Genomic DNA, 144,179 nt, shown 5'->3' on the forward strand with positions numbered 1-144,179 from the left:
ATAAAAACTTGAAAAAAAACCCTTAGGCTTCATTCAAGTAAAAGAAAAAAAAGGGAGAATGATTCAAGTTGAAAATATAGCCAGACGAAATTAAAAGGAAAATAAACTGAATGAGGTTAGTTAAACTCTGTTAGAAGCACTTATTGACTTGCCGAACGAAACTAGTATGAAAATTTTACTAAATAAGTACAAAATGAGTAACATTAATTGTACTAAAAGTGAAAATTGTACTAGCATGGCATAGAAAATTAAGAGTAAGGCACATAATAGCTTTAATAACCTATTAATTACTGTGTGCCATAAAGGAACAGGATTTTTCTCCAGAAGAGCCACTTTTCTGAAAAAAGAATAGCCGAAGAGAAAATTGTGGCCACAAATCAAAAAGTATGACAATACTATAAATTATGAATTATTGGGTGTGCAGGTTCATAATAGTCCTTTTAGCTGTAGCCACGACAAGAGGACCTGGAAACGTTATAAGAAGCTACCAGTAAGCAGTCCTGATAAGCAAACCTTCAGAATACAGGCAAAGTCATTTGATAATGGCACAACAGGTATAAATTGAACAGCAAAATTTTTTTTTGAACTTATCAGATCTAAACTATAAATGGACCCTTATACCAAAATGACATTAAAGCTGAATTAAATGTTGAGTATTTGTGTTTTTTTTTTATTTTTATATCATTCAAGAAGTATTCTACATTAATACTTCATAAGCAATTAACAAAACAATAATTGAAATTAATTTCAATGCTAATCTATACCGTGTATTATTTTTTTTAATCATTTAAGTTTTAAACAGTAGTTAAATATCCTATCTAGTTTGCGAACTAAAAAAAATACTTATTTAAGCTATAATACAATGCTTATATATATATATATATATATATATATATATATATATATATATATATATATATATATATATATATATATATATATATATATATATATATATATATATATATATATATATATATATATATATATATATATATATATATATATATATATATATATATATATATATATATATATATATTTTATTGTGAAATGATCCATTTAGTATTAAGTTTGAAAGAATAATCCAGCAAGAAACATAATGTTTCGATTTAAGCAGGATATTATTTTTGGAGTAATTAAAAGAGAGAAAAGTAAATAAAAGTAATTAAACTTTAGGAAGTTGAGTGTTTCTTTCTAATATATATGTAAAACAATATGATTTTATATATATTTTAATGTGAATATTTATTTTAGATACAGCCTTAGCTATTTTTTGGAAATCAAATTTTTCATAGCCTTTTGGGTCCATTTTTCTTTCAATCATATTTTGACACATTTTTGGAAAGTAACAAATTTTGAAGACACTTCAAATGTATCCTGATACTATCATCTCATACCATCAGAAACCAAACCATACTCGATCAACTGATATTTTGGAAACTATAGCAGTAATACAGACTTTACTAAGGGTTCGTCAGAAAGTGAGATAAAATCAGAACTTAATTTAGGCCTAGAAAATGTGCTACATAGCCCAATGGCTTATGTTATTGAAATATGTGAAAATTTAAAAATCAAAATGTTATGTGTAATTTACCCAAGGCATTTCTAAAACGAAAAATAAACGGTATATTAACCACATCACAAAGATAAATTAAGTTATTAATGGGAATAAAATTTAAACTCAAATAATTCATAAACTTTTCTAATATAACTTGAAATCTAATTTAAGCGAAACCACTAATATTATGTTTAAGCTGCTTGGGGTCAAGTTAAAAGAGAAGATGTATATGAAGAAGGGTATAAGAGTAATTTTCAGTCCTAGAGACAGAGAAAAAGAGAAACAAGGATGAATTTCAAATTGAAATCCTTCGACAAAAAAAAAGAAATTGACCTATATTGGATCAGAAACATAACCCCAAGGAAACCCATTGAGGGTAGATGCAAATAGTGACCCAAAGATGGCTGCATAATAGCTGTAAACGAAATTAAGTTGTTTTAAAAGTAAAATATTGAGAATTAGGACAATTCTTCTTTAAATGGGGAGTAGTGTGGTAAAACTTTCTAATTTTGTTAATTATTAATTTAGTAAAAATATATAAGACACAAATATGAAGTTTTGAAACACCACTTTTTATTAAGATAAGGAACATATCCTGCCAAGTTCTGTTTAACGGGAAATTGAGAAATTACCACTTCCTAGCAATTACGTGGGAAGGTGTGGTTGATAAAAATGTATAAAAGATACATTTTATCGGAAGGGGAGATCTGATACTATCTTTATGCTGGACTGACCTCTGGTCCGTTGTTTTTAGAAATACCTTGGAATTTTGTCTTGTCATTGTAAGTGTTTAAGTATCTTATATATATTATTGTAGTTTCTGAGACTTGTGGTCTACTTGGGACAGCCAGTCCCAGTAGAAAGTATATATCTGATTATTATTATTATATGTTAAATGAATAAAAGTATTGTATTTTAGACAACCTCTCTACAATCTACCTTTAGCCCCTCGAACATACCCAGTCAGTACGCCTCATTAGTTCGGTCATACCCTAAGGCACGCTACCAAAGTTAAATTACCTTAGGGCCAGAGTTTATCTTCCCTATAAAGGGAGAATAAAGGCATCTACGACTACAACACCCAAATACCATAAAATACACTTCCCAACAACTTCATAACAACTTTACAACACAGTTTGAAAATTTTTATTGAGAAAAAAGGAGCATGTTGAGAGAAATTCAAAGTAAGTAGAAATGTAACATTATATATATATATATATATATATATATATATATATATATATATATATATATATATATATATATATATATATATATATATATATATATATATATATATATATATATATATATATATATATATATATATATATATATATATATATATATATATATATATATATATATATATATATATATATATATATATATATATATATATATGTTTATTCAGAGTTCATGGGGAAAAGACTTGTTTTGGATTCAAATCTATTGCAAAGGATTATATCAATGCAAGCGAAAAAATAGCTTTCTCCTGGATTATAAACAAACCTGTGTGGCAAGTTTTGCTTTAATGAACTTAATTTACTATTATTCAGCGCTCGTCGCCTGACCATGACGTGCTCTTCACTTGTGTTGGTTTAAATTATTTTTGAAGTGAATTTATAATGAGATGAGTGTTTCCGAGCTTTTGTATTCACCGCTGTTGAACTTTGTTTTTGAAAATTTAAATGGTGTTGATGAAGCCGTTATTTTACGGAAAGGAGTGGACTTTTTAAAGATTTGGAAACTGTTAAGTCAGAGAAAGCAAAGCTATGGAGTTTTGTGAATGAAAATATCCCCCTGTCAGAAGGGGCACTAATGCAATTCTCAGTCACCTGCAAGATATTATAGACTTTATGAAGAAATGTGATGCCGATGGAAAACAGCTCGCTTGTTTTGTCATCAAAAGGCCTACAGAAATCCGTGTTATCTCTGCTACAGCGTTTACGCACGTCACAGCCAAGCTTACGAGCCTTGAGCAAGCGATTTCGCTAGTTTCTGCCAAGATTGATTCGTACAATCTGAACTTTCCTCAAATACCTGTGATTAGCCAACCTGCTGCGTGTGATACACATACTATAATTTTGATCTGCGATCCCCCACCTAAGTGTGGTGACCCGCTAAAGCGAAAATCAGTAATAGGCTCAATTTCTGGTCATCAGCTGGTGTCCAGAGTGCAAGCGACTAAAAAGCGGTGGACGGTGAATATTGAGAAATCTGCAAATGAAGATTTTTGCAAATCAGCAAAGGAAGCTCTACCTGGTTCTAGTGTGAAAGTTTTATTTAAAAAACATACTGGTGTTATTCGAGAAGTCCCGTCTGATTTTGACCTTGAAATGCTACGGAACCAGTTTGGTATAATCGGGTCTAGTCGGTTTGGAACAAGCAAATCGGTTAAGCTTGAATTTGCAGACGCGATTACTCAAGGATCATTTCTGCGAAACGGTGTGAAGATTGGGTATGAAAACTTCCGTGTTTATGAGTTCAAGCAATTGCCAAAGTGTTGCTTCAAGTGTCGTTCCCCTGGACACTTGGAAAGTGCATGTACTAGTAGCACTCCCAAGTGCGCTCGTTGTGCTGGACCTCATTTATCTACGAACAGTGATCGTTGTACGGAATCTCCGAAATGTGCCAATTGTGGAGGATCTCATCCTTCTTACAGCCTACGATGCCCTGTGATTAAGAAGATCACTGATAAGGTCTATTCTCAGAAATAAATCCGGACATAAGTATAGTCTGATTTAATATTAATGGAACGAGAGGTAAGGCCTTTTTGATTGATGATCTGTATGTTAATTACAACGTTGTTTGTCTCCAAGAACATTTACTGACTACCTTTAGCGAAACTTTTCTGAGACGAAGCAGTGATAACGTTGTTTTTGTGCGTCCAGCTAAAGTTACGCGTGGCCGCCCTTCTGGCGGCTTAGCATGTATTTTTAAGAAAAATATTTCTGGTGCGAGTCCTGTGCTTTTCCATTCAGATGACACTTCTTGCAGTGCGTCTTGGCAATGTTGTATTAATTAATGTGCATCTGCCATATAATGATCGTTCCATTCGTTCACTTCAGAATTTCTCTTGTGCTTGTAATGGTCTTAAAACTTTAATTCAAAAGATATCAGATAACGGGTTGCATTTCGTTATTGCTGGTGGTTTTAATACCGATCTGGTTTCTGATAATGTAAGGAATGGTCAGCTTTTTGATTCTCTCCCGGCTTATAAAATTGTTCGGAAGTCCCATTATTATACGTATATTCATCATTCAGATAGTAAATCAGACATTGATCACGTTATTTGTTCTGCAGCTCTTGTCTGCTCGCCAGTTACGGTTCATTTGGACGAGAACGAACTTGATCACCTTCCGCTGTCTTATTGTTTATCAAAGTCTGTTGTTTGTTCTGGGAGTATGTCTAAGAGTCGTGGGGTACGTTCTAAATGGTTTTATAACCCTGATTGAAATGATGCGAATTTTTCTTTTTATCTTATAACTTTGGCTTCACTTCTAAGTACGATTTATGTTCCTTATCAGCTTTTGCAGTGTAGTCAGAATTTTATTTATGCTAAATATGAAATAGACCGATATTACATTATATCCTCTCTGCTATGAAAGAACCTGAAAAAATTTTTGTCCCACTAAAGTGAATCCGAAAGACTACTCAAAAGCCTCTTTGGTCACTTGACCCTAACCTTAAGGCCTGTAAAAATAAAGCTAAATTTTGGCTAAAAATTTGGACAGATTGTGGTCGGCCTAGATCTGGTAATGTTTTTCTTATTAAACAGAAAACTAAATTAGAATTTAAGAAGTATCTAAAAAGTATCCGATACCGAGGTCTTGATTTTCCATCTTCGCCTAAACATTGGATGAAAGTAATTAATTCAAGTAAAACAGACGATTCTGATGTAAGTAGTATTTATATTCCACAACGCTCTTGGCATGCATATTATTCGAAGATTTTCTCCGTTTTGAATTATTCTGTTCATAGAAAGTTTGGTGAAGCGATTCTTAAAAGTGTCCCTAGATTTCTAAGTCAGCTCTTTGTTTTGCCTATATTGCGTTGTGAAGTTTTGAATGCTTTGAATCATCTTAAGTCGAAATCTATTGATGCTGATGGTATCTCTAAAATGCATCTAACTCCCCAATGTGCCGAACTTGTGTCACATCTTGCGCTTTTGTTTCAAATGTGTTTGGCATCTTCTGTCGTCCCGGAAAGCTTTTTGTGTGGCAGCGTGACTTCAATTTTAAAAAGAGGTAAACCGCCAACAGATTGCTCTTCTTACCGTCCAGTTTCTGTTTCTTGCAATATTAGCAAGGTCTTCGAGTATATTCTTTTACCTAATTTAACTCGAAATATTTCTTTCTTTGGTGAAAATCAACTTGGTTTCAGACTTGGTGTGGGGTGCCAACATTCTCATCGTGTCCTTTCTTCTATTCTACTTTCTAATTCTTTTAAGGGTAAAGACGTATATCTCTGTACACTTGATCTTTCAAAGGCTTTTGATTCTGTTGTTCATAACCAGCTTTTCTTTTCTTTGGCTTCTTCTGGTGTTAATTTTTCGGTTATTTACCTTCTACGGTTTTGGTATTCTAATTCTTACCTCCGCCTGAAATCTTCTCCAGAAACAACTATTAAAGTGCTTCGTTGTGTTAGGCAGGGAGGTGTTTTATCGCCAACCCTGTTCAAAATTTGTATTTCTACTGTTAAGGAAAAGATCTCAGGCACTTATTTTTCTGGTTCTACTGATGTTTCTTACATTGCCTTTGCTGATGACATTCTGTTGATTAGTCTAAGTCTGCTCTTTCTGCGATGGTTTCCTTAGTTTCTCAGTCTTTCCTATATATTGGTCTATCCTTGAATCTTGACAAGTGTGAATTCTTATCTTATAATTTGTCTTCGTCTACTCCTATGGTATGTAATGAATTTTCTGTACTTTCTGTCTCTTCCTTTCGGTGGCTTGGTATTACTGTTTCTAATTCTCTAGCTCTTTTTCGTAAACAGATTGTTGCTGATTCAGTAAGAAAAATTCAGTTCAGTTATTCAAAAGTTGTAGCAAACCGTGGAAAATATAACAGAAGAGCTCTTGGGCGCTTATTCTCGACTTTTTCTAATCATTCTGTGCTTTATTTTTCGGGTGTTCATTCTGTTCTGAAGCTAAAGGATTTAAAAAAGATTAAAGTTACTTATTTCAAATTTTGCAAATTTCTTCTTTCTCTGCAGCCATGGACCAGAAATCGGTATCTAGTTAAAAAATTTTATGTTACGGATGTAACTTAAAAGCTCGGTGACCCACACAAAAAGCTTTCTGCAGATGCTTTTTGTAAATTTGGCCCTGACCACGGTCTTTTACAGTTCTTTTCGTAGTTTAATTTAATTGCTAGTGTTTGTTGAGTTTTTTTTATTTTTTATTATTATGTACTCCACTTGTACTACTTTTTGTTAGTTGTGGGTAATAAATGATTGATTGAATTGATATATATATATATATATATATATATATATATATATATATATATATATATATATATATATATATATATATATATATATATATATATATATATATATATATATATATTTTTTTTTATATATATATATATATATATATATATATATATATATATATATATATATATATATATATATATATATATATATATATATATATATATATATATATATATATATATATATATATATATATATATATATATATATATATATATATATATATATATATATATATATATATATATATATATATATATATATATATATATATATATATATATATATATATAATGAAAACGAAAGAAAAGAGGAAAGGAGAAAAAAGAAGAAAAAAGGAAAAAGAAAAGAGGAAAGGAGAAAAAAAGAAGAAAAAAAAGAAATTGATGATCCTGTTATAGTAAAAATCGATGCTTGTTGGATAAAAAAATTTTTTGAGCATTTAGTAAAAACAGATGCGATCTAGTAAATTTTTTTTCTCCGATTTAGTAAATTCCTCCAGGTCAGGGCGGCAACCTGCTACGGTGATTTCTTGAAGCAAACAAATTTGAAGTATTTAGACCTGGTGTTGTAAAGCCTAGGTAGCTTAAATTTAATCCAGATTTTACTTAAATTTACGTTGATTGAAATTGTTTTCCAAGTTTTAGTGAAAGTTGTGTGTTCAATTTCTTTAAATTGACTACAGCATATCCTAGTTTTCGTCATTTTTGATGTAGGCCTAGGCTATTCTGCTGAAAATAATTGTTGTGCAATGTAAAATCTTTGCACAGGTCAGTGGAGCCATGATTGTTGCTAAATTAATACAGATAAGTTTTGACAGCAGAAGTGTAGGATTGTAATTTTTGAGGAGGAAACATGTTAAAAGAAACTGCTCATTTCATAATATGCAGATAATTTGCAGTTAACACATTTTGAATGTCTGTCACTAAAATTTACCCCCTACCCCAGTAATGTGCGAATTCATAGCCCAAATTATGCATTTTGAATGTATTTTGCCATGCATCACTCTTGTTTTAACCTGTCTACCCCTAAATTGGATCAATAGGCTACCAATGAAGTCAAGAAACAGAAAACATGTAGGAAATAGCCTATAAAAATTAAAGGTAAGAGATAAGATAAGATTTGTTGCTAAAAAATGGGTATCATAAGCCCAAAAGGGCTGAATTTGCACTTCAGCATCAAATAAAGCAAAAAAAAAGAACAACAAAAACAAACAATCAAACAACAACAGAAAATTATAAAAGGGTCAATTTCAAATATGTAAACATGTTAAAAACAAGTTAAACTCATAAAATTAGAAGGCCAATGCCAAGTCAGCAAAAATGCCAAAAAAACAACAAAAACTTGTAAAATTAACAAGGGGATAAAGTAAAATTAAAACAAAAACATAAGTTAGTTAGTAACTAAAAAACATAAATAAAAGATCTCCCAATTTGCAAAATAAGCATTAAAATTAATAACTATGAGGTAAAAAGTGAGTGAGGGGGGGGGGGGGAGGGCTGCAGAGATTCACTGATTGAAAATGACAACTATGTAAGGGATAAAAGCTCTTCTATATATTTCAGTGCAAACTCTTATTGGGGCAAGAAGGGGGATTTTGTTGACACAGAACATGGGAGGCGGGTCAAAGGGGTGAATATTGACCAGGGAAAAGGGGAGTTGTTTGAGCATTATGAAGGGCATTGTTAGCAAAACACAAGGTAATTTTTGCTCTCCTTTCCATAAGGATGACAAGATTAGCTCTCCTAAGAAGGGAAATATAAGGTATTTTACCCTCATTGAAGATAATTCTTAGGCACCTTTTCTGGACTGCCTCTATTCTTTCCAACAATTCAATGGAAGTACCAGAATGCCAAACAGGACAGGCATACTCAAGGGTTGGGGTGTACAAATGACAGGAAAATCCTCAAACAATGTAATTTAGGGTATTTATATTTTTTAAGGAGTTTAAGGAGAGAAAATGCAGCATTTGCATATTTTAAGATGTTATTAATATGACATTCCCATTTTAAGTTGCTTGAGATAGTAATGCCCAGTAATTTCATAGTGGTAACAGACATTTCAGGGGGGATTGGTCAGGAGAAAGAAAAAATTGGACCTAAGAGGGTTCCTTGGGGCACACCATTATAAATTGGGAGGGGATCAGAATATACATTCAGGTATTTCATGACTTGTGTTCTATTAGAGAGGAATGCAATTATTCTAATTAAATAAGGGTCAACTTGAAAGCCATTAGATAGCTTTTCTAATAGTATATTGTGGTTGATTAAATCAAAAGCTTTTTGCAAGTCAACAGCAATAACTTTGAGCCAGGCATTGGGTTTTTCAAGAGTGTTACATATTGTGTCCATAAGGTAAACAAGATAGTGGGTGGTAAAAGTAGAGCATAGGTTTCCAAATTGTCTTTGGTCAACATTTGGGATTATCTTTACTTTCAACCACTCAGCTAAAAAGCTTTTGCTAGGTCAAGAATTAGGGCTATTGAGAATTTCTTGTAAACCTTGTACTTGGATAAATAGGCCCTTCACTGAAATTGCAACTTTTTCAGTTTTTTTAACAAGATTTTTCTAAACATCTTTGCTATAAACCTTCAATACATTGTAAAAAGTATTTACTTGATTTTTTATATCAAGTAAGCATTCATTTTATCAAACCACTCCCTACTAGCAATTTTTGTTGTATCCAGCTTGCTGTGAAAGACAATTTGAAAGATGATACTACTAACCTAACAGAACTGCTACATTTAAGAAATAATATACATCCATACAAGTTTTGACTGACCCACAAAATCATGTTTCTTAAACATTTGTAAACAGGCATTGCAAGTCAGTCAAATAGTGTCATTTTACAAACCTGATTGCTTTATTTCAGACAAATAAAATGTTATAAAAAATGATATAAATTGGGAAAAGGGTGTTCATTTTCATTGGGAAAACATGAAAATGTGCATAAAATTAGCAATTTAAACATATCTCTCTTTGGTACTTTTGTAGTAACCAGGCAGCAAGCATGATATTTTATAGGTAAGATGCTTAAGAAACTAGTCAAATGGGTTTCTTCAATAGAGAATTGGATTGCAAAGCATGGTGTGTCATTGCTTTTACAATATTTAAACTATTATTTTTGGGGGTTTAGGGGGGAAAAGGGTACCTAGGTTAGGTTAGGCTGTGTATTTAATATATGCTATGCTTTACTCATCCCCCCCCCCTCATGTCCAAATATATAGCTAAAATGTGTTCCTAAACTATTATATTTTTATTCTATTTGATTTATTTCATTGACATTAACCAAACTTCAGTTTTTGTATGTTGCCAGGCTATTATTAAAGTACCCTCTCATTTTGATCTAGAACATCTATTCCTGAAGTAAAGTGAAGTAATTTTTGATATGGTATGAATAGGATATCATGTTAACAAGAAATCCTTACTTCATAATATGCAGAGTAATTGTAGCTAATGCATTTTGAATATAGCTACAAAAACTTTACCCCTAATCCTCCTGTTTAATGTGCACATATATAGCCCAAATTATAAATTTCCTAGCTGGTTGTAAAGCATTGCAGAGCTGTAGTCAAAATGTGTTAGCTATCTTTATTCTGCATAGGCTATTATGAAGTAAAAATTATTTTCTTAGCATATTTCAGAAATGTAACATATTGGCAATTGGTGATTTGTAAAAAAAAATGCATAAACTATAACAGAGTTCTGACATACTGTGAATTAAATTTACTATTAAGAACAGATTTGCACATACCCCTGCTGGCTTATTGTATGCCCATTTTTCCCCAACAAAAGTACAAATACAAATGGGCTACAGTTTTATTTTAATTCCTTACTTTTTTCTTCAATTTTTTTGCACTTTTGCACAAAATCTATTTGAGGAAAGGGGAAAACTTTAGGGTGTCAAAAATTATGTATACCCCCAGGATGGTTGTGGCCTCATCTTAGGCTTGGCAAAAACAAAGGCAAATGCATTTTTTTCTTTCTTTCAGGGCTATATGACATGCAGTTTTACAAAAGAACAAATAAGGGATCTTAGGATCCTTCTGTATAATGCAAAAATAATGCTTCTAAATAGATTTTTTTTTTATTGCTAAGTTCCCCATAAGAGCGGAGTACCATCTCCACTCGTTCCTCTAAAGTGATCAGTGTTCTTTATAACGGACTTGTTTGTCCTAAGCTTGAAGTTGGAATTTCACTTGCCTCCATATTTTAAAAAAGATATAAAAGTTCTTGAAGATGTCCAGAGACTTGCCACTAAAGTGATATGTGGCATGCAAGAGCTTTCCTGCCCTGTAAGACTATCAAAGTTAAATCTCCCTACGCTTGTATACTGGAAAAATAGAGGGAATGCTATTTTAGCCTTTAAGTTATTGAGGGCTAATATCCTCCCAGCATTATTCCCTGATGTTAGCACCAATTCAAGAACTAGAGGTTATCAACTGAAACTTGTCAAGCAGTCTACAACATCTAGAGTCCATACTCAATTCTTCTGAACAATTGGAACAAATTATCTAATGAAACTGTTACAGCTGAATCCATTGATGTTTTTAAGTGAAGGCTAGATTCTGAGTGGTCCTCCAAAGAGTGTAAGTTCAATTGGGATGCTATAAAAGAGGGAGCAGCGCCTGGTCACCAGTGATTGTTGCATACAATTAATGCATCATTCCGGAGCTCTACAAGGAGAAATCCTTAGATTGCTCCTAGCTGCAATTTAAGACAAGAGATGAGAATGTACCCTTTTTTTATAAGCTGATTCACAGGCTTATAGAATTATAGGTTTGAATTCTGATACTCTTGTTGCATTTAGTATTGAAATGTAGAGATATTCTTGTTGAACAGATTCATATGAATGTTATATATATATATATATATATATATATATATATATATATATATATATATATATATATATATATATATATATATATATATATATATATATATATATATATATATATATATATATATATATATATATATATATATGCATGCATGCATGCATGCATGCATGCATGCATGCATGCATGCATGCATGCATATATATATATATATATATATATATATATGCGCATATATATATATATATATATATATATATATATATATATATATATATATATATATATATATATATATATATTTTGAGACACATTTGTTCTCAATTGCTGGATTAGGATGACAGTTTTTTTTTTTTTTTTTTTTCTTGCCAAGTAATTACCTCTAAAATATAATCCGCGTTTCCAAAGCGGTACCAATACCGCGTTGGAAACTGAACTGTCTTGGAGGACTGCAACACTGTTTCTGAGAAGTAACAATTGTGATTCGATGGAAAGAGGAGCATTGCATGGTACTGTTCCCTTTTTTAGGAACTGCCGTAAAATCTCCAATTGAGAAAATGGTTGGGACAATACCCTGAATGAGGATAATCTGCATCAGGAGAGTTACGTGACTAATGAGAGCGGCCCACCACTTTTTAGATGGAGTGCGCTGATCTCATCAATCCCAAAAGATTGTTTAGGTTTTAGGCGAGAGATGGCCCTGCATACAGCTCCCTTTGTTACAACATAATCACCCTGAGGACACTTATCTAAGAAGTCGTCCAACTCAGCTTCATATCTTTCATTGAGGGCTGGGTCAGGAGGCGAAAATTCTGACCCATAGTACGCATACCATTCAGAATCAGGGATAGTAGATGCGGACAAAGACTCATCTCTTTTAGAGGACAGAAAACGCCAAAGGAGAGGATTAATTTTGGCCCGTGTAGATTTGATATCAATCATCTTTTTTCTGTGAGCTTTTAGTTCCTTCGCGAATTTTCTTTTTTGCGAGCAGACGGATTGAATTGACTACCCCCGAACGGGGTCGTCCACAAGAAATCCAAAGTTGAAGCCAAAATTTAGACTTAGAATTGGTATCCACTAAATCTGGACTTTGAGACCAGCCAGGAAGGGTAGGATGACGGGGTCTACTTAGAGGGACGGCAGCTTTTTCAGCACAGCGAAGGGCATGGCCAATTCCTGTGCAATAAATATCGACTGATAGTTGTGTTTCCTCCTTTGAAAGAGCAGTTAATCTAGAGAGAAGATGGAAAGGGACCCGGATCTTACTAAGAACTCTGGCGGCTTCTTCATGAAATAAAACAGGATTAATTTTATGCTGATCACAGCAAGACCTAGGAGGTGTTAAAAAGTATATATATATATATATATATATATATATATATATATATATATATATATATATATATGTATATATATATATATGTGTGTATATATATATATATATGTATGTATATATATATATATATATATATATGTATATATATATATATATATATATATATATATATATATATATATATATATATATATATATATATATATATATATATATATATATATATATATATATATATATATATATATATATATATATATATATATATATATATATATATATATATATATATATATATATATATATATATATATATATATATATATATATATATATATATATATATATATATATATATATATATATATATATATATATATATATATATATATATATATATACACATATATACATATATATATATATATATATATATATATATATATATATATATATATATATATACTACTCATATATATATATATATATATATATATATATATATATATATATATATATATATATATATATATATATATATATATATATATATATATATATATATATATATATATATATATATATATATATATATATATATATATATATATATATATATATATATATATATATATATATATATATATATATATATATATATATTTATATGTAGATATAAGTAAAATTGAACAAGACTAAACTGCATGTAAGCCCTACCCCCTAGATCAGCCACTGCTGGTAAGAGGATTATTATAATGCCTGTTTAGGCTGGGTTTACTACTCATAACTTAAAACTGATGCTATTTTGGCATTGAGTACAATTATTGAAAGTTCAATTAGAATATTGTTTTCCAAGCACAGAAGTAGCCTTTAGTTGCTTTTCCTTAGTGTTGTAAATTTCATTTACTGTATGTATTTTCTATTTCCAGAAAGGTTAAGCCTAAGATATTGGACTTCTGACTCTCCTTTCAGGTTTTTCCATCTTAAAAGACTCCAATATTGCTAACGCTTCTTTGCACTAAGCTTCATAAATTCAGTGCTATTAATATTTATATCCAGCTTCTCAAAGTCCGAATGTGCCTCTATTAAAAGTAAAAGTATATGTTTTTTTGGTTATTGGTTGAAAGAGGGCTTTTCTGTCTTCAAACAAAAGCTTTGAAAATGCGCTTTCATTTAGCTTTGCTACTGGTGCATATTGTCCTTTGAAGTATTAAGAGGAAATGTTCTTCTGCCATGTTTACCACCCCTGTAATCCCAAAAAAATACTTTAAAATACTTTTGTCAGCATCTAGGACTAGACTTGTTCTAAATGAATGCATCAAAGCTTTAACTACATTGAAGGGGACAGTCCAGGTCAAGCATTCATGCAGTTAACACCTCTTATTTTCTGAGAGGATTATCTGTTGAAAAAACCAGTTTGTGGTTGTATTGACTGTCAGGCTGCGTGATTGATCTATTTGTACTATTTCATTTGGATTGGATTATTTCATTTGGATAATTAGAAGGCGTTTATTGGAATGTGGGGGGACTTAAAAAAGCCCCTCTTGCGCGTAAGTCTTTGTTTTGCGACTCTACTTTGAGATTTCATTATGCTTGGACCTACGATGGCGGAAAGTGAACAAGTTATTTTGAATCCGTTACTGAATTGCGTTACGACAGCACTTACAGATGGAATAAAATTGGACTGTATCGTAAAAGCGTGTGTTGCTTTCTATGCACATGAAAATGTTATAAAGGCAAAGCTAATCCTTCATACTGAGGTGAATATTACGAATCGTCTTGTGAACTATCTAAAGATGAAGCCAATATCATTGAAATGTGCAAACTTCTAGTAGCAGCTGCGAAAAATAATGTTAGCATGCCAAAATTTGTCATCTTTAACCCGTGCTTGGTTCCGGTCATCGGAGATGCAGTGAATGCTACAGTTACTGCCAAAGTTAATGAACTCTTTCGGAAACTTGATAGTTTCTTAGCTACCCAGTCTATTTCAGCTGTCAATATTTTTAAAAACAGTCGTAGCGAACCTGAAATGTCCAAGCAAAAAGATCCTTCCTATTGTTTTGTTCAGAAAAATCCCCTCAATAAACTTAATGACCAAAATGACCGGAAAGCTTTCATATATAGCTTCTGTGACAATAGAAATGAAGTTAGCGAACTTCGCAAATCTACAAATGAATGGAAGCTTGTGGTCAGGTCAAAAGCTGCAGCAGCGAAAATGGTTGAGAAAACGAAATCTTCCAAGCCTGATCTCAAAATTGCTGTTCGAGAACCCCTGCACATAGCTGTGCTTTGAAATGTTCCTGAGGATATAAACTGTGAAGGACTAAAAGATCTAATCCCGAATAGTATGAAGACTGAACAATGCCGAAAATCCCGTTCTTTCAAAGTGTATTTTGAAACTATCAGTGAGCTCCAACAATTTCTGAGTGTTTCGGTGATTATCGGCTACGAGCGTCTACCTGCTGATCCGTTTAAGTTCTTGCCAAGACGATGCTATAAATGTCACAAAATCGGTCGCCTCGCTTCCCAGTGTACGGCTGAACCTTTATGCTCTAGATGTGCCTCAAATGAACATCGTTCTACGCGGGATGAACCATGCAGACAGCCGACATTCTGCGTTGAATGCAAAATTGGCAGTCACACGTGTTGCAGTGTAAAATGTCCCTCAAACAGTAATCCACAAAAGAAATGACATCTGAAGCTTCTGCAGTTGAATGCTTATCATGGAACATTAATGGCTCGTTCGCGAATATAATTCCGATCTTAGATGTTGTATTTGAGCAAAATAAAGTTGTCTGTTTACAAGAACATTTCGTCACAGGCTGCAGTAAAAGTATTCTTAGTTTTAATAGTTTAGTATCGGTTTATTCAGTTTCAGCGAAGCAGCTAAGTAGAAAAGGGCGACCCTCCGGTGGTATTGCTACTTTCGTTCGTTTGACTCTAAGATCTAGTGTGTTTGAAGTCAATGATAATTTTCTAGCGATTCGTGTTGAGGACTGTGTTTTTATTAATGTATATTTGCCTACAAATTACCTTGAAGAGCGTTTGGAGCGTGCTTTTACTTATTCTAGTGATAAACTCGGACAATGTATTAACTGTATTAGATCCTTAAGCCTTCAATGCATATTAGTTGGTAACTCCAATTGCGATTTGAATGAACCGCTCTTATCTAGGTCCTTACGTTCTTTGTTGTTGCTTAGTATTTTTGGAGACCAGTTTGATCTCAAGTGCAAAGATTTAAATTTAACGCACGTACACACCTCAATGTCTACATCAAATCTCGATCACGTCGTTGTGTCCGCAAATCTCAGGATCTCGCCTTTCAAGGTTGTGCTTGATTTTCAGCTATCTCATCACTTACCAATACAGTTCTCAGCCGAGATTCCTTGCCATTGCTCAGATATACAAACGCAAATAACTTCGAAAACACCTCCTAGGTCTTGCTGTGATCGGTGTAAAATTAATCCTGTTTTATTTCATGAAGAAGCCGCCAGAGTTCTTAGTAAGATCCGTGTCCCTTTCCATCTTCTCTCTAGATTAACTGCTGTTTCAAAGGAGGAAACACAACTATCAGTCGATATTTATTGCCCAGGAATTGGCCTTGCCTTTCGCTGTGCTGAAAAAGCTGCCGTCCCTCTAAGTAGACCCCGTCATCCTACCCTTCCTGGCTGGTCTGAAGGTCCAGATTTAGTGGATACTCATTCTAAGTCTAAATTTTGGCTTCAACTTTGGATTTCTTGTGGACGACCCCGTTGGGGGGTAGTCAATTCAATCCGCCTGCTCGCAAAAAAGAAAATTCGCGAAGGAACTAAAAGCTCACTGAAAAAAGATGATTGATATCGAATCTACAAGGGCCAACACTAATCCTTCTCTCCTTTGGCGTTTTCTGTCTTCTAACAGCGATGATTCTTTGTCCGCATCTACTATCCATGGTTCGGAATGGTACGCGTACTATGTGTCAGAATTTTTGCCTCCTGACCCAGCCCTCAACGAAAGATACAAAGCTGAATTGAACGACTGCTTGGATATTTGTCCTCGGGGTCATTGTGTTGTAACAGAGGGAGCTGTGTGCAAGGCCATCTTTCACCTAAAGCCTCAACAATCTTTTGGGATTGATGAGATCAGCGCACTCCATCTAAAAAGTGGTGGCTCCATTCTCATTAGTCACGTAACTCTCCTGATGCAGATTATCCTCATTCAGGATTTTGTCCCAACCATTTTCTCAATTGGAGATCTTATGCCAGTTCCTAAAAAAGGGAAAACTACCATGCAATGCTCCTCTTTCCATCCAATCACGATTGTTATTTCTCTTCTCTGTTACTTTTCAGAAACTGTGTTGCAGTCCTCCAAGACAGTTCGGTTTCCAACGCGGTATTGGTTGTGCTGAAGCGCTCCATGTCGTTGCATATGCACTCCTGAATGCATACAAATCAGGAGAAAGCCTAGCGATCGGTGGCCTAGACCTGCAGAGAGCGTTTGATTCAGTGATTCATGCGCTTATGTTGCTAAACTCAGCTAAAAAAGGAGTGAACTCAAATATCATTCGGGTTTTCCGTGATCGTTACTCTCGCCTTCGCGTGCGACTCCAGTTCCCTCCCAATTAAGGCCTTCCGCCAGCCCCACGGTCAGCTTTGATACCAGCCCGTAAAGGTGTCCATCACGGGGCAATTTTGTCCCCCAATTTCTTCAACAATTACATTATTGAGCCTCAAGACATCTATCCTTCATCATGCATTCCCAGTTCCATTGACATCTCCCTAGTATGCTATGCTGATGACACGCTGAATCTCAGCCGGACGCTTAACCGCCTTTCAGAAACATTCTCAGGTCTGCAGTCCAATTACGAGAAAGTCGGTCTAAGACTTAACTCCAAAAAGTCGGAAGTCTTGCTTTACAATTGGAAGAATGACGCTCCTGCTAATGTCACACTAGGTGATTGCTCAGTAAAACCAGTTGATAAAATAGTATATTTGGGGCTGCCAATAGGTACCTCATTACAGCATACCTGCTCCCTCCTGATCTCACATCTTGAACGGCGGATTTCCAACTCCTATGCTTTGATTGTTAAACCCACTCTGAGATTTAACCGTCCACTACTGGCAAGTATTTACAATGCTACCGCTCTGCCACATATATTATATGTGACCCCTTTATGGAAATTATTGGCAAACTGTGAAAAGTCTAAAATCCTCTCTTTATTTTTCCGTTTTACCAAGTCCATACTAAAATTGCCACCTTGGACAAAAAATAGTTTTCTGATTCGGCGCTTCAACCTAGCGGACCCAAATCTAACTGTTGAGACACTTATTAGCCGGCAAAAAACAAAACCAGCAATTCTATAGCACGAGTGGGCAAGTCTGCTTGTTTAATTTTCCTTCTTTTTTTTTGTTCTTTCTTTCCTTCAGAAGTTGTTGTCCTTGTTGCTATTTTCAAAGAAGTTGTTGTTTCTGTTGTAATTTTTGAGTATGTTATCTTTATGTTTCCTCTTTTCGTACTATTTTGTATACTATTTAAGAAGTTGTTGCTTTTGTTGTTATTCTTTTAGTATGTTTTCTTTTTGTTTCCTCTTTTCGCATTTTTGTAAGCTCTGTCATTGTACATTTATTGTATACGACGGGTTTTCAATATATTATTATTATTATTAAAGACTTCTTCTAATAAGTCTTTATACTAAATCCTACAAACTACACAACAATTATGTGAGACATTCCATTCCCCATAATTATGCAATATGTATGCTAGCCTGCTGTGCTTTTTGGTTATGCTTTAACAAGTATCACTGTTTTCTGTTCTTAGGTGTGTTTGCTTCACTATGTTTGGTAGTTCATTTGGTTCATCTTTTGGAGGAACTACGACACCATCAAATCCAAATAAAGACATTGAAGTATCTAATCCTCCAGATGATGCAGTCTCCTGTCTAGCATTTAGTCCAGCAACAATTCCTGGCAATTATCTAGTTTCTGGATCATGGGATAATAAGGTATTGTTTTTCCATACTAAGTTTTCAAACAGTTTGTGGCAATATATTGTAAGTAAAGAGTAACACATGATAAGAGGAGCCAAGACTCTAAAAAGAGGAATGATGATCACATAATAATCTACTAGATATATAACATATGCCAGGATAATCTGCTTTTCATAAAGATGTCAAATATGTGAAATTCATTAAGTTTAGAGTTATCAAACAAACACACTTATTTTGTGTTTAGAGTTATCCATCAAAAGCCATTACCTTTGATTTCCATGTTGATAGAAATTCCATCAACAAAGTCAGCATAGTAGTCCTGGACATTAAGTCCAGACTTGACAAAGAATTGCATCATAAGTCTTGGAAATATGAGTGGGACTGCCCAATCCGTGGAATTACCCACTGATGCCAACCTCATCATAAGAATGTCTTGCTGGGAGGCTGACGCTGCTTGTGATACATAACCATCTTGTTTACTCTATCTAAAGTTGCTGTTATTAGGTAGTGTCAGCTTCAAACCACTGAAGAATGGTCATTGTAGACCATACCCATATTTTGGTCACTGTTACCAAGCAGGCTTAAATTTTATATCTCCAGCAGACCTCTGTTACAGCATGTCAGTGTGTCCTGACAAAGTGACAAAATTTTACCATCCTCAACACAGAGCACAGCAGATCTAGTATGGGCCTTAATTTTGCTCCAAAGTGCAAGTTAAGGCAATAGCCAGTAGCACCAAAGCAGACATCTAAAGCCACTATTTAAAAATTCAGAAAATTACTGTTTTTATGAGAAAGACACTCACAAATGTAGTGTTTATTTGTTCTTTTTGGCCAAAGGTACCAATATCTTGGAAAGTGGAAATTGAAAGTTCTAGTGCCTCTTTTCAGCTGTAAAAGAGATTGTTTGACAGTTATATGTTGATACTATGTTATAAAGCACAATTTTTTATGTACAATTGTGTGTAGTTGCACACTAGCTATTTGGGGAGGGGTCAGTTGATCTGTTTGTGGATGAGAGTTAGGGACGTATAAAGCTCCTGAAAGTGCATCTTTACACCCAACCTTCTAACTTTTAGTTGGAGATCATTCAAGGAAGACTTCTGGCTAACCCCTTGATTCCAAGAAATATAATGAACTAATTTTTCAATATAGGCACAGCTCCTCTGTTATTACAAAACAGGACCCCCCCCCCCCCGCAATTAAAAGAGTCCTGGATCAGACAGTTTGTGGTAACCAACTAAGTAGAGAGTGACCGTTATAAATAGATAAAAAACACTAAAAACGCAATTTTGGGTAAAATATATAAATAAAAGAATCCAATACTCCTAAACATGCAAAATTCGTTAATTTTAAATTTTCCCAATAAAAACTATTAGAATAAAAACAATATTATATAATGTCTAAAAAATGAGTGGTGTGGATGAAAATTTCAGTCATTTCGATCAAATTGAAGTTCAACATGTTGGAGAATCTTGTTTTGTTCAACGTTTACTTGTTTTATTGTTGTTTTTTTCAGGGACGATTGTATTAAACCAATGGTTTTAGATTATTAGGAGAGGGCTTATTTGAATGAAAGTTTAAGGTTTAGCGCTCTTTATAGGGGCAAAAGAAATCACACCACAGCAAAGTACTAGTTTCTGTCATTTTGTTCTGCATATTGACAATTTTGGCCCAAATAGAGCCTTATCTTGTAGAGCCACATTTTGTGCTTCATATGGGATATTCCTCTGGCAAATACAGTAGGGGAATTTTAACCCATAACTTTCTTTTATTTTGAGGAATTTATTTGTAGTAAATATGAAAACAGTAAACATTAGTTTTGTATATCAAAGTACCATGATAAAAAGCTGAGCTTCTTTGTAAAGAACAATCTGAAGCCTTGGATGACACTTAAAGCCTCAAAAAGTGCATTTTAGGCCCAAATAAATGCAATTGCAAAGATAAACTTTTCAGATAAACATGGAGAGGCGATTTAACTTATGATCTTGCTTTATTTGAAGGAATTTGTTTGAATTAAGCATGCAATATGGGCACTGAAGGGGTGAGAACCCCCCATGTTATTCTGGAAACAGTAGTTTTTGATGGAGAAATGGATTTATTTTATTTGATTTAATTTTTGAATGAAGTATTAATTTGTGAAGTGTTAATTTATTATCTATTGAATGAAGTGTTAATTTGTGTGGTAATTTTGATTGAAGGCCTTTGTGTATTTGTTTTTACATAGTTTAGAATAATTTAAGGGTCTTTTGATTAGCGTTTATTATTTTAATTTATTTTTTTGTTTACTCTTCGTGTTCGGAGGAAATAAAAAGTTTGAATTGAATTTAATTGAATATCCAAGCATTGTGTAAAAAAGTTGAAGTTCAATGTAAAGAATGGGGTTTAGTGAAAGGTGGGTAATGGTTTCCCTCTTATGTAGGAAAATTCTATGCCATTTTGAAAATAGAATACACCTTGATTGATCAGACGGATTGATCAGGCATCAGTCTGGTCTCTGTAGGTAGCAAATTACTTAGTAATATGAGACTTTCAGACTGAGAGAGGCTGTAGACAAAGTTCCAAGAGAAGAACAATGCAGTTTTAGAAAAGTTAGAGGGTGTGTCAGCCAAAATTTCACTCTTAGGTTAATAATATAGAAGTGCCTTAGTTGTCAAAAACCTTTGGTTCTCAGTTATATTGATTATGAGCAAGTGTTTGATTCTGTTGTTAGAAGAGCTTTATCAAAGGTATTATCCTTGTATGGTATACCAGACAAATACATTATAAAGTGATTAGTGCTATGTACGAGAATAACACTGCTTCGGTTAAGGTAGGAAATAAGATTAGCAACTGGTTTCGTATTAAATCAGGCGTTAAGCAGGGTTGTGTTCTATCTCCCTTTATATGGATCATTTTGATGGACTTTGTCTTAAGTAGTACAGGAAAGGCAATGGGAGATCACGGAATCAAATGAAGAGGAAAAAGTCTCCTGGACCTAGATTATGCTGATGATTTAAGCATCCTAGATGAAAGTGTGAGCAGAATGAATGAACTTTTAGAGGTTTTGCGAGTTCATGGTGCTAGAATAGGTTCTAAAATGAATATTAAGAAGACTAAGTCGCTAAGGATAGGAATAAGTAAACAGTAAAAGGTAACGTTGGATAGCGAAAGTATTTACCAGATGGACAGCGTCACTTGCCTTGCTAGTATTATGAGTAAAGATTACGTGAGCAGTAGGAGTTGCCAGGCCAGAGGTGCTAAGACTCGGGTTGCTTTTTCAAAGTTGAAAAAAGTTTGGAAGAACAGGGATATAAGTTTGCATACCAAGACTAGATTACTGGAAGGTACAGTGATGACAGTGGTCAAATATGGTTCTGAAGCATGGGCACTCCGTAAAGTGGATGAAGATTTACTTGATGTTTTCCAGAGAAATTGCCTACGGATTGTTCTCGGTACCCGGCTGACAGGTTCAATCCCGCTTTCTAGGGCTATAATGAAAGAAAGGTCGAGATGGCTAGGGCGAGTTCTGCGGATGAAGGATGACAGATTGCCATTGGTTGTCCTTTTCGGCCAATCGTCTAAGGCTCTAACGGAAAGAAGGTCGTCCTCGTCTGGGGTGGGAAGCATGGACGTAGGGAGGGGGCAAGGGGGCAGCTCCCCCCCCCCCTAGACCTTCAAATTTACAATAGATATGGCTGAAAAAGCAGATGGTTGGAAAAGCAGTTGATAAAAGGTCCTCCATCACACTATAGACTGCCCCCCCCCTAGACAATATGCTGCCTACGCCCATGGTGGGAGGATGTCATAAAGACAGATTTAAGGGAAATGGGAACTTCCTGGGAGGGTGTAAAGAGGTAGGTTTTGAATAGACTGAGATGGAGGAGGAGCATGGGTAGTTATGTTAGCCTCAGGTGGCTTGGTGCTGCAATGAGTTGTTAGTAGTAGTAGATCAGACACGGGATATAGAATACGGTTCAGAAAAGCATAGTGGAGCTAAAGAAACGTTAAAAATTCACATGAAAGAAGACGCACTAGACACTAAATGGTTAGCATTGTTTCCGAGGTTTCGACTTTCTAGCCTTATTGTATACTTTCAAAGTGGTTTCAGAAATAAGTGAAAATAGTCTCCCTCTATTGTCCAGAAATGACTATACTCAAAAGTATGTTTTAACATAAAATAAGAAAGTACATGACATAATTTATTATAAAGTTTCATACCAACAAGATACTAGATTTGTGCTTAATGGCAAACTTAACACATGGACAGAAAAAGAAAATCAATCAAAAAGTTTAATAAATAGTGGCTAAGCTGTAAAAAAAAAGAAAAAAGTAGAGCTTGTTGTATCAAAAATACAGATGAAAATTGGATTATCAGAAGATTAAATTACCTTAAATTACCCTAATTGGCATGTCCAGCGAGATAAGGTGGTGATGAGCCTCATGTGGAACATCTCACTGGTGGTGTGACATGGTTTTGGTTTGGCATCCCAGTTTAGCCTGCACTCTGCATTGGCCCAGTCCTGGTCAACTCCTTTCTTGAACGCATCTATGGTTTGGGATTGGATGATGGCTTCGGAGAGGCTGTTCTAGTCACGGATGCCGCGTACAGAGAAGAAGTGCTGGCGCTAACGTCGATGGCAACGGGGGATTTGCAGCTTCTTTGTGGGACCTCTTGTCGTACTTACAAGGGACAAGGAGGAAACCTGACCCAAGAGGTCGCTTTCGAGCAGTTTACGAGTAGCCATTGCGTCTCCTATCTTCCTTGGATAGACTGGGGTGAAGAGTTCGAGTGAAACAAGGCGTTCCTCATACGGCTTGTCTCGCAAAGCTGGTATGAGCTTTGTTGCTCACCTTCGGACACTAGTGCTTTAAGGTCCATTTTATAATGGGGAGACGCTAGGGTCATTCCAAATTCCAGGCGTGGACGCACAATAGTTCTGTACAGCTTTTTGACCACACACGGCTTCCTGGTGGTAAAAGTTCGTTTTATGAGCCCTAGGGCTCGGTTTACTTTTAATTAAGTTCAAACAAATTCCAATAAAGGTTAAGAGCAAGAACCTATAAAAACCTATAAACTCAGAAAAAACAGGTATCCAGACTGTTAACGTAACGCATTTAAAAGCAACCACAATAATAGTGTTAACTTGAGCTTATCTTATTCCAATTGTCTCTTGTATTGAGTTAATACCATGTTACTTTGCTGTATCTTTTTAACTCGGTTGTGAAGTATTGTTAGCTTATGCGAATACTGTTATTGTTTTAGCTTCTAATTCAAAGGAACACTTTTTAGAACAAAATCTAATTACCAAATTTATAAAGAAATTTTTTTGCAGGTTAGATGCTGGGAAATAGACGCTTCTGGGAAGTCAATCCCAAAATCTGAAGAATCGATGACACAACCAGTGTTAGATGTCAGTTGGAGTGACGTAAGTGCAGATCAAACCTACTGACCTCAAAATTAGAAAACAAATTTAAAACATAACTGCTTTTTTTTAATATTGTTTTCTTGCAACAATTATCAAATGTAAATGCAATTACACAATACACGAGTAATTTCATTCATGAAAGTTCAAAAACGAAACGAATTCTATATTATTTTTACATCTATTGTATCCTGGCATCTCTTCTCAAAAGTATTTGCAGCCCAGAGAGATGGTCCATACTCACTGTCGTGTGTATCTCGTGCAGATCTAGCATAGATCGAAGTACAGGAAAACCTAGAAAGAATCTGAACTGGAGAAATTTAATTTTGCCCAAATAACTTGAAATAAAAAAGAAAAGTAAGATAGATAATAAAACACTAAAACCATGAAATGTTTACAAAAAAAAAATTATATTAATGATTATAATTTTTCCTTCCATTGTTAATCCGCTTTTTAAATAATACTTTGGTAAATAGGCTATTGTACTCAATCACAGACGAAAATAGATTACAGGCTGCTGAAAAACCCGGTTGAACAAAGAACCTATACTGCATGCCTAGATTATATTAATAGAGAAATACATTATTAGGGCTATATGAGACCACATTGGGAGGGGGGATGGTGTATTGTCACAGTAACGACTATTATACTGAAAAAAGTATAAGATAAGGAATCTAATGTTACTACTATTATTTGATTAAAATATTTGCTTCAGAAGAGTGTTAACTTTGCACTGTTATCACATTTTTATATGATCTTCCAAAAAAAAATTGTTTTAAAATTCGTATTGTATTTTAGAGCAAGGCAACTGCTTCCCTAGTTGTTTATTTTGTTCGTAATAACACGTCAGTAGCTCCATAAAAAGATGGAAAAAAAAATTGTTTTGTGAATCGTGAAGTGAAGAAGGAAAGCTCTTTAATAATTTCAAAAATTCAAGAAAAAAAATTCTAGCCTACTAAGTAGTATATACCAGAATACAAACGCAACTATTATATCTGCAAAAGTAAACTTCTTAGGGATCAGGCAACGTCAGGTTTATTTAAAATTATATATCTCTTCTAGATTTCTATAGAACAGTTTTGGGAAAGTCAATCAAAAGATCCTGAATTCTAAATTTTTTTCGTTTTTAATGGAATTTTGACTCGATGGAATATTCTGTAATCTTGTATGCATTTAAAACTCAGAGCAAGAATTAGAGTGAAAGAAATCCAGTTGCGATCTGACTCATAGGTCGGAAGGGGGGCGGTTTCCTGTAATACCATCTACCAGAAATGCTTGTCAGATCACAGCCAAACTTGATACGAAGTTAGAGACTATGTCTTAGTTGTGCTTTTTGGGTCACCAGACACAATCTCATCAATGTGTGGGGGGTGTGGGATCCTCAAGTCCTAGTCATCAATCAGAAGGGACTTTCGGATCCCGGCTCAGAATGATGGCATGAAAGTGCTAGTTTTTTACTCATGGCTTTTGGAGATAAAAACTTATCTCCAGCACAAAGTAGAAAGAAAAAGGAAAGAGCCTCCTAAATTATTGTCATCCTCATGGCGGACCTGATGACCTAGGGTCAATGAAAGAACTGATAACAAAGTATAAACTTTAGTGCCGAATAGAAAAGAGAATAATTACGAAAAGAAAATCGTTATTAATGTTATTAAAGAAAAACAAACGTTAACCCACAAAGAAATTGTGAAGTTTCGAAATTCATAGATTTGGTAATCTTTATTAATCCGAAGTATATTATGTTTTAGCTACGTTTGGAGACGTTTCTTTCTTTATTCAAATTGCATAATTGGTGGTGTTGCTCATTTATACACCTGAGCTTAGCATCGGATTTTGTATAAACTTTAACTTAGAACGACATCTGGAAATGTATCAGTAAACGCAAGGAGACCCAAACGTTATTCATAAATATGTTGAACCCTGACCAAAAAGCCCAGTTACAGCTCTACTACAAAGAAGAGGATAAGGTGGTTAAAAGAAGTGCAAGGAAAGACTTAAGAAACGTTATCGAGGAGAAAGCAGCACTTATAGAAAAACTACTAAGAAAGGAGACTCGAAAATAGTGTATTAACTAACTAACAAGATAGCCAGAAAGAAAACAAGCCAAGCATCCCTTGTAAAAGATGAAAATAGGGATTTAATCTCGAATCCAAAGAAAGCTGACGAGAGATGGGCCTCGCATTTTGAGAAAGTCTTAGATAGACCTGTACCTGGCGATCCAGAAGTAGTACCTGATACTTGGGTTTTACAAATTGATGCAAGTGTTGACCCCCAAGCGCCGAAGAAGTGATGGCAGCTATGATAAACCTGAAAAACGGACTTGTACCTGGAGGGTATCACGGCAAGGATAATGAATGCGTCCCTTCGAGCCTGCATCAACGTTTGGTTTACTCTTCTAGTGGCCATCTGAAATAGTGAAAACTAAACTAGAGGTGTATTGGTAATACTCTTCAAGAAAGGCAGTGTGCTAATCTGTGACAACTGGAGGGACATCAACCTAACGTCTGTACCTAGCAAAATACTAACCATAGTCATATTAGAACACCTAAAAGCAGCCCTTGATTCACACCTCAGAGAAGAGCAACTCGGGTTCCGACCTGGTAGGTCTTGATCTTATCTTATTTTCATTCTAAGACTGATTGTGGAAGATTCTAGAGAATGAATCAAAAAGCAGTACCTGCTCTTCATTGATTTTGAAAAGGCGTTCTATTTTACAGACCGAGATATTTCATGGAAGATTCTTAAATATTACGGAGTACCTGGTAAACTAGTCAAAATGATAGTGGCACTTTATAAAGAAAGTAAATGTTGTGTACACACAGAAAATGGACACGCGTTTTTTCAAGATAATCTCTGGAGGCAAACAAGTGTGTTTTATCTCTGTTCCTTTTTGCCATTGTAATGGACTATATTCGGCGGCAGTCTTCAGGCTATTGAATGAAGACTAGCAGCCGGCAGATCTCTGATCTGGGCTTCGCAGATGACTTCGTTCTTCTCAAGGAAGCGAAACAGCGACTACAGCTGCTACTGGACGCCATAGATGAAAAGGCTGAGACAGTGGGGTTTTGTGGTGAATGCCAGTGAGAAAAAAAGCATGGCCATCTGCGACTCTACCCTGATACTTTAACGCAAAGACAAAACAATTGAGCAGGTTAAAGAATTTAAGTATCTTGGGAGCTGGATTGAATATTATGGTGAAATAGCTAATGAAATCAAGAGAAGAATTGGACAGGCGACATCGGCCTTCAACAAGTTGAAACCAGTCTGGCACATCAGTAAATACTCTCTTCACTTAAAACTCCGACTCCTAAATAGCAATGTGATGTCAATCCTTCTGTATGCTAGTGAATGCTGGAAATTAAACGTCCAACTGAAAAAACGTGTACTAGCTTTTGAAAACATGTGCATTAGAAGGATCCTGAACATATCGTGGCTGGAAATGGTCACCAACAAAGAAGTTCATCGGGGTACCGGCCAGCCATTAGTTAGTGACCTCCTGATGCGTAGGAGATGGACTTATCTTGGTCATGTCCTTAGTACATTTCCAGTTGGACAGTATTACGTCCAACTGGAAAAACGTGTACTAGCTTTTGAAAACATGTGCATTAGAAGGATCCTGAACATATCGTGGCTGGAAAAGGTCACCAACAAAGAAGTTCATCGGGGTACCGGCCAGCCATTAGTTAGTGACCTCCTGATGCGTAGGAGATGGACTTATCTTGGTCATGTCCTTAGTATGCCAGAGGATTAACTCCCAAAAACACTAAATGATTGGAGTACCGAGGGGAGACGCATAACAGGTCGACCAACATATGCCATACAACGGCAGTACGACCAGGACCTGAGAAGTGCGTACGTTTAATTTGGGAAGCTGGTCTAATATATTTCGCTGTCTTTGTAAGGTCACTTTTACTATTCAGATTGCTTTGCTCCCCTCGTTAGATTTCGGATTTTAATATCTGAAACCTAAATTCTTTAGTTATATATATACTTATATATATATATATATATATATATATATATATATATATATATATATATATATATATATATATATATATATCGAAGGCTCAATGGAGTGCGGAACTGACTTATTCACCGAGACCGAACTCAGTTTGTTGCAAGGAAAGCCGATGAAATCGAACTAGCAGCAAAAAAGAAAGACATGGGTCGCCTGTTCAAGCACCTCCGCAATCTCACAGAAAATAAATCACCAGCATTGGGACCCGTCCTATCCAGGGATAGGACACTTCTCTCTGATGAGGGTTCTTGTCTCGAGCGGTTGAAGGATCACTTCTGCTCACTCCTGAACAACACTAGCCCGTCTATGCCTCCTGCTGATAGTCCCAGCCAACCAGGCAGTCCAAGATCCGAAACATATGCTCCTCCAGACGAGCCTTTCAGCCCATCAGAAATTGGAAATGCAGTAAAAAGGCTCAAGAACAATAAAGCTGCCGGTATCTGTGGCCTGAGTGCGCAGCTGCTAATATATGCAGGTCCTGTTATGCTCCTGTTTCTCCACACCCTGTTCTCTACAATCTGGCAAACCGAGATAATTCCCGAAGATTAGCGGAAGGGTGTCATTATCCCTTTATGGAAGAGGAAAGGTTCTAGGAGCGACTGCTTGAACTACCGTGGAATAACCCTACTGTCTGTCCCGGGAAAACTTTTCTCAATGGTCCTGCTAGATCGATGTCGAAATATCATTCGTAAAATCCGGCGACCGGAGCAAGCTGGTTTCATTTCGGACCATTCAATCTTCGAGTAGATTTTTACGACCCAACAAATCATAGAAAAAATCACGTAGCTCAGATAAACAGCTCTTTTTTTCACCGTCGTCGACGTCCACGCTGCATTCGACTCTGTGGACCGAGAACTCCTGTGTCAAAATCTAGAATAGACAGGCCTCACCGTGAAATACTACAGATTCTTAATAGCTCTATACTCCGGGACGGAGAGCTGTGTTCAAGTGAACGGCCGCCGCAGCCCGTTCTTCCAAATCACGACTGGAGTGCGCCAAGGATGTGCAGTTGCCTCAGAGCTCTTCAATGTCATCATAGACTACGTTATGACAAGGACTACTTCACGTCTCAGCTTTGGACTCAAGTTTGGAGATCGTGTCATTACAGATGCTGATTTTGCTGATGACTTGGCCATTCTGGCGGACTCCATGGAGCAGTTGCTGGAAGCACTTCGAATCCTACGAGAAGAGGCTGCAAAAGTAGGACTGCAGATAAACTGGACTAAAACAAAAATTATGGCCATTGACCCATTCTCCCCTGCTACCAATCCTTCAGTTAGCCTGGATAGCACCACTAGCATCGAAGTTGTCAAAGGTTCACCTACCTGGGCTCCATAATTTCTTCAGATGGCTCGCTTCTTTCTGAACTACAAGCGAGAATATCCAAAGCGTCTTCTGCCATGGGCAGACTGAACCGTCACCTCTGGCGAAAACCGAACATCAGTCGCACAACGAAGCTGCAGATTTTCAACGCCCTCGTCGGCTGTGTGATGCTCTATGGAGCTGAGATGTGGCAAGCTTCAGCCGCAACCCTCAAGGCAATTGATGTCTTTCAGTCGAAGAGCCTGAGGAGGATCGAAGGTCTACGATGGTTCGACTTTGTCAGCAATGAGAAGCTGCTGCAGCTCACCAAGCAGTCTCGGTTTTCGACCCAAGCAGCCGAGCGAACACTACGATGGTTCGGACACCTACTTCGAATGCCTCCTCACATGCCTGCGAAAACGATCCATGACTTCGACCCTGTCAAAGCCGGTTGGAAGCGACCTCGCGGCCGACCAAAGAAACAATGGTCTGACAGCCTGTCCGAGTTCCTGGCGATGGCAAATATCAGGTTGAGCGATGTGCAAACGCTTGCCATGGACCGAAGTGGATGGAGAAGGCAGACGTCACTCTCTACGCCGAGCAGCGCCTGGCAGGAGACATAAGTCAAGTAAGTCAATATATATATATATATATATATATATATATATATATATATATACACACACACACACACACACACACACATATATATATATATATATATATACACACACATATATATATATATATATATATATATATATATATATATATATATATATATATATATATATATATATATTATATATATATATATATATATATATATATATATATATATATATATATATATATATATATATATATATATATATATATATATATATATATATATATATATATATATATATATATATATATATATATATATATATATATATATATATATATATATATATATATATATATATATATATATATATATATATATATATATATATATATATATATATATATATATATATATATATATATATATATATATATATATATATATATATATATATATATATATATATATATATATATATATATATATATATATATATATATATATATATATATATATATATATATATATATATATATATATATATATATATATATATATATATATATATATATATATATATATATATATATATAGTGGCGAGAATAAGTATTCTTTTAAAATGGTGGAACTAAATTGTTTTGTCGCAAACGCATTTGTTTTAAGGTTTTTTATTTTACTCCAGATGTGGTTATTATTTGGTTTTTGGAATTTCATGATGAAAAACCACATTTCAAATCTTATTTTCAGTAAAGTAAAATGACTTTAACGTTTAGGAGAGCTTTGTGCGGCGTCAGTGTAGTTCTTATTTGTGATAATTTCTGTTCGTTTTTCAGTTTCACTTATGTGACTGTACTTGTTTCAAATTTTAATATCACTCTTGATTTTCTTTAACAGAAAAACATGCGTTTCGAAAAATGTAGTAAAATTTATTCTTTCATTAGGACGGAACCAAAGTATATATGGCTGGTTGTGACAAACAAGTGAAATGTTGGGATTTGGCTTCAAATCAATCAATTCAAGTTGCAGCTCATGATGCTCCTGTAAAAACCTGTCATTGGATCAAAGGTTCAAATTACACCTGTTTAATGACTACGTCATGGGATAGAACTGTCAAATTTTGGGATACACGATCCCCAAACCCACTGCATGCTATTGAGCTACCGGAGAGGTCATATTGTGCGGATGTGGATTTTCCGATGGCTGTGGTATTTTTTTCTCTCTTACTTAAGAGTTTTGTAATTTGTCCTTTTTTTTAGATCAACATTCTATAAAAAATGAATTATCAAGTTGACTTGCATGATCCTAATTTGTTAAATCTGCAGTCTTCTGTTTTTGTTCTGTTTTTATAACTGCTAGTCCCAAAGACTGTCGGACAACAGGCATAGCAAAGAATACTCTTTTAATAAGAAATACTCTTTTATGAGGATCAAAGGAATTGTTTTTTGCCCCCTCCCCCTAAAATAAAATTCAAAATCATTATCAATATTTTACTTTTTATAAAAGGAAAGTAAAGAAACCCTATGTCTAGTTCGAATCTACGACCCCAAGATCGATAGTCTGATACTCTACAAACTGAGCTAGCCGGGTCTGTTATTTGTTTTAAGCTTTTAGTATTTATATATTAAAATAAGGGCATTTTCCCTTATGGACATGTTTACATTTTTTTATAGAACTTATCCCTATCATGGCTTATTGTAGGTTTGTATATACTTATATCCTGCGCATTTTGCTATTGTAGCATTTTCTTTTTTGAGAATTAACAAGTTTTCTCTGTTGTCGTGGCCTTAATATTTACTTTGAAATTTATGAATATTCCTTAGAATGAAAGCTATGGAAGTTCTAGCATTGCTTTCAGGATACAAAATTTATCTCCTAAATTAAAAATTTTAATGGATGCAAAGAAAGTAAATTATGACAAGAATATTAGGGTTTGAGTAGCTACTTTTTTCAGAAAGCTCTGTTAAAAGAAGAAGATTTAGCAAGAGTGAATTTAGAGGTTTTCTCATGAGGTTGAATCTGAATTAATCGATGATTGAATTACTAAAACTTTATCCAACCAGGGTTTAGGCTTTTAATGCTACCAATGTTATGAGTATTGTTCCAAAAGACATTCCATATCCTTTCTCTTCTCTCAAGTAGCGCTTAAGATTAAACTCATACATTTCAAAATTATTTCTTGATTGTATTAACTTGTTTTTATGTATTTTATAATTTCCATTTAAAACTAAATAAAGAAAAATAAAGAATAAATAAAGAATACCTTAAATAAAGAATTGTTCATTTTCGTATAAGGTTGTCTTGAACGATTTTGAGAAAATCGATGAACGACTTTCACAAAATTTTACTCTTTTAGTCGGGTCGGTCCATCATTTTGGTGCAACTGCAAATTTCTATCTATTTCTTGCTTGGAGATGAGAAGGTTTCTTATTTTCTTTTTCATTAAAGAAGTTTTCAACGGTTTCAAGGGACTTTCAGGGGAAGTTTTCAAGAGAGTTTCTTATCATGTTCTCACATTTCAATATAAAGAAAAAGAATGTAATTATTGCCCGTATTTTATTCAGGAAACGGATTTTTATGTTAGTAGAGAAGGGGGGGGGGGGTAAAAGGGTTCCGACGTCTTTTAATATCTCAAATCACAGTTGAAGTATGGGAACGATATGATGAGAAAACAAGGGTTTTCTTTCTTTCTTTTTCGAAGGCCGTGGTTTACACATTTCTTTACGCTTGTCCAATGCAGAAAACTTTCGGTCTCCGTGCCCAACCCAGCAAACCTTAGGTCTATTTAGCTGCGTTGTATTCTTGGTGTTACGCGAAATGGCTCAATATAAAATAGATTTACTGCATCCACAAAGTACTTTATACGAAATTGTTCCGATCGTTCCAAAGCACAATAGAAAAGTGGTAACCAGTAATTGAGTTAAAATTAATAAATAAAGAAAAAATAAATTGTGGATTGATGACGAATGACGAGAAGTTTGCAGTTCCATCCGGAAATGTAACTTTGTGAACTCAGAGAAAAGCGTAAAAAAAAAATTCTACACGTACGTGAAATTATTTTGTGATGCACAAATGCGTGTCAATTAACGAGTTAATGTAACAGAAAAATCTTGTGGTTTCAATGAAAATGTATTCATGCAAAGCAAGAGAGACAATATTCAGTGGGTCAGCAGTTATTAAATTTGGTTTAGAGGGAACCCTCCACTCCTCAATCTGATTCTGTTTTAGGTGAGTACCGCCGGCCGTCACATTTTGATTATACAGTTAGAAGGAACACCGTCAGTTGTAAAGAAACCAGATTCTCCTCTGAAATATCAGCATCGATGTATCAGTGTTTTCAGAGATAAGAAAGGCGTACCAGCAGGTGAGGAGAATTTATCGAAAAAAAAAGTGAGGAAAAATGGTCGTAATCCTAATGTAAAGTACGGAAAATCTTTTATGAACAGTGACGGGCTCTCACTTAATCAGGTGTACTTGGGATCTTTGCGATACCTTTCCTTTCAGTTTTCACGTTTGGTGTATCACTTCTTAGTATACGTGTTTTTCGCTTCTAAGGCGGCTACGACATCAACATTTTCAGTAAACAACTATTTATCGCATACCTTGGCTGCAATAAAAGTTTAAAAAAAAACCATAACTTTGCTTCCTTACGATGTTTTACTAAGCATATGTTAAAATTTTGCGAAATAGACACGTTTTCATGCTTCATTACAAAATTGTTCTCATGAAAATAAGGGTTTGGTCGTGAGAACTAAGTGCGAAGCTGAACTTGTAATATAAACCAAACTGTTCTAAACAACTGCAATTGACTGGAGTTAGACAAACGACTGCTCAGAAAAATTGCAATTGATAAATGACAATATTTAATGATTTGAAAAATCAATCTATAATTGGTTTTATCAATATTCAAGAGATTTGAAATTGGACTTCAAATATTGACGTGTCTAACAGAAAGCTAACTTAACGTTTATGACAAGGAGAAACTGCGTATATTGGTTTTCATAATTTAAAAAAAAAGAAAGAAACCTAACACCACTGATGGACAAGCAGCTGCAAGCTTGGTACCTTGATGCTAGATATCCAAGTTTTGCCGTGGATCCTATAAAACTATCAAAACTGCCTAGCTACATCAGTTTATGCTCAAAATCATGTGGGTAGTTTGTACGTGTTACTCTGTTTTGTGGCTGTTAGAATAAATTAGAAGTGGAAACATTGCCGCTAGATTAAGCTACTGCATTCCAAGGCCGTATACAGGAGAAGGGGGAGAGGTAGGAGGTATGACCCCTCTCCCCAAAATGTCTGTCCGACTTGTTAAAACGTAACAAAAATGAATATAAACAAATTTTTGATGCGTTTTTAAAGTTTTTTTTTGTAAAACCACCCGAAAAAAATCTGTTTGTAGCTACACCCCCATACCCCCCCCCCCCCCCGCCCCCGAAAAATCCTGTATACGACCCTGCTGCATTCGTATTTTGTTAAGCTGAGGAAAAAAGCTTAGTAAATTTTTGTTTAGTGTGTCCTCTTTGTTTCTGATATCAGAAGGAGCTTCCCCCTAGCTTGAAAGCTTCAGCGTTAAGTACTGCCTGTAAGGCCAAACTTTCTTTTTTTTCTTTACAAGTTATGATTGTGTTAAAGTGACATTTGTCAGACTCTGATACAGGAACGAGGAACTTGCATAGACCTTTACTTAAAGATGGGAGTATAAATTTGAAGGGAAAATTGCTCTTGCCCGGATGACACAGTCAGATTCCATAAACATCCACGTGACTCCAAGCACTGTTTAGGCTATATAAAAAAATACTGGTTTTTTAATTGTAATTATTTTACTTATGTACTCATTCTTATCAGTAATTTACTTTCTCAACCAATCGCAATCACGCATCAAAAATTATTGCGTGATTCCGATTGGTTTGGAAAGTTAATTACTGATAAGAATGAATACATAAACGAAGTTTTGGCACCTAATGAAGTTTTGGCACCTTTTGGCACATAGTTCTTTTTACTATTAGTGATTTGAATCACATCGATATTTATGCGTATGGAAGCAACAGCAAACAGAACTTACCCAAAACTTGTGTCTGTTGGCGCTTTTCCTTAAAAAATGAATACTCACGCTTATTTAACAGTCCAAAAATCTGGTTTCGGGTTGTCCCTATTTGAATGAGGGACGGGGGTCCTTGGCTACCTTCCGTCTTTGTATAATTTTTGTATTATGCATTGAAGACAATGAAATTCATACCAGTGTTGCAAGATATTGATGGAAAATGCAGCAGTTAAAATGGTCAAATTAGAAATTGCCAAGTCAATTGATTTCAGTGTATTCCCGTTTCCCGTTCATATATTTCAGTGTAATGCAATATTGTAATATTGCATTGTAAGTGCAGTTTCAGGGGGGGGGACATCGACAGATAACTTTACAGTTTTGACTAGTAACTATAAAATTTCAAATATATGAACGAAAAAGTTAGCTGGTTGTTGTATTGTTACCTAGATAATATTTTGCAAGAAAATTCATCTATCTAAATTTCCGATCCTTAACATCGAACAAGACTATATTGGTATTGGAAACAAGTTCACAGGACGAAAAGACGAGGTTTATGCTACAAGAAGTGGAAGAGAAAAAACGGGAAAAGACGAGGTTTACGCTACAAGAAGTGGGAGAGAAAAACAGAAGCTTGGAAGTCAAAAACTGTTTATAAATCTGACTTACAGAGGACACAGTTGTCCCTTAATCTGGCAATGAGGACTTGCTTAGGAACTTCAGAATGCACTTTCTTTAAAATGTTGCACGTTACAAGTCTAAAATCCTCCCTTATCTCAATATTTTTCATTTTTCTTTCTCTTTTTCAACATGTGCTATGACCATTATTTTAAAACCATTCTCAGGAAAAGTAAATAACTGAAAGCGAAGGGGTAAATTTCTTAGTAACCTTGCTCAGGAAGGTCGATATTTTCTATCCCTTTCAAAGGCTCTTTGTTGCCCAAGAGAGTGTTTTGCCATGTATATTCTGTGTACTTTTTTTTTTTGGGGGGGGGGGGTCCATTTCAAATTTTGACGTAAGACATATTTTTCGTATGCCTCTTGGACCTGACTGTAGCTACCCCTGATGATCAAGAAAAAGTAATAGGAATTTTTCCCCTGACAATTTTCTTGACTTAATGAATTTGCTAACCACTTTTTAGCACGTACAGCGCATCGTCATGTAAATTCAATTATAATATGTACCAAAGTATAAATGGTTAGAACTTTAATAGAGCTTTTTACAAAAAACTTTTTTGGCGAAAGCCACATCTTTTCTGTTATCCATTAAGTACATAACGCTTCAAAGAAATTCCCATTTAAAATTTTGGATTTACCCCAAGGTCGTTACTTGTTTTCCTAAAGAGTGGTTCCTAGTTCTCCATGAGCTAAGTTGTTATCCTTTCCTCTGAGCTAAGGATTCATTAAAACAACTAATTCTGGATACTTGCTGTTGAGCTATTGGGACGTAATCTAGGACAAGCGTAGCCTTATTAAAGTAAACAATTACATAAGGAAAGGTGTAATAATATTTGTAGATAACTTTTTCAGTAGTATTAAGCAACTCTTACATAGATGAAAATAAATTGTTAAAACTACTACATTAGTTTTTTTTTTTAACTGTTTAAGTTTCTGGTTGTTTATCTGTCTTATTTCATAGTTATTTTTTTGTAAAAACTGTTCAGAAACCAAATCGGCTTCCTCTTTATAAACCATTTGCGATATTGCTTGGGACAACTCATGATTGACTGCTAAATTGGTACGCTAACAAGGAAAAGTCCTAAAATTAGCTCAAAGCTGCAAAAATATGTATGGTCATTAATTACTGAATGCTTCTTAGTAAAGCCAATTAAAATGACTTCATTCTAAATTGTAGTTGAACAAGTATCTAAACCCAAATATTTAAGCAAACACAAACAGTCTGTATTAGACAATCGGTACCTTCGAATCAGAATTACATGATTCATTCTGATATCTCATTTTCAAGTTATATATTCTTTTCCAAATTTTAGGCTCTTTGTTTTATGAACTTAATGAATTTAATTTACTTAACTAACTTCTAATTAATTTAAAGTGAATTTAAATAACTTAATTTAAAAGTATATTAATATTAATATAATTTTATTTTAAAATTATATTTTTAATTTAAAAATTTATTTAAAATTACTTTAAATAACTTAATTAATTAGGTATCTAAACAGTTTATGTGTCGTTAAACTGGATGTTATTATACCTCAAACCCAACCACCAAGACCCTTACTAGAAAGAGCGGGGGAATGGATTGAAATCCTCTTCCCGAAATTTCATCTCTAAAGAGCAGGATCCATTAAAAGCATGTAAATATCTTTGATTTGATGGCTAATTTCTTCAAATTTTAAGTAGTATAGTAATAAATCAAATATTCAGATCAGTTTTATTTGCTCTTTCCAATACTGTTGAGACACATATAGTTTTCATTAAAGCGCCAATGACGCATTTGGTTTTAGACTTTCACAGTTAGGAAAAGAGGGAGTGCATAAACTCTTGTTTGTAGGGATTTTTGTTCATTTCATGCTTGATTTGCAAATTCAATTTCATTTCTGTTCGTTTTAAGATTTATTTATTAATTTGTTTTAGCACCTGTTGTATGTTGGTTTTTTATGATTGTTTATATAATTTCTGTTCGTTTTGGGTTTCATTTATCTCTTAATAGTCATTTCTGGTCGTTATGAGCTTGAATTATTATAGGTTTTTATTTTTGCTGATATTAAGTTTAATATGGCCTTTACTTTTTAATGAAAAACTTCTTTTTCGGAAAGTTTTTTTTTTTAATTAATTTTACTAAAAGGATAGGCTGGGCCATTTGGTATGAGCCTCTACTTTTTAAAAACTTGAAAGACATGGAATTGAGCAATTCAGAAGCCCTTGTCTATCAGAAGAAACTTGTCCAAAGTTTATTAGATTTTTGCAAAAAAGTACTTGTCCCTTAATGAACTCTGTAAGTTCATTAAGGGACTTGCAAGAGCTGACAAAAAAAAAAAAATAATATGAAGACGTTGGCTATTAATTTCTAATTTTTTCCTCTTTGAAGCCAATTTGAATATTTCCATTCTGAAATAGTCCAAACTTGAAGGCAAGTGAATCCCGATTTTTCATTGCTGGTGATTTGTACAATTTGATCAAAACCAGCATTACATCTTCTCTGTCAATTTTCTCATACGTTTTTTTTTGGGTTTTTGAAATCTAAACGACTCCATTTTAAAGATGTCCGTCGTTACCATGTTCTTTTCATTCAGGATTTGCCGTTGGAAGTGTTGAGGGGCGAGTTGCAATTCAATACAATAACCCTGCGGAGCCGAAGGATAATTTTACGTTTAAATGCCACAGGTCAACTGGCACTGGTTCTTCTTTCCAGGATATTTTTGCGGTAAGTGTCTGTTTTGTCGCTGGTATTTTTTTTTTTTTTTTTTTTTTTTTTTTTTTTTTTTTTTTTTTTTGTCTTAAACATGCTAAGTTAAACAACCATTTACAAGTAGAAACAATAGGGAATTTTTTTCTTAAGACAGTGGAATTCCAAACTCTAAAGGAATATTTAGGCCCTATGTCCAAGGACCAGCCTCAGCACAACACAAACGAAAATACAAAAGAGAAACTTCATTAAAATACGAACTTTAAAACTAAAAGATTAAAAAAAAAACTTTAAAAACAGCCCTAGCATCATAACTTCCATGAAGTTTAACCAGGACTGATAAATAAAGTGAGGTGAGTTGATACAATTCATTCAAATGAAATGAAAATAATTAAATGCACGCTTTCAATGCTAATTTTGTCTTTTTGGCACCTAGCCTCAAAGGTCTTTTTGTAACAAAAGTTAAAAGAGAAACTTATGCTTGTAATTGGCTGTTTATGATGAAAAGGCAGTGTGGTCTTTGTTGCTATTTATGCTAAATTAAGTTGGCCTACTGATTAATAAGCTTCCAATTTAAAGAACCAAAAAACTATATCCTCAAAGGGCGTCTCCAGTTTCCTCAACCTGTCCAAATGATGCGCGAATACTATTTCCCTAAAATAACTTATTGAATAGCTTGCCAGGGTGTAAGGGAAATTAGGTTGTCCCATGTGAGGATGGGGTGATTATAGAAAACGGTTTAAATGCGCAGCAATTTCTCTATAGTTGGCTAAAGCTTGAGACTCGAATAGGTTGGGATATTGCAGAGGGGGAGATAATATCGGGTATATGAGCAGATAACGTTTAACAAGTAGCGGGCAGCATGTCAGACAGTAAAAAATCCAGCCAGTTGGTAATAGGATGTGTTTTTAATTATAGGATGTTTTGGGTAATAGGATGCGTAAATTAATTAATTATAAATTAATTAATTTAGCATAAAACACTGAAAGTTTTATTGTTTAAAGTTAATATGAATAAACAAACTCTTTCCATTTTCGAGGCATTGTGAAAAAATTAATAAACCTGTTGTGTCTTTGCAACTCTATTAGTGTTTGTTCTCGAAGCATTTGGTAAAAAAAAAAAAAAAAAATAAAACCTTAGTGTAAAGAGTAAAAGGGTTGATGGGATGGCGGCTCTGACATAGAGGATAACTTCTATTTTGGGTTTTAATGCCGATCTCAATTTAATTTTTTTTTAAACTCATTTTTAATTTGATTTAATTTCGTTTTTATTTTTTTTAAAGGCTCCTAAAATGCCAAAATGATTTTTCAGATTATTATTTTTATATGTTTTGGGGACGATTTGCTGAAAAAATATTGCTCCTGGGTAATGTTAACCCCTCTATCTTCTGCTTTGTGCATCTAAGTATTTGATATGAAACTTATTACAAGAAAAACTTCCATGCTATTGCAGTAATCAAAGTAATAAAAAAGGATTATAAATCTAATTATCAACATAAATAGATTGAGATAAAAAAAAAAAAAACCTACAAGCCTTATAGTTTTCCACCTGCTCCAATTTATCCTGAGGAGTCCTTCAACCGCCAAATAGTATGATGCAATATTTATTTATTTATTTATTTATTAAAAGACCCATTGACCTTCCAACTTCCCCCAATAGCTGATATTTTTGATAGATTTAAGTTGATTGGTTATCGAGGTTATTGAGGATTTTCGCTCGATGGTATTTTGGCCCCTTCCTAGTCAAATTTCTGTTTGTGATACAAAAATGTCGGAAATCGGTACTTTGCTTTGGTAACTTGTGAAACTTGTAGGATATGTGCATGTCTTGTCAATAAATTTAAACTGATAGGTAATCTCACAATATAATTTCGGTGTGCAGCACAGAATGGCATAAAAGTGCACTTTCCTAAGGCTCGATCTCTTTTGTTACTTAAAAGGGTACAAGCACTTTTAGTTCTCATTTGAATGAGTCCTCTCCTGTTATTCTGTGACGTATAGTTTGGTATGATCATTGCTGGGAAAAAAAAAATAAAGAAATAGACACGCATCTGTTACGAATTGTCTGAAAAAACTTGCAAAAATTTTTGTTTTTTTTGCACATAGAAACTTGAAATTTCTGCAATAGGGCTGTTGGACATGCTGAATTTGATGTTGTAATTTTTATAAAGATCACGCTTCTTTCAGAAGGACTTTCCTCTTTTCTAAGATTACTATAATTTTCTCAGGTTCTGTAAAATTTTATTTATAATTTTAACTTAAAGTTTAGCGATTTGTGTTTAGAACCCTTAAAAGGGAGATTCTTTTGTATATTTATTTTTGTCAAAATACTGTTCTAATAAGGTGTTCTATAGGTCGGTTACTATAAGTGATACTTGTCTATCTTTACTTACAGTTCGTTAGCACGAACTGTTTAAAAGGAAAAAAATGATTGGTGAACTGCATCTGATTGTGTGCTTTCTTGCGAATTTGAGGCCAGTCCTTTTTCGCTTTCGGACTCAAACATTTTTTATTTTCGGCCGGTCCAGAGGCCGGTCCATTTTCGGACTACATAAAACAACTGTTATTATAGAGCTTGTAGAAGATGTCGAAAATATTCACAGTTCAGTATTGTTTTACAATACAATTGCAGAGTGATAAGGAAACAAACAATTGTGATTAGGAAAGCCGCTACCTGTATTTTGTCTCTAAACTTTATTCTATTTTCAGTTGTATTTCAATATTTTTTATTTTACTTTTAAATTTCTTGAAATTTTAAGAAGTAAAATATCGTTATTTTAGTTATTTTTTGAAGTGTAACAGTAAATGGCGTCTAATGCTTAAAATAGTGGTATGTTCTGTGAAGATGAAGGGGTCAATAAACAAACTTAAGAGGATATGATTGGTAAACATCAAAAATGTATACATGTGTCCTCCTAATCTTTTTGATGAACACTCAAACATTAAACGAAAAACATTCAAAGCAATTTGAAAAAAAGAGAAATTTAATAAGATCTTTAATTTTTTTTTTTTATACAGATCTTTAATCCAGTCGCTTCAGTGTTTTCATTGAAGCAACTCTATTTAACTTATGTTTTGCTTAATCACAGTAGCAACAATTGTATATATAGATATTTTTTTTTAATTCTTGGTTTTAGATTTTATTTAATTTTACGCTACTTTAGATTTTATCTTTGTTTCTTTGCGTTGAAGACGTCTTGTTTTATGCAGGTGAAATATTTGCGTCGTTTTAGTTTGTATTTGACCTTCTACTGGCCGTAGTCCTATTTGTTTTCTTCATCTTCTGATTTGTCTCTCTCTTTGGGGAAATTTCAGAAGATAACTCCACCCAGAAAGGGGATCACCCTGGTTCTGTTTTTGCCTCTCTAAATAGTGATGGACAAAGGGCCGGGGTTTCTTGTGTGCAGTAATCACTTCCATGAAATTTTCCCCCCCTCCTCCCCCCCCAAAAAAAATCTTCAAAACTCCTGGCAGCAGTACTCCCTTCGACAAAAACCTTAGGTGTACCTCTTATTCCAAGGCTAAAGGTCTGAACCAATATTCTGCTTTCAGATTTCTTCACCTTATCAAGAAGGTCAAGTTTGCCCATAACGCACTTATGAAATTCTAAACGTGTCATTTTGAAACTAAACTTGCATTCAATTGTGCTTTGGACCGTGTCACCGTGAAGGCGATTACATTCTTTAGTCAATTGTGCTGCTACTAAAAAAATTCTTTCCACATTGGCATTATGACCAAGGATTGCTTATAAGTACTGGCATACCGAAATCAAAGTCCGTTTCTTTTCCAATATATCTGTCTCTTGAAGACTTCACCATTTTTGGTGCATGTCTTATTTGTTTCAGGATTCATTACCTCTTCTTTGTTCTGTAAAATCTTTCCTTCTTTTCCTTCTCTGCTTTTCCTTCAAATTGCTGTCGACAATAACTATGACCTTTTCTTATAAACAATCTGCTGTTTGTACAACGTCCTGCCATTGCGGTGGGGCAGCAAGATTCGTCAATGAAAATATATCATATTTTGTGGGTGGACAACTCCACTCTTTAAATATTGCAAAGTCGATCTGTAATAACTATCAATTTCTTCGTCAAATTACTTAATTAAATTTGAATGCTGAACCATTGAAATTTGGCCATTTTGTCTTATTCAGTTTCAGTTTGAATGCCCTAAAATTTTGCTGTTGCACTTTCTGACAGTGCGATTTCAAGACCGTTTATGACCTATTTAACTTAAAAAATTGTTATGTTGTACAAAATACAAAGAAAATACGTTTGTATTCGTTACCCAGGGCACCCTTTTAAGTATTTTATTGTAACATTATTTATGGTTATCTTACATGCGAAGATGCAGTTTCTTGTCAAAAAACTGATTTTATTTTAAATACTGTGTTTTATTAATTACAAAAGATACTAGATATGCCAATTTTCTTTAAAATCAGCCCTTAAATATAGCATTTTTCTAGATATAGCAATTTTCTTTAAAATGGGCCCATAAATAGCTCTTTATGATGTTCCAGTGCCCCGCTACCAGTGAAGAAGGAAAAAACGGTAAAAGAGGACACTAAGTGTTTCTCATGCAAAAAAGCGATTTTTCTTCTTATTCAAGAAAGGGGACTGTAAGTTTCCTGGATAGGGTTTTTAACTATGGCGATTCCAATGGTGTATGTATTTTAGATCTGATTCGGTTTCAGAATAATGAATTTTGGGTTGCTATTTGCCGAAATTTGTTCTTTACCAGGTCGCAGCTACCGCGGCAACCAGGATTATCCGAAAAATGGCACTTACGTTTTGGCGTTTTAAACTATCTTTTTCTTCCTTTCCTGTTTTTCTATCAGGCACTGTCTATTCGATTTGTCACTTTATGCACAACAAATAAACGACTTCATATAACTGCAAGCAATATTGCACATGATTGATTGCCAGGCGTTAGCAAGTGGGTAACGGGTTGTCGGGGGAGGGGTGCTTAGGTAGAAGGGCTCGCCAGACCATGTTCCTTTCCGTTCTGCACTGTGAGCGTTTTACCCATTGCAATTGAATACTGGGACATTTTGTAGATCAACTGGAAAGACTGGGACAAAAGTTTCAAACGGGAGACATATCCCTGACTACTGGGACGGATGGCGACCCTAAACTACAGGGCAATTTTGTTTGTTAGTAGTTCTGGACAAGTGTTCGCGTTGGCATCCTCCAGATATTTCTTCTAAACAAAAAATTCCGGAAAAAGATCAAATTAGGCCGGATTTAACCCTGGAAAGTTATACCGACCACTTATTAATAATTTGTTGAATACCGGAACATACATTTAGACATCAACAGAATCCGGTGATTTTGTTTATTGGCTGTATCACAGCGGTTGACTCCACCAAGAAGTTGAATCTGGAACGAGATGAATGAAGATGGAGTACTGGATAAACTCATCAACTGTTCAAGGCGTGTTATGAATATATACTTGGAGTGGTCCAAGTCAACGATAAGATCTCCGAGACTTACCTAATTAACAAAGTAGTCTAGTAGGGGGTGAGTACACTCACGATACTCTTTAACTTTTGAATAGAGTGGAAGATGGACCGCGCAATGGTGGCATGCTGAGGAGTTGATGTCTCTCTAGATTTTGCTATCCCTGACTTAGATTAAGCCAACTATGTAGCTCTGAACGTGGATTCAGCCGCAAATGAACAGAAGATGCTTAAACAAATTCCCAGCCATTCAGCTCCTCTTGGTCACAAGGTCAATAAAGCCAAAACCAAATGCATGACAAACAACTAAAGTTCAGCTGGAACCCTGGGAATCTCCCTTGATTCAGTAGAGATCGAAATAGTATAGAGCTTCAAGTATGTACTTTTACTGATCGGAATGTGAGGTTGCTGTAAATATAAGATTGAACTTAGAATGGCATCTATGGCAGCAGTTTCACCCAGTTGAGCAAAACCCCGTGGTAGTATAAAAGCCAAGTCCATCTTTGCACTAAAATTCAAATTTATGACGTCAAATTTACTAATATCCGGGTTGCAGCGGTAGCTAACAACCTAGTAAGAGACGATCAAGTCCAATGTTTTCAGAATTTAGGACGAAATGTCGACTTACCTGGCTTTGGTACGTCCGTCGATGACTGGAAGAATAACATATGCAATTCCTGCCGGCCAATGTACTCTCGGAAGGAGTACCCTGGTGGCAAAACGTAAAACTTTATTAGCCGTAGTCTAAAGCGATCTGGAGCCCCTAGGTGGATTCCACTGACGTGGAAGAAGACTCCTCTTCTTCCTTCGAAAACTACTCTTCCCCCATGACCGAAACACCCCCATTACCGAAGATGGATCCACAGATCAGGATAAAGTCTGTCAACTTTTAATCACCAAGGAGAACTGAAAGAGTTCATGCCCTGCTACAAATACAAGTAATTTGTACTTGTAATTTTGGTTTCTCACTGACGTGCACAAATTATTTATGACTGTGTAGTTTCACTCTTTAACATTCTATGCGGTCAAAAGCATGGAATGTATATGTTTAGCTTTTTTTTATGAGTGTGGTTGAATTGTATTAGGTACCGAAATTTGTCGACAAAATATCTCTATTTTCTGCGTACTCGAGCTACTGTTTTTAGTACGAGATTGAGCGAAGCGTCTCTATTAGTGTTGATATTTTTCGTTTTTTCTCTTATCTCTTTCTTCCTTTTGTCTAGGCTTCGTATTTCTTTTTGAATGACCTGTTTTCAGATAAATAAATAATGGGCCATAATACCAATAAAATAGCATGATGACTTTTGAATAATAATAGATCTTTCAATAATAATAAGTCTTTTAAACGATATGCAATGATGAAAATAATAACAAGATCAATTTTTTGGATGCCAGAATTTCTTGAAAGGCTATATTCAATTTAAAAAACAAATGTTAATGCCTTACTGGCTGCTCATTTGAAATTTTTTACATCATTAAGACATTACAATCAGGTAAAACTTCTTTACGCATTTCGTTAAGGCAAAATACTAACAAATTCTTTGTGCAAACTGCAAAATTGTATGTAATACGTAAAAACGTAGCTGTGTGAACCCAGTGTTAGGATAATTTGTAAGAACTGGGTCTATTGGGATAAAAAATTGCTTTAGAATGTGTGACTGCATTGTCGATGATGATAATGAGCTTCAAAAATGCCTGCTGTGTCATCTCGCAGTTGTGTCTTGGAGATCGTCATCATAAATCAGTATTTCCTTTGAAATGATGTTATTAGCTATTGGTGCTTATCCCCAGCCTTTGAACTTATCCCAAGATTTACTGTTTACTTTGTGTTATTGCACCAATCCAGGCGTTTATAATAAAAGCCGAGACAAGTCGGCTTATATTCATTATATAATTAAGGTTATACATCTGTAATAATTTTTCACATTAAAGGAGGCTTGAATCCACCGACTAGGCTACGGTTAGGAGTATGGACATAAACTATGAGATAATTTGGAATTTGATTTCCCAGGAATATTCAGAAATGGTGAAATATACATAGAAAACAATTTTATTGTATATAAAGGTATTAAATAAATTTGCCTATTAACTAGATTCATTTTCAATCTCTCTGTTTTACTCTTGCTTGCAGGTAAACTCTGTTAGATTTCATCCAATACATGGTACGCTAGCAACAGCCGGCTCTGATGGCCGATACAGCTACTGGGACAAAGATGCCAGAACTAAATTGAAGACGTCAGAGCCTGTGGATCAACCAGTCTCGGCTGCTGCTTTTAACCACAGTGGTCATATTTATGCATATGCTGCGTCTTATGACTGGTCCAAGGTAAATTTTTTTCATCCTAATTCATGGCCAGCTGGGTTTATATACCCTGCCCTTTTTTTGTTATTTTTTTTAAGCTGAAAATGTGTATAACAGGATTGTCTACTAGTGTTTCCACTGAAAAACAGAGTGTTCGTGGGATAAATTTTGGAACAAAGCTTGGGGATAAGGTGCCTAACTGCACTCTTCAACAATTAGGAATGAAGTAGTTCAAGTCTGCTGGATTTATTGGCCGTGAAAAGATAGCATAGATAACTTGAAAATGTTGTCAGGATGTACAAGGACTTAATTACTTTAATCACACTGTGAATGCCCTGCAAGGGAAAGAAACAGCCCGATGTCTTAGAATGAGGCAGTAGAATAATATGTTCAAAATCTTGGGGAGCAGAAAGGGTAACTTTAGAGAATCTTAGGAAGGGTGACTGCCTTCCGGGAAGCTATGAAGTTTATAGACTCCAGGATAATAATTTTAAACTTTGCAAGAACAGTTGAATACAAAACTAGAGAGTCTAAATTTTGACTATGTAGAAGATGGACGGAATCATTTTTGGAAAATAGTTTGTGAAGTAGCTGATAGTGTCTTTAGAAGGAAAGTTGGAAGCGCAGCTAGGAAAATTAGTGAAAATGCTGAACTTCAGTAGAGAGGAGGAGGGGCTTGTTAAATTTTTTTTGAGTGATAGATCACATGAAAATAAGAGAAATGTACCGAAAGTGGAGAAAGCATTAAAATATGATATAAGAAGGTGTGAAGTAGAGGCCATGAATAAATTACTGAAGATTTTGAAGATGCACCCACTCGGCATAATAATAAAATATTGCTCGTATGTTAAAAATCGAAAGGGAACACACTAAACCTGGACTTTTTACTGTTAAAAACAAGATGAATTAGTTAGAGAGATGGGCACAACATTTTGAAAACGTGATAAACTGTGATAAGGTTACAGAAAAAGATATAGAAAAGGATAAAAACTTTTTGACACTTTGAAAGTGAAGAATATTTATTTTATGAGGCAGAATTAGCTATACTAGTAAAATATTAAAAGTAACAAGCCCCAAGTTGCTGATAGTGTGGTAAATTTTTTTTCTTAATATGGCGATTGTGAAGTTAGAGATAAATCACTGAAGATTTTTAATATGATTTTTGAAAAAGGGGAAGTAGGCCTACCTAGCGATTTAAAAACAAACTAAGTTTTGAAAGTACTGTATTGTATACAAGAAACTAAGTTTGAAAGTATACAAGAGGAAAAGTTGGATACAAAGAGTTATTGAGGTGATGGCTTGTAAAAGCGTTTTTTTTTTTTTTTTTTTTTTTTTTTGCGTGTTTATTTTAAGTTCTAATTTCACTCTTTACTTCCATCAGAAGAATTTTTTTGCTTTTTTTTAAGAATACACAGTACGCGTAACGAAAGTTTCTTTTAGCTAACATACGTAATAACACAAAAACCTAGTTTAAACAGTCGTTTTTCTATTAATGATATAGTAAAATTAGTGGAGCAAATGAGGTGATATAGTAAAAAATACATAGCAAATAAGATAATTATAAACGCTGCTACTCATTTGAAATAATAGGGTTTGTTTCATTTTTTTCATGTTTGTTTCAGGGGCATGAATTTAACAATACTCAAGTGAAGCCAAAAATATATCTTCATTCCTGTTTTGATGATATGAAAGCAAGAGGAAAATAGTAGAAGAAATGGAAAAGTGATGCTGATCATTTTGTTCAAAACTTTGTATTTTTAATTACTTGTGCATTTTGAAATATAAGACTTCCTAAAGAACTTCTGAGGTTATACTGGCTTGATCAAATAAACGAAAAATCATAGAGAAAAAAATTCTCAGCCAAGCAAAATGGAATGACGGAAGAGAAAGCAGGCATTCCAGACCTCCATCATGCCGTCTTTACTGCCAATAATAAATTGGAAGGTTAGTGTTTTATTGTTAGCACTGTTGGTGGCTTCTCGGATATCCTTGCCGAAATATCTGCTGTTTCTTTTATCGTTTCCCTTTCATGCCTGAAAATTTCCCTTGTGTAAATTATCTTTTTTACTATTCGTTTGTTCGTATTTGTATATAAAAGTTCCAGCTCAATATATTTAAAACTTTAGGGTAATCGAGTTTTTTCGGATTCGAATTCGTTTGTTTAGTAAATAATTATATGTAACAAGTTGTATAAATCCGTGGACCATATAAAAATTGGTAAAATTTGTGGGTAAGGGAAGAGGTTTCTAGTACCTAAAAAAAAAAAGCAGCCACAGTCTATAACGTGGACGTGGACTATTTTCTGCCTCCTACATGAGATTACCTTTGTAAAACGTAAAATGAAGGGGACTGAAAACAAAATGAGATTTCTCGTAATTCCAAACAGTTTCTTAAGAAACCTGTTTTTTTTTTTTTTTTTTTTTTTTTTTTTTTTTTTTTTTTTTTTTGGCTATTATGGACTATGGTTTTACCAGATCTGCATTAGTGACGGGTATATTAGACATAAGCTGAATGAGACAGTAAGCTCAAGAGCCAGCCTATTGAGGACTAAATTTTGAGTTGGGTCAGGTCCAGAGGCTTTCGCGATATCTGGATTGGACAGAGATGCAAGTACTTTTGTTCTAGCCATATTCATATCTTGAATAACATTAATTGTACGCGATGAAAACTGGAACTCTAATTGCATCATCGTGAGTTATAGAGGTTATTTTTCTAAAGCTTCTGCTTTTGACCTACCAATATGTAATTTATCGCCCTTTACAAAAAGTGATGGAACAGCATTAGATTTAGCTACAGAAAGAGCCTCCTTGGTGACCTTTCACCTCCTCTTTTTAGGTGCATTTTTTTAGTTTGGATTCAAAATTTTTTTACTGTACTCTAGCTAAATGGAACACACAGACAAAACCTTTGCAAGTTTGAATAAATAAGGCCCACTCTGTGTTAGTATGTTCCTATCTTGTAAGAGTGTTTTCTTTTAACGTTAACGGCGTTTGCACTGAATGGGGTTTGTTCTGTGAATTAACCTGAATTTTCTGTGAAGGAAAAAAAAATATAGGATAACCTGAGATGCTGAAATTTCTTAAAGCAGAGCATCTTTATCAGTCTGATGTAAGACCTCCATGTCTATACTGGCAACAAACAAGAAGCCCACCCTGATCAACAACTACAATTGCAAATACTCTTCTTATGCTTCATTCTTGGGGCCACTTTTAAATTCCCATAAACTATAAGAGCCATATGGTCACTAATCACCCGGAATGATCCGGGTGATAATAATCACCACGTGATTAATCATAAATTAATCACCCGGAATGATCATAGACTATCTGTAAGACCGAAATCGGCCCGCGAGAAATTGTCAGGGCCATTATATATGTAAAACTCTAGACCATGTATGTAAAAAGCCATATGAAGAAATGAGATACTCTCAACAACTTCTCACGTTCAGTTGATCGACTGTTCAGCCAATCTGCATAGACTGTGAGAGCTGATATCTCCATGGAGGATAATACTAGGTTTTGGAACCTGTTTCATAAAGGATAGGAAATTCAATATAATTTATACTTCAGTATATTTAAAAATAATGTTATTGATAACTCTTTTTTGCCTTATCGAAAACAATAGACAAACACCCCCCCCCCCCGTCCCAGAAATGTTTTAATGAGGATATTACTGAATCTAGCAGATCAGATTTATCAGCTGATAAGGATTTTTTTTTGTTTCTTTGTATTTCATTTAAAGGCCTTTTTTATTAGTAATCTCATCTAAACTACCAAGAAATTATTTTTAACCAATTTCCTGTAGATATATGGGTTTCAGAACATAGAATAGCAGCTGTACCTAGATTTTCTCTATTAAAATTTAGATTATTCTTGATACAGTTAAAATAAGTGTATTTTTGTGTTACTAGACAGAATCAATAGGTGTAAACGAGGATAATATGATGCACCTAATACAATTGGGGTGCAGTAACTCAAAAGACGTCACATGAAACTTGACATGGTAAAGGAGAAAAAAAAATGAACAATGCGCTTAGGATTTTCAACTGCTATTAATCAGCTATTAGTACAAGGAGGTTTTCAAGGCCTCTTAAAATGCAGGAAATGAGATGCTCATATGATACAGATAAGCTCCCAATTCCAACTTGCAAGAATTTTGATAATCGAATTCAGATATGGGAAAACAAATTATTTGAAGTTATTTAACTTGTCTGAAACAGGATCTTTTGGTAAGTAATTTCTTAGACCAGACTGCGTTTACGTTTACAATTGACACGGAAATATGCTAAAAGCGGGTAAATTTTTTTTTTATAAGATACTGAAGAATAAAAACTAACTTTTTAATACAAAAATAATAATTGAAGTCCGAATATTTTGGCTTCACGTCTGGAAGCTTTTATCAATTGAAAAAAAATCGAAAAAGTTGCATAAATAAAATATACAAAGAAAAACACAGCAAAGGCGATATCAAAAAGAAACAGTGAGAAGAGAACTCACATTTAAACAAAATCCAGTATGGTAAAGTTCAAACAATACAGCAAGAAGGCAAGATGTCTGCTATATGTATGCTACTCTCCGTCCAAATTATCTTTTGATATAAATTTTCTATCAAAATAAAAGTTTTTATCAAGAAATTTTTCGTATGCCCTAGGTTAAAATCAAGTACAGGTTACGTTTTGAAAAACCTTCCATACTAATTGAGTCTAATTTCGGTTTTGGATATTTACCTAGCAATACATCAATGGTAAGCTTGGCACTTGTGGGTGAATATTCCATGACAGCTGCTGCAGGACAATGGTCTTCAGAAGAAAGTTGACTTAATCTTTATGTTTTAGAAACGAAAGCTATGAACATCATGGTGAAGAAAAGACGAATTGGATTTTGAATTAAAAAGAATATTTTTAAATTTGCTATTTTCCTAGTTGGGATAGCTCTGTGCCACGGTTTGTTGATTAGATCACAAGGGGCTCATCCCATGGGCTCCCTGTCACATGTACGCTTGTTTTGCTGTGCATTTTTTGCCTTTGACTTGCCTTGACCGCTAATATGCATGCTGCTAATTTTCCTAGAATCCTGCCAATTGCAATTATCAAATTGCTTGAGAGTGCTCATCAACCCGATTTGTACCCTGCTTTGACACTTAGTGTTGTGCCTGCTTTTGATTTATTTTGCTTGCCTGTTTTAATATTGACTGAGGCCCCCCCCCCCACCTCTGCTTGTATCTGTTTTATTTATTATTTATTTGAAAGTTTTTTTTTCCATTTTTGTGACTTGAATTTGTTGTTTTACCTGTTCATTTTTAACCTATTGGTATTTTAATATATTTGTGATGACTGACAGGACAGTTAGTGGTCCTGGCATCCCTGACCTAAATAATTGTAGTGTAAGGATTTTGGCACTAGGAGTTGAAGGTCCAAATGAGACCAGTAAGTTGTTGACATTAGGTAGTAAAACAGTTATTGCAAACAAAACTGTTTGAAGGCCTTAAAAATCATGAGTGCAGGGGCCACTATGGTTCAATGTTAGAAAGACTTGGACCAGATGGCTCTGTTATCATAATAGCTGTGAACCAATCAGTAGCTACTGCTATACTTTATATCTCAGATATAGCAGTAAATGGGTGTAAAGTAAAGTTTGTCCTTGGTCTTAGCTCAAACCTCACTTTAATCAGAAACAGAAAAGGTGTTGTGTTCATCCCCTCTGAGGAGGTCACCAATCTGGATGATTTTACTAGGGGGGGGTCCAAGGTGACAATAGAATCAAAGAAGTTAAAATGGCCTTCAAAAATCCAAGCCCATTGGTTATCCCTTTGGTTTGCACCTTCAATCAGGATGTTCATTTCCCACTGAAAATCTCTGTTTGGGGTGCAAGGTATACAGTTAAGCAGTTTATTTACCGAGCAATACAGTGCTTCAATTGTCAAGGTTTTGGCCAGCCACATGGTTTCGAATTGCCGCAAAGGCAGAAGATGTTTACTACGTACTCGACAACACACCCTGGAAGAATGTCCCCAATCCAAGACAGTAAAAGAAGATCAGGTACACAAGTGCCCAAACTACAATGGTGACCAATCCCTTAACTCCAGAAAGTGCCCAGTACTCATGGAGACGAAAGCTATTATTACTTATTCTTTCACTAATAATCTCCCATTGAGGACTGCTGCTACGGTCCTGAAGAACGAACTTCCAAAATATACAAAACATCTCCCCATGGCCCATACAGACTCTTTTCCTCCTTTGACGTCTAGCCACCTACCATTTGAGGACCTGAACAAGAAGTACAGACCATGTTTGAAGGTGTTGCAAGGCAGATCTCTGGTCTGACCTAGATTATAATGTCACTTTACAAACTAATCACAAAGATACTGCCACCCAATTTTGAAAATGCAGCCCTTAACCTGACTAACAAAGTTGAAAACCTAAACAGAGAAGGATCAAGCCCTATAGCCAGTAATGTCCCTTCAGATACCAGTAGCCCTGGTAAACTTGAAAGAAAATGTAAAGGAAAGGAAGCTACACCTAGCCCAGAAGGTGCTGAGAATAAGCTACAGAGACCAAGGCTAGCCCTCTCTCACACCAATGAATTTCGGAATTTCAAAATGTTTTAGTCAGGCATGCTCCTGATATTTTCTACTTCAAGAGACATTTTTAAAACAGGGGTATACTGGTCTCTAACCTTCTATATTTCCCGCGGAAAATCCACCCCATGAAGATTCTCCAAAATTTCAGCATACATCTTCGGGATTCTTTGCAGGTTTGAATTCTTTCATCTATAATTGATTTTACTTATGCTTATCTTACATCTTACCCAGGCATCTTTTCTGCAAGAATTCACTTCCGGCTCCCGAGTCAGTTATGTGTGAATGATTACCAACTGAGAATGAAAAGTTCACAAAAAATGATGCTATAGTGAAAAGTTTGAATTTTGAATGTTATCAAAGCTAAACTAGCCGATCAGACAGGGTGAATTTTCTCAATCTAAAAATTCTGTCAAGGAAATAGCTATCTGTCACAGATAACTAGCTTAATTGTAACTATACACGCATAATATATATATATATATATATATATATATATATATATATATATATATATATATATATATATATATATATATATATATATATATATATATATATATATATATATATATATATATATATATATATATATATATATATATATATATATATATATATATGTGTGTGTGTGTGTGTGTGTGTGTGTGTTTGTGTGTATAAAATAATAACAAAAGGCCAACTTTCACTTACCCTTTCACGGTTACATGAAAAGGGTCTATTTTCATTCAAAGGGTTGTTTTTAAGGTTTTTCTTTTTTATTTATTTTAGTGGTTGTTTTTTTATATTTAGTGGTTGTTTTTACGGTCTTTTATTTTTGCACTGAGGACGGCTGAGCGGAGGTTTTAGTGGTTGTTTTTTACGTTTTTTTGTATTTATTTTAGTGATAGTTTTTTAGGGTCTTTTAGTTCTATCTTTGCCCTGAGGACGACTGAGCAGAGGTCTCGGCTGAAATATTTACTTTGTATTTCTGATCTTCACTCGCTGGAAATATCCTCGTTTTCTTCTGCTTGAGTTTTTTCTCACCTTGTCATGCTTTACCAGTCTTGTCTTAGAAGTTATTTACTATAAGTTTTGAAATTTGCCCAATGTTTACATATAGTATTTGTTATTAGAAAGTATACAGATATTTTTCAGGAGGGGATTTTCTACGCGGAGAATATTATGTAGGAGGAAAGTTTCCAGGGGTGAACTTTAAAAGGTAAATTTTACACTGGGATCTGACAGAATTTTTATACGAAATTCTTTTATTAATCTTATTTCCTCTTTGGCGACTCAATTTTACACGTGTTAATGTTCTAGAGGAACTGCATGGGGGAAATTTTCAGTGGGGTTGGAATTTTTGGGGGATTTTTCCGTGTGGAGGTTCTCAGCGGGAGAAAATCTCAATGGAAAAATTATCCATGGGAGGAAATCTCTATTGTGGGGAGTGTTCTGCGGAAGAAACTTTCCACAGGGGGAGGGATTTCCAGGATTTTTTTGCATGGAGGGGGGGGGGTCTGGTAAGACTTGAAAACGATCAGAAATTAAGTCAAAACAGGTCTGTTTTGAAATAAAATTTTTCTTAGTAGAATTTTTCAGGTGAAGTTGTCCGCAATACATTTTCCAGAAGAAGGGGGATTTTTAGCGAAGAAGGAATTGTCCGGGGAACTTCCCGGGGGATGATTTGACAAAGAAGGGAGTATCCAGAGGAATTCAACATGGGGGGAAGAGTTTCCCAAGAAGAGGGAGGTAGATTTTCTAGCATTATCTTAAAAATGAATAGGAGTTAAATGAAAAAAAAAGTTTTTCAGTTGAAAGAAAGGAGCAACAATAAAAATTAAAACGAACAGAAATTATTCCGTATATGAGGGGAGGGTCTTCCCCTTCCTCCAAACCCCGCTAAAGTTTGAACTTTTGTCCCCATTCTTTAGGACAGACTTTTGAAACACAAGGACTCTTTTTTGTATTGTTAATCAATAACACTACAAAGATCTGTGGCCAAAAGAAAATTTGACTTCAGTGAACATATTGTTACAAATAAGATGCAAAAAAAACCTAAATGTAGCTGGCATGCTTATTATGGCTCGAAAGTACCTCTAAGATATAATACAGGGAGCTTCAGGGAGCTCGTAGACTGACAAGTGCACTACAATTTCCCAATAGAACTTGTTCCATAACCAGGTACTCTTTAAGCTCCCTCTTTGGAAAATTACCACCTTACCTGTAGCTGTTACCTTTGGTGACCCTGCTTTTAAGCTTTCATCTTGAACGGGCGGTCTGTGACCACCTTCTTTAGCTCCTTCTGGGCACTCTGTTAGCATCCACTTTTGCTTTTTCCCTTTTTTGTGTTTTTAGAGGGAGTTAGCACCCCTTATAGTGATACCAGTACCTATAGTTGTGGATTTTATTTGCCACTGAATGCTTTATACATTGCAGGTCCAGGTCTCTGCCAGTTTTTGAAAAATTCCAAAACTGGTAGTATTTTATAAAATTATCGACAAAATTTGCAATCTGTAAAAAATTGTTGCCACTCCTGGGAATACAACCAACCTTAGTACTCATCTGAAGACATACCCCAAATAACAGTTTCAAAGCATAAAAGGCGGCACATCAGCAGGGGGTGCCATTGTTATCCCTGAATCTGATTCGTGTCAATTTGATGATAAACAGGTTTCTAGTTCAATCGTCACTTCAAATAGTCAAAACTCAAGCAGACCATTGAGCTAGGATAGTGACCCTACCCAAGCTCTTTGCGACAGGAGTTACAAGACTGACCAGGAAGAACCAAGTGCAAAACAACCAAGAATTCATTCAATTTTACCGACAAAATATAGTGCAAAGCACCCTAAAACAGTGAGACTAAACAAGCTGGTTATGAAATTTATTGCTAGATATATGCAGCCCCTCTCTGTCGTATCCGATCCTGGGTTTATTGATCTGGTGCAGGGTCTTGTCCCCAATTATACTCTGCCATCCCGAGCTAAATTGACAAGAGATCTTCTACCAGAAATGTATACTGTGGAGAAAATAAAACTGGAAGGGGCTCTAAAAAAAGTACGACATGTTTCCCTTACCACAGATATATGGACCTCCCGGTCAACTGAGGGTTTCATAGCTGTCACTGCCCATTTCATGAATGAGAAAGGCTGGCTCTGTAGCAATGTGCTCGCTACTACGAAAAATGAAGAGGTTGATCAAGGAAAAGGTTGTTGCTGTAGTAACTAATAATGTTACAAATTTAGTTAGGGCCGTAAAGAATGCTGCATCCCAAGTAGGTACAGGATGGACACATGTTTCGTGCTTCGCACTTACTCTAAATTTGATTGTGGGGGGGGGGGGGGTGCTATTAATGATATTGCTGAATTACTGTCTCTCGTCCAAAAGGCTAGAAATATTGTCAACATGAGACGTAGTGCTGTAGCTACCGACAAGTCGCGCCAGGTTCAAGTCTCTATTAATAATGTTTGCACAAAAAACTAAAACCTGATGTGACCACTAGGTGGAACTCGCTTCGCACTATGTTGCGTAGTCTACAGGATTTGAAAGAGTCGGTAACAAGTTTGCTTGCGCTTCTCGGTATTGTGGACCTCCTACTCACTGAGTAAGTGGGGTGTTATTTCAAACGTGATTGCGGTGCTTACACCCTTTAAAGAGGCAACTATTGAGCTCTCTTCTAAAAGCTATCCTCCATCTCGAAAGTCCTGCCTTTGTCTAAGATTTTGAGACGCCACCTTGTTCAGGTAGATTTTAGTGGATTCTCAGGCTGATGAGCTTCGAAAGGCTTTGCTGAATAAAATGCATTGTAGGTTTATAAGCCTTGGTCAAGTCACACCTATCGCAATTGCTACATATCTTGACCCGTGTTTCAAGAAAATGTAATCTTCACCTGACGATCTTCTACAAGTTGAGAGCAAAATTGCAAACGAGATAGATTTGGCCTTGCTGGCTGCTGAATCTCGATCGGAAGATGCAAGTACCATCGCAGTGCATGCAATGCAGTCATATCAGAATCAAACTAGTTTGTGGGGTTCACACGATGAAGTCCTTATAGTCAATGCACGACATGCTTCGACAGCAACCGGATATATCATGGCTCTGCAAACTTTTAATAGTGAGCCAATAGTTTTAAGAGAAACTTGTCCACTCAAGTGGTGGAAGTCTCGTGCTATGGGGTCCCAAAAACACTTATACGAAGTTGCAATGAAATTCATGTCTGTGCCCGCTACCAGTGTCCCTTTTGAAAGAGTGGTTTCCAAGGTTGGTCACGCAATCACTGAACGGCGGAACCGACTCTCAGGGAAAAACATTGACATGCTGATGTTTTTGAATAGCCAGTAGCTAATTTTTCTCTTTTCCTGAGCCCCAATAATTCCAAATCAGGGTTTTTGTTATATTCATTTATGTAATCGAAGTTTATTTTTATTGTTTGATTTTATATTATTTGGATTTTGAAAAAAAAAGTTATACAAAATACGCTTTATTTACCATTTTGCGTTACTGAACTTCGGCAAATCCATGAGATAGCAACAAAACTGATCAGAAATATCAATATCGATACATCAAATATCGAAAGAAAAAATATCTATTAATCAAATTATCGCCCAACACTACCTTTCAGCTCTCACAATCTTTGTAAATTGGTTGAAAAAGTAGAACGACTGATCGCGAGAGGTTGCTGTTGGAGGATCTTACTATTTTGTATGGCTTTTTACATAGAGTGGTCTAGAGTTTGACACATGCAGTGGCTCTAGCGATTCCTCTAGGCCCGATATAATTCTTACAGATAGTCTTTGATCATTCTGGGAGATTAATTCTCATGTTAGTGACCATATGGCTCTTATAGCTTATGACAATCCAAAAGTGACCCCATTAATAAAGCATAAGCAGACAATTACCAATTATAGTTGTTGATTGGGCTGGACTTTACGAAATTTTATTATCTGAGGTTATTCTACATTTTTTTTCCTTCAAAAAAAAATCAAGTAGTCAACGGGACAAAAACCATTCAGTGCAAAAATCATCATCGTTAGAAGAAAAGGCTCATTCAAGAGGAGGATACTAACACTGATTAGAACTGGGCCTTATTGCTAAAGCTCGTAAAGGTTCTGTCTGTGTGTTACATTTAGCTAGAATATAGTACAGACAATTTTGAATCCAAACTAAAAAGCTTTAGCAAAAAACCTTTTCCTTGCCTCTAAACATTGGCATATTTATGGGGGGTTAAGCATAGCAACGGAGAGGTGAATTCAATCAGCCAAGCTTCAAACGCAAAAGGCGGAGTTTTTAGCATTTTTTTTTTCCCTCTCTCTTAATACCTGAAATAAAGTTAATACATTGCTCTAGAACAAAGGCGGCCATTCCAGACGATTTCGTTATGAACCCCATATAAAATTATATTTCCCCATAGTAGATTTAGACCCCCCATAAATTTGGAGTAAAACATTTAAACATCATTAATCATTATTATTGTATTTACTATTACTTTTACATAATTTGGCCTTATATTTTGTAGAAGTGTGACGATTGCCGGCGGTCAGAAAAATTTCCAAGACAAGTCACATGTGGCCTGCGAGTTGGCCCTCCCTGCTCTACACAATCAGTAATTAACGATTTAAATATACTTCTGGCCAGGGGCGCAAAATAGGTTGATCTGATAAAAAAAAAATTAGGGGGGGGGGGGGCGCGAAATAGGTTGATCCCATAAACTTACGTTATGAGCAAGTTTAATTAACGCAAACTTCAGTTAATTAAGTAGATTACACTACTTTAGACTACGCTAGGGGGGGGGGGGGCACCTCCTCGCCCCTCCCCTGGATCCGCCACTGCTTCTGGCTTTATCATCTTTGGCTACTACAAGAGTCCAGACCAGAAAACTATTTTTAAGTTTTTTCAGCTTTCTAGTTCAGTACAATCGTTTTTATCTCCCTGATTTCCATTTTTAGGACCGTGTTTTCATCCCTAACAATGTTATGCGAGGATGTTAAGCTGTTCATGTCAACCACGATCAATTCGATCTCAATTTCATCAACAATCCGGTTCCAAAGTGGTTCCAATTAAGAGCCTAAGTTTCTTTTTGTTTCTGTCGATTAAGACAGTTTATGTATGAGCTAGGGATTTCCAATTGACTGTGTCAGTGGAGTCAAATTAGGTTAAAAACAGCGATTATAATACTTTTCTTTCATTGTTGATTTTTTCCGGCCTTACCCATTCCGATGCTAATTCATCTAGTTCAATTTATTAGGATATAATTCTAATACGAAAAAAAAAATTGGATTCCTAATTGATTCAAGAAAGCGGGACTCGATGCTATTTGTTCAAATTCATCCAATGAACTAATTGAGTAAACTTCTGTAATTCTTGCTGTGGGACCAAAGAACGTCTCATTTATCACTGGTTACTCGAGCATCGACAAATCAAGCCATAAGGGCATCAATTTTTGGCAATAGTCCTGCTAAATCCATCAAAAAACGTCTTAACATGGCAGCTAAGTCGATATTCTAAAGGCATACTTTCACTAACAAACTTGTAGACAAAAATATTAATCAGAAGGCTGCGCCCACCGATCGGTAACCACATTGGGAAAGCTTCCAAATGAATTAACCCCCCAGAATGCCACTTTTCAAACCCATTAAAAGGGAGTTTCGACTGCTTTGTAGGGTAGATTGAATTCAATATATGAGAATTACAAAAACTACGAAAATATCAACTTTTGTTTGTGACACAGAATTTGAAAAAAAAATGAAAGAAAAACTGTACTAGGCTAAGAGGTTGGTAATCCCTAAGAGGGGAGCTCCCTAGAGCAATCTGTTCACTATTCCCCAGAATCAAAGGACAAATTGTTAAAATGCACTCACAATTGAATATTTCCAAAAAATGATAATATATATATATATATATATATATATATATATATATATATATATATATATATATATATATATATTATATATATTATATATATTATATATATATATATATATATATATATATATATATATATATATATATATATATATATATATATATATATATATATATATATATATATATATATATATATATATTCTTTTGCACTCTCCTCCCCCTGAAGGCTTTGAACCAATTTGAACAAGTTAAGTACGTTATAAAAGAAACCCTTTCTAGGCCCGTTCTTTTGCACTAAGATTTCACATCTTTCTGCAAAGATTTCTGTTCTTTTAATTCATCTTTCTTCTAAGATCTTACAGCTCACTGATGTTAGCAAAAAGGTGAAAGATGTCATCCTTCAACCATATAGAACAATGACGAGAGAACTTTGATGATACACTCATGATTGTTCTTAGACCGCTGATCAGAGCAGAATGATAAAAAATGTTGGCAAAAGAACGCCATAAGATGTAAGATCTTAGTGCTAAGATTTCGCTTTTATGGGTTCTTTGTCAAAAGATGTAAGATCTTAGCACATAGATGAGTAAAAGAACGGCCCTACTGTCTTAACAATATGTAGCGAAACACAGCGTGTTGCTTAGCTTATGCATTGCTCAATAAAGAAATCTTGCTCTTTATTCTGCTCTTTTTTACAGTATATAGCGAAACACAGTGCGTTGCTTAGCTTATGCATTGCTCAGTGAAGAAATCTGCTCAATTGCAAAAATCGAATATTTATTTGACTTAAAGCGCGCTTGACACATCACAAAAATGCAAAAAGAAAGAGAAGATTTATCACTCTTCCTCGGCTACACTCTTCCCAGAAAAGAGACCTTTTCGTTCTTCTGAATCCTTCTGTAAAAATACACAATAAATTTTGATTTTTCTTTTCATTTACAAAAGAAGTACAGATGAAGCATAGCGTACATGTTTAAATACGAATATACTTTGCCTAGATTATCGAGTTTGCTAACATTAAAAATGGAAACCGTTCTGGCCAAATTCAGCTGATACCAATGTAGTTACTACAATCTCATCAGCTTTTTTAAAAGAAGCATAATTAAGATTTTTTTTAAGATCAATAGGTAGCCTCCTTTCTTTTCATTAAAAATCATTTTGATAATTTTTAGCATATAATTTCTAACTATGTAGCCACCATAATTCAAAAATATATTTACTATAGACCTACTACGAGGTGCCAGTCTGTATTTTTTTTTTAATTTTCTCAAATACTAAAAAAAATAAAATTAAAAAAAAAGTTTTTCAAAGAAAGGTAAAAAGCCATAATAAAGCTTAAGACGTGTGTGTACTATTATAAATTGCCTAAGAAACGATCTATTTAGGTCAGAAGTTTGATAAAATTCGTTAAGAACGTAAATTTTGAAAAAAAAAGATTCATGTGAGTGACGTCATATTTATCAATTTACTCGAAAAGCATATATACGTCATATTAGCCTCAGTAGGGGTTTTATCATTTTTAGTTTCAATTATACAGGCAAAATTGCACATGAAACATATATACATTAAAAATAATTAAAAAAATTAGTAACATATAAATTAGTAGGATGGAATTAGTAGGAAACATATATACATTAAAAATAATTAAAAAAATTAGTAACATATAAACTGTAGGATGACGTTTGTTGCAACTGAGATTGGTTATTTACTATATACTATAATTAACAAAATAAACCTTATTATTCTGAAACAGTAAGAGACGAACCTGAAACAATCAAGCAACTAATTAACACGAATAAAATTTCTTGTTAAAAGATAAACGTGCATAAATATTGCATTCACTTATCAATCCCTTTGCATCTATTCAAAATATTGTAAACAGTAACCTTTTCAATGTGATTATATGCAACTTATTTTTCATAAGTCTCCGATGGTACAATAGTAAGTATATTAGTGGTTATGATAGCTGGTATTCATCGAGATTGGCAATAAAAATGCAGTTTTTAGTACAATTTATATAAAAGTTTTTGATTTAATGAAGTTTTGTTTTCTAATTAAAAAGGCCACTAAACTTTTAATTTCCGTTCGAATGAGCCCTCTCGCGACATTCTATGACCACTGGGTCGATACGATCACCCCTAGGGAAAAAGGTAAATAAACACGAATTCGTGATCTTTCTTCTGGAAAAAATACATTTCACACTTTCAAAGAAAGGAGCTTGAAACGTCCACAGTATGGTTTTCTGATACGCTGAATCTGATGGTGTGATTTTCATTAAAATTCTCTGGTTTTTAGGGGGTGATTTCCTCTTTTTGTTCGAAAATAAGGCAAATTTTCTCAGGCTCGTAACTTTTGATGGTTAAGACTAAACTTGATGAAACTTATATATTTAAAATCATCATTAAAATCCGATTATTTTAATTTACTTTAAATATTTTTCTCAATTACAAAAGGCCTTGATGTGGCAATTTCCTTTAAAATGAATTATTAACCAGCTCTCTATGATGTTCAGTGCCCAGCTATGTTAGGAGAAGGAAACAAACAGAAAAAAACATGCTGTCGATGGAAAATATCGTGCTTGCAGCCACTTTCCTGGTTTTTTAAGTCAACGGATTTTCCTTGCTGTTCAAGCCAAGGGACTGTAATTTTCTTTTACAAGGGGTTTCGGACACTTGGTTCTATCAATGTACGTTCTAGTTAGATCTGACACCACTTTTAGGAGTTATGAGCAATTGCATTTCTTTTTATGGTACGTGATCGTCTCTTACTAGGTTGCCGTTACCGCTGCGACACTAATCTTTAGAGTAATTTAAAACAAAAAAATTTTTGTCGAAAAACTGCATTTTTCTATAGCTCTGTTTTGAAAAATGTTATAATTATCTTCCTGCATACCAAAATTAAAATAAGACTTTTACCACTATAAATTGCCTAAGAAACGATATTTAGGTCAGAAGTTTGATAAAATTCATTAAGCCTTAATTTTGGAAAAAACGATTTATGTGAGTGACGTTATATTTACGAATTTACTCGAATAGCATATATACGTCATACTTGCCTCAGTAGGGGTTTTGTCGTTTTTAGTTTCTATGATACAGGCAAAATTGGACACGAACTTATATACATTGAAAATAATTAAAAAAAATAGTATCATAAAAATTAGTCGATAATGTACCGATGATCTGAAGTACTTGAGAAGATCTTCCCTTGGGCTATGTAACAACTGGGATATGTGTAGATATTATAGAAATTCCCTTGCGGAATGCGGGAATGAACCTGAAATCCCCCGATCGGGAGGAACGGTTAGCGCCACTGCACCATCACATGGGTAACTAATTGTATTATTGTATATAAGTTTTGGTTAATTGGGATAATCATAAGCTCCTATCTTTAATCACTTCAAATTGTCCTGCTGGCTTAAAGCTTCGCTTAGGTGCATGGATTGTAAATAACACGAAAATGTTGTCAAAATTGTTTAGGTGGAACTTCTCTTTGAATACTTTCCTTTTTTAAGGCGTTTTTAATGGAATTGAACTACAAAGCATACCATTAGACTAATATGAAGGATGAGTCTAGTTAATTATTCCTACATAGAGGTTTCAGACAAGGCGGTTCTAATGGTGTACTTTTTGTTTTGATCTGACTCTATTTTTAGGAGTTATGGGTTATTATATTTCTTAGTATCGGACGCGATCGCCTCTTACTAGGTTGCTAGCTACCGCTGCAACCCGGATTAACATATTTATTTTAATGTCTTAGATGTAATTATAGTGAAATTGTAGGATGACGTTTGTTGCAACTGATATTGGTTCTTTACTATATACTATAATTAACAAAATAAACCTGGTTATTTTGAAATAGTAAGAGACGAACATCAAACAATCAAGCAGCTGATTAACGCGAATAAAATTTCTTGTCGAAAGATAAACGTGTATAAATATTGCATTCACTTATTACGTCATATATGGTTATACGAAGAAAATCAATCCCTTTGCATCTATTCAAAATATTGTAAACAGTAACCTTTTCAATGTGATTATATATGCAACTTGTATTTCATAAGTCTTCAATGGTACAATGGTAGGTATACTAGTGGTTATGATAGCTGGCATTCGTCGAAATTGGCAATAAAATGCAGTTTTTAGTAGATTTTTTTTGAAGTTTTTAATTTAATTAAATTTTGTTTTCTAATTATAAAGGCCACTAGAACTTTTAATGTCTGTTCGAATGAACCCTCTCGCAACATTCTAGGACCACTGGGTCGGTACGATCATCCCTAGGGAAAAAGGTAAATAAACACATTCGGGATCTTTCTTCTGGCTAAAAATACAACATTTCACAGTTTCGCAGATAGGAGCTTGAAACCTCCAAAATAAGGTTCTCTGATACGCTGAATCTGATGGTATGATTTTCATTAAGATTCTCTGGTTTTTAGGGGGTGTTTTCCTCTTTTTTTGAAAACATGGCAAATTTTCTCAGACTTTTGATGGGTAAGACTAAACTTGATGAAACTTATATATTTAAAATCATCACAAAAATCCGATTATTTTAATTTATTTTAAATATTTTTTTTCAATTACAAAAGGCCCTGATGTGGCAATTTCCTTTAAAATGAACCATTAAACATCTCTCTATGATGTTCAGTGCCCAGCTATCTTGGGAGAAGGAAAAAACATGTGAGTGAAGTCATATTTACATATTTACTCGAAAAGCATACACACGTCAGATTTGCCTCAGTAGGACAAAATTGCACATGAAACATATATACATTGAAAACAATTAAAAGAATTAGTAACAAAAAAATTAGTCAGAATTATCAATGTCAGAAGTTCACTTGCGGAGTTCGGGATTGAACCTGAATTCCCCCGATGAGTAGGATCAGTTACCTCCACCACACCACCAGAAGGGTAACTAATTGTATTGTTTTATAAGTTTATGTTAATTGAGAGAATCATAAGTTCCTAACTTTAATCACTTCAAATTGTCCTGTTGTCTTAAAGCTTCGCTTAGGTGCATGGATAGTAAATGATACGGCAATGTTGTCAACATTGTTAGGTGGAACTTCTTTTTTGAATATTTTGCTTTATAGGGAGTTTTGAATGGAATTGAACTACAAAGCACACCATTAGACTAATATGAAGGATGTGTAGTTAATTATTATACACAGGTTTCAGACAAGGCGGTTCTAATGGTGTACTTTTTGTTTTGATCTGACTCTATTTTTAGGAGTTATGGGTTATTATATTTCTTAGTATTGGACGCGATCGTCTCTTACTAGGTTGCTAGCTACTGCTGCAACCCGGATTAATGAATTTATTATCATATCTTATATGTAATTAAACTAAAACTGTAGGTTGACGTTTGTTACAACTGAGATTGGTTCTTTACTATATACTATAATTAACACAATAAACCTGATTACAAAAAGGAAAAAGTCTAAGACTTTTTCTTCTTTCAAATAGTAAGAAACGAACCTCAAACAATCAAGTAGCTAAGGAAGTCCAATGTATGCAATGGTTTGTTATTCCAATGATCGCCTTTTAATTTAATCATCTATATAGTGATTCCTTTTATTACTTCAGTTACTATGGGCTACAACTCGTTCCTTAATGTAACTTCTTCTTAAATCAAGATGTATTGTTAATGGATATAGTTTTTTCACCTCTTATGCTGAGATGTCCAACTGGTAGTTGGCATTTAACATAGCTTAAGGAAAATTCATCATCTATATAATGATTCCTTATAATACTTCAATTACTATGGACTACAGTTCGTTCTTTATGTAACAAAAATAACATACAACTTCTTGTCGAAAGATAAACCCGTGTATAAATATTGCATTCACTTATTACGTCATATTTGGTTATACGAGAAAAATCAATCCCTTTGTATCTTTTCAAAATAGTGTAAACAGTAACCTTTTCAATGTGATTATATGTAACTTATTTTTCATAAGTCTCCGATGGTACAATAGTAAGCATAATAGTGATTATGATATTTGGCATTCATCAAGATTGGCAATAAAAATGCAGTTTTTAGCGGAATTAAAAAAAAATTTAATCTAGTTAATTTTTTTAACTAAAAAAGGCACTAGAACTTTTAATTTCCGTTTTAATGAGCCATCTCGTGACATTCTAGGACCAGTGGGTCGATACGATCACCCCTGGAAAAAAAGACAAATAAACACGCATCCGTAATCTTTCTTCTGGCAAAAAATTAAAAATTTCACAGTTTTGCAGATAGGAGCTTGGAACCTTCTTAATAAGGTTCACTGATACACTGAATCTGATGGTGTGATTTTCATTAAGGTTCTATGACTTTTAGAGGGTGTTTTCCCCTTTTTTTCGAAAATAAGGCAAATTTTCTCGGGCTCTTAACTTCTGATGGGTACGACTAAACTTGACGAAACTTGAGAGAGATTAATTGAGATTGAGTGAGATTGAGCGACAATGAGAGAGATTGAGAGATTAAGAGAGATTGAGTGAAATTAAGAGAAATGATGATATATTTGAAATCATCACGAGAGTCGTGTTTTTTTTTATATCTATTGGTATCAAAATTCCGTTTTTTAGAGTTTCGGTTACTATTGAGACGAGTCACTCTTACTATGCAGTTCGTTACCACGAACTGTTTGATCATATATCACACTTAAGAAAAGGTGTTTTGCCTTTCCTTAGCTGTATACAGTAAAGAAACGAACCCAAGAGAATCAGGTAGCAGATTTACTCAAATATGACATGATACCCAATATAAAGTAATCTGATATGCGAAGATGCAGTTTTCATAGAACAATTGTAGGTTATCTAAATACCATTCTTTGCGAATTACAAAAGCCAATTACAATTTCCTTTCAAATGAGATCTTAAAAAGCTCTCAAAGATGTTTCAGTGCCCGGCTAGCAGCGGAGGAAAAGAAAAAGAAATAAGAGCGATTTTGTGATAAAGTAAGAATATGTGATTTTGCAAAAACTGCAAAAAAAAATGTTTTATTTTGCTGCTCAAGACAGGGGACTTTGTTTCCTGTAGAGTTTTCAGCCATGATAATTCCAATAATGTACTTTTTGTTTCTATCCGACGCCAATTCTTAGGGCTGTGGACTATTTTTTGATGTTCCCATAATTTTGTTTTGGAAAGAATATTTTACTACAAGACAGAGCAAGATCAATTACCACTCCTGAATCAGCTACAAACGGTAATTTTTTCTCACTAGCCAGAGTTTTTTAAACGCATTTCTAAAATTTTGGTTACTATGCGTCGCGGTTTCTTTTTTTCTAGATTACAGCTACCGCTGCAACCATGATAGTCAGAGTTAGTGGGGATGAAATTTCCCATGCCTCCCGTCTCTCCTCCAGAACACTCGTCTTTAAAAAATATTTTTGTATTTTCAACAACTGGCAAAGGAACCATTACTTGTGCAACGGATCGATAAATAAAACAACTTACCGTCACACAAATTCCATGTTTAATGGCTAAGGCTCTCATTACTTCAACCTTCACTAACCGCTGATACTCCCTTCCCTGTTCTCTTGTAGTTTCAAAAGTGACTACCCTCTCATCAATGACGTGCTCTTTTAAGACAAGTTCTTCTGAATTAATTCGTGCAGAAATTTGACCTTTTTGAATCAAGGGGATGAGCTCCAATTGCAGGTCACTAATAGTTGTATTAAAAGCTGAGGCCATTATGCGCAGATCAGCACTTGAATATGACCTGTTATAATACATAACATAAGCACAAGCATGCAAGTTAAGAAATACTAGACACAACGCATCATACATATACAAAAGAGGGCAGAGAACAAGAGTATGTTCACCTAAAAGTGGTCTGAGAAACCACACCTCCTTTGAAAATTATTTAATTAATTATATTTGGATATCCAGGCTATACGCGATGACTGATTGGATCGCATCGCAATTTAAGGTATGACTAGTCGGAATATAAATAAAATGAAGAACCAAAAGTTTTGAATATACAAGAGGATTTTGGTGATAGCAAAAAGAGGCATAAGAACTAATAAGATAGTTCTCAAAGGAGCCTCAAATCTTTCCTGTGCTCGAAAATCTAGGAGGGGGGGGGATATAGAAGATTGGCACATATCCCTTGCCCTTAATTTACAACCCTGTTTAAAGGTGCTCTCATGCAAAATTTGCAAACTCGTATGCAAAATTTAGCTGCTTTCTTCAGTTTTGATATTTGAAGTGCTAAACATTCTCTTGGAAATGGAGGGAGCAGAGGGGAGGGGTAATCTAGGGGGATATAGAGAATTAACACATGTCTCTTGCCCTCAATTGACGACCCTGTTTAAAGGTGCTCTCATAACAACTTGTATGCAAAATTTAGCTGCTTTCTTCAGTTTTGAAATTTTAATTGCTAAACATTCTCTTGGAAATGGAGGGAGAAGGTTCAGCCATAGTGCGATTTTGCCAGACATAAAAAAAAACAGTTGTAAAATCCACTGATAAAGTGCAGTGGATAAAGGTTCCTGGATAAAGAATGATACTGTCTCTCAAGTAGGGATATCATCGACAGAACTACCCCACAATATCGTTGTGGCAGCTACGGGAGAATAAATTTAAGGTACCATCGACCGTTGCATTTTGATTTGCGGATTAACTTTCCGTTTGGATACTTACTGTCCCTCCATTTTGTCGCCAATTCTCTACTTGAAAATGGCTCCTTCCAAATTTACAATTCCAAATGTTTCCCATACGAAATACAACGTATGTTTATCCACGAAAAAATACACTTGGATTTCACTGTTTTGTTTCGTACAAATCTGCTTGAAAAGTTCACCCAAGTCAAGAAGTCTTTCTCTTCAAATCATGTTCAAGCATTGATTTTTACCTACCACATACACTACAACGCTTACCCAGATTCCTAGGATTCTGAGAAGAATAACAGAGGTTTTCATAGTCTGTTCAATTCAAGTTTGATCATTTTTGCACTCAAGTGAATTTGACCAGGCTCTAGGAATTCCTGATCAATATGTTTAACGTTGCTAACAGTCAAGTGAGATGCGCAGTAAGAATATAAAACTGAAGTAAGTATATTTCTAATTTATGAGCCACATGAGTGTCAAAATGAATTTATGAGTGTAAAAATGAAGTGAAGGATTTTCAAGATAGTCATCGAGATTACATATGTTGAGGAGCAAGAATGATTCCACCTCATTGTTACTTATGTCCCCTATTATCCCATTTCAGAGAGCTGTGAGTCATGGTTGTTTTATGACAGATACCATGATATGTGACATCATACATCCAAAACTGGTGTTTACGGAAATTAGTTTCGTCTTATGAGAGTTGGTAGGCACTATTTCTACTAATCTTTACCGTGATTTGTCTGCCATTTTTGAATGCTAATCTTCAGTGACGGCAGATTCACCCTTATGTGAACGGCGGCTTTTTCTCTTTTGTCTGCTTCTTCGGTATCGTCAATGGCGGCATATTTTGCTTAATAGCAAAGTTGTCAAGTGTGTTACGCACATCCTTTCCTGATGCAGCAAAATCAAGGTGAAAATCGTAAAAAATTGTCTTGTATATAGCAATGCCTTTGAATTCCTCACCAGTAGTTCTCTGGGCTTTGACATAAACTGCATACGCCTTATTAATGTTCAAATTGAAAGAAAAGTACTGTTTGTGATGTTTCTGTCTTGAATAGTGGGATTATCATAAGGTGACAAACTCCAAACACATTGGTTTTGCTTCTTCGACACTTTCTGAAGATCTATTTTATTCCAACCGCCCCCCCCCCACACACACCAAATTGGAAGGCCCCTTCCAATCACACACCCACACCGACACGGTAAGAATTGCTCATCCTATTTTATCACTGGGTACTGCAATAAAAAAAAAAAAAAAAGCAGAAACACTGGTTCGATCACAAACAGTCGATACGGCTGACCATATCGACATTGCAGCATTTAAGTGTCATTAGTTCCGGATCTAGAATTTGACACTCCATCTTTTTTGTGTTTGTAGTGATTTTCGTCATTTTCTTTTACCATTTTCACCGACGAATACAGTCCACAATTAAAGGAATTCGAGTTATGGAAGACTATGTAAAAGACCGAAAGTGTAAGCTCACCTGAAGTACTGAATAAGGGCTCTACTTCTAATCTGTGCATAAAGTGAATTCACGTGCGGTGCTAGGTACATGTCCAACAATAGGTTATCCTAGAAAGAGATCACAAATAAGAAATGCCTTAGATCTACTTAAAAGTAAACCAACTTAACTTAAATGCTTAAAATAAAAAGGTTCTTAACACGAGCACCATATTTTTTTTTAGAAAAGTTATTGTAGAGAACCGAAAGTGAAATAAAGAAAATGTCACACCTCAATTTTCAAAGCTAATACGCTTAAATTGCTTGAGCAGCAACCTTTGGTCGGCTTCAAAGACAAAAGTGAAGTAAGAGAAAAACTTGGGTTTTGTCTCTTTGTCGTTGATGTGACTCTGCAGCTGCTAACTTCAAAAACTTGCTAAATCGTATTGCCCAAGGATAAACGTGTCTTCAAAAATTGAAGACAAATTGGTCAAACACAGTCTAAAAGTGAACCATTTCTGCTAACCAACTTTATAGTAGCCAACTTTATTCTCTATTCCTGACACCCATTAATAATGTTACTTTTAAAAAGAACTATGCGCATAAGCTGACATCACGGTATTTTGTCTTAAAACATAAAAACATGGTCTATATTGTTAATTCTTTTCTCAGATGTATATGAAAAAGGTAGACCTTTTATTCCTTTTATTCGTTATTGATTGTAAGTTATTCAGCGTGTTAGAGATGGAGAAGAATTTTTGGACCCTCAAATGCATATCAGAAACCAACGATGACACTAGATCCACCTCTCTACCCCTACCCCCATCCTGAAGCTGAATGTGCTCAACAAATATTAATTACAAATTACTTTCCACAATAAGCCAAAATTTCCGAACTTTGAAGCTCTAAACTCTGCTAGCCCCTGGATCATGAAGGTTAACGGCATAAAATTTCTTGCATAGCGTCTCCTTCATTATAAGTACCTAGCTGTCAGGCTCAAGCAAATCTGGGTAATCATATATGGAAGGTAGATAGGGCTTCAAAATGGCACAGATCTTTGAAACCCCCCCCCTATGGCCCATAGGACTTGCCTAAAAAGTTTTAAGTGGATCGGTGCACCTTATCGGAAAGGCCGTGTAAGGGCATACCTGATCCTCATTCTCATGTCCCGTTGGCAGAAGGAAATAAACCTCAAGCAGATCAGTAAAAAAACATACCTGACTACCTTTCTACTGAAAAGTTGGCATTTGTGGTGTCGCTGGAGGGGCCAAGGTGCAAAACACCTACCTTTCTGCTAAGAAGTTGGCAATGGGATGGGTAATGTTGGAGGGCCCGATAGTTCACTTCAGTTTTGGAACTTAACAGATTGAAAATCCCTGTGTAATCCCTCTTGATGAAACGCAAAATCTTTTCGACATAATATTGGTGGTGGAAGGGAGAGAGGTTTTGGAGGGTAACTGGCCCCATTTCATGCATCCAATATTCCAGATTAAAAATTATTGCACAATCCTGCTTCAAGGAAGGTGCAAACTGCCTACCTTTTGGCTTAAAAGTTAGCAGTGTGGGAGGACTAAGTGCAGTTTGGGCACCAAATCAGGACTTCACATTTTTGTGTCTCGAATCAGGACTTACCTAGTATTTGAAGATCCAGCTTTTCCCCCCATATTCTTGTTTCAAAAAGTGAATTTGTTGTGGCTGGCCAACTTTAAATGTTACAATTAAGAAAGGAATAAAGTGTAAGCTCCAGATTCTTTAGCAATGGAACTGAGATTACGAACAAAGGTGACTCGTAACATTAGATGATAACACTTTTGGAACGAGAGAATAGAAGCGAAGGGAAACTCCAGGGAAGGAAAGATTCTATTTTTCAAAATTTGGGGGAGGGGACAATTTTTTTTTTTTTTTTTTGTATTCAACAAGAATGACTCATAACATTAGATGATTCACTCTTGGGACCAGGGAACTAGAAGCAAAGGGAAACCTCAGGGAAGGGGGGATTCTATTTCTCAAAATCTGAGGGGGGGGGGCAGTTTTGTTTTTCTTTCGATTTTTTCAATAAAAATACCCAAAAAAGCGATTTTTATTTAAAAAAAAGGCATTTTTCGAAATTTAGAGCGTGGAAGAAAATGATGGGGGAGGTAAATAATACCCCCACCCTCTGTCCCCAATTGGCTCCACTGCAAGCATTTGGACAACAAAGTTTAACTGAACGGAAAAATAGATAGCTGAACAATGATTAAGAATTTAAAATACAAAAAAGAAGGGTGCAAAAAGTCTAGTTTTAAAATCAGTTGAAACTACTACTTTTTAAAAAATAGCAAAAATTTCTAAAGTTTATGTATGGTACAGAAGAAACGCACTTCCAGTTTGAAATTTACTAAACTTAATAAAGCATTCCCTACCTTAATATCTTCTAGTATTTTCAAAGCTGTGTCATATTTCGATTTATAAAAATTGGTAGCTACTTCGCGGAGTGCAGGTTCTTGTTCCAAAAATAATTTAAATGAACTGAAAAATAAAGATTACATTAACTAGTAACTTTTCAAACTGTCAATCAGTATCATCTTGGAAATAACAAATAAAATTAAAAAACATTATTAATTACTAAAAAATAATAATAATAAAACTATTCATGAGACTAACGTTTTAGTTCTTAAAACGGAATTTAGCGAAGCGAGCTAGAACGTTCTAAACGCTTTTGCAAATGGTCTTTAACGGGCTTTTTTATTACCCCTGAGAAAAAATAGTGAAAAAAAGGTTATGATACAGGGTGTTTCGGAAGCCATGCAACATACTGATCATCCACACAAAGTGCATCTCGTGGAAGCTCTGTCTGTTAATGACATAGATAGATAGGTGTATTTTTTTTTTTGTGTAATGGTGTAAAACCTTAATGGTGTACGACTACTAGGACACCCAATATGAACAAGTCAACAGGCCTCTTATATTCCAGAAAAACATTCAGGAAGAATGCAAGTACTTAGAAAGATGTTGCTTTAGATTATGTTTTTAAATGAAGATAAATATCATAATCTTTGCCTCCTCCAAAATGAGCAAATTTAAACCGCAAAAAATTGAGGGCTGCACTCCTGCAAAACCCCAGGGCCAGTTTTCCCTAAGACCTATTATCTTCGTAGATACCATACACGATTCCTAAATTTGCTTTTTATTTCTTGTAACAATTAAAAGCACATGAGAACCCTCATTTTCTGTGTATTTTCAATAAGTATTTTTTTTTTACTTTTCCAGCTCTTGAACAACAATGATTCTGCCCTTGTACTCCGGTCGATTACTAGTTTTAGCCTTATTTTTAGTACTTCTAACTTTTTTTCATCAATTTTTGAGCATAAAAATTAATCCTGATCTAATTGAAATTAACGAGTTTTAAAATAATTATTGTCCTATCTTCCTAGGCAATTCTTCCACTATCCCATAATTTCCCCAAAAGAAAATTGGGTTACTAAAGATTCGTATTTTGTGTCTACATTCATCTTTTCAGGAATGTAAATTTTGGGGAGATTAAAGAGAATCCAATTTACTTTTGAAGAAATTCGGGTAACTTCGAAAAAGCTATGGATAGTGGAAGAAATAATTCTAGATTTTTTTTTTTTTTTTTTTTTATTTTTTTTTTTTTTACCAACAACCCCATTAGCCCTAAAAACCCTATCCGATGAAAATCTTAGATTGAATCTTTACTCTGTAGTCACTTCTTTGCCATATAAATCATACTGTAAGTAAAAAAAAACTACAAAAAATTATGAAAACTGAGAAATATTCATTAATATAACTACACTACTAGGAATAGGTACACAAAGGTCCAACTCAAGGGATGGGAGTGGGAAAAGAATAAGTATCTATAGGGTTGAAAATAACACAAAAGTGGACTACTAGGCAACAGTTTCCTAAGGTTCGGCAAGGAACCCTTCGGATCAATATATTAGGAAGGGGGTATTCTTCCTCACTGTGTACAGAAATACTTAAAGACATACCTATGTACATATGTGTTAGAAGATTTTACAAAGGGGGGAGCAGGTCAAAAATGCAATAATTTCAAGAACTTTCATGAGGGAAAGAGATGTAGGGAAGGAGTCGTGTCCCTCAGAACAATCTCAGGATAGCCCCCATCTCAGGGTACTAGTAAGATACATAAACGTACTGGGTGTCTTTAAAAAAAGAAAAAGAAAATAACTATTAGTTTCTGGGTTTGTTAGACACTTCTGACATTTGTTCTGTTGCTATGTGGCCACAAGACGCAAAAATTCTTTAACATTCTTCTAGGATCTAGAGGATAGAATATCAACTTTAACATTATTCACAAATTCGGTTCAGATACCAAGTTAATTTATCTATACTTTTTTTAAGGTATTTTCCAAGGTTGAGCTTTTAATAAGAATTAGTGCCTCAAAAGGACAGAAAGTAAGGACTTTGTTTATTATTGAAAACATTTTATTTCATAAAGAAAGCAATTGAACAAAGACCATACAGGAACCCACTTTGATAGCTGCTTTAGAATTGGTAATAAATTTTCCGCTCATCATAATTAAGTATTCTAGTCAAGCAAACTTCTAGACATAAATCCTTAGTGGCAATAAAATTTCAGCATTGATAAGGCAATATTCATTGAGTACAAGCCAAACGACATTACCTGCTAGAGATCACTTCGTTTTGAAGTTCTTCTCTGTTGAAAGTGGCAAGGGCACATAATGTTCCATAGGTGGCTACGTTTGAAGGGGTCATTATATCAGGAAAATTACTATGATCAATGTTCGCCTTGAAAAGGAAAAATACGCAGTTTTAGGATACGAGTAAGTCAACATGGCAAGCGCAACAATGCATAAATCTCAGCTGGGTTTATTATTTTTAGCGTGAGATAAAGACTAGGTGAGGTGTTAAAAAAGGTTGGCCGCTGGTCATTGCACTTTTTTTCAAATGTAGAGGTGAAAGCAAAATTAACCCTGCATCGTTTCGAGTATGTTTCAATATTCAGTGACTCTGATCTGCTCTACAAACTGAAGACATTCCCCATAAAATCTGCAATTTCACATGGGCCAGAGTTGGTCAGACGAAAAATCCCTGTAGAACTGAGGAGTTTGGTTGCTAAATAAAAGAAAAAGAAAAAAAGAAGAAGTTTTTTCAACTGAGAGTAAGGAGCAACATTAAAAGTTAAAACAAACAGAAATTACTACGTATATGAAGGGGATTGCCCCCTCCTCAACACCTAGCTTTTTACGCTAAAGTTTTTGAGTACTTTTAAAAAAAGATTCTTATTGTTCAAGTTAGACAATACTTGTGTTTCAGGAGTCGTTCTTAGAGAATTGAGACAAAATTCAAACTTAGCGTAAAGAGCGCGGTACTGAGAAGGGTGATGTCCCCTTATATACGTAATAATTTCAGATCGTTTTAAGTTTAAATTGTTGCTCCTTACTTTCAGTTGAAAAAACCTTTTTTTTATTTAATTTCTGATCTTTTTTTTTAAATATGCCAGGAAATCTGGCCCCACCTCCACGGAGAAATCCTCCTCCTCACGGAAATATCCTCTAAACAATTCAATTCCAGTGAAAAATTTACCCCGGACAATTACCCTTAACAACTCCACGCGTAAAATTAAGACGGAAAAAAGAAAGCAAGACATACTAGAGCTTTTAATTTCCGTTCAAATGACCCGTCTCACGATATTCTAGGACCACTGGATCGGTACGAACACCCCTGAAAAAAAAACAAACATACAAATAACATGCATCCATGATATTTTTTTCTGGCAAAAAAAAAGAAGAAAATTCCACATTTTTGCAAATACGAGCTTGAAACCTTTACAACAGGATTTTCTGATACGCTGAATCTGACGGTGTAATTTTCGTTAAGATTTTATGACTTTTAGGGGGGTGTTTCCCCTTTTTTCGAAAACCAAGCAAATTTTCTCAGGCTCGGAGCCTTTAATGGGTAAAACTAAACTTTAGGAATTGTATCACACTAATTGGGGTAATGCGTAGTAAGACGCTAGTTAGCGTTATAAATGATGTGACGTTAGTTAACGTCTATGGCATAATTATGCCACGATTTAATGCTATAACCGTTGTATAATAAAAGAGGACATTTCAATAGAAAATAATTTAACTGGGCAAAATATTAATAAAAAGATAAAAACCATAGAAAACTAGAGAAAGACTTATGCAAAATAGAAAAAAAAATTAAATATGACAAATGAAACAATAGAAAATTCGAAGAAAAGCCACAGCACGAACTACTTTAGCAATGATTTCAACAAAACAGAATCGAAATAAAAACCCAAAACCATGTGCTTTGAAAACAGTTGTAACACTAATGAACAAAAAAAAAAAAAAAAAAGAAACCTTTCATTAACTGACATTACAACAAGCATGTATTACAGTGAGGGGGTACCCTAGCATAATTGGGCAACAATAATGGTAAACAGCCAAACACACCAAAGTTACGAAGACAACAGCCGAGGGGTAAAGGTTCAGGTTCATTTATTTTTCAATCATATATACATAACATACTAAATATACATATATCTGGCAGAGACACAAGCTCGTTTTACACGGATAAAACAACTAAAGAAATAAACAAAAAATAAACGAAATATCAATCAAAGAAAGGCATGGCAAAGAAAAAAAGAGGGAAAAGCAGACATAATATTAACTACTCACTACGCCACGGCAGACACCTAACCCGACGATACAAAAAACAATTTTTTTTTTCAGCCAGCAATGGGACTGGTTCTTCATCTTAAGTGCAAATAGAGGTACATCGTACTCTTTAATAAATAAAAAACACAAAAAAAACAACAAGTAAATGACTGCGTGTTATTTTATAGAGCTTTTCAGGAAGATGCCACTAGCATTTATCATACTCTTTATTTATTAGTGACATGTCCACCATAAGCTTAACAAGGTAGATGGAAGGTATTTGTTAAGAGCAAATATCAACTAGAAGTAGAGAATCGCTTACTCGTAAAAAGTGGAGAGCTGCTTGCTTATACCGTTGTAGAGCCATTTCAGCTAATGCTGATGCACACTCAAGTTTTGTCTGCAAAACAAAAAAATTATATGAACAAAACATCTCAGACATTTTGAAAACATAGAAATCATCATAAAATTTTATTTAAGATAAAAAGTAACACCAAAACATACAAGGAAGGTAATACTAGGTATTTCAGAATAATGCTTTCAGATAATTTAGTTCCAAGTTTAGTGTACTTTATGACAATAATTTATATGTGAATTATGGTTTAGCCGGACAATGGAAATTAATTTAATAGATAAATTAAAGGAGGAATTTTAGATGTTTGCCTATATTGGAAAGGAAATGGTAATAATTTGGGAAGGTGATGAATGCTAATACGCTGGTGCCAAAAAGTTGGCACGAGCGTACTTTAAGAACTGTTGGTAGAAAAAATTTAAGAACTATTTTCAGTAGGCCTCATTTTTCATTGCAGTAATATTTCATCATTCAGTTTTTACAGAAGTTCCCTAAACCTTAACTCTCGAATCCGAGGAAAAAAGATTGTATGAAACTTAGTAATTCCAAATATGTATTTTATAAAAACAGAAGTAAGAAAAAAAAGATTATTACCAGTAAGGGTGGGTACTAAGTGCCCACCCCTAAATAGAACGTGCATGTGTCTGCGCATTCAATCCTTCTTAAAACATTAGCTCTTAGGTAAGACGGAACTTTTTTTTTGTTCGTGCGCATATAATAAAATTCTAGCTCTGCAAAAAATTGAGGACTGAGGACGTTTTTACAGAGAAAAATCTAGAGTGAATAGTTTTTTTTTTTAACTACCATCCAAAAAGCCGATTGGATACACATTCAAAGTCCTAGAATATTTCTAACCCAACGAAATACAGAATTAAAAATAAGTAAATATTAAAATCAAAAATGGCCAGTATTTCTGGCCTCTTACCAATGATTCTACTGGCGGTGAATGTGATTCAGCTTTGCTAAAATATGTTAGCACATGAGTCCAGTTTTTCAAGTAAATACTAACCTGAAACATAGAACGACGATGCAAATTTAAATTACAAAAATTCTATTCAACACTTTCTAATAATTTGATGAGGGTTTTTGTCACTAAATTTTTTCTGAAAACTCGAAGTCAGGTATATACACGTCTGTCAAGTTTTATGCTATTCAATAGATTATCTTGGTTTCACAAGCCCTTAAAAGTGATCTTTACTCTTCCTCTATCCTACTGACACTAAAACATCTTATTTTTTCTTCTCACTCTAAATACCCAAAATTTTAAAGTCATTCGTTTTTACGGTCTTCCTTTGAGGGGGAAGAGGGGCTAATATCCATTTGGCACGCTTAAACAGAACTGATCTTCCAAATAGTTTGCCTTCAAGTGAAGACCTGCCAATACTGTTTGACGATGATATAGCTATTATTTTAAGAGCAGGGAACGACTGTCCCTTGAAACCGTTGCTCTGATTGTAAGTTCTTGGTTTAGCACTAATTGGTTAATCCTAATCAAAAAAGTCAGAAAATCATAGTTTTTGGGAGAAGTTCAAAGTCAGTGAACCGTGCGTCATTTCAAAATACTAATATTGGAACTTTTTTTCTTAAATACAGTAGTTAGTTATAGATATTTAGCCGTATATATATAGATTCGACCTACCCTTCAAGGCGTTTATCAATAAATCAGACCAACAGTGTCTAGGAATCTTGGCTATTTACGTAGATTAAACTTTTTATTTTAATACAAGATAATGAGAACTTTATATTTTGCATTAATTGGTTGTTACTTTCGTGGCTGTCCGAGTGTCTGGATGTTAATTTTCTCATCAAATCTACGAGGCTGTAAATTGTTCAGGATGAACGAAAACAATTTTAGAACATGTCTTAGGACACCCTAGAAACAAATTTGTATTTCCTGTTCGTGAAGAATGAGAGAGCGGGATTAAGAGGTATCAACTTACTCTCATTTTGAATAAATACACACTACCTGATTTAGAAAGTGAATAATGTTCGCAGCTCACATTAAAAAAAAAAAAAAAAAAAATAGAAGCAGATGGTTCTTTCAGCTTGGAGTAACGGATTATTCAAACCTTTTGTAAGTTTTGTGGCGATACCGTCCCTGTCTCCATTTACTTTTTTCCAGTTAGCCCCCCTTCCCCTCTCCTCTTCTTGAAAGTGTGAATTTTGGTTACTGTTCTTGGTTTATTTCTTGTGTTAAGCAGACGAATCGAGTTTTACCTTTTTGTACAAGCGGTGTACATTTTAATAAAACAGTTCAAGATCTATGCTTGCAAAATGAGATCCCTTGCTTACGATTAAATTTTGCGAAAAACTGTAATGAACCAAGAAACACTTTACTACCACGTTTATTAAGATAACATAATTATCCGATAGAAGCTAAGAGCAAAAGAAAGGCAAAGACAGGTCAACTTCCTGATACGACCCTGAATTATAGAGACGGAGCACCAAGGGAAGAATTGGCAAACCAAGAACAAGAATATCGAAAGAAGGGAGACCCCTACACAAAGACAACGCTATCACTTTTCTTGTATCAATAACATCGAGGGTCAGGAGATTGCCCCTCTCTCCCCTCCCCCCGTACTAAGAAGCTCACAGAATATTGTATGTTGATGTGCTAAAGGAGATGAAAGTACAGATTCATGTGCGCCCGAATCTAGAATAGCAACTCGTGGATTTTGCATCCTGACGACGCGCCAGCACACTAGTGACACTTGAGTATTTAGCCAAAAATGCAATAGGATTGATGAGCGCCCACCACATTCACCCTAATCAACTACATGTGACCATTTATGTTCTTGAAATGCAAGATGCTGGTTCAAGGGAGACGTGAGAGGTTTTTGGGAGCGGTGGAGTTAAAGAACACAACCATGTTATTAAAGGCCATTACCAAGGAACTGAAGCACTAGAGCTGAAACAAGGAACTCCCAGCATTAGAAGAAACATTGGAAGAAGTGTATTTTACTTTAAGGAAATGTGGTAAATTTCAAGGGATATTGTCGAGTTAACCCATAATGCCCGCATTCTTATTTGGGGCTTAATTCGGGCAGTGGGGAATTTTTTGGACATACTGCTGTATATAGCGGGGTCAGAAAAGGAGGAAAACTTTCAGCTCGATCTTTAATCCCTGTATTGTCAATGCACTGTCTGGGAATCAAAGCGCCTATTTGACACATTTTTCTGACTTATCGTAATTAGCCTAAGCAGATGACCTGCTTCTCGATAGCAGTTCTCGAGTTGTACTATTGCGTCCTATCCAGCTAGTGGCCTCTTCCTCACGAAATACAGGGTTATTTCTCAATGAAAATAAATGTGACTGAACAGTGTTGAAAGATCTGATCCCTTAGATTGCAATTCTTTTCTTCACAAGCAGATTCTTTTGCTGGCCAGGTCTCACTGTTTGTATATCGCTTAGCGCTTTCCGGTCTCAGGCTTTTAGGTATGTTAAGAAAAAACTAGGCATGAGTTTTCGAAAATAGTTGGAAACCAGAGCCATTATAGAAGACAACCTTCATCTAGACCATACTTCAGCTTCTGTGACCGTTCTATGCTTTTTTTATGCTGCCGTTAGCAGTACTTTTGAATAATAGCGATTTAACACGAATCAAGACTGACTATTACCAGCAGATAGCTCCATAACCAATTTTCCTTCTTTTTTTTGGGGGGGGGGAGAGATTTATCAGCTGGTCGGTCATTTTTATCGACTGATTTGATGCTATTGCTATTTAAATTACTTCATTTATTTCTTACCGACAGAGACCGATCTTCTCCCACATTGGCTTTCTGTTATTTATTTCCATCGGCCTATTTGCCCAATAAAAAAAAAAGAAATTGAGCCAGCAAAATAGAGGGGCTTCGCGCCACTATTTTACCCACCCAATTTTTATTACCATCTGGATGAAAATATTGGGGGAGAGGGTTGTTCCCCCTCTCGACCCCATACGTGACACTCCTGATTACCAGTATTTTAAATTTATGCTTCACCTTTCTCGATCATCTGATTTCGAAAATATCACTTTTGTTACTTAGCTTTTATTGTGTAAAGAACAAATATTAAATTCAATTTTTTTAATTCGATGTTTTTATTGTGTAAAGAACAAATATTAAATTCAATTGTTTTAATTCGATGTTTTTATTGTGTAAAGAACAAATATTAAATTCAATTTTTTTAATTCGATGTTTTTATTGTGTAAAGAACAAATATTAAATTCAATTGTTTTAATTCGAATACTATGATGAAAATATTCCAGACATTACGAAACTTCAGTGTCATTTTTTTTTCTTGTTGAATTGGTCTATTGAATTTTTTTCAAATAATTTTGTCAAAATGTCAAATTTACCGACTTAGTTTGTGTTTATTTTATTTTCATGGTTCAGTGTGACAAAAATGGTAAAATTTTATCTAGGCTTGTAACCTTCATAATTTCTCAAAAACCAAAAGAAAAATAGTACAAAATCCCAGTTTTTAGGTATGAATGAGCAGGAGTCCTAAGAGTGAGCCGGAGGGTAAAAAAAACGTTTCATTTTAATGTCCTTGAGATTTAAACTTTATTTAAATTTCATTCATTTTGATTGATTTCAACTTTTAAAAAAAATTTGTTTGAAGGCAATGTTGACTATGTGTTGACTATTCATTTTGGTAGTTTTCAACTTTTAAAATATTTTTTGTTTGAATACAATGTTTAAAAAAAAAAACCTCATTTCAACCCTCCTAGTAAAACAGCAGAATTACAAGATAAGATATATAAGCTACGAGGTGTATAATATTGGATTGTGAAAATATTAACATTTGTATCTTATTCTTTTATATTCATCCCTTTAGCTGACAATTGTCATATCAATAGAATCCTCATCTTCTTCTGATATAAGAATATCAGTTTTATTACTTAACATTGACATAGTCCCACTAGCCTATATTTGTTCGATAGGCCGACTGAATATAACGATTGTACCTCCCTACTGATTGTCGCATTGGTCAGAGATTAGCTGCAGATTAATTGTGTAATAAAACCGTTTGATTAGACTCGTTTATAAACAAGAAAAGTTTCCGCTTGTTTTTTTTTCCGATCTAAGTGTGGCAACAATGGAAAGAATCAAACAAAAGAATCAACAAAGGAAAGAAACACAACAAAAAATCTTAATATTTGTATAACAATCAAAAGGAAAACCTGAGAAAATGTTGGTTTCCAGGTATATTATCGACCAAATTACATAATAAAGGAGAAATTTTCTAAATATATTAAAAAAAATTGTGGCAAGTTTAATTTTTTTTTTCAGACTGCTTCTATGTTTAAAAATGGAATTTTCTTAAAATTAGTTTAAACCCTGGTTTTCGAACCCGAGTTATTGAACTAACAACATTACGCTTCAACAAGCTTATCCATAATAAAAAGTTTAAAATATGACCATGGACACGACTGATGTAATGGCCTGGCTGATCTAACATGGGGATTCACTTAGAAACAATACATGGATAATGGAGGCATAACGGAGGCTGTATTTTCAATAAGAGAGCGCGAGCTTAATAAAACAGACCAATTAGATAATCGTTCTTCAAAATTTGTCATGCTTCAAACCTGATTTCTAGGTAAGAGAGAAAAAGACTCCTACCTTGATAACATTGAGACACATATCCACAATATGTTTGCTTGAGATACAATAGTCACGTGCCCGAGAAAACGCTTTTAGTGCATCATGATAATTTCCACAGTCTAAATGATGTTCAGCCAAATCTTCTTGACCTCGTCGAATGGATTCTTTGATTGAGTTGGCTTTGTGATTTTTCAAATCTGAATCTAACTTCTCAAGTTTTAAGGCAGCTTTTTTGCTTTGTGTGTCATACCAAACTGAGTTGAAAACAGGCGTATCCGCGTCTGGCCTTTCACCCCTGTAAGAGCAACCATAAAATAAAAACAATAAATATTTAAAATAAATCTCAAATTACGCATACTATTTTTAGATGGGTCAGGGAGGCAGGACCCTCTCGTTAAATTTACGTTAAACAACGTAAATGACTACATTTCAATGTAAAAAAATAAAATAACACAATCCATAGTAAGAAGTCACCTGAAGACGTCTCAATTTTGATCTTAGACAGTTCTCGTCTGTGAGTTTCGAACAAGGGTAGAACAGTCTTTGGCGGAGTATTTCCTAAAATTAAGCATTTTCTGTAATAAACAGGTTTAGAGCTATGGAAGTCTCCATTTACAGGGTTGCCCGAGAGATGATAACAAATAATGTATTTCAAATTGAAAAAAAGGCTGACGATTTCACAACTCAGCAGAGCGTGATTAGTGTACCACAGTGCTACTTCTGAATGCAACTATAGTATTTGAAACAGTCATTTAGTGCATGAGGAAACTTTCAGCTTGGTGTGGATTTTTTTTCTCTCTAGATGAAGCAATTTTTATCAGCTTTGGGAAATAACTTGTTATTCCACTCCAAATTGAAGCATCGTAGCTTCGCCTTCAAGTTCAGGTGAGATAGGCATGTGCATTCGCCTGGATTAAGCAACAAGAACAACAATCATTCCAAATCCGTAGATGGAATTTTTAGACTTTATGTTAAATTCACAATCAATGCGTGTTTTTTTTCCATAAAGAAAGATCTTAAAAGTACAGGGTTCGGTTTCTAAGCTGCTTAGTAAAAAAAAAATGAGGAATTGACTGAAACCCTAGAACTCTTAAGTTTTAAAATCTCCCTTCATTGGAGTTAGGGTCTTTATTTTTACCTAAAGGCCGAGTCTTTGAAAACTTTAACGGTAAAACTTGCATATGTTGATTTTTCAATCATATTGAATCTATCATTTTACATCATTTTGGAGCTTCAGCAGTGATTAAAATTGCTGATTTTGCTTCCATACTAATTGAGTCTCATTTCGGTTTTGGATATTTACCTAGCAATACATCAATGGCAAGCTTGGCACTTGTGGGTGAATATTCCATGACAGCTGCTGCAGGACAATGGTCTTCAGAAGAAAGTTGACTTAATCTTTATGTTTTAGAAACGAAAGCTATGAACATCATGGTGAAGAAAAGACGAATTGGATTTTGAATTAAAAAGAATATTTTTAAATTTGCTATTTTCCTAGTTGGGATAGCTCTGTGCCACGGTTTGTTGATTAGATCACAAGGGGCTCATCCCATGGGCTCCCTGTCACATGTACGCTTGTTTTGCTGTGCATTTTTTGCCTTTGACTTGCCTTGACCGCTAATACGCATGCTGCTAATTTTCCTAGAATCCTGCCAATTGCAATTATCAAATTGCTTGAGAGTGCTCATCAACCCGATTTGTACCCTGCTTTGACACTTAGTGTTGTGCCTGCTTTTGATTTTTTTTGCTTGCCTGTTTTAATATTGACTGAGGCCCCCCCCCCCACCTCTGCTTGTATCTGTTTTATTTATTATTTATTTGAAAGTTTTTTTTTCCATTTTTGTGACTTGAATTTGTTGATTTACCTGTTTAATTTTAACCTATTGGTATTTTAATATATTTGTGATGACTGACAGGACAGTTAGTAGTCCTGTCACCACTGATCTAAATAATAGTAGTGTAAGGATCTTGGTCTCTGGAGTTAAAGGTCCAAATGAGACCAGTAAGTTGTTGACGTTAGGGAGTAGAACAGTTATTGCAAACAAAACTGTTTGAAGGCCTCAAAAATCATGAGTGTAGGTGCCATTATGGTTCAATATTAGAAAGACTTGGACCAGATGGCTCTGTTATCATAATAGCTGTGAACCAATCAGTAGCTACTGCTATACTTTATATCTCAGATATAGCAGTAAATGGGTGTAAAGTAAAGTTTGTCCTTGGTCTTAGCTCAAACCTCACTTTAATCAGAAACAGAAAAGGTGTTGTGTTCATCCCCTCTGAGGAGGTCACCAATCTGGATGATTTTACTAGGGGGGGGTCCAAGGTGACAATAGAATCAAAGAAGTTAAAATGGCCTTCAAAAATCCAAGCCCTTTGGTTACCCGTTTGGTTTGCACCTTCAATCGGGATGTTCAGTTCCCACTGAAAATCTCTGTTTAGGGTGCAAGGTATACAGTAAAGCAGTTTATTTACCGGGCAATACAGTGCTTCAATTGTCAAGGTTTTGGCCAGCCACATGGTTTCGAATTGCCGCAAAGGCAGAAGATGTTTACTACGTACTCGACAACACACCCTGGAAGAATGTCCCCAATCAAAGACAGTAAAAGAAGATCAGGTACACAAGTGCCCAAACTGCAATGGTGACCAAGCCCTTAACTCCAGAAAGTGCCCAGTACTCATGGAGACGAAAGCTATTATTACTTATTCTTTCACTAATAATCTCCCAATGAGGACTGCTGCTACGGTCCTGAAGAAGGAACTTCCAAAATATACAAAACATCTCCCCATGGCCCATACAGACTCTTTTCCTCCTTTGACATCTAGCCACCTACCATTTGAGGACCTGAACAAGAAGTACAGACCATGTTTGAAGGTGTTGCAAGGCAGATCTCTGGTCTGACCTAGATTATAATGTCACTTTACAAACTAATCACAAAGATACTGCCACCCAATTTTGAAAATGTAGCCCTTAGCCTGACTAACAAAGTTGAAAACCTAAACAGAGAAGGGTCATGCCCTACAACCAGTACTGTCCCTTCAGATACCTGTAGCCCTGGCAAAGTTGAAAGAAAATGTAAAGGAAAGGAATCTATACCTAGCCTAGAAGGTGCTGAGAATAAGCTACAGAGACCAAGGCTAGCCCTCTCTCACACCAATGAATTTCGGAATTTCAAAATGTTTTAGTCAGGCATGCTCCTGATATTTTCTACTTCAAGAGACATTTTTAAAACAGGGGAATACTGTCCATGATTTCAAAGGATATAATATTGCCCGTTGGACAGTCTATACAACGGGTGGTGGCCCACTGTCTCTTGTGAAAAATGACCTACTCTTTAGAAAACATGACCACAGTCTACAATGGGAAATGGAGGTTGTTATAATTGACATAAAACTACTTGGAAGTGACAAGTGGATTAGCATTGCAAAATGTTATGCTCCAAGGACAAATAAATTCTCCCTGAAACAATTCAAACTGATTGTGAATGCATGCGGTCCTTTGAAATTAACTAGTGGCAACTTTAATCTACACCACAGAATGTGGAACACTTTATCATCAGAAGATTCAATTGCAACCATTAAAATTTTGGAACCCAAAAATAAGTTGTCTCTTGCCACCCCCAAAGACCTAAATACCCGTCTGAACCCGCAGATAGGCCAGTACTCAACAACTGACCTTACTTTCACATCAACAGATATTGTAAATAGTGCAGAAATCCAGAAACCCTGTGACTTTGACCATGAGATTCTATCCTTGACACTAGAGCTCAACCCAGCAAGGCCAGGGTATCAGCCAGTGAAATTCTGGAAATTCCACGACAAACTGTAGAACTCTTGGAAGCATAAATTAGATCAAAAGGCTTCAGAAATTAAGACAAATGATGAGTCAGTTGAATATTATCTAATAAAATTACTTCTGCAATCATAGCTTCCTCAGAGAGAACATTTGGTTGCAAACAACTCCACCCCAAAAGACAACATTCTACCCCTGGATGGAACAGCAAATGCTAGAAAGCCTACCTAGAATAGAAAAATGCAAAAGATAATTTCTCTAGATGCCCCTCAATTGAGAATAAAATAGTTTTTAAGCAAAAGACAGCAGAATCTAAAAAAACTAAAGACTGAGACACAAGAGGGATGGAGAAGGCTCATTGAAGTAAAGTTTGGCCACAGCACTCCTGTTCAAGATCTATGGAGAAACTTCCAGGTTTTTTTCTGGTAAGAAAAGAAGAAAACCCATCCCTGCAGAAATACAGATGGGAATGACTACAGAATCCTCAACCAATGAGATACTTAATCTCTTCTTAGAAAATTTTCTGAAGATACACCATTACATCATACACCCCTCAAACTCAGTCTGAAAAATGGTACGGTTCCCTTTTCCCATTTCAGTTTTCAGGTAGTTAAGGACACCATTTCAAAGCTGCAGCTTGGTACAACTGACCCAGCCTGGTACAACTGGCCCTGATGGAATTCACAATTTGATGTTGAAAATTTGCCAGATACATATGTTCAGCTTCTGAAAGAGTTATTAAACAGATCATTCATAAAGTCATCAATACCTTCTGAGCGGAATATGGCAAGTGATCCCACTTCTCAAGGCGGGAAAAGACCCCAAGCTGATTGATGCACACCGCCCCATATCACTTACCTCTTGTGTCGTAAAACGAACGGAGAGGGTAAAAAAAAACAAAGAATTTTAGCCCCATTATCAGACGACATCCAAATTAAACAGCTTGGCTTTCTCCTAGGAATGAGCACTACAGATGCCCTAGTTAGCCTAGAACATCTGATAAAACGAAGCTTTAAAAAGGGAAAGTAGTCCATGTAATACTTTTAGATATGGAGTTAGCATTTGATAGAGTTGATATAAGGCAATTAATTGGAAAGCTGCCTGTACTAGGTTTACCAGATATACTGGTAAATTGGTTTCTCTAATTGTTGACAGGTAGGGAAATTCAGACCTCTTTGGGGGGCTCTTACTCAGAGTTTAAGAGAAAAGCTTATGATGTGGGACTCCCTCAAGGGGCAGTTATAGTTCCACAACTCTTCTCAGTTTATTGTTATGATATATCCCTGGAAAATGTCCTTGGAGCAGAGCTCTTTCTCTATGCTGATGATATTGCAGTTTGTGGGGAGACCCTTCATGCCTACAGACAGCCTCCCGAAAATATGTAGATATGCTGTCAATTTGGGCATATAATAACAATATGGTTTCTCAAACCACAAGTCATTTAGTGTGTTTTTCCACAAAATGGATAACCTGGTTGCTTTTAAACCTCTGGTGAAAATGAATGGAAAAGCTATTGTAGTTGCTGAGCATGTACGCTTTCTGGGAGTTTTATTTGACCAAAAACTGACATGGACACCCCCATCTGGATGAGCTGATTGGCGGTTTCAAACAAAGAAAAAACTTCATTAATGCTTTCAGCCTTGGAAGAAGCGGAGTCCCCACAGCCTTTGCTTCAACTATTGTCAAGTCAGTGGTGATATCCAAGATAGACTATGGATCATTTATATATGGATATGCTAAGAAATGTCTCCTTAAGAAACTTGACACTACTCTCCATGTAATTTTACGAAGAGCCCTTGGTTGCCTAAAATCAACCCCTATTGTACCTATGTATTGTGAGATAGGGATCCAGTCTCTTCACTCCAGAAGAAGATGTATCCTTGCAAGATATTTTTCAAAGGAGATAAAACTCAAGAACCACATTATCGACAAAGAAATCATTAGTCAGTACAACCCTGATGTCCACTTTAAACCAACAAAGATACCCTCTTTCCGGATATTCTTTTGCCTTCCTGGCATGGAAAAATTCATGGAGAATGGCAGGCTGACTGTTAATTTGGACGATTATTCTTCAAGGGCCTCCAAAGGAATTGGGGAATTTATTATTCCCAAGATTAGCGTTTCAAAAAAGGAAAGCCTTCCCCAAGCATTGATGAAAATTATCTTCCTTGGAAATTTGGCAGAATAGATGGCAGAAAGATGAAAAAAAATGCAACTGCGCAGTAGTTATGCCCTTCCAGAGCCTGTCTCTTTCCTACTGTTTACCCCCTAACCTGACAATTTTGTCTACAGAGCATATGGCAATCAAGTTTTCTCTTCAGGCCATATCACCTCAAACAGACACCAAACATCAGAAGTATATTGTCTGCACTGATTCACTGTCAGCTCTGGATTGCCTTTACCACCAGCAACACTAAGCTAGAAGTGTTGCAATGGAGATTCAAAGTTTGGATACACAACTAGAAAGATAAGGCAAATCAGTTCTATTTATATGAGTTCCAGCACACTGTGGTATAACAGGAAATGAATAAGCAGACCAGGTTGCAAAACAAACCTCCCAGCTGGGTCTGATCACTCACACCCCTATATTACTGGTCCTCAATTACTTTCCAATCAGTTGAAAAATTTCGGAGAGAAGCAGCTTGGCTCCATTCTTCTCCTATCCAGCTCCTAGGTCTGTATTATTATAAGCAGCCTTCAAAAGAAATGTACCTCACATCTCGTACCCTTTCAACTTGCCTTTTCCGTCTTAGATGTGGCCATGCACAGACAAAATCAAACCTATTCCAATGGAAAACAGCCCCATCCCCCAATTGCAACACATGTGGAGTGTAATCAGCTAAATTTGGCAGCTAGTTCTGCGGGGCAAAAGGTAGATATGTACCTGGAATTATTAACACCGCAAATATTATTATTGCATCAGGAGAATTTGATAAGGAAAATAACGAAAACTAAACTCTGTAATATCTAAGGTTTTAAATTCATTGAATTCACAACCAATAAACCCTTGATTCAGTTGCAACTAGACTAAATTCTCAAGTTAAACCATTTGTTCTTGGAAACCACACAGTATGCTATTTGTAAATGTTCTTGAAAAGTGTTGGAGCACTCGTTTTTTCTATGAGTTTATGCAGACTGAAGTAGACGAGGCAACGAGCATTTTCCCTGAGCGGGCTACACATATCGGGTATCACTTATTTTTAAATCTTATGGAGGGGCCTTTTTTATTACTACCAAACGCCATGGTTACTGCTTCTTCCATTTAACTTAGCTGATGTCCAAGACATTGCGCCTAGCTGCTTGTTTCGTCTCCGGCAGGGACTTCATCACGAATGATATTCCTCTTCCACAATCGATTTCATCATGAATCAATGGCGGCAATCAACTAAGCGCCATTATAGATATTATCTTGAAGAATTCTACTAGAGGTGTCTAATAGAAGACCAGATCTCCAAGTTCTATAGTACTTGAGATACAAAATATGCATTTGCTCTATTCAGATTACCGAATAGAGTACTGAATACCTTCACCCAATAACAAAGTTAGCAGTTTTATTGATTCTGTCTGTTTGTTAAAAGGTTAAACTGTTGAAAAATTTTTACTAATTATTAATATGATACTAGTAATATGACAATGAAGATGAAAGTATCAATTTCAAATTAATATTTTGTTAAAAACAACAAAATCAGGTAACGACAACGTTACCTGATTACTTTAAGCGTAATTTAAGGGTAACGACCCTTAAATTTAACCCCTTCAAAAGTCTTCATTGTGCGCAGTGACACACTGACTCACCATATTAGAATGACATCATTTGCAAATACAGAAAATGCCCTTTCTCTTACTTATCGTACATCTCATAAAGCTACTTCTAAGCCATCTATTTACAGACAGATTACAGAAGCTTTATTTCATGATCTTTTTACTTAAGTGGCATAGACCTTACTACTTATGGTGCTCAAAACACCAGATCTGCGTCGACTTCCCATCTTAATGTGAGAGCAATTGATGTGGATTACACTGTGGAAAACGTCCACAGGACTAATGTAAAGAAGTTTGCAAAGTTGAACAACAAATCGGTTAATCATGAGCTGCAGATGTCTGCGTTCTGAATAAAACAACGTAAACTGTATCTGAAATCTTTTATCATATTGTAAATTTCTAAAAGTAGCCTAACAGTTAACAGCAGAGATATCAGTTTTCATGAGGGCTGGCTTAACTCACATTAAGCTTTAAAGTCAGATGAACTTTAAGGCATAACTATGATGCTCCCCCTTGGAATAGAACTTACAAATAAAAAAAAAACTTGTCAAGTTTGAAGTTTGGTCAAAGAAGTAGCACCAGCATAACCGATAATTCAACAGCCCTATTAATTCCCTTTCCACTGAACTCTCAGGGCTTTACCATGAGCTTAGCCATCACATACTACATATGTAATTCAAAATATTTCTGTTATTGTTAGTTCATCCAAGCAAAGACAGGCGTCTATCTCAGTTGAGCTCTCTGCCACACAGGCACTCCTTCTTTGGAGTAGAGTTACAACCAAACTCCCAGCTTGTTAAGTTCCCGTTTAATTTATAAATCAAAATTTAAAGAGAAATGTTTATCAGTATCATTTTTAGGTTGGATATTTCAGAACACATTTTAGTTTTAAGCATTTTAAGCAATATTTCATATATTAAATTTTCAATTAGACATACCGATATATACAGGTATATATATAAATCTGCTTTAACTCACCCTAAGGCTTCGGCCAACTTATCATGACAAACTTTGTAGGCATGTGTATTGTACGTATTTTCTATGTGAGCAATGGCAAGTTTCAATGCGTCCTTCCTCAAAACAGTACAATGGTCTGCAATATACATTAAACGTAAAATCTTCGCTTGTCCAGTATAGCTATTTGCATATGATTCAAGATCCTGCAAAATTGAAAATAAAAGGCCATCAACTCCATGGGAAAAGCAATTACTTGACACAAGAAAAAAATTAAACCATATAATCAAAGGCAAAAGAATGAGCCGTACAGTTATATTTAAACAAAATGCTGAAAATATTAAAACAGCATTTTGACCTTTCCTCTGAGGAGTAATCACACCTGCTAACACACACAAGGATGAACTAGTCTTCAGGCAGAAGATGAAAAACATCCTATAAACAAAATTTAAAGTATACATTAAGTTAAGCAAACAAAAACAAATAAAATGAATAAAAATAATAGGATCAAAATCAAAAGGAAGCAAAAAACAATTTTAAAGAATAAAAAAAATTATAAGCATATTAAATGATGATGTGTCTTTTAATACAATCATTTCAGTTATTCCTGAAATTTTAAGTAAGCTACTAGTGACTGGGCAGAAACTGTGGATTAAAAGGTACTATTGGTCACAAACAAAAACAAGAAGCGAGAAAGCTTTTCAGGTAAAAGAAAGCTTAGAGAAGAAATATTCGTCGGCTCAATCAGCGAAAATCTATGTGCTTTTACTTCTGATGAAAGTATTTAGACACCTTAAACAAACAAAACAGAAAAATGATGACAAGAAATGGCCATAAAAATTATTCTTAAACTGACTAAGCTTATAAACTAGGTTAAAAATCCATGCTGATTATATATCTACAACATTTCATTAATGATTACTTTCAGGTTAATCTTAGTCTTAAGAGCCTTTTCTTTAGGTTTCCTTTACTTAGGTCCGCCTCTTTAGATTACACTAGTGTAATACACGAGTTAACAGCCCATTTGGGATGTGGTCTGTTCTGAGGTATATGTTGAGTCCCATTATATAAAAAGGATCTTTCATCGCCAATTCCAAGCTATGTGAGGTCCCAGATCCCTTCATCCAACGATTTACTACTGCTAAATTGTCTACGAACGTATTTATTCTATGATTTTGTAGTCTGGCTCCATTGGAGATAAGGACCCTGTTCGAAACATATGCTTCTTCAACCGAAATATTTTCGGCTTTTTCAGGATTTTCCCAAATTCCTCAGGTTTACTACTTCTAACCCAGGATAGAAAACCTCCCCACTAAAGACATGGGTTGGACTCTAAATAAAGATAGTTGGACTTAGAGTCTGTTGAAAATCATGCAAATTTGCCATTGTAGTGCACACGCAAAAGTTATTAAAATTCACATTTCTTGAATGAAAAAATTTTGCGATCTGATTCAATTGCCCCAAAAGAGATGTCCTCAGCAAACCATTTACCAGGAACACCCTAAAAAGCGCACAGAAAATCCTATACTGACAATGAGTTATTGATAACAGATATTAAAAACATCCAATAAGACAGTGTTGGTGAAACGACCGCCGAACATGAAACCAGATCGCCTAATAAACGCTATAAGGGGCTAACTTTTGTTATTTTTTCTAGTTGCACCTTTACTGTCAAATGATTGAACTTACTGGTATAGTGGGATTCTCGACTATTGGGTATTCTTCAAGGTTAGCATTCTCATTGGCTTCTTCTGGTGGTAAGTCAATCTGCATAGGTTCACTATAATTCTAAAAAAGAAAATATGCAATCATAAAAGAGTTAAAACTATTCTAAAGAAAGAAATAGTGGGCTCGCTTCCTAAAATATATAAATGAATAATATAAGGCATTGACAAAAAATATTGAACCCAAAGGATCCACACAGGTCAGATTCTAAAGGGGCGGGGTGGGGACAATGCCTCAATTCTTGTGGGCATGAGGAGGGGCAAATAAAGGAGGCAACCAAGGCCCATTCACTATGACAATTATCAACACTAAGGCTCTGCAAATACTTTTAGTCCTTCGGAAATAAAGGTTAACCTGCCATCTACACTAATTTTTAATTAGGTAGCTGACCAATCAGAATATTCTAAAGAAAATTCTGATGGACTATCATATTCTGAATTACAGTAAAAAATTAGGGCATGAACTAGCTTCAATATTTTCATCATACTAGTAAAATCCTATTGTGAATAGGCCTTCACTTGTTGATTGGATACATATACAGAAAAAAGGCAGAACATATACATGTTTTATTTTATTTGATTCCCTTCTATTTTGAAAATCAGCGCATGGTTTTAGATAAAATGGAGTACAAAGTATTCGTCCTTTAGTTGATTATTAACTCGTATTTGGAAATCAGGACCAAATCTTAAAGCAAATTGAATATGTTGTATGTAGTACCAGCAATTTTCCTTTTGATGATCTTTGTTTCTTCTGTGGTGTTGAGAATTTCAGTAAGAACTGTCCCCTTTTCTCAAATTAACTGACAATGAATATTGAAGAAGTGATAAGCGCCAGTTGACTGCTGAGCTTGGACATATCCAGTGCTGTAACATACCAGCTCAAGATATTTTGGTGAGTTGATATCACCATTCCCAAAAATTACTCTACTTATTTAAAAATAATCAACCAGAAAAAGTATAAAAGCTAATCCAAAAGTTATAGATGCACATCCTATTCCAATTCAGCGTAAAAAGCATTCTTATAAGATCAATTTGTTTTAATTTTTGAATTAATACATAAAGGTTCAAATCTATAAAAAAAATTGAAATGAAAGAAAAGTCTAAAATCCTAAAAAAAAAATGTTGAATGCTAAATATGTCAAAAGTAACCTCCAAGATACAATAGTGATACGCGTTAGCGAACAGTTTCTGACGTCTTATTGCATTGATTCATTCAAGAATGTGTCAATTGTTTCTGTTAACATACACACTTTTGTTTTCCTTTTTTACACAAGCGAGTTATAAAATAATGAGAGAGCACATAACAGAAGAGTTTATATTATCATACTATATTTCTCAGAGCAACTAAACCAAGATTTCTTTTATGCATGGCACAAAGTAGTGAGGCAAGCTTTGCATTTCAAAAGAAGTTATTTAAATATTTATAATATTTAGTATATAATATTTAAATATTTATTTAAAGTTATTTATTTTGTTATGTATAAATATGCTAGTTTCAATTTTATTATTTTAGTATTTCTACTGAAGATGGTCGCTGTATATGTGATCAAAATATCTGGACTTTCGTACCTGTCCTTTCACTGTCTATTTGTTCGTCAAAAGAACTGGGAGAAAAACGCAAGGCAAAGTAAATTCTTTGTCTTTTTCTGCAATATTTTTGCAATTTGGTCTTACAAGCAACTCTAAATTTTATTACAACATGTAAATTTACGGTTTGTACAGCTGTGATCATTTCCAAGAGCAAGTGTTTATTTGTTTTACTAGCAGTTATATATTTTATGGTTAGTTTTATTTATTTATTTTTATAATTCACAAAAGCTGGTTTAATAGACAACAATTAATCAGATTAGAACTTCAAATGAATTTGTTGAAAAAAATACTGGTAAAATGAACAACGAAAAAGTCATAGAAATTATAAAGTGTAGGAAACGATCTTTTTATTCCTATATGATCAAGGCAAAAACACAATAGCATACAATAGGAATAGATGTACAATTGAAGCTTAGAATTGATATATAACGAAGTGTGACAAGAAGACAGAGCAGGGCTGCCCTACTTGAAATTAGCTAAAAAGAAGATTTTTTTTTTAATTTTGGTGTGTTTTAACTGTTAACATTTGAAACCCTTATGAGGGAAGTCAAGGAAGCTTAACTGGACTATCCTACTTCAAATACAGACTATTCAGCAGCTCAGTCTGATTGTAGAGACTATGCTTTAGCCTATATCCAGATACGTTTCAGAAAATTTTGGGATTTCTATTTCTACCTACTGTAACTAGCTGCAGCACAAATATGCAAAACGACCTCTTGAACTTTTTTTTTCGTCCTTTTTTGGCATGTTTCTCCAACTTTCTACTTGAGGTAAATTTTTTCAATAATCACCAAAAAGATTGTAGCTGTGTAAACCCAGGACGCATCCCACGTTATGTTTCGATAGCAAACAGAAGCTTAGTAAATTCAAGAAATAGCTGGTCCCGTTACAACTTGTCCTTACTTAGTGGCTTTAAGATGATTGTAACTTCAGATTCAAAGCACAGTCTAAGCAAAATTAAAAAAATTGCAACAAAAATGAAATTAATATTATAAAAAAAACTCACCATTCCCTGGCCAATATCAAACAGTGTTTGCCTCACATCTGAGTGTTTGAGATTTTTCTTAGATGGTACTTTCATAGCCCTAGAAAAAAATAATGTAAGAAACAGAAAAAAATCTTCTGCAGTTCAGCCATAGGTTTTAAACATCAAAGTTGAGTGAGGAGTAAACATTTATTAAACAATCTTAAAAATGCACCAACCTATAGGTGCATACGGGTTGAAAAACTGCAATTCTTCTAATTTCTTTGAAGACATTCTGATACATTCCCCTTCCATAGATTGTATGAAATAGGTATACACTGAAGAAATATGGATATTGTACTCGTGTGATGGTTTATCTTTTGATGACGATTGTTATTTGACATTTTTCCGTCAATATTAGGATTCTCTTTTTGCTTCTAATTACCTTAAATCACAGGCTCGGAGTCAGTTAAGGATTTCAATCCCTGTTACACTCCAGAAAATATGATTTTCTTGTCCGGTTGGTGACTACTTCCTGGTTGAGGATTCAGCTACCTTACAGTTGAACAGGAAGTCTTGACGTAGCTACTCCTTGTCAATTTTGCACTTAGATGAGTGAGTTGATTCAGCAGATACCATGTCTTCTAAAAGATGGTTCCATAGTTTGGCAAACCTCTGGCTCAAGAAATGGCCTCTTTCTCAAGAGGAACAATGTTGATTTGAAAGTTTCTTTTAATGACCTCTAGTCATGTGATGCAAGGGGTGGGCAAATGCATCGGGACGGGTGTTTTTAGGTATAAATTTACGGGCAAGAATCGTAGCTCTTCGTTTTCTTCTATATGTAAATGTGGGGAGTTTAAATGGTGTAGACATTCTTCATAAGACATTTGCTGCAATCTACTAATCATCCCAGTGGCTCTGCAATGTAGTTTTTCCAGTTTTTTCTTATTTTTTTAAGGGGACGTTAAAGAAATTCTAACCTCAAGTCACGGTCGAACCAGCGTCTTATACATAAAAACTAAGATGCTGGATTGAGACAGTCCTGTTGATCAAGCCAATGGATTGAAAGGTAGGTGATTACACAGTCTTAGCATGGGCGCTGAAATTCAATTGGTCATAAATAATGACTCCGAGATGTCTTTCTTTAGAAACTGCCGAAAGAAGGTTTACTTGGAGGAAATACTGCTGGTGTCGATTAATGGCCAAAATGGAGCATATGACATTTATCAATGTTGAAGCCAAGGAGCTATATATTAGCCTAATTTCGCTCTATTAGCCCAATTAGCTCAATTTCGATAGATTGTAAATCATAAACTGTGGCAATACTTTAGAATTATCTGCATAAGGAATGAGGAGGTTTAATAGAAAAAATTGGTGCATCATTTATATCGAACTTGGAGATGCTCGGTCCAAAAATAATGCCCTGAGTTACACCACTTAAAACTGTTCAGGAAATAAGGGAAAATGAGAACAAGAACCAAAAATCATAACAACTTGGGTTCTATCTGATAGAAAGTCGTGCATCCATTGTATTACAGAAATATCTACAGCTGCAGCCTTCAATTTTGTTATAAGAAACTCACGAACAATTTTATCAAAAGCTTTTTGTTGGGAAGTTGAAGTTGCTGATGATTATTAAATTAGTATGAGTAATTAGTGACGTTGAGGAGACCTTTTTATCAATAATATTTATAAAAGCCAATTCGCATTCTTCAAGGCAAGGTTCACTAGAACTACAATAAACTAATGCAATACAGATTTTATTGTCTGGAAAGACAATATCAAGCCATATAGATTCAATCCAAGGTACATGGAAAAAAAAGAGATGATTTATGATATAGACCAGGATATCTTCTCAAACAAACACTCCAACTCCTCTTCCGCAGTTCGTTTGTTCCAGGTTAGTAAAAAATTTAAATCCAAAAATCTTCCATAGGCCTAGGTCTTCAGTATTAGGGAATGTGGTGGTTTTTTGGCAGGATCTTGACTAATCCAGCAATATCTACTGATTTTCCTCTGAAAAGCACTTGGGATTAGAGAGATTTGATAGAAAGAGAATCAATATTGGTGGAGACAATGCACAGAGTATTACTTTCCTAGGACAATTGTCTCATACCATCTAGCAGTTGATGATAAGTTAGACTGAAAAATATAGGCGGAAAGGGGAAATATAGGCATGCAAAGAAGCTGCACAGGTAGAACTGCAGTCACTTGAACTGAGGCCATTACATGATAAAAGAAGTTCATTAGGAGACAAATAAGAAATAACTAAAAAAGAAAAAAAAACTGCTATTTACAAAAGGGGAGGAACAAACAGCTAGATTTCCATTACAGAAGTATTTGGGCTGGTTTCGGACCTTTCCACAAGCAAAGAAGGGTCATGTTTTGGGAACAGTCCCCACTGAAGAAAATGATATTAGACTTTCCAGAATTTGTTCTATGTCTTAGCTCTTCCATTTGGTCTATACGTCAGTTGCGTTCAGCCTTTGACGTGTCGCCACAAAATTAGATATCTTCCCGAAGCTCACAAGATCGGTTGATAGTGGTTCCTTTGATGTCTACGCTTGGAACGGAAAAAAATAATAGAAGGCAGGTGCAATTCAGTACACTGCAAATTTCCAGGAGGCAAATTCTGTGTCAGAAGTGTACCAATACAAACAGAGGCAGGTTTTTTAATAATAGCACATCAAGCTTCACTACTATCTTTGAAAATACGGAGAAATAATTCTTATTTGCATTGTGGAATTCTGTGAAAACTTATTGAAAATACAGCAAAACAAACCTTTAAATCCCTTTTTTGCAAATCACAGTTATATAAATCACGCAGATTGAAGGATTATTACTTCAAAAATTCAAAAAACCAAACTGGAAAAATCAAAACTAACATTAGCAAACTAACGTTTGCACTTTTTCTTTATACTTCAAATCAATTAGTAGTACTAAATAAAAGATATACAGATACAACACAATAATAAAGCCCCTGAAACCCTGCTTGGGTGGGGTTATGTATCAAAATTATTTAGCTAATAAAACTAGGTCTTGAGTACCAAGAAGGAAATTTTTTTTAATCATGTCAGTAAAAAATATTGACAGCCTATAGATTATTGTTTTGTGTAATTACAATAAATTTGGTTTTTATGTTTATTGTGCTTGAACATGTATTTATTTTTACTGTCCCTCCACTCTGAAATTCAAAATCTAAATATTTTTATATCTATAGTTCAAATTAAATATTTTGAATTTAAAACATATTTTGAATTTTGTGGTTATGGATGACTTTTCTTCCTGGTATCACTACAAGTAAGTACATTATATCATCCATTTATTTTGCAAGGGCAGTGCGATATTCAACACTTATACTACTAATTAAAACAAAACAAATTTTGTTCAAATGAATTTAAAGAGCAACATTAAACCTTGAAAAAACATAAATTATTCTGTGTATGAGTGGAGCTTCCCCTCCTCAGTCTCATACGTTTTGCACAAAATTTAGATTTTGTCCCTATTCTTCAAGGACTGTTCAAACACAGGGGCAACTAGAACACAGTTAGATGTATTTTTGAAGTGCAATGAAACTTTACTATAAAGAGCATGGGATTAAGAAAAGGCAGTCCTCCTCATGTATGGAATAATCCCTGTTTGTCTTAAGTTTTAATGTTACTCTTTATTTTCATTTGATTTTTTTCCTTTTACTTAATTTCTGTTTGTTCTTAATCAAATATCCTATTATCCTAAAAAAAAAAGGAGACCACTACCACAGATTCAAATCTTTGCCCTAAAGCTTTAGTTTTACAAAACAAAGCTTTGAGAAAGAAAGCACATTTACTGTGTTTTCTTTTCAAAATAAAGTAGAATTTTCCCAAATATACTATCATCTTCACAATAACAGATGAGCTATCACTCCCTCAGCACTCATACTACACACTTCATCCTATATTCATCCATATATACAATCTTCCCAATGAAAGAAGACCAGTGGTTAAATCTATAGTCCTGATTATTGATGATCCTGATTTACTATGATGATCCTGATTATCGATTATTACCAATGATTATCAGAATATATATTCAACATCGAAAGCACCCCTTATACGAAGTCTGAAAGTATGGGCCCCAAATAAATTTTGAGGCCCTATCTACCTTCTCCCCCATAAGAAAATCCATTATAGCCATTAGCTTAATTGAATCAATAATCAGTCATAATGGTTCATTTTTTATGGATTACATATGTGTTTAGAGACATATGGTATACTGCATGCCAGTGTAGCCTCTGAGACTGGAAGGCAATATGAATACCGTTTAAATAAATCTTAGAATTTCTTGCTTGATAACATTTTAGACTTGTTTGAGGCAAAATTGTTCCCAGTAATTATAGGTGTATTAGGAACAATTTATCTTGCACGAGCCACAGAACACCTTTGTAGGCGAAAATTTTGAAACGCTGAAAGATTGCCTTAGTAGGGTCCCTAGGTATTTATCTACTGTCGGTATCTGTATAGGTATGATTACTTTAAAAGAGATTAGGGATACCTCCCACAATTAAGACAAACCGTTTCAATATGCCTACCTTTCAGGTACATTTGCATGTATTCGTCTTAGGGAGCAGGGATATTGAGCAAAGAAAACATGTGGTAAGATCCCCTTTTAGTACTTTTTGTTAACACAAACACCTGATAAGATAGATAAATAAAGAAGCCCTTTAGACTGAATTTACAGTCCAAATTAAAGAATGAGGAGGTGCTTGGACCTCTTTCATCTACTTTTTCCCTACCCTTGCAAGGCTTAAAAGAGTCTGCAAATACATCTGTTCACCATGAAAAAACGATTTTTTTCAAATTCGATTTCAAAAGTCTGCCTGTCTCTAGGACTTCCAGCATTGGCAAAGAAGCTCCACCTGATCTGCTCTGGCCTGATCTGGGCTCCAGGTTAATTTGAATTTGTTTTCTCATGATGTTTATTGCCAATTCAATTTTATTTTCATAACTGGGGACCAATTTTCTCAAGTTTCTTTCACCTCGCACAGTATTTTCCTCAATTCATTAAACATCAATGTACAGGAATGGGTGGAGGTGGATAGTAGAAAATATTTTGCAAGATCTCAAGTAGGTCATGTTTAAGAGAAGTTTGGGAGGAGAGAGTAGACCCTAATCAATTTACCTTCATTCTCTGGAGTCTTTTGGATCAAGCTAGTGATGTGGATGTTGTGATTAGATATTTCCCCCTAAGTGCAGAAATATTTTTTTCTGCATAACATAGAAGATTGCATGGATATGACTGTAAAATTTCCAGTACATGGAAATTGCCGTTTTCATAATGAAAACCATGGAAGTAATGACCCATGATCCATTTTTAATATTTCTGATACATCCCTCCCCCCTCTATTTGAATTTTGTTGTAAGTGGTTTTCTTTTTGAGGGTTTATCATCTCTTTTTAAATATTTTATACAAAAATTATGGTTGAATGTAAAAAACAGGAGTTGATAGAGGAAGTAGTAACCTCTTTCATATTTAAAAGAGCCTTAGATCAAACAGTTCATAGCAACAAACTGCAAGTTAAGAGTAACCCTTGTTAATAAAAACCAAAAAGAAAAAATAAAGGTTTTATGGCAATGCATGAAGCAACAAAATCTATTATTTATACTGAAACTAAACATGCACAATTTAATAGTTTAGAGTTGCTCATCTAAAGCTATTAGCAAATGAAAATTAGCATAAAATTTCCTATTTTTCCAGGGAAGTATGTTTATTTATTTATTAATACCAAAATACGGTAAGCTTGTCGCACCTTAGCAAGCTTGTTGCACTAAATAATTATAAAAAAGTCTATGACAATGTTGATGACATAACATAGACATACAGTAACTGAAAACATACACTCTGAAAACATAATAACTGAAACATAGAGTAGCATTCCAAACTAACTGAAACATATCTATTAATAATTGAAACATACTAAGAAGTAAGCCTACAAAATAACTGAAAACATACTGGTCACAAATCAGCCAATACAAAAGTAAAAATATTCTCAAAACAGGTTGTGATAAGACCTAGTATAGAAATCTGTAGCGGCTAAACTACTTTTGAAAGACTGGACTGTGGTACTTGCAACTATTTCTGATGGAAGTGAATTCCAAGTCGTGAAATCAGTGAATGAAGATTAAACTTAAAAAATGTACGCTTTAGACGTAGTAATTGGTAATTTGCCTTATGGGTGATATCCAATACATGTTTATCAAATTTGAGACTTGAATCAAAGCAAATCCCAAGGTCTCAAAAATATTTCACACTTGAAATTGATTTACCATCAACAAAGCAATGGTGATGTTGAGGGAGTGTATGCATATAGTGCACAGCATTGCACTTGGTTTCATTAATGAACATAGAGTTTGCAGTACACCACCAGCCCAGAGCAACCAAATCCTCTTGAAGTAAAGAAATCTCATGTTCACTCATGACTGACCTGTAGATTGTCAAATCATCTGCAAACATTTTTATGGCCGAATTCCTAACAACACCTGGCAAATCATTGATAAAAAGGCAGAAGAGTACATATGTTTATGCATGTGTTTGTTATGGTTCCCTGGGAATAATTACATTGATCCCTCCATTTTGACCACGAAAGAGTAGCTAACAAAGGTGATTCATTTGGAGCTACTTACAAATAGAATTTACATATACAAGCCTATCACATGCTGAGCGCCAGGGTCCAGTCTCGAAATTGGCTACACTTTTTTTTCTCTCTTAAAACTGGCATACTGACATTTCTGACCACTAAAACAATCTAAATAGGTTACAACTATAAGGAAGAATTTGTATTTTTCCCAGGGTGGTTGTTTTGGACCTATATTGACACTGTGACATCAAGAAGGGTTCACATTGTCTGTGGTTAGAAGACAAGCAGCAATGAGCATCAATATATACAAGCCTGCTGCATAGCCATGCCCTAACACTTCGTGTTATATATAACACAAATATATATATATATATATATATATATATATATATATATATATATATATATATATATATATATATATATATAAAAATATATATATATATATATATATATATATATATATATATATATATATATATATATATATATATATATATATATATATATATATATATATATATATATATATATATATATATATATATATATATATATATATATATATATATATATATATATATATATATATATATATATATATATATATATATATATATATATATATATATATATATATATATATATATATATATATATATATATATATATATAGAAGCCTGTCCCAATACATTACACCAATGTTCAAGAAAGGTGACAAGAAAAAAGCTGAGAATTACTGGCCAATAAGCTTGACATCAGCTATAGAAAAAACCCTGAAGCAGATTTATGAAAGCTAAAATCCTGGCATATCTCCCATTTAACAACATATTGTTGCCAGACTAGCATGACTCTTCCCAGGAAAGTCAGTGGAAATGAACTAGCCTAAAACTTACAATATCCTCACCAACATTATGGACAAGGAGTACCAGTTGATTTGATTCGGCTTGACCTTGCCAAACCATTCAATAAGATGCCTACAAGATGTCTTAGAGCCAAAGTATTGAAAGTTGACATCAACACTGATTTTAGTTGAATGGGCAATAAGTATTCTCCAGATCATTTGATGTCATCAGTGAAGTCCTTCAGTGTACAGTCCAAGGAGCCACCCTTTTTCTCATTTATATAGATGATCTGACTAAGCCATCACTAACAACATCAGACTTAATGGAAACAAATACAAGCTTTTCAGACCAGCTGAAAAACAAAGCCTGCAATCAGATAGTCAAGAAGAAGACCACAAAAGGGCTTCTTAAGTTCAATGCCAATAAATACAGTCTCCTCCCTTTTGGCAGTAATATCCTTACCTCCAGTATACCATGTGCAACTAAAATGTTGCAGTCTGAAACTCAACTTCAATCCAGCAATGGAGGAAGAGACCTAATAGTATCCTTAAATGAGCAGTTGAAATCTTGAGGGTACTGGCAAAAAGTAGTGTTAAACACCAACTGAAGTCTTTGCCTGCTGGAAAACACGATCACCAACTGCTTCTACATGGTCTTTTTACGACTTTACAAGGTTAGCATTAGACCTTTTTTGGATGTTGGTGAATATCTGACCTCTTCCTCCTACAAACATAAAAATAGACGAATTGAAATAGGTCAAAAGTATGCGACCCACCAAATGCATGACAGGTTTACAAAATATACCACACAATAGAAGACTGGAGCACCTAAACCTCCTAATACTTGTCTTCAGATATTACCATACTGGCATGATGATGCTGACCAGCAAATAAAAAAGTCAACCAGCCAATCTTACTCACTAATCTTATAGGTAAACATCATATTAGAGAAAAGTTAAAAAACCTGGCCAGGCAAATAGGAGGAATCAAATGTGTTTTTGTTTTTTTTACTGAGTATATTCTAAGTAACTGGAGCAGTCTACAGGGCAAAACAGTGACTATACCTCCTATTGCATCCTTCAAGTCAAGATCTGAAAAAGAGAGGAATGATGGGACAGTCTGTCCCCCCAGATTCCAACTAATGCCATTTCTCTACAAGAGTGTGTTGTTTGAGGCTAATGCTGTTTATCATACCACCATCTTGTATATGTTTATCTGAAGTTGCTTTTGTAAGGTTGTGTTGGATTGAAACCATTGGAGAATAGCATCATAAGATAATACCTGTTGAGTGGTCACCATTACCAAGTGGCCATGCATTCCATCTATCCAGATAATCTCTCCCATACCATGTCACTGGGTCAATAACACAGTGACTCTTCAACATTTCAATTTTGTCACATTTGATTGTTTTGTTACTTAAAAAGTTGTTGTTTATTTGTATTAATTAAAAAAACTTTTTCCACAAAATAAGTTTTTCAAAGAAAAGTAAAGAACTCCATTAAACAAAAAAAGAGCAAAAATAAAATCAAATAATCTACCAAGCGTGAAACTACCACAAATCAGCATCAATAAATAAATGAAACCCAAAACGAACAGAAATTACAATAAATAACCGAGTCAAACTCAAAACGAGCAGAAATTAACATAAGTTAGGTGCAAAACCCCTATGCCTTCCCAAGGCCAGAACATAATTTGCACTTTACTAAAAAATATAAATGTTTTTAATTTTATAACTTTAATAAATCAAATGATATTAACATTTTGATTACTAAATATCAGTATATGACAATGCAAACTGACAATGCACATTCATTTGTATTTTTTCAGTAAAGTGCAAATTTTGTTCTGGCCTTGGGAAGGCATAGGGGTTTTGCGTCTCTGTGTGTGTGTCGTCTCTATGTGTGTTTCGTGTCTGTGTGTGTGTCGTCTCTGGTTTATGTTAGGTTAGGTTAGGGCGGTTAGTTGCCCTCAAATCACTTTCGACTATTAAAAAGGGTACTAGCCCTTCGAATTTCAAATCGAACGAACCCTTTTTAAAGTTTCTACAACAAAGATTTCAAAAAAAACCTTATATGACCCCAAGGCATAACTTAAAATCCTTGCACTGAGGGTTGTGGGGGAGTGTCCTCCTCAAAAATATGTTGTCTATCGGGAAATCAACTACACTGAAAAAAAAATGGCTATCTCAAAATTTTTATTGAATGTCTTTGGGAGAAGGATGGGTGTGAGGGGGGGGGGCCTAATTGCCCTCCAATCACTTTTGACTATTAAAAAGGGTACTAGCCCTTTGAATTTCCAATCGAATGAGTTTTTTTTGCAGTTTCTACGACAACGCCTTCTTTAATAACCTTATATGCCCCCAAGGCATTACTTAAAACCCTTGCCCTGAGGGATGTGGGGGAGTGTCCTCCTCAAAAAAATATTTTCTATCTGGTAATCAACTAGGCTGAACAAAATGGCTATCTCAAAATTTTGATTGGATGTGTTTGGGGAAATCATGGGCGTGAGGAGGGACCTCCAATCACTTTCGACTATGAAAAAAGGCACTAGCTCTTTGAATTTCTAATCGAATGAGCCTTTTTTGAAGTTTTTGCGACAACGCCTTCAATAAGACCTTATATGCCTCCAGGGCGTAAATTAAAACCCTTAACCTGAGGGATTTGGGGGACTGCCCTCCTTAAAAACATATTTTCTATCTGGAGAGCAACTATTTTGAACAAGACGGCTATCTCAAAATTGTGATTGGATATCTTTGGGGGAATGATGGGCGTGGGGGGGGGGGGGGCTAGTTGCCCTCCCATCACTTTCGACTATTAAAAAGGGCACTAGCCCTTTGAATTTCCAATAGAATGAGCCTTTTTTGAAGCTTCTACGACAACGCCTTCTTTAAAAACCGTATATGCCCCCAGGGCATAGCTTAAAACCCTTGCCCTTAGGGTTTTGGGGGAGTGTCCTCCTCAGAAAGATATTTTCTATTTGGAAATCAAGTATGCTGAACAAAATGGCTATCTCAAAATTTTGATCGGATGTGTTTGGGGAATGCAGGGCGCGGGGGGGGGGGGGGCTAGTTGCCCTCCAATCACTTTCAACTATTAAAAAGGGCACTAGCCAATCCCAATTCCAATCGAATGAGCCCTTTTCGAAGTTTCTACGACAACTCCTTTGATACGAAGTGCCCGGGTATGGAGAAAAAAAACAAAAAAACACATTGTGCCCACATCGTTCTTTACTTAGGCAGCGCTAGCGTGCTGCCTATGATTGATTGGATGTGTTTGGAGAAAAGATGAGCGTGAGAGGGGGGGTAGTTGCTTTCAAATCACTTTTGACTATTAAAAAGGGCACCAGCCCTTTTTTGAATTTCCAATAGAATGAGCCTGTTTTGAAGTTTCTACAACAAAGATATCAATAAAAACCTTATATAACCCCAGGGCCTAACTTTTAACCCTTGCCCTGAAGACTGTGGGGGGAGTGTCCAGCTCAAAGGTATAATGTCCTGAATTTTAACTACGTGGAGTAAAATGGCTATCTCAAAATATTTATTGGATGTGTTTGGGGAATTAGTGGGCATGAAAGGTATGTTAATTGTCTTCCAATCACGTTCAACCGTTAAAAAGGGCACTACTCATTCCAATTTCCAATCGAATGAGCCCTTTTTGAATTTTCTACGACAATGCTTTATATAAAAACTTTATATGCCCCCAGGGCATAACTTAGAACCCTTGCCCTGAGGGCTGTGGGGGGGGGGTTGTTGTCATACTCAAAGACCTAATTTCCAGAACTTAAAACTACATTGAATAAAATGGCTATCTCAAAGTTTTGATTAGATGTGTTTGGGGGAAAGGTGGGCATCAGAGGCGGGTTAGTTACCCTCTAATCAGTTTCGACTATTTAAAAGGGCACTAGCCCTTTGGATTTCCAATCGAATGAGCCTTTTTTAAAGTTTCTACAACAACGCCTTCGAAAAAACACCTTATATGCCCCCAGGGCATAACTTACAACCATTTCCCTAAGGGCTTGCCCTAAGGGGGACTGTCCTCAAAAACATAATTTCCATATGGAAATCAACTCTACTGAACAAAATGGCTATCTCAGAATTTGGTTCGGACGGATTTCGGAAATAGGTGGGCGTGGAAGTGATAATATTCCACTTCCAATCACTTTTGACTATTAAAAAGGCCACAAGCCACTCCAATTTTCAATTGAATGAGCGCTTTACGAAGTTTCTACGACAACTCGAAGTTTCTGATACGAAGTGCCCTGCTCTAAAGGAAAAAATTAATAAATAATACATTATGCCAACTTCGTTCTTATATGCCCCCAGGGCATAAATTAAAACCCTTGCCCTGAGGACTGTGGGGGAGTGTCCTCCTCTTTACTTACTCCCCGTTTCTTGTCTCGTTCTCGAGTGTCTCCGTTCTTTACTTAGGCAGCCTGATCGCGCTGCCTATGATCTATGCAACAACTTCCTATATAAACCTTATATGACCCCAGGGCATAACTTACAACCCTTGCACTGAGGGCTCTGAGGGGGTTATCATCCTAAAAGACCTAATTTCAAGAACGTTCAACTATGTTGAACAAAATGGATATCTCAAAATTTTGATTGGATGTGTTTTGGAAAAAGGTGGGCATGAGAGGGGGGTTAGTAGCTATCCAATCACTTTCAATTATTTAAAAAGGCACTAGCCCTCTCAATTTCCAATTGAATGAGCTCTTTTGAAGTTTCTATGACAGTGCTTTCAATAAAAACTTTATATGCCCCAGGGCATAACTTACAACCCTTGCACTGAGGGCTCTGAGAGGTTTATCATCCTAAAAGACCTAATTTCAAGAACTTTCAACTACGTTGAACAAAATAGATAACTAAAAATTTTAATTCAATGTGTTTGGGAAAATGGTGGGTGTGAGAGGGGCGTTAATCGCTATCCAATCACTTTCAACTATTAAAAAAGGCGATAGCCATTTCAATTTCAAATTGAATGAGCTGTTTTAAAGTTTCTATGACAACACTTTCAATAAAAACTTTATATGCCCCCAGGGCATAATGTACCACCCTGGCCGAGTGGGCTGGGGGGGGGGAGGGGTTGTCATCCTCAAAGACCTAACTTCCAGACCTTTCAACTACGTTGAATAAAATGGATATCTTAAAATTTTGATTGGATGTCTTTGGGGAAAAGGTGGGGGTGAGAGGGGGGCTAGTTGCCCTCAAATTACTGTCGAGTATTAAAAATGGTACTATCCCTTTGAATTTCAAATTGAATGAGCTCTTTTTCAAGTTTATACAACAAATATTTTAATAAAAACCTTATATGCCCCCAGGGCATAACTTATAATCCTGTCCCTGAGGGATGTGGGGGAGTGTCATCCTCAAAAATATGTTTTCTATCTGGAAATCAACTGCACTGAACGAAATGGCTATCTCAAAATTTTTATTGAATGTGTTTGGGGGAATGATGGGTGTGTGGGAAGGGCTAGTTGCCCTCCAATCACTTTCGACTATTAAAAAGGGCACTAGCCCTTTGAATTTCCAGTCAAATGAGCTTTTTTTGAAGTTTCTATGACAACGCCTTCATTAAAAACCTTATATGCCCCAAGGGTATAACTTAAAATCCTTGCACTGAGGGTTGTCGGGAAGTGTCCTCCTCAAAAACATATTTTCTATCAGAAAATCAACTACACTGAACAAAATGGCTATCTAAAAATTTTGATTGGATGTGTTTGGGGGATGGATGGGCATGGGGGGGGGGGGGGCTAGTTGCCCTCCAATCACTTTCAACTATTAAAAAGGGTACTAGCCCTTTGAATTTCCAATTGAATGAGCCTATTTAAGTTTCTACGACAAAACCTTCTATAAAAAACCTTATATGCCCCAAGGGTATAACTAAAACCCTTACCCTGAGGGTTGTGGGGGAGTTTCCTCCTCGAAAACATATTTACTATTAGGAAATCAACTACGCTGAACAATATGGCTATCTCAGAATTTTTATTAGATGTGTTCGAGAGAACAATGGTCGTGGGGGGGGATAGGTTTCCTCAAATAACATACGGCTATTAAAATGAGTCCTATGCACACCAATTTCCATTTGAATGAGTACTTTCTGAAATTTCTACGACACCTACTTCGGTTCGAAGTGCCCTGGTTTGGAGAACCCCCCCCCCCAAAAAAAAAAAACACATTGTGCCCACATTGTTCTTTACTTAGGCAGTGCTAGTGCGCTGCCTATGATTTTTGTTTTCAGGAGCTTGGGTCTAATATACCTACTAGTTGAATTGATGCGAGTCTAGTGATGAGTTCATTGCATGGTGTCAGAAGCAGAAGTTTTAAGAGTTCAACACAGATAGCACACAAGCTCCAGCAATCAATTGGTCAAGCCCCAATCTCAAATCCGAATCGAGAAAACTAAGTAGACATTGTGAGCTCATGTTCTTAGGTCCACTAAGTAGAAAAACAGATGCAGTCAAATGCTCTTACTTACTGATCTGGGCTGGAGAAAAAGGGCAAGATGTATTCTCCGCTTGGACTTTAACCAACACAGAGTAAAATAAGCTGAAAGTTTAATTAGATAAGTTTGAGACCTAAATTAAACCAAGTGCAAATCCCATCTTTGCCAGATACATTTTCCACCAGAGAAACCAAAAGGATGGAGAGACCATCGAATCGCATGTTACTCAGTTGAAAGTGCTAGCAAAGGACTGTGAATTTAGCACACTAGAAGACCAGCTTGCTTTTAGATCAATTGCTCTTTGGAGTCAGGAATGCAAGAAGAATGGCTGCTCAGTGAGGGAGCCACACTTACTTTGGCTCAAGCAATTGAATGCAGTCAAACAATAGAAACTGTACAAGATACCCAAGCACAAATACTCAGCAAACAGTCTCAGATTCCAGTAAAACAAGAGGTGGAAGCAGTTCAAAGACAGAAAAATTCCCCTGTATGTTATTTCTGTGGTGGCCCATAATCAAGAAGCCACAAAGGACTGTGAATTTAGCACTCTAGAAGACCAGCTTGCTTCGAGATCAATTGCTCTTTGGAGTCAGGAATGCAAGAAGAGTGGCTGCTCAGCGAGGGAGCCACACTTACTTTGGCTCAAGCAATTGAATGCAGTCAAACAATAGAAACTGTACAAGATACCCAAGCACAAATACTCAGCAAACAGTCTCAGATTCCAGTAAAACAAGAGGTGGAAGCAGTTCAAAGACAGAAAAATTCCCCTGTATGTTATTTCTGTGGTGGCTCATAATCAAGAAGCCGCAAGTGCCTGGCAAAAGGGAAGCAGTGCAGCAAGTGCAGGAAGATGAACCACTTTGACAAAATGTGCAAGAGCAAGGTGGTACACAAACTTGAAACGAGAAGCAAAGCTGAAGAAGGGAAGGAATTCATGATTGATTCCATCTCCAGTGATACCAAGTGCACGGGTATGGACACCCCCCCCCCAAAAAAAAAAAAACACATTGTGCCCACATTGTTCTTTACTTATGCAGTGCTAGCGCGCTGCCTATGATTTTTGTTTTCAGGTGCTTGGGTCTAATATACATACCTGCTAATTGAATTGATGTGAGCCTAGTGATGATGTCATTGCATGGTGTCAGAAGCAAAAGTTTTAAGAGTTCAACACAGATAGCACACAAGCTCCAGCAATCAATTGGTCAAGCCCCAATCTCAAATCCGAATAGAGAAAATTAAGGAGACATTGTGAGCTCATGTTCTTAGGTCCACTAAGTGGAAAAACAGATGCAGTCAAATGCTCATACTTACTGATCTGGGCTGGAGAAAAAGGGCAAGATGTATTCTCCACTTGGACTTTAACCAACACAGAGTAAAATAAGCTGAAAGTTTAATTGGATAAGTTTGAGACCTATATTAAACCAAGTGCAAATCCCATCTTTGCCAGATACATTTTCCACCAGAGAAACCAAAAGGATGGAGAGACCATCGAATCGCATGTTACTCAGTTGAAAGTGCTAGCAAAGGACTGTGAATTTAGCACACTAGAACACCAGCTTGCTTCGAGATCAATTGCTCTTTGGAGTCAGGAATGCAAGAAGAGTGGCTGCTCAGTGAGGGAGCCACACTTACTTTGGCTCAAGCAATTGAATGCAGTCAAACAATAGAAACTGTACAAGATACCCAAGCACAAATACTCAGCAAACAGTCTCAGATTCCAGTAAAACAAGAGGTGGAAACAGTTCAAAGACAGAAAAATTCCCCTGTATGTTATTTCTGTGGTGGCCCATAATCAAGAAGCCACAAGTGCCTGGCAAAAGGGAAGCAGTGCAGTGAGTAAAGGTAAAGGTAAAGGATGCGGCACTAGACCCTTAAGGTCCAAACCGGCGGTGCTGATCTCCGTTTCGTGGCCCTTCAGCCAGGAAGTGCAATGGGGGGCTGGGGGCTAGCCAACCTATGCTTTCGCAAACCCTTCCTGTTTTTACCTTCCCCAGATTTCTCCAGGTACCCATTTAGAGCTGGGTTGACTCTGGCTAAGCTTACAGGGTCACACCACTGACCCGCGTCCCAAATTAAGAAACTGACCACACCAGGGAACGAACCCGAATTCACGGATTCTCAGCCCAGCGCGCGTCCACTTAGCCAGAACGGCCAGTAAGTGCAGGAAGACGAACCACTTTGCCAAAATGTGTAAGAGCAAGGTGGTACACAAACTTGAAACGAGAAGCAAAGCTGAAGAAGGGAAGGAATTCATGATTGATTCCATCTCCAGTGAAGAAAAGGTGGAAAAGCCTTATGTGCTAATAAGGCTAGTAGAGCATGATATTGAACTTGCATTCAAGATTGACACCAATACAGAGGCCAACATTTTGCCACTCAAAGACTTTGATAAATTGGCAAAAAAGCCAGCAATGCTGCCTACTGTGGGTTTGCTGACCAGTTATACCAGCAGACAGCTGAAAGTACTGGGGACAGTCAACCTCAAAGTTCAGTACAAAAGTCAAAACCCCCAGACCCATACTTTCCATGTGATCTCCATGGATAGAGCACCTATTCCTCAGCTGCCATTCAAGTGAATGGCTTCAGGTGATCAAGTTTGTCCTCAGCATTAACAGTCCTGCCCCTATTAGACCAGGAGTACAAAACCTTTTAGATGAAATCAGTAAGATTTTTGAGGGCATGGGAACACTGCCTGGAACCTGCAAGATATATCTGAAAGAGGGTGCAATCCTTACTGTACAGCCACCAAAGCTAAATCTGTTTGCTCTGTAAGCTAAGCTCAAACAGGAACTGGAGAGGCTGGAGTCACTTGGGGTCACAGAAAAATTGACCAAGCCAACACAGTGCATGAATTCTTTGGTCCTTGTAAGAAAGACAGATGGGTCACTCAGGATCTGCTTGGACCCTGTTGACCTAAACAGAGCAATTGAGAGACCACATTATCTTATACCCTTATTCAATGAAGTAGCAGCAAAGTACAAAAGCAACAAAAAAATCTTTAAGATGGATGCCCAATGGATACTGGTTAATGGTGTTAGACAAACCATCCTCCAAATTGACAACATTCAACACCATGTGCAGTCAGTATAAATGGAATTGCTACACATTTGAACTGATTTCAAGACAGGACAAATACCAGCAAAAGATGGAGGGGGTTTTTGGCGAACTGGACATTGGGCTGATTGTTGATGATATTGCAGGCAATGGCCATAACAATGCTGAACATGACGCCAACCTGAGAGCAGTGCTCCAAGCTGCAAGAGACAAAGGAGTGTATTTCAATAGAGAGAAATGTCTTCAATACTACTTCCATCGCCACTTATACTAATTCAATACCACTTTGGACACAGACTAACAACAAGCAGCATTGCCCCAGATCTAGAGAGAACCAAGGCTTTAGAAAACATGCCTGCTCCCCAAAACCAGGAAGAACTACAGATGTTGTTAGGAATGTACAATTACCTATCTAAATACATACCCAACCTATTGACACTGAATAAACTGCTTTGAGATCTGTCAAAACAGCATAAGTTCAAAGATGCAACAACACACAAAAAGTGTTGAGAAGATGAATTTTCTGAGAATGAGCTTTAAGCCTGTGATTTCATTTTCCCTGTGATTTTTGTTCCTTTGATCAATCAGATGTGCAATTTTCTTACGTTTTGTTACAAATAATTTTTACCATGTTGTTTTTTATGATGATGAGGGTAAATGGATTTTGATCTCAAATGCCTGCAAAGAGCAAGGTTTATGGGGAAGGGTGGGGAGGATGGGTATTAGAAAGATCTTGAAGTTTCTCAGAAAACTTAATTTGTAAACTCAAAACTGATCTAGAAACTTCTATCAAATGCTTGTTTTTTTATACCTAAAATGTTAAAATTTGTTCATATTTGTTCAAAAACAGAGTATTTCTGATTTATTTTTTGACATTTTGGAGAAACTAACATCATATATCGTTTCAGCTTTTAAATCTGATAAAGACATATCAGACATCAGTTTTGTGATATTTCATTTTTTCCCAAACAATAAAAAAAAAAAAAAAAAAAAATTGCAACAAGTTAGAGATGGGGAATTTGTATATGTTGTTCAGCAATTTTTTCTGGTCTGGGTAGTGAAGAAAGAATTACTTTATCAATTTGTCACTGGTCAAACCTAATTATTCCTGTACTATCCCGTAGCAGACACATTATCTTGCCTGCACCTTGCAGATATAGACATGGAGTCACAAGTGGACTTGGAAGTTCTAGTTCACTCAGTACTTCAAACTATACCCATAGCAAGCCAAAGGCTAGTCCAAATATGCCAAGAAACAGCAAAAGACAAAAATACAGAACCTCCTGATGCAAATGATACAAGTAGGCTGGCCAAGCAATAAAAAGCACCAAGACACAAAATTTTGGCCCTTCAGGAATTACCACCAAGAGCAGGCAGAACTCGATTGCCTTCTCATAAAAGGAGAGCATATAGTCATCCTGAGATGCATGAGACCAGGCATATTAGATCAACTACACTTTTCTCATTTGGGAGTGGGGAAGACTGAAGAGAGGGCCAGAACTTTCTTTATTCTGGCCAGGCATCACACAAGGTACTGAGAGAAAGGTTGGCCAGTGTGGGGTATGTGCTAAGTTTACCCCAAGCCAACAGAAGGAGCTGATGATCCCACACATAATACCAGACTACCCCTTCCAGCATGCAGCTGTTGACCTGTTTCAGCTCAACAGACAAGATTACATGAGTTGGTTCTTTGAGATTGATCACCTGACAAACACCACATCATGGCAGCTCATAGCCAAACTGAAATCTCATTTCAGCCAATATGGAATTCCCAAGCAACTCACAACCAACAATGGCACCCAGTTCAGTGGAAAGAGATTTGAGCAGTTCATGACCGACTGGCAAATCATCCATTCAACCTTGAGCCCCAACTATCCCCAGTCCAACAGCATAAGTGATCCATATTGGCAATCTTGGAGTATCAAAACACACCCATTGATGGTTTGTCCCCACTCAAATAATGATGGAATGCCTGTTGAGATTTCTCCTGCCCAGTATCACACAGATCTTGCAGCCAGGGGTTATCCACTTTGACTGATTCAGACAACAGAGGAAGGAGGCAAAATTGGCCCAAAGCAAGTACTCCAATTGAGATGCTAGGAGCATGAAACTGCTAAAAACAGGTCAGAAAGTGTGAGTCCAGTTGACTAACCAGGGACCCTGGAAGAAGACAATGGTTTGTAAAACCAATGATAACCCTTGTTCATACTATGTTTGTCAAAAGTTATTCAAGCCTTATACCTTTACTCAATCCTAACTTATTAAGTGTTAAAAAAAAATCTCTTACCTACATATTAGTAAAAAAAAAGCCTTGATATGCCTCAAAATCTTCCTGAAACAATTAGAACAGCATTTAAAAAACTTAAGCCAATGAAAAAGAGACTGAAAACCCAAAATAAATGTAAACTTTATTTGTCAAAATTTAGACAGGTATAGAACTGTTATCAATGTAATCTTTCTCAGCCCTAGATATAAGGAAAGGGTAGAAATAGCTGCTTAAAATGCCTTCTAAGGGTATATTTTAACCCTAAATTCACTCACCTAAAAAACTACTTTCCAAGATAGCAAGAAGCCTCTCAACTGGAACTTTATCTTGAATGGTACTTGTCTTTTGTTAATATGTGGCTAGTGGATGGTACATTTGTAAAAAAAATTCTACTACTTATGCAGGAATAAGGAGGGCACACAACTTAATGCCTTTTTGTATGTTCTTTCTAAATGTATCAATCCTTTCTGCTTCTTCTGAAAAAAAAATAACCACAGTCCAAAACAGTCTCCTTTTGGCTTAAGAGAAAATTTTTGATGGTTTATATAATTTCCACTTTCATCTTCTTTCCAATCCCAATTACAATATCAACATTAAAGCAAGTTTTAGGGTCAGGGAAGCCATACTAAACTATATTATTACTTTAATAATTTAATTTAACTAAAAAGCTATTACTGCTTTAATAATTGAATAATTTTCTGGAATAACACCCTTGCTTCTTTACCTGGCAGCTTGACATTAAGTAGCATACTCATGTCTGGCTTTATTTTTAGTCTTGAAAAAGTATTTCTTGCTCTGTATGCTGAATTTCTAGTCATTGTGTACTGAATCTGTTTGCAACACAATGGAAGCTAAAGATGAGGTCTTGTTAAGTCTCTGGGATTGAAGAAAAAAGTGTACAGTTTGGGTCTATTCTTTTTTTCCTAATCATACTTTTTCTTCCTCAATATCAATGCAGAATTTGTAGAATCACTGCAAATTCTAAAATATAGGACATTTTCTTCATGAGATAGGGAAATGAGCATTATTTGTGGTGGATTCTTGTAGAGAATTCTTCTCTGAATTGTGTCATGTATAGTTTTTGATTTTACTGTTAGGTGCAACTTCAATTTCACATTCACTTGCAAATTCAGTTTAAAGCCCTTAAGTGAAATCTAATTCTAACAATTCCATTGTATTTTTAGAGTGATTGGATAGAGTGGATTTCAAAAGTCAGGAATTCAGAAAACCTGTTTTAACAAAGAAATATATTATTTAGGAGTATATATAGGACCATCAGGGTTGGGGAAAGGCCAACTGTATGGTCTCAGTGAAAACTATTATATTGAAAAGGAGCATGAAATAAGGAATGTAATAGTAGGCTACTAATGATAAAATTGCCAAATAACATCTCACCAGAAGGAGACATGCTAGAAAAAAAAGAAAGGCATTTTTAGATTGATAAATTTATGGTTAAAGTTGTATTTTTGGCAATTCACCCCTCCCTCTAATGAGTCTCATATATAGCCCTAAGCTTCATACAAAACTAACATAAAAAAATAGTACCATCAGATTCCTTTTAGAATGCTCCTTTTCAACATAATAGTCATTACCCTGACAATGCCCCCCCCCGTGATGGACACATATTGCTCTAATAATATATTTGATGTTGCCCTTTCTATTGACTGGTTCATTGTAAATTCATAGATTCAAGATCTCCAGTATAGCCTAAGTGATTGTGCTGAATATTGGATAATAAAACTATCTTAAATGACTTAAAAATGTGAATATAACAGAAGGAAACATAATATTCTGATTAATACAAATATGCTGTAAGTGTTTTTCCTAGGCTATATATCCTAAGGCTATAAGTCTGACCATTAGGGGGTATGGTGAATTGTCACACATTTTAGTCACAAACAAGAGTATACAATTACCAATCTAGAATTGCCTCTCTTTTTGTTCTAGCATGTCTCCTTCAGGAGAGCAGCTATTCTGTAACTTTATCATAGCCTACCACTTTTTTGTCATGTAGGCTACTAACAAGAATTAGGTGTCACTTTGGGGTATATTTAAGGCTTTAAATTAGATTTGTCAACTAAATGATTATTACATTAGGAAAGGACATAAAAAAGGCATCAGCCACTGTTCACTATGTCCTTATGTGAGTAATGGAGTCATCTCCAAGATTACTAATTGTTTCCTTCATTTGGTATAATTACCAAATTCTAGACCTATGCTAAACTTTGGAACTATGTTTTCAAAACCTAGAGCCAAAGAAAAGTAAAGGCAAATCAAAATGCAGAAATAACATATTTTTTCCAGCTGGTAAATTTGTAGTTGACACAACATAATTTATCTAGGATGAGAGTATATACATCACTTGATACCTTTTTATGCTATTTCATTATGCAATAACTGCTTCTGGGGAAATTACACTTTGAGCCCTTAAAGGGCTAAAAGGACTCAAAACAGACCATAGCAACCAAAAGTTTAAAACATGTTCTAAATGAAACTGCCCAGAGAGAAAAAAATACCACTTGTAGTTGATTCAAAAATAGCAATTGTCATTTTCTTCAGTCTTAACAGCTAAACCTTTTTTTGAAAACAAAATTGCAGGAATCTTTTAAAAAAGCCTGAAACCCATCAAAATGACAGAGAGCAAAACTGACATCATTTTTGAAGGTTTCTGGCTCTTTATAACTTCTGCAAATTAGTTTTCATACTACAATTTTACTATTAACACTACCACTTGTTCTGTTCCTGCAAGATGCACTCCTTGCAACTTGGGAACAGCATAAGCACCTTGGACTTTTATTAAATTTGAGGCTAGAGCAGCATTCACAAGCATGTCTAGCTAGAATCCCAGGTCTAGACATGTTTCTAGCCAGAATTCAATGTCTAGGCAACAACTGTTCACAAGTAAAATTTGGTGTTTAGCTAAAATTTAGTTTCAAATTGTCATTTCTAGCCAATCAACAGAGCTTATGCAGGCAAAACTTTCAAAATTGTTATCCCTATCTTTACTGTTGCAAGATAATGGATGAGATAAGCAGAACAATTGCCTTAGTGTGCTTCACTACCATATTATATCTGGTGTTGCATATTTGCCTAAAATACAAAAAGAACAATTAATAAGAAAACAAAATTAAATTTCAGTTTAAAAATGTAAACATAAATGATGAAAATAGTGGAACTTGACACATTCATATTGGCTGTAATCAAAAATCCTGGACATTCAGTTCTAGAGTCTAGAACTCAAAATCTAGCCAAGCACCTTGTCTAGCAGGTCTAGCTAAGCACCAAATTTTACTTGTGAACAGTCTTTGCCTAGAAATTGAATTCCAGCTAGACACATGTCTAGACATGGGATTCTAGCTAGACATGCTTGTGAATGCTGCTTAAAGAATTTTTTTTATTTCTTACTTGTGATACTACCTACAGTCCCTTATTTCTGGTCACTTCTAATGTTTAGGGTTACTTATACAAACTCAACACTCAGCCAGTCAGTTATAAGCACACCATTTATAGTGGTTTCATGTCACCCTCTACAACCCATGTTGCAAAGGTAGTAAGATTTAGTTCAAGTAATCACCAGCTTATCAGATAGTGAAAGGTGTGATATTTCTATGTTTTACCTAATAAACAAAAAACAAAATGGCCTGCACAAGTAATACTCTGGGCTTTAGCTTAAGCCAATATGCAAAATTCAGTGCTCAAAGTAAAATTTCTGGTAAAATTCTACTTTAGTTACTTTTGACTATCTTGGAAAGGGGTTAGGTTAAAAAAATGAAACTTTCAGGGATGGGTCTACAGGCTAAAGTATGTCCCAGGAAGGTGTTTTGGGGTACCTACCTCCACTCCTTCTCCCTCTAGAGGGTCCTGACTGTTGATGACCTTTAAAAATCCGTGAGTTATAGAAGTGAAACCTTGCAATATAGATCTTCTGCTTAAATGAAGTACAACAAAATTGTTTTCAGCTTCAAAACTTTGCTCAATCCCAATTTATAAGGTTTTAAAGATATGCAAATACATTTCCTAAATTTTGGAAATAAAACATTGATATGGTTTAAAATTCTGCTCAAATAACTGAAATTAATTTTCAGAGCTAAAGCCAGAGAAAAAGAAACTGATAACTGAAAATTAAGGTAAAATGTTGTTTTGTCAAAATTTCAATGGGTAATAGACCTATCATGTAGGCAAATTTCATGACACTCTAGAGGGAGAAGAAGTGGAGGTAGGTACTTCAAAATACCTTCCCAGGCATACTTTGGCCTGTAGACCTATCCCTGAAAGTTTCATTTTCCTAACCTAACCCCATTCAAAGATGTAGCCACCAGTAGCTAAAGTAAAATTTTACCAAATCTCTAGTTCTTTTTCCTGTATCCCTGTCTTCTCAAAACTTCAATTAAACAATCTTATACAATAGCCCAGAATTTAAGCCTTAATTTAAGCTATTGTGGGACTCTCTAGAAGGCATAATTAGGCAACTAGGTAGCCTTAGTTTAAGCCTTGTTTTTGGTGTAAATTCACCTTAACCTACAGTAAAACAAAAAATAATTAGGCCTACCATTCCTGTAGGCTAGCCTATTGGTCAATATCTACCAAATCATATTATTGAGTTAGGACTAAAGTGAATACACCATTTGATGCCTTTTTTTATGCTAATTATGAATATAATAAGCATTTCTATCGGAAATGAATTTCAGCCCCCCCCCCCTTATATATGCTATACCTAACCTAACCCTGAATTGGCATATATAGGGGGGGGGCTGAAATTCATTTCTGATAGGAATGCTATGACTTGGGATCTGAATTAATTTCTTGAAGTTGTGTTCCCCTGGTTCAACTATTCTACTCTCCAAAATATCAAAAAGCCTTGCATTTTACCTAACAATAAATAGGCTAGCTTACACCAATGTCCAGGACCTTCTATAATAGACCCTTTTGTTCTTTGCCCAGCGCAGTTCTACTGCTACTGCATTGTTTATTATATTGAAAATTTTGCTATAAATATATTTTTACTCTATATTAACGATAAACTGGCAGTAAGAATACTTTTAAGAGTTTTCATACATTTTCAAATTAAATGCCGACTGTCTATTTCTTCCAAAATGGTACGAAGTCAAGCAGGAAAAACTAAAGGCGAAGACACACTAATGCGGGGCTCCCACGGCGTCAATTAAGTTAATACAGTTTGTCATGAAAGTGCGAACCATCAAGTTTGTCCCACTCACACAAGGATTTCATCTTTTTTACTTTACATCAGTTTTTCATAGAAAATAACTGAAATACTCAGACATGGAACTAAGAAAACCATCTTTCTAAGCATTTTTTCCTTTTAGTAGCAAACTAAAATATTTTTTGTTTCTTTTACCAAGCTAAATATTTAAACAAGCATACACGATTATGTGTGTAGAAACTAATTTGTATGTTGTTTATTTGAAATTTTCAACACGTCATCTGCTATTGGTTGAACTTTGCGGACTTTCTTGAAAAAGTTAAATAAAGTTTAACTTCTTTCTGACTGCAATAAAGTCAACAAAGTTATGCGAGGAAACGGTTTATTAACTTTGTGGACAGTTTTATTATGTTTATTGACGCCGTGGGAGCCCCGCTTAACAAAAAAATATTTCTTACTACATTTATAAAGAAACAGTCATCCAAAATATGGTTTTTAAAGAAAGTAAAGAGCGCTCCGCCATTGAGTCTCTTTTTGCCTGGTGAAGCGGTTCTATGGAGTCATAGTTGGTTACTACACAAACGGCTTTGCTATCTTTTCACTTGAAAACCAAAACCACTCCATCTGACCTGTAGTCGTAATAACTGCGTTCTTTCTTTTCCATAGCTTCAGTTTCTTCGAGACAACCCCCCTTCAAGCGATTCTCATGCAAAGTGCCTGTGGCATAATATCCTTGCAAGTGAAGCTGGGTGAAAAGATCGTGGATTGTGAAATTATTATCAAAGAAGACTTCGTGATGGGTTGCTTTTTCAACATCAGACAATAAGCTTATCACCACCCGTGTACCTAGGGGTGTTGCTGGCTGTTGCTCACTCCTCCCACAGTACAGATCGATTTCGTAGGGATTTCCATAAGAAAAAGCTAGCTCTCATTGCCTTTATCCAAATCGAATTGGTTTTCTTGCACAAGCATTTTGCAGTTGTAATGACCAAGGAAATGAATCATTTGTTCATCCACGAAAAGTTTTGGACAAAACGTCCCATATTGTTTCGTTTTCACGGCATCTACAGGTAACCTCACTTTAGCCATCTTGTCGGTTTCCTGGAGCTCATTATTATTTGCAAAGTGCAGGTTCTTCTTTATCTTCAGAAATCTGTTGCGGCTCATAACTTGTCCAACTATAGGAATGACTTGGTCGTCTGACTTGGACCAGTGCATTCTCTCACTGAGAAGGCGATGATATCCTGATAGTAATACAATTCCCGAAAAATATCAAGTTCTTCAAAAATCAATGTGAAGCTGATGTCACCATTCTAAAAAGCATATGGTGTTGTTTCCCATATGATCATAGTGCGAACTGTTTCGTCGTAGAACTGACAAAAACCTCGAATTCAGGCATTTTTTTCATGTGACTGACCTTGAATCCTAGTCTAGGTAGTGATTCTGATGGAAGATCTCCAGACTGTGTTCTCTTTTTCCATTTTGGTATATCCCTTTGGTTTTTTTTAGTAGGTTCAGATTCTTTTGAGGAGGGTTTTGAAAACTGTACTTGCAATACTGTTGGGGCTGTTTTTCTACAATGTCTTAGTGGGACGTCGTCTAAACCATCAGCATCCAAAGTATAAGCAGCAGGAAGCCCGGATGGATTACTTCCAGCTACATTTTCTGTTACAGAAGTAAGGGTGATATCAAGCTCTATCGTCCCTGCAACATCACATGGACGTCAGGGGGGATTATGACCATATCAATCTCTTCCTCGTCATCTATTAGTTCACTTAGTATAGCTACAGTTTCTTTCACAGATACACACCGTTTGGGAGTCATCTGCAAAATAAAACATACCGTCAGCTGCAGATCCGTAAAACATCTTGTGGGGCCAAAAGGCCCAATGTTCCCAATTGGGAAGACTTTTAGTTATCCAATAACGTGTCCTTACTCTGAGGTTATTTTAATATAAGCACTCCATAGATTCTAAGGTTGGTAAGTGCAGAGTTCTAAAACACCAGAACAAGATATTTCAAACACTCGCCTTTGCTGGCATTTCCCCTGAAACTGCTGGTTCCCAAAAACTGAGTTTTAGCTAGATTTAAGAAAATCCTAAAAACTCACCTGATTCCAATTCAAGGCACAGAAAATTCGAGGAAGTTTCTGGTTAGCTTTAGATTTCTATGGGAAGCTCAAAATTTGCCTGAGCAGCTAGCCCGTGGTAAAAAAAAAAAAAAAATGAGACGTTCACAAATGGGAATGTTGAGCGCTAATGGGTTAACAGAAACAACTTTGAAGACTTTAAAACAGGAGCTAGAGCAATCAAACTGGGATAACATAATGGAGATTCAAGATGTAAACGAACCATTTTAGTTATTTTGCTTGAGGTTCTTGGAAATATACAGTAGATGTTGCGTGACAGAGTCGAGAACTAATAAACGACAAAAAGACTTGCCAAGTAGCCTCTGGATAACGAATGGTCTTCTGGTTAGTAAGAATAAAAAAAAAACGCTTTTTGGGAGATTATAGACGCCGTCAGAGCTTAGCACGACTAGAAGAGCATGAGTCAATACAGGATTACGAGCCTGAACCTGCAAATACTTGAAAGTCCTTCGGACTGTGTTCGAAGAGCAAAGCATGGCTTCCTTCACCAAAATCTGACGGAAAGCAGGAAGGATGGTCAAAAGTTTGGCAAATTTTCAACTCGGTACTACAGCCAACAACCAAGTTGTCAATATTACCAGCAAAACGGGTGGTGACTGACGAAAAAATTACCGAACCTACGCAGCTTGTCTTAGGTTGAGTACATTTTTTGCACATATCGGCCAGACCACTGCGAATTTTGTCGGGACACCAGCTAAATCATATAAAGAATACTTTACCCTGAAGTTCCTGAAATCAATGGCAGTGATTCCTATAAAACAAGGTGAGATCGAATTAATCGTAAAGAATTTGAGGGGCTCTTCTGCTTCTGGTTTTGACCTCATCCGCACAAAGGCACTGAAAGCAGTAGTGACGACCATTGTTGAGCCTTAAACTTACCATGTAAATATTTCATTAGATAAAGGGGTCTTTCCTGAAATGTTAAGGAAGGCAAGGATAATTCCTCTTCACAAAGGTGGATGTCATACAGACACAGCAAATTATAGACCAATATCAATCTTATCAGTTTTGTTTAAAGGCTTTGAAACGCCAATGAAAAAACCAGCTTTACCAATATTTAGAGGCTAAAGAATTTTTTTAAAATTCGCCAATCCGAAGGTCTTCCCACTCTGCCAAAGACGCCCTTACTTCACTAAGCATATTTGCCAACAGAATCCTAGATTGGGGTGACCTTACCTGCACCTGCAACTTTACCTGCAGCTGTGCTTCTAGATATTAAGAAAGAGTTTGACAGCATGCCCTACAAAATACTACTGGGAAAGCTGGATCATATTGGAGCTCGTGGCCAAATTCTTGATTGGTTTAAGTATTACCTTAAAAATCATATAATTTACATAGGAAATTACCCTACAAATTATGTCATAGTTAATTTCAGGGTGCCACAGGGCTCTATACTGGGACTCTTTTTGTTTATATAGCCAAGGATCAGGGTGTTTTTTCACAGTTGAAAAAAAAGTTTGGAAGAATAGGAAGATAAGTCTGCAAACCATGATTGGAATATTGGAAGATACAGTGATGACAGTGGTCAAATATGGCTCTGAAGCATGGGTGCTCCGAAAAGCGAATGAAGATTTGCTAAATTTTTTCCAGAGAAATTGCGAACGGAGTGTTCTGGGTACCTGGCTAACTGACCGTATTTCAAACAGCAGGCTGTACGAAAAGCGTGGTTCAGTCTAATTTTCTACGGCTATAATGAGAGAAATGTTGTGATGGCTAGGGAACGTTCTGCGGATGAAGGATGACAGATTACCGAAGATTGTCCTTTTCAGCCAACCGTCTAGGGCTAAACAGAAAGCAGGTCGTATTCGTTTGGGGTAGGACGATGTCATAAAGAAAGATTTAAAGGAAATGGTAACTTCCTGGGAAGGTCTAAAGAGAGAGGTTTTGCACAGATTGTGATGGAGGAGGAGCGTGCGTAGCTATGTTGACCTCAGGCAGCTTGGTGCTGCGATGAGTTGTTAGTAGTAGTAGTAGTATTTTTTTGCATTAAGGTCCCATTGGCCAAAAGTCTTAATAGTACAAGTTTTGAGCTTGCCAGAAAAAGTTTTTGTACCCTTTTTGGACTTTTTATTTTGTTTGTATTTTTTTTGGGGGGTGGGGGGGGGGTGGGGGTTAAGCGTGCCCTTAAATAATTTTTCGTATATTACGTTTTCCCCCGCCCAAGGAATTATGGCTGTAAGTTTCAAGCTGACCAGGGACAAAAAGTTTTTGACCCCCTCCTTCTAACAACAAAATGTGCCATCTTTTTTATTCAGAGAATTATCCCTGAAACTTCCAAGTAACTGTACACTCAAGATCAAACCCTTTTTCCGCAATTAAACCTATCTATAAACCAGTGACAACTTACATAATTTACGACACTTGTCCCAAGGGCCATGGCTGTCATATTATCCATGGAACCAAATTTATTGGACCTATAGACTATTTTGAACAAAATAGCTGTCCTAAAATTGTGATCAGGTATCTTGGTAGGCAATGGGGTTTCATGTATTAAGGTCCCTTTAGCGAAAGGACTTAATAAAATTAGTTTGGAGTCGATCAGAAAAAAGTTTTTGGGTCCTTTTTGGAATTCCTTTTCTTGGGGGGGGGGGGTATGCTTTGAGACCATGTTTTGTACATTAGGCTCCTCTTGGCCCAACGACTTATGGCTGTAAGTTTCAAGCTGATCAGGGATAAAAAGTTTTTTAACCCTAGCAGGACTCATGTTAGCACAGGAGCCATGTTTATTAGACTCTTATACTATTTTGAATAAAATGGCTGCCTCAAAATTTTAATCAGATATCTTGGGGGATTACGGGGTTTTAGGTGGCAAAAAAGGAGATGAGATGGGGCTGCTTACAGTCCATTGGGACCCAAACTTTAAATTTTCAATCTTATGAGCCATCTCACAAGTTTCTACAGCTCTTTCTTTCAGACAATACGACAGCACTACCTCTCATAAGGTAGTAAGTATACGAATTTTTTTTCCTACTTAAATTTTTTTGTCCAAAAATTTTCATCACTGCCATTTGTCGGGAAATCCACCAGCAGTAATTACAGATAATTTCCCATGGGCTAGGAGAAAAAAATTCAAAAGTATTTGCTAACAATTCTTGTTCGGGCGGCGGATAACACCTATTGTCGTTCATTTTGTTGCTCGGTTATCAGCGCAAAATTAAAAGGTGTGAAGAAAAACAGCAGTTTTCTTCGAAAAAGCAACAATCCGGTTAGATGAATTATTCTTGTCTAAATTTGTACAGAAAATCTGATTTAATGTGCTCTATATGTTTTTAAGCTTAGATTCAAGACCCAGTAGAAATCCCAACAACTGCACCTAGAATTAAAACACCATTAAAGGAGGAAGTCATGGGCACCCATATAGGGGGGAGGGCTGAGGGGGGCTTCAACCCCCCCTGGTTGAATGATTCTGCCTTATATTTTTTTTGAGATTCCAAATAGGCCCATAATTAAGATTAAGATTAATTTTTAGTTTTAAGAATATTTGCAATAAAACCAATACTAAAGTTTAAAATACGAAAAAAAGCTCTGCTTGTACTGTCTTTACGAACGTTTTTTTTCTTTTATTAAAGTTTGGTTTCTATTCAGTTTTAAGCTAATCAAATTTGGGGTATTCCTATCTTTCAATTTATTAATTAACTTCTAAATAAAATTGATATTTCCAAGCGACAAATAACATTTACGAAGTGACTCTTGACAAGACAAATAATCTTTAAAGGGTGGCAACAACACATCATCCAAGATCCCAAGCAATTCTTCAAAGCATATCTGAGCACGAGCAAATTCACCTTTCTCCAAAAGATCTGTCCCTTTTTTGAATAGATCATCTGTATCTTTGAGTTTTTTCAACCCCTTCAGAATATTAATAGGTGATAGACAATGGCTACACTTTATCACAGCATCGACACTGTCAAACGGAATTGTGGCTCCATTATTGCAGCTATTGCACCTAAACTTCCATTCTTGACTATCCAAATCATCAAAAAGTGGCCAGTTATTGACACAAGGTTGGCACTGACAGTCGAACCAATATTGCTCTTTTAAGGTCGATTTACGCTCACAGGTTTTAAGTTGAGAAAAGATAGGGCCGTAGTTTTCAGAAATTGCCTCTCCTTTTCTTATTCGTTTCATTGCTCGGGCCACAACTGCATCATTCATATGATATCTATAAAAAAAAACATTGTTTATTGATCATCGTAATAAACTAAGTAAATTATTTGAACGTAATAAATGAGACAGATGGCATGTCAGTAAAAACAAGCAAGCGCAATTTTATAACAGGATTAAAAGAATATTTCTGTGTATGAATGTTTCCGAATTTAGACCTGTATTTTGTTTCAGTAGAGGGGGGAGGGGACCCAAATTGAAACAAATTTCTAAGCGTTTATTTTGAGTTCAAGTGCTTCAGAACTTTGGCTGTTTGTAATATAAGTAAAAAATTAGGTAATCTTCTCCCTTTTCAAGTAGTTTCGCACCTATTGAGCTAAGAATTGCAAATCCAAGCATATTCCGTCTTAAGGTTTACTAACAGAAAACTATTTAAGGAGGTCAGTCATTTTACTACGGTTAATTTACTACAATTATTATTTTGTAATTTCTGATGCTAGTATTTGAGCAATAGATTGGGAAAGATTTTGCTAGAAAAATTACAAAAAATTATTTGAGAACTTGATCACGTAAAAAATATGTGTAAAGTAAATGTTTTGCTGGACGCTTATAAGAATTAATTAAAAAAAACTTTCCGAAAAAGAAGTTTTTCAAAGAAAAGTAAAGGTCATTTTAAACTTAAGATTAGCAGATACAAATACCTGTTAAAATTCAAACTCAAAACGACCAGAAATCATAGGCAGCGAGATAGCGCTGCCTAAGTAAAGAACCATGTTGGCACAATGTATTATTTATTTTTTTGTTTGTTTCCTTTAAACCAGGGCACTTCGCATCAAAGGAGTTGCCGTAGAAACTTCGAAAAGGAATCATTTCATTGGAAATTGGAATGGCTAGTGCCCTTTTTAATAGTCAAAAGTTATTAGAAGGCAACTAACACTCCTTCCATGCCCACCATTTCCCCAAACACATTCAATCAAAATTTCGAGACAGCCATTTTGTTCAACATAGTTGAAAGATCTGGAAAATATGTCTTTGTGGAGGACACTCCACCCACAGTCCTCAGGGCAAGGGTTGTAAGTTATGCCCTGGGGAATATAAGGTTTTTATTGAAAGCGTTGTCGTGGAAACTTGAAAAAAAGCTCATTCGATTGGAAATTCAATGTGCTAGTGCCCTTTTTAATAGTCGAAAGTAATAGGAGGGCAACTAAACCCCTTCTCACGCACACCATTTCTCCAAACACATCGAATCAACATTTTGAGATAGACACTTTGTTCAACATAGGTGAAAGGTCCGGAAATTATGTCTTTGAGGATGACACTCCCACTAGAAAAGTAAAGGTCATTTTAAACTTAAGATTAGCAGATACAAATACCTGTTAAAATTCAAACTCAAAACGACCAGAAATCATAGGCAGCGCAATAGCGCTGCCTAAGTAAATAACCATGTTGGCACAATGTATTATTAATTTTTTTTTTCTTTTAGACCAGGGCACTTCGTATCAAAGGAGTTTCCGTAGAATCTTGCGGTAGGATATTGGAATGGCTAGTGCCCCTTTTTAATAGTCGAAAGTGATTGGAAGGGAAATAACACCCCTTCCACGTCCACCATTTCCCCAAATACATCCAATCAAAATTTCGAGAGAAACATTTTGTTCAACGTAGTTGAAACATCTTGAAATTATATCTTTGAGGAGGACACTCCCCCCAAAACTCTCAGGACAAGGGTTGTAAGTTATGCCCTGGTGGCATACAAGGTTTTAATTGAAAGCGATGTCGTGGAAGCTTGAAAAAGGGCTCATTCGATTGGAAATTCAAAGAGCTAGTGCCATTTTCATTAGTCGAAAGGGATTTGAGGGCAACTAACCCCCCTCTCACGCCCACCTTTTCCCCAAACACATCCAATTAAAGTTTTTAGATAGTCATTTTGTTCAGCGTAGTTGAAAGGTTAAGAAATTATATCTTTGAGGATGACACTCCCCCCCCTCCCCACAGCGCTTAGGGTAAGGGTTGTGAGTTATGCCCTTGGGCCATATAAGGTTTTTATAGAAAGCTTTGTCGTAGAAACTTCAAGAAGGGCTCATTCAATTGGTAATTAAATGGCTAGTGCCCTTTTCAATGCTTGAAAATGATTGGAGAGCAACAAACCCCCTACCACGCCCACCATTTCCCCAAACACACGCAATCAAAATTTTGAGATATCAATTTTAATCAAAGTAGTTGAACGTTTTTGAAATTAAGTCATTGAGGATGATAACCCCTTCAAAGCCCTCAGGGCAAGGGTTTTAAGTTATACCCTGGTGACATATAAGGTTTTTATAGAAAGCGTCGTCGTAAAAACTTCAAAAAAGCTCATTTGATTGGAAATTGAAAGGGCTAGCGCCCTTTTTAATAGTCGAAAGCGATTGGAGGGCAACTAACCCACTCTCACGCCGACTATTTCCCAAAACACATCCAATCAAAATTTTGAGATAGCGTTTTTGTTCAACGTAGTTCAAAGTTCTGGAAATTATGTCTTTGAGGATGACAGTCCCCCCACATCCCTCAGGGCAAGGGTTATAAGTTATGCCCTTGGGGCATATAAGTTTTTTTTTTATAGAAAGCGTTGTCCTAGAAACTTCAAAAAGTCTCATCGATTTGGAATTGAAAGGGCTAGTGCCCTTTTTAATAGTCGAAAGTGATTGAAGGGCAACTAACCCACCTCTCACGCCCACCATTTTTCCAAACACATTCAATCAAATTTTTGAGATATCCATTTTTTTCAACATAGATGAAAGATCTGAAAATTGTGTTTTTGAGGTGAACACTCCCCAGCCCTCAGGGCAAGGGTTGTAAGTCATGCACTTGAAAAAATTCTTTTAAATGTTTTCACTTTTATAACTTTAAGAATTCAAAAATTAATTAAGATTTTAAGGAATAAATATCAGCATATATATATTAAACTGACAATACACATTTTTTTTCAGTTAATTCATTTCAATTTTTTTCAAATTCAAATTCAAATTCACTTTATTTTCCCCTTAATATTCTTGTTAACAACAAAAATAACAGCGGAAGTCAAACAATTTAAAAACACTTACAAAATTAAATTATTCAAACTTGATTTATTTACAATTTTTCTGGGTCACCATTGTAGTGTTTTACGAAGTATGGACCAAATGACTTCAGGTAGCGCTCGGATGAGTGGATCGGCGGTCGTTCCAGCTTTGCTGCGTTTTTCGTTATTTCTCTGAGCCTCGTAGAATGTTGACTTTTGCGCGCCTCAAAATCCGGAAGTAGATCGCGGTGTGTTTAAGAGTCGAGGATTTTTCGACCAAAGTCCATGTCTAGTGTGTGCCTTCTCTCTTTGAGGGACTCCAACTTCAGAACTTTGAGGCTCATCTGATAGTCAACGTAACTACTCCCCAGTATTATTTTGCAGGCCCTTTTCTGCAATCCTTCAATTTTGTCGCTTTGATCTATGGTCAGTGCGCTGTACCACACTGGGCAGGCATATTCAGTGAGCGGTCTAATGTCGCATTTATAGCATACAACCATGATCTCAGTTTTCCTCCCAAAGCGGTGAAGGTAGGCAAAAGATCTAAGGAGGAAGGCGGTCTTCGAGACGTTTGACGATACGTGGGTATTCCATTTCAGATCGGCATCCAGGTGGACACCCAGGATCTTCACCGTTTTTACAGCCTTCGGCCCACCGCATGGCGGGTCTGGAACTGGCCATTTAAGGAAATTAACCCTAAATAGGACTGTTTTTTCCTGGCTGAGTGTAAGTTTCACTTGGTTTGCTTCATCCTCGATTTTTCGCATTACTGTTAGGATTGGGTCTGGCTGTATGCTCTGTGAGAGAAGTCTGAGGAGGAGGGTGGAGAGATCGTCAGCGAATTTGTAGCGTTCCATAAGTTCGCGCAAAAGTTTGTTGATCACAATAAGGAAGGCTAAAAGGCCTAACTTCGACCCTTGTGCTGCACCGCAGGTCAGCTCCCTGATGTTTGACGTTTCGCTATTGGGAAGTTGTGCTTTCTGTTTGCGGTTCGTCAGGAAACTGCCAACAATTCGCAAGACAATTTGTCTTGCTCCAAGGTAAGTTGCTTCGTTGATAACAACTGAGTGGTCGAGTAAGTCGAACGCTTTCACGAAGTCCGCGATGATGCAGTTAATATAAGCACCGTCAATCTCCGGATGCTCCAAGATGTCTCTGATGAGTCGGATCAGGTAATTCACAGTACTATGACCTGGACGAAAGCCGTACTGCCGAGGATCAAGATTTTCACTAATATCTTCAAAAAGCCATTTGAAGACAATTCCTTCCAGGACTTTTGAGAAAATCGATGTCTTTGAGATGGGTCTTAAATCATTTGCAGATTCGACGGATGATTTTTTCGGTATAGGAATGACCAAAGCAGTTTTAAACCGTGTCGGGAAGGTGCCCTCATTCAGGCATTGGTTTACTACGGCAGTAAACGGTACCGCAAGCTCGTTGCTGCATGCTTTGATCAGTTTGATCGGCAGTTCTCCAAGAAATGAGGCCTTGGATGCGTCCAGTTCTAAGAAAGCGGTCTGGATGGTTTCTGCTTCAATGACAGGGATTTAAGTAATGCTTGGAAGGTCGGGAAGTGATGTAAGACCAGGGTACTTTGTACAGATTGTAGCAAAGTGGTCGTTAATCGCATTAGCGGTACGTTTCTCCCCGTTTTCGTTCATTAGTTCAACATTTTTCTGCTTTCGGCCAAAAAAGTTTTGAACCACGCTATGAAACTTTTTAGAATCGGAAGATAGAAGCTTCTGTACAGTCAAGCGGCCGTGCTGCTTCCTTGCATACTTTATCTTTCTCACCACTATTTTTCGCAACTTGTTGGACTCTGCTCTGTTAGAGTTGTACAAGCATTTCCTACTACCCGTTTCTTTTCTGGAAAATGCTCTTCGAACATTTTCTGAAGTCGGTCGCAGAAGTCATTTTTCATGTCTTCAGCAGACGGTAGTCTGTAAATAGGGGTCCAGTTCTGCAATGTTAGCTTTCTTTTGAAGGCGGGGATTTGTTCATCCCTGATCGGTCGATAGGTTACTGTTTGTTTAATTACCTAACGCCGTGACGATTGTGTTGGTCTCCAGGTCACTGTTAGGAGATCACTTAAGCCAATGCTTGCTGTGATTTCTAGCTCGTCGTAGTATTGTTCGAGGTTACTGAAGACCATATCAAGTAGGTTACTGCCGCGGGTTGGAGACTTCACCACTTGTTTCAGTGATAGGCTGGACTCTATCCAGGACTCTGTTATTCATTTTAATTTCTGTTTGTTTTGGGTTTCATTTATTTATTGATACTGATTTGTGGTGGTTGTATGCTTGGTAGATTATTTGATTCTATTTTTGTTCATTTTTGGTTTAATGGAGTTCTTTACTTTAAAAAGAAACTCCTTTTGTGGAGAATGTTTTTTTTAATTAATTACTATTAAAGAATAAATGAAACCCAAGACGAAAAGAAATTAAATAAACAATCATAGCAAAAAAAAAACATGCAACAAGTAATAATGTAAATGAATAAATAAATCTTAAAGCGAGTAATGCTTAAATTGAATACGCAAATCAAGCTTAAAACGAAAGAAAATATTTTGCTGTTGAAGGATAAATGAAAACCAAAACGAACAGAAGTTAAATAAATACTCAATGCAAACAAACATACAATAGATACTAATGTAAATGAATAAATAAATCTTGGCTATCTCAGTTGGAAAAAATGGCTATGTCCAAATTTTGATTGGATATGTTTGGGGAAATGGTGGGCGTGAGAGGGGGGTTAGTTGCCCTCCAAACAGTTTCGACTAGCCTATTTCAATTTCCAACAGAATGAGCCTTTGTTGAAGTTTCTACGACAACATTTTCTATAAAAACCTTATTTGCACCCAGGGCATACCTTAAAACCATTGCCTTGAAGTTTGTGGTGAGGGGGGGTTGTCATCCTTAAAAACCTAATTTACAGAACTTTTATCTACGTTGAATAAAATGGCTTTCCCAAAATTCAGATTGGATGTGTTTGGGGAAATTTTTGGCGTAAGAGGGGGGGGGGTTAGTTGCCCTTCAATCACTTTTGCCTATTAAAAGGGCACTAGCCCTTTCAATTTCCAATCAAATGAGCTTTTTTGAAGTTTCTACGACAACACTTTCTATAAAAACCTTACACGCCCCCAGGGTATAAATTACAACCCTTACCCTGAGGGCTCTGAGGGGGTTATCCTAAAAGACTTAATTTCCAGAACTTTTAACTACGTTGAACAAAATAAATATCTCAAAATTTTGACTGGATTGGTTTGGGGAAATGGTGGACGTAATTGTGTGACTTGTTGCCCTCCCATTACTTTCCACAATTGAAAAGGGAAATATCCCTTTCAATGTTCAATTAAATGAGCCCATCTTGATGTTTTACGACAACACTTTCTATAAAAACCTATATGCCTCCAGGGCACAACTTAGAAACCTTGCCCTGAGGGCTTTAGGGGGACTTTCATCCTCAAAGACATTAACTTCCGGACCTTACAACTACGTTGAACAAAATGCCTATCTCAAAATTTTGATTGAATGGGCTTGGGAAAATAATGGGTGTGAGACGGGGGTTAGTTCCCCTCCAATCACTTTTGACTACTGAAGAGCCACTAGCACTTTGAATTTCCAATCGAATGAGCCCTTTTTGAGGTTTCTATGAAAACACTTTCTATATAAGCCTTATATGCCCCCAGAGCATAACCTCACAACCCTTGCCCTGAGGGGTTTGGGGTGGTTTTCATCCTCATAGACCTAATTTCCAGAATTTTCAACTACGTTGAACAAAATGGCTATCTCAAAATTTTGATTGTATTTGTTTTGGGAAATGGTGGGCGTGAGAGGGGGGCTAGTTGCCCTCCAATCACATTTAACTATTAAAAAAGGCACTAGCCCTTTGAATTCCTAATCGAATAAGCCCTTGCCAAAGTTTTCAATAAGAACCTTATATGCCCCCAGGGCATAAATTATAACCCTTGCCCTGAAGACTGTGGGAGGAGTGTCCTAATCAAAGATATAATTTCCAGAACTTTCAACTGCGTTGAACAAAATGGCTATTTCAAAATTTTGATTGGATGTGTTTGGGGAAATGGTGGGCATGGAAGGGGTGTTAGCTGCCTTCCAATCACTTTCGAGGATTAAAAAGGACACTAGTCATTTCAATTTTCAATCGAATGAACCCTTTTTGAAGTTTATACAACAACGTTTTCTATAAGAACCTTATATGCCCTCTGGGTATAACTTACAGCCCTTGCCCTGAGGGCTGTGGGGGGTGGGTTGTCATCCTCCAAGACCTAGTTTTTAGAACTTTTAACTACGTTGAAAAAAATGGCTATCTCAAAGTTTTGACAAAATGGCTTGAAGGCTGTGTGTGTAAGGGTGGAGGGGGGGTTGTCATGCTCAAAAATCTAATTTCCAGAAATGTCATCTATGTTGAACAAAATGTCTATCTCGAGATTTTGATTGGATGTGTGTGGGGAAATGGTGGGCGTGAGAGGGGGGTTAGTTGCCCTCCAATCATTTTCGACTATCAAAAGGGCACTAGCCCTTTGGATTTCCAATCAAATGAGCCCTTTTTGAAGTTTTTAAGACAAAGCTTTCTATAAAAAACCTTATATGCCGCCAGGGCAAAACTTACAAACCTTGCCCTGAGGGTTGTGGGGGGAGCATCCTCCTTAAAAGAATTGTTTCTATATGGAAATCAATATACGTTGAACATAATGACTATCTCAAAATTTTTGTTGGATATGTTTGGGGAAATGGTGGGTGTAGAAGGGGTATTAGTTGCCCTCTAATCACTTTCGACTATTAAAAAAGGCACAAGCCACTTCAACTTCCATTCGAATGAGCCCTTTTCGAAGTTTCTACAACAACTCCTTCGATACGAAGTGCCTTGGTCTAGAAAAAAAATTAAATGAATAAATGAATAATACATTTTGCCAACATCGTTTTTTACTTGGGCAGCGCTATTGTACTGCCGATGATTTCTGGTCGTTTTGAGTTTGAATTTTAACAGGTATTTTTATCTACTGATCTTAAGTTTAAAATGGCCTTTACTTTTCTTTTAAAAACTTCTTTTTAGGGAATTTTTTTTTTAATTAATTTTTGTTCGTTTTTGATTTAAAAAGTTTCAAGTTTTTAAAAATTCCTTATTTCAATATAAAAATTCTTTTTTTTTCAAAATAAAATCTTCATCAAAATATCAAAACTAGTATCAAAGTAACATTATCAACGTAAACAAATGGGTTTGTGTCCACCTCGGAGTTTTTATTATCTGATATTTGAACTATTTTTAATAAAATGGCTATCTCAAAACATTTATCGGGTGGGTTTGGGGAAAAAGGAGATTGTGAGGAGGCTAATTGCCCTTCGATTTCTTTTCACTCTTTAAAAGTGAACAAGAAATTTCCATTTTCAATCAAATGAGCCCTTTCTGAAGTGTATACGAGCATCCCTTTCATAAGAACTATATTTTCAATATTTGATATTTGAAACTATTTTAAACAAAATGGCAGCCTCAAATTTTTTATCGGATGGGTTTTGGGAAGAAAGAACCATGAAGGGGGAGGGGCTAGTTGACCTCCGATCTATTTTGACTCTTAGAAAGTGAACTAGAACTTCAATTTCAAATAAAATGAGCCTTCTCTGAAGTTTGTACAAGCATCCCTTTCGCAAGAACCATATACAACCCCAGGACATAACTTAAAACACCGGCCCTCCAGCCCTGGGGGGTTGTGCCACAACCGGAGTTTTTGTTATCTGACCTTTTAGCTATTTTTAAAAAAATGGCTATCTCAAAACATTTATCGGGTGGTTATGGGGAAAAAGGAGATTGTGAGGAGGCTAATTGCCCTTCGATTTCTTTTCACTCTTTAAAAGTGAACAAGAAATTTCCATTTTCAATCAAATGAGCCCTTTCTGAAGTTTATACGAGCATCCCTTTCATAAGAACTATATTTTCAATATTTGATATTTGAAACTATTTTTAACAAAATGGAAGCCTCAAATTTTTTATCGGATGGGTTTTGGGAAGAAAGAACCGTGAAGGGGGAGGGGCTAGTTGCCCTCTGATCTATTTTGACTCTGAGAAAGTGAGCTAGAACTTCAATTTCAAATAAAATGAGCCTTCTCTGAAGTTTGTACAAGCATCCCTTTCGTAAGAACCATATACAACCCCAGGACATAACTTAAAACACCGGCCCCCCAGCCCTGGGGGGTTGTGCCACAACCGGAGTTTTTGTTATCTGACCTTTGAGCTATTTAAAAAAAAATGGCTATCTCAAAATTTGTATCGGAGAGGTTTGTGGAAAAAAGGGCATGGGGGTGCGGCTAATTGTCCTCCGATCTCTTTTGAGTTTTAAAAATTGAACTAGAACTTTCAACTTCCATTCAAATGATCCCTCTCTGAAGTTTATACGAGCATCTCTTCCATAAGAACCATATATGCCACCAGGGCATAACTTGCAGCACCTGCCCCTGGGCCCTGGGGGTAGTTTCGACCCCGGAGTTTTTATTATCTGACCTTTGAACTATTTTTAACAAAATGGCTATATCAAAATTTTTATCTGTTGCATTTGGGGGAAAAGAGGCATGGGGGGTAGTTGCCCTCTGATATCTTTTGACTCTTAAAAACTGAACTAGAAGTTTCAATTTTCAAACAAATGAGCCCTCTCTGAAGTCTATACAAGCATACCTTCCATAACACCTATATATGCCCACCGGGCTTATTTTACAACGCCTACCACGGGCCCTGAAGGATTGTGTTGACCCCGGATTTTTCGTTATATGATCTTTGAACCATTTTGAAAAAATGGCTCTCTCGAACTTCTTATCGGATAGGTTTGACGAAAACAGGACGTGGAGGGGGCGGGGGGACTAGCTGTCCATCGATCTCTTTTGAGTCTTAAAAAGTGAACGAGAACTTTCAATTTCTAATCAAATGAGCCCTCTCCAAAGTTTATACGAGCATTCCTTTCATGAGAACCGTATATGCCCGCAGGGCATAACTTACAACGCCTGCCCCCGGGCCCTGGGGGGTTGTTTCGACGTCTGAGTTTTTGTTATAAAATCTTTGAACTATTTCTAACAAAATGGCTATCTCAAATTTTTTATCGGATGCATTTGGAAAAAAAAGGGCTTGGGGGGGGGACTGATTACCCTTCGATATCTTTTGACTCTGAAAAAGTGAGCAAGAGCTTTTAATTTCCAATCAAATGAGCCCTCTCTGAAGTTATACGAGTATTCCTTTGATAAGAACCATATATGCCTCCAGAGAATAATTTACAATACTTATCCCTGGGCCCTTGGGGGTTGTGTTGACACCGGAGTTTTTGTTATGTGGTCATTGAACTATTTTTAACAAAATGGCTGTCTCAAAATTTTTATCGGATACATTTGGGAAAAAAGGGCCTGCGGGGGGTGGGGGGCCAGTTGCCTTCCAGTCATTTTTGACTCTTAAAAGGGCAATAGAATTTTCGATTTCCGATCGAATGAGCCCCCTTTGAAGTTTATACGACAACCCCTTCCATAAGAAGTGCCTCTGGGGAAAAAAATTGTAATAAATATTTAATAAAACATTGGAGTCCTTTGGCCTTTACTATAGGCAATGCTATAGCGTTGCCTCTGATCAGTGCAGTATCTTTAACTGAGTAAAGAGCGCTGTTTATCCCATGTAATATTTCTTTAACATATTATTTTATTTACGTCGTAGAAACTTGGAAGGGGGTTTATTTAATAAAAATCAAAAGCTCTAATCCCTGTTTAAGGCTAAAAAAAAAATGTATTTTTATATTTCTCATTAAAAGACTGATAAATTAAGTGCTCCTGATAATTCCAGCAATTCACTTTGTATGTTTTTAATAATCAATATAGTTTCATAATTCTATAAGTAATAAGCTTTCATCAACATTTTCTTTCTTTTCAAAATCAGTTCTTTTTCATTGATATAGAAAATCAGTCGGTGAATCATTTATTGATTCACCAATTCAAAAATGTTGGAATTGCTAATTGATATTTTAGAAGTTTCATTGAGGAACCAATTTTCTATGGTTTTGAAAGAAACGAGACCGAAACGAAAAAAAAGTGACAAAAATGTTCTTTAAAAAAGTAAAACTAAACTGAAAGTCACAAACGTGTTAGTTCCAAGAATTGATTTTCTTCTTTCTTTGAGCTTGATTAGTATTATGATACTGTTGCTGATATTGTTAACAACGGGGAAAAACAAACTGTTTAAAATACAGGTCATTTTTGATAAAAGTAGAAACAAGATCTCCGACGTTAGTGTGTTTGAGGGGTCAGTAGAGCCATTCTTATTTGTAATAATTCAAGTTCGTTGTAGGTTTGACGTGATTATAGATTTTGATTTGCAGTAGTTTGAGGTTTCATATAGTTATTCATCAGGGGCGGATCCAGGACCGGGGGACCCCTGCCCCTAAGGATTTTTTCTAGTGCCCCCATTACGTTTTATCTTTGTTTTTTACTCTTTTTTAAATAAACTTGTCAACTTGGTCAATTATTGGCACCCTTGTCACATTGCCCCCCCCCCTAAGATTTTGCTCCAAGTCCATCTTTGTAATTCATAATACAACAGTACGTCTCAGTTTAGAACTATGAAATGATTTTTTTTGCTAGCTTTAGGTTTAAGATTGTAGTTTACTTAAAAAAAGCTGTTTTAGAAAAGTTTTTAAATAGTTTAAAAAATTTCAAGAGAATTCCAGAATATCTTTAAAAATTAAAGCAGTATTTCATGCAAAAAAAAAGGAAGAAAAAAACAAATCCTAATTACTAAAGACTAACCTTACGAGTCCGGGTTCACATGAATGGTTAAAAAGAGCTAGAGTTGGATAAACTGCAGCTCCAAGAAATACTGTTTTCATAAGTCTAGCGTCCAGCGACTCATTCATTGTAGTTTCTGAAACTTCATGCGTATTAAACTGAACAATCTCAATGTAATGGAGCAAAATACCACCTACTTCATTAATAAAGTTGTCGTCTAAAAGAAAAAAAAAACTATAATAGATAAAAATACTTTCCAGTTCTTATTCTATTATGTGCCTGTATCCCAAAAACTGGCTCTTTATTTCCCATTTAAAATCTTAAGATGACTCTACCATTACATAGCTTCATATGTTAAAGATCACTCAGATTTAGAGAAAAATAATCATTTTTCTTCAATAATAAATTTGGAGAATAATTTGGAGAAAAAATTATTACCACAACATCCTTTTTTGATGCTTTTCATTAAAAAAAACAAAACAAAAAAACAACCCAAAGTACACTTTTTGGGTGCAATGTCGCACTTTATGATTGCCTTATTAGGTCAAATTTCTGAAGAGTTATTGAATACAAAAATTACTTTATAGACGAGCCCATAAGTACCTCTATGATGTCCACGTGTCCGGCCCAGCCTTTCCATTCCACAAATGTCACCTAATTTCCACTTTTAAAGTACCATGTGGCACTTTATGACGGTGTTATCGAGTTTAATATACAAAAAAGATAATAAATAAGAATTAACTTTTACGTGTCCTTAAACAGATCTCTATGATGTTCCAGTGTCTTAATAGTGACAAAGAAAAAATAAGAGGACATATCACTGCTGCCAATGTTAAAAAGTATTTTTTTTTTGTTATTCAATGAGGAGGTTAGTAATTTTCCTGTATAATGTTTCAACAATGGCAATTTAAAGGATGTTCTTTTTGATTTGCTAAGACGTCATTTTTAAATCAGATGCAACTGAATGACGCGATGCACGGGGCTGTTGGATTAGCGCTCAGTTTAACTGCGAGGCTCAGTCTTCTATGATGGGCGCGAGAGTTGAAGGATGTGGAAGAGGGATGTACACTTTAATATTAACAATAAAGCTGGCAAAAAAGCGGAGCTTTTTAAACTCACCATCACCCGCCCAAAAGTTTGTTTACAGTACACTATTGTCGTCCGCAGAAACTCATTGCAGACAGCCTTAGTAAAAGCTGAGACCACTACTTAATTTATGTTTGTTTGATGCGCGTGTATTGTTTACTTATGTATATTGTAATATTTTCGAATTTAATCGAGTGATGTCTTCGATGAATAGCAATTTTTTTTTGTTATGTTATTGAAGACTTAGCGCAGGAACTGGCTATTTTCACTTTCCCAACAGATTATCGCGATGACCGATCGGAATTTTTATTTATTTCTGCGTGTGAGAAATTAGGGTCTTGCCTTTCATAGATTCGCCTGTTAGGTAAGTGTTGTATTATTATAGGAGATTTTAACTGTAATTTGACTGACGCCTCGTTATTTCGTACTTCTATTTTGTCTAGTATTTTTGACGATTGGCTTAGGATATTGCCGAAAGATCTTGATTACACTTACACACACCATTCAAGTCACGTATCGAACCTTGACCATGCAGTTTCTTCTATAAATCTCCAAGTGTCACCTGTTCACGTTGTTACTGATTTCCAACCTTCCAATATTACCTTCTACCTTCCAATATCTGCATCAATTTATTGTTCCTCTGCTCACTCTACTCCCACTACACAACCACATCAGCCCACGCCCAATTTTACAGGGATTGGGAAAATATCCAAGATCACCTTTTTGCTGCAGTAACTAATTCTGTCCTCCATAAAATTCATGTTCCGTTCCAGCTGCTCATGGAAAATCCGCAAGTTGATGCAAATGAAATACGGATGTTGCTAGATATCTATCTTGCACAAATTTGCCAGGCTCTGCGATGCGTAGAAAAAGCCAGTATACCTCTTAAACGTATACGTCGGGGTGTCACAAAGCAGTGGTCCAGTAATCCGAGCCTAGTTGAAGCTTGGAGAAAATCCAAATTTGGGTACCATTTGTGGCTCCAGTGCGACCGTCCTCGCTCGGGCTGGGTTTCTAACATTCGTCTTTCTACCAAAATAAAGTTTGCAAGAGAACTATGTATCCAGATGAACCAGATAGTTGAAGAGACATCCCAGCAAGCTTTTCTGTCCAAACTTTCCTTCTGGAGAAATGTATCAAGAGATCCTCCTAGGGCCCACCTTATCTGCTCAAGTTATTCCTGATTCCGAATGGAATTCATACTTCTCTGCTGAATTCTCCCCACCAGATGCCGCCCTACAGTCCGAATATGAAGATAAGCTTCATAAATTTTCTGTCTAGGTGTCCAACCGACAATTTTGTTGTTTCAGCTGATTCTGTACTGCGAGCAATCCAACGCCTAAAGTGTAAGAAATCTTCTGGCATCGATAAAATAAGCGCTCTTCACATTCTGCATGGAAGCTAGCTGCTGGTAAACCATATTGCTCTTTTGATGCAGATGATTGTTACCCAAGGAGTTGTACCGTCTTCTTTCTCAATCGGAGATCTCACTCCGATTCCAAAGAAAGGTAAACTCGCTATCCAGTGCTCGTCCTTCCACCCTATAACAGTGGCTACTACCTTCTGTAAGCTTTTTGAACTTCTGTTCATTGACCAACTGAACGCAAAATGCTATGTTCCACCCAACCCATTTGGATTCCAGCCACGTCTCGGTTGTGCCCACGCTTTGTCGGTTGTTGCGAACGCATTGATCGATGCTGATGCATCAGGTGAAACTCTCGTATTGGCTGGGCATGATGTTCGTAAAGCGTTAGACTCTCTCATTCACGCCGCTATGCTACTCCATGCAGCAAAACGTGGAGTGAGCCCCTCATATATCAGAGCCCTTCGAGACATGTATTATCGTCTTAAAGTTCGCCTAATACTTCACCCATTAGCTAAAGTTGACGGCTCTCAAGTCTATGCACCAACCCCTAATATTTTTGTCAATGTTGAAAAAGGTACCCGTCAAGGTGCTGTTTCTTCCCTTCACTCTTCAATAATGGAGTTTTTGATGCACAGTCAGCTGTTCCCACATCATTCATCTTTGCCGGTCTTGATTTATCTCTCGTATGTTATGCAGACGACATTCTGAATGTGAGCCGCAATATCCAGCGCATAAGCGAGATTTTCGTAACGCTACAATCTGAGTATGCAAAACTAGGTCTTCAGTTCAATGCTGAAAAGTCCGAAGTTGTATTCTTCAATTGGAAGCAAGCGTAGCCTAGGGATATTCCTCTCGGAAATAGTAGGATTAAGCCAGTAGGTCAAATTACCTACCTCGGTCTTCCCATTGGTTTGTCAGTAATGCACACGCGACAATTATTAATTGCTCACATTGAGCGTAGAGTTGTGTTACCATATGCTTCTTTTGTAACTAATAAGTTATGGTTCAACCGCCATCTTCTCTCGAAACTTTTTAACTCTGTCGCTCTACCAAATTATTTGTACATATTGCCGTTTTGGAAAATGCTCACAAATTCTGACAAGTCAAAAAATCGTTCAGTTTTCTTCCGGTCCGCAAAATATCTTTTACGTTTTCCCTCTTGGACGCGCAATTCTTTTCTGATTAGAAAATTCAGCATTGCTGACCCCATTATAGCTGTGGAAAAGCAAATTCGTGCTTATAATTCCCGTTTAATAAAGTTGAATCATCCCTGGTCGTCAGTATTAACCCATTAGTTAAGATGTATTTGTTGTGTTTTTTTATTTTTTTTTTTTAAGTGTTTGTTTTCGCGCTTAGTGTAATTGTTGCAGTTTTTAAACTGACTGTTGATTTAGTCTCTTTTCTTGCGAGTCCAATTTAAGTGACGCTGGTTATTTTCAATTTTGGTGTCAATTTTTTTTTTTATAATATATTGCGTATATTACTAATAATAGAGTTGTTTATTAATTATCGGTTCTTTTAAGCATATTGCTTTAAGTAAAGTTGTAAAAGGATCCGTGATTGAACAATTTCCTTGTTTCTGTTATTTATGTATATCGGAGTAAATGAATCATTTGTTGAGAGTGATCTGAGTTCAAGAAAAGCGGGCGCAAGTGTCGTTTAACTGTTTTTAACGTTTTTTGTCATATTTACATTAGTTAATATCATTATCTACTGTATATCCTTTTTAATTCAATTTTGATTTTTTTTTTTTTTTTTTTTTTTTACCAATTACGGCTTGATGCAATGATGTTCATACTATTTATTTTTGTTCAGTATTTAGGAGCCTAAAAAAAAATAAAAGAAAAATGTCGCGTACCTACAGAGCAGCGTATGATTGTGTTTTTCTTTCTCGTTTTGTGTAATTTGTTCTAAGTGCTGATTTAGATCTTAGCTCCAGCGTTCGTCACTACAAACCACATGTGTAACTCCTAAGTTTGTGTATTGCTTTTTTTTTTTTTTTGCTTATTGCTCCGTCTTTTCCTTTTTTGTATGACGGGTTTTCCAATAAATAATAATAATAATAATAATAATCTGAGGAAGAATAGCTGCTTAGTTCTTTTTCCCATAAGATAGTGTATGAACAACGACATGTGACCTAGTGAAGAATGGAGCAATATATTAGGACAAAAGTGATAACCTTATTTATATACAAAAAGATCTCAGAAATGAAAAATCGGCAAATTTAAATTAAAATACACAGATTCAACAAAAAAAGAAGAAAATAGAACTATATACCTAAAGTTAAAATTCAAACGTCTTGGTTTGGAAGACAGCCAGACCTTCATTAATTTGTCAAGTTTCAGCTCGTTTGTAATATCAGTCTTGCAGCACCTCATGACAAGGTGATCAAAACTGTCATCGTCCATTGTTGTGCATAAATGTGTCATGACCAGTTTCAGTTTCCTAAAATTTCTTTTTGCTGTGGCCACAGTTAGTGGTCTTGTTGCAAACCCCTGGTAAACTGACCAGAGAGTCGGGAATATCGATTTAACTGCGTTAATTTCACGGAATAGTCCCTCAAAGATGGTGTGATTTATGACTTTGTTGCTTTCAACCTCAGACCTGGCCAAAACATGTTTGAAAGCCTTTAGCTCTAACATTAGTTCCGCGGGATCTAAACCTTTTCCAGGAAACATCTTCATGAGTTCGGAAAGGCTTTTATAGCTGTCATACATTTTGCCCAGGAAACTTTGGTATACTGGCCCCAGAAAAGATGAGCTGTCGTAGATTGCGACATCAAAGCTTGTCACTAGGGCTCTAAGGACACCGCAGAGCTCCTTAGCATAGAACGATTTCCAGTCATCAAGCGGGTTGGCTCCATAATTAGCAAATGCCTATAAATAACGAGCAGGCAGACGTCCAGGACGGTGTTTAAGTTAGATATCGTAAATTTCCTGCTTTGCTGGTTAACTTGTTTCAGTGAAGAATTTGGAATTGGAATCCTTGATCTTTGATTGAATTATTTGAGAAAGACTTTGGAATAATGTTATAATTTGGCTGAATGAGCAACGCTATCTCTGAAAAATTCTATACGATCAGCTTTACAATATTCCATGTTCTTGATTTAACAGAATGAAAAATTGAGGCGCAATCCGTAAAATCAGAACATGTAATGGAAAAACCGTTGCATGAACCAAGATTAAGATTTTGGTAGACACCATATCATTATTTTCATGTTCTCTATTTAACCGAATAGAGAATAGTGGCACCATCCGTAAAATCACTGCACAAGTTGGTAGAACCGCTAGATTCACCGACGAGGTTGAAGTTTTGGTACACATCATACCATGTTTTTCATGTTCTTTATTTAACCGAACAAAATATTTTGGCTCCATCTGTAAATTCACGAAACAAGTCGGTAAAACAGCTACATTTACCAGCCTAGATTGAGATTTCAATTGATGTCTTATCCGTATTTTGATTTTCTTTAACCGAATGGAAAACTGTGGCACCAACTATGAAATCACTGCACGAATCGGTAAAACCACTGTATTTACCAACCGAGATACATATTTCGGTATTTGTCATGTCAGTATCTTCATGCTCTTTACTTCAACAATTGAAAAATTGTGGCACCATCCGTAAAATCACGGCAGGAGTTGGTAATACTGCTGCGTTTACCGACCAAGTTCGAGATTTCCGTAGATCATATGTCAGTACTTTCCTGGTTTTGTTTAACGCAACAACAAATTTTGGCAGCGTCGGTAAATC

At 35.7% G+C, this 144,179-nt stretch overlaps 3 protein-coding genes across 6 annotated transcripts in view; 1 reads left to right on the forward strand and 2 right to left on the reverse strand.

Annotated features, from left to right (window-relative positions):
* The first annotated feature begins 7,507 nt into the window (after nt 1-7,507).
* Nucleotides 7,508-48,510, forward strand: LOC148946047 (mRNA export factor-like). Its single transcript, XM_089097996.1, has 8 exons — nt 7,508-7,647; nt 19,042-19,225; nt 24,525-24,617; nt 31,492-31,755; nt 33,776-33,911; nt 38,843-38,973; nt 46,541-46,735; nt 48,334-48,510. Exons 2-8 carry the CDS (start codon nt 19,058-19,060, stop codon nt 48,415-48,417), a joined length of 1,071 nt encoding a protein of 356 aa, XP_088954122.1. The 5' UTR covers nt 7,508-7,647; nt 19,042-19,057; the 3' UTR covers nt 48,418-48,510.
* Nucleotides 48,511-60,891: 12,381 nt separating this feature from the next.
* On the reverse strand, nt 60,892-119,851 carry LOC148946048 (COP9 signalosome complex subunit 1-like). Of its 3 annotated transcripts, none has more exons than XM_089097998.1 (12): nt 119,818-119,851; nt 95,585-95,663; nt 92,954-93,052; nt 91,289-91,470; nt 82,777-83,053; nt 78,095-78,178; nt 77,140-77,217; nt 74,816-74,940; nt 72,573-72,678; nt 70,214-70,302; nt 67,573-67,837; nt 60,892-61,027 (listed from the first exon to the last, which is right to left on the reverse strand). In XM_089097998.1, coding segments are annotated over exons 1-12 (1,443 nt in total). In that variant the 5' UTR covers nt 119,820-119,851; the 3' UTR covers nt 60,892-60,970. The 3 variants fall into 3 exon arrangements, with proteins under 3 accessions (XP_088954124.1, XP_088954123.1, XP_088954125.1); XM_089097997.1 differs by having other exon boundaries at nt 60,892-61,030; XM_089097999.1 differs by lacking the exon at nt 119,818-119,851 and adding an exon at nt 115,038-115,112 and having other exon boundaries at nt 60,892-61,030.
* A 5,828-nt stretch (nt 119,852-125,679) lies between these two features.
* The window catches only part of Smyd4-3 (SET and MYND domain containing, class 4, member 3), a 90,818-nt gene continuing 72,318 nt past the window's right edge, over nt 125,680-144,179 (reverse strand). For both annotated transcript variants that reach the window (XM_089097721.1, XM_089097722.1), the window contains exons 6-7: nt 137,996-138,191; nt 125,680-126,233 (exon numbers count right to left, since the gene is read on the reverse strand). In XM_089097721.1, the coding sequence (XP_088953847.1) occupies nt 125,711-126,233; nt 137,996-138,191 (719 nt within the window). In that variant the 3' untranslated portion in view covers nt 125,680-125,710. The remainder of the gene's footprint in view (nt 126,234-137,995; nt 138,192-144,179) is intronic.

Source organism: Artemia sp. Qi Xiang Cuo, chromosome 12, assembly GCF_049724085.1.
Source record: "Artemia sp. Qi Xiang Cuo chromosome 12, ASM4972408v1, whole genome shotgun sequence".
In the NCBI taxonomy this organism is placed as follows: Eukaryota; Metazoa; Arthropoda; class Branchiopoda; order Anostraca; family Artemiidae; genus Artemia; species Artemia sp. Qi Xiang Cuo.

Coding starts and splice junctions, on each gene's coding strand:
- LOC148946047 (XM_089097996.1), top strand. CDS start 19,058: ATGTTTGGTAGTTCATTTGGTTCATCTTTTGGAGGAACTACGACACCA. Junction 24,618..31,491: donor TAGATGTCAGTTGGAGTGAC/GTAAGTGCAGAT, acceptor TTCTTTCATTAG/GACGGAACCAAAGTATATAT. Junction 38,974..46,540: donor CTTTCCAGGATATTTTTGCG/GTAAGTGTCTGT, acceptor TCTTGCTTGCAG/GTAAACTCTGTTAGATTTCA.
- LOC148946048 (XM_089097997.1), bottom strand. Junction 83,054..91,288: donor AAGTTGGCCGAAGCCTTAGG/GTGAGTTAAAGC, acceptor TTGCTCTTACAG/GGGTGAAAGGCCAGACGCGG. Junction 70,303..72,572: donor AAATACTAGAAGATATTAAG/GTAGGGAATGCT, acceptor ATCTCTTTCTAG/GATAACCTATTGTTGGACAT.